The sequence below is a fragment of the Rhea pennata genome, chromosome 3, assembly GCF_028389875.1.
Source record: "Rhea pennata isolate bPtePen1 chromosome 3, bPtePen1.pri, whole genome shotgun sequence".
Classification (NCBI taxonomy): Eukaryota; Metazoa; Chordata; class Aves; order Rheiformes; family Rheidae; genus Rhea; species Rhea pennata.
The window spans coordinates 216,518-351,886 of record NC_084665.1 but is presented as its reverse complement, the minus strand read 5'-3'; the positions used below and the strand labels follow the sequence as shown (position 1 = coordinate 351,886).

The following is a 135,369-nucleotide window of genomic DNA, read 5'->3' as shown; positions in this document are numbered from 1 at the left end:
AGGGTCATAAAGGGCTTGGGGAAAGGACCTATTGCTGCAGGTGGCAGAACAAGCTGCAGGACAGACAGCAACACAAAGCCAATCTGCTTTGGTTGTTCGAGATGGTGTCATCCCTTTCTGCCGGACCCAAACTCAGCTGTAAGGAGATGGCCTTCCTACTGTGTAGACAGCCCTACCTAGGGAGGATCCCCTCTCTCCTTTTCCAGCTGCTGCAGAGAACGAGGCTTTAATGTGTAAGGTGGACCTTTCACTCAAGTGCATAAATGTCATGGATGCAGTATCTTTGCCTTGACAGAGAAGATGACAGCAATGAAATTAGGACCTTCCTACTCCTCTCTACAGAAGTGAGACACTTTAGGGATAGATAAACTATCAGTCCACGTAAAAGGATAGGATGATCTTTCAGAGACACAGCCAGAGCACAACTGGAGCTCATCCTGTAGGCTGAACATCCATTTCACTGGATCAGCCACTCCCCTCAGGACCAGCAAGGTCCATGTGGCAATAATGCTACAACCCCTCTCTTTCTATAAGCAACAGCTGCAACAAGGACAAGGCAAAAAAGGTGCAAGGATGCAATGAGGAAGGCTAAGGCCGATTTGGAATTAAATCTGGCAAGAGACGTCAAGGACAACAAGAAGGGCTTCTGCAAATATATCAGTAGCACAGGGAAGACTAGGGAAAATGTGGGCCCACTGCTGAATGGGGTGGGGGCCCTGGTGAGGAAGGATACAGAGAAGACAGAGTTACTGAATGTCTTCTTGGCTTCAGTCTTTACTGCCAAGGCCATCCCTCAGGAATCCCAGAGCCTGGAGACAAGAGAGAAAGTCTGGAGAAAGGAGGACTTTCCCTTGGTCAAGGAGAGATCTTTTGGGCAAACCTGACACCTACAAATCCATGGACCCTGATGGGATGCACCCATGAGTGCTGAGGGAGCTGGCAGATGTTATTGCTAGGTCACTCTCCATCATCCTGGAAAGATCATGGAGAACAAGAGAGGTGCCTGAAGGCTGGAAGAAAGCCACTGTCACTGCAGTCTTTAAGAAGGGCAAGAAGGAGGAGCCAGGAATCATAGAATCATAGAACTGGTAAGGTTGGAAGGGACCTCTGGAGATCATCTAGTCCAACCCCCCTGTTCGAGCAGGGTCACCTAGAGCATCTTAGACAGGGTTGCATCCAGTTGGGCTTTGAATATCTCCAGAGAAGGAGACTCCACAACTGCTCTGGGCAACCTCTTCCAGTGCTCTGTCACTCTCACAGTGAAGAAATTCCTCCTCATATTCAGGAGGGACTTCCTGTGGTTCAGTTTTTGCCCATTTCCTCTTGTCCTGTCGCATGAGACAACTGAAGAGAGTTTAGCCCCATTCCCTTGACACCCTCCCTTCAGGTTCTTATATACATTGATAAGATCCGCCCCCCCAGTCTTCTCTTCCCCAGGCTGAAGAGGCCCAGCTCTCGCAGCCATTCCTCATAGGGCAGATGCTCCAGTCCTCTGATCATCTTTGTAGCCCTAGGCTGGACTCTCTCAAGTAGCTCCATGTCTCTCTTGTCCTGGGGAGCCCAGAACTGGACACAGTATTCGAGAGGAGGCCTCCCCAGGGCTGAGTAGAGGGGCAGGGGAAACTACAGGCCAGTCAGCTTCACCTCCATCCCTGGAAAGGTGATGGAACAGCTCATCCTGAATGTCATCTCTAAGCATGTGGAAGAAAAGAAGGGGATCAGGAGTAATCAGTATAGATTCATCAAGGGAAAATCATGCTTAACAAATCTGATAGCCTTCTCTGATGGTTGGGTAGATGAGGAGAAAGCAGGGGATGTTACCTACCTTGACTTCAGCAAGGCTTTTGACACTGTCTCCCATGATATCCTCATAGGTAAGCTCAGGAAGTGTGGGTTAGCTGAGTGGACAGTGAGGTCGATTGAGAAGTGGCAGAAAGGCAGAGCTCAGAGGGTTGTCATCAGTGGCACAGAGTCTAATTGAAGGCCTGTAACTAGCAGTATCCCTTAGGGGTTAGTACTGGGGACAGTTTTGTTCAACCTCTTCATCACTGACCTGGATGAAAGGGCAGAGTGTCTCCTCAGCAAGTTTGCTGATGATACAAAACCAGGAGGAGTGACTGATCCACCAGATGGCTGTGCTGCCAAAGAGGCCTGGACAGGCTGAAGAATTGTACAGAGAGGACCCTCCTGAAGTTCAAGAAAGGCAAGTGCAGGGTCCTGCACCTAGGGAAAAATAACTCCATGCACCAAGACAGGCTGGGGCGGGGGGAGGCTGACAGGCTGGAAAGCAGCTCTACAGGAAGGACCTAGGAATCTTGGTGGACAGTAAGCGGACTGTGAGCCAGCAATGTGCCCTTGTAGCCAAGAAGGCTAATGGTATCCTGGGGTGCATTAGGAAGACTGTTGCCAGCAGGTGGAGGGAGGTGATCCTGCCCCTCTACTCAGCGCTGGGGAGGCCTCATCTCGAGTACTGTGTCCAGTTCTGGGCTCCCCAGTACAAGAGAGACATGGAGAGAGTCCAGCGTAGAGCCATGAAGATGATTAGAGGCCTGGAGCATCTCAGGAGGAAAGGCAGAGAGAGCTGGGCCTCTTTAGCCTAGAGAAGAGAAGACAGAAAGGGGATCTTATCAGTGTTTTCAAATACCTTAAGAGAGGTTGTCAAGACGATAGGGCTGGACTCTTCAGTGGTGCCAAGCAATAGGACAAGAAGCAACGGGTACAAAGTGAAACACAAGAAATTCCACCTGAATATGAGGAAAAACTTTACTGTGAGGGTGACAGCATATTGGAGTATGTTGCCCAGAGAAGTTGTGAAGTCTCCTTTCTTGGAGATGTTCAAAAGTCATCTGGACACAATCCTCTGCAAAATGCTGTAAGTGACCCTGTTTGAGCAAGGGGGCTGGACAAGATGATCTCCAGAGGTCCCTTCCTACCTCAGTCATTCTATGATTCTATGAATCTGTGATTCTGTGATCTACAACAGCACAAGTGATTACTGCTGCAAGCTACCCTGGCAATCAAAATTAATAAGAGCAGCTATGAGGAGCCCTACTGAAATAAAACAAGGGCAAGTGAAATCTAAAATAGGCATTGTGCAATCAAAATGACTTCTGATTTCATAATATTTGAGCAGTAACCACTTCCTCAGAAAGTTGGGCAAAAGTAGAGGAGAAAGGGCAGATGATTTTCACTACCAAGAACACTATGTCCAAATTTTGGGAGCTCTTCTCAGCAGTATAACCAGAGGCAGGGCTGTTCAGGAAGCTTTCTTCCTTGGTCTTTCCTCAACAACTTCCTGCTCAGGACTAAATTGTCTCTCATGCATATCCTTGTCTCACTTCCCCCTTCAGCACCCCACTGCAATCAGCATTACTCGTGCAGGCCACATTTTCCAGCCCGACAACAAACTGCAGTAAGATGAACGGAAACAAACGCACTCGCTGCCCTGCGATAAGTATCAGGTGCCACATCTTCATTTTAATCAGTTCATCATTGTCAATGAACAATGAAGTCATTATATTGGGGCATGCGTAGAAAGTCTCTCTCAGTTACGTGGGAGATAAGTAACGGGCTTTATTAAAAGATACTAGAGAGCTGATAGTTGCATAATCCCTGCCTACATACCTTACAGACTAAGGTACAATGGGACCTTCTTTGGTCCTGCCAATGTTGGTGAAGTTTGCCCCAGCACCTAAGGCTGAAGGCTGTGATCAGCAGGTCACCCAACTCTGCCCACCCAGACATGGTATGCTGGCCTCGGGCCCAGGGCTGGCCTCTCACCTTTTCCCTTAGGACTGCACCATGTGCAACCAAAAGACCCAGCAAGGCTTCCAGCTTCCCCAAAGATTCAGATGGGAAGTTCACGGTGACTGGGCTGGCAGGTGATGGGGTCGTCCTTCAGGAGGGGTCTAGGTGGGAGTTACCGGAAAGAAATTAAATCCAAAATCACATGATGTGGAAAAGCTGCCCATGGTGATAGCTAGGATTTCTCCCTCCATACACTGAGCTCTTCCTAAATGTTCTTCCTGAGTACAGATCAGAAGGGTTGAAATGGCAGCCATACAGTGGGAAGTTGCAAGCTATGCCTGCACGTCTGTAACCTGAAACATCACTTGGATAAAATCCCCCCTTTTTAATGCCTCTCGTGACAACAAACAGTTAGTCTTTGCCTTTCTGAAATATGCAGCACGGATCTTTACCCCAGAACAAAAAACACAGCACTCACACCACTGAGAAATGTTCTCCCTTAATTTCAAAATTCTGCCCCCCCCCCCCAAAAAAAACCCATCAAAATATTTATGGCAAAAATTTTGAACATATCTATCACTGTGAGGCAGGTCTCTCTTTATTTTACACTTTTGTTGCTCATTTTTAAATTTGGACCAAATTATTCACATTAAAAATAACTTTAAATACATATTAGAAGTAGAACTATTTCATTTTAATAGGGAAAAATGAAAATGATTTTTCTTTAACTGATTCACCCAGATGTCTACACCTATGGAATCTAACACATATTAGCTGCGCATTGAGTCTTAAGCCACTGCATGATTCAGTGTACTTAATAGGCAGCAGCAGCAGAGTCACCTGCAGGCTGGGATAATCTTTTAACGTCTCAAAGAAAAGGAACTTGAAGCCATGATAAATATCTCTGAATTGTGACAGATTTCTAATGTACACTTTTGCAAAGCAGACCACATTTATAAGACATGAATAAATGCTCATATCAAACAACTCCCATAAATTAGTTGTTGAGACAGAGCATGATTACGTGTGAAAAGTCCCTGCGTCCCTGCAAATCTCCCTCGGATTTTTGTCGGTAAATTGGCCCAAGTGTCAGCCTGAATTTCCGGCTTGGAAGTGATTTATAGGATGCTCAAAGAATCTGAAGTGAGGAGAGTGCTAATTAAATGTCTTTAACTCTCTGAACATCAGGTACAACTCAAAACAACTGCACTGCAGACTTTTCCCCTGCAATGGCTCACTAACACCTCCTGAAGGCTCCAGATTCAGCCAGGCTGAAAAAACACATTTCTGCCTTTTGTGTTGCTCTTGCTTGGCTGAGGTGGTGTGAGCTGTGTAAAACCGGCATGCGTAAAACTGACTAATGCTCATCTATATGCACGAAGGGCGGCAATTGTTCCTGGGCCATCAAAGCTATATTTCCCCTGCCAGAAACAAGATGTCGCTGGGTCTGAACTCCTATTATCGATGCAGAGAAGGCTCATCATACACCACAGCAGCTCATTCAATCATGCTGAAGATAGCAATGAAAAGGAGCGTAGGAGCTTTCTGAGCTCAGTGTGAACACTGCACTCCAAATCACTAGAGGGAAATAGGGTGGGGGGTGGTGTACATGCAGACCCTGCAGAAAAAGTATAACAAACTAAATTCTACAAGAAAAATGCTAGGAATGGCTTGGCTAGGATGTTCGGGCTGGAGCCTGAGCGAGGCTAAGGCAAATATTCCCTGGAGAAACTGTAGTAGATCTTAAAGACTAAAAAAAGGAAGCAGCAGAGAGCAGACCTGCCAGAAAGAGGCAGTTTCATCCATATTTGAATTACTGAACCAGTTTCTTCTGAAAAAGCTCTGAGGAAAAATGCACAAAAGCACAAATCAGGAAAGCCAGATATGCGAGATGCATGCCCCTCTGCAGCACAACCAAAATGACTGCATTAATGCAAAGGATGAAAAATTCTGATAGATGCAAGCAACAGCAAGGATGAGGTTTTTTTAAAGCCCTTCTCACTCACTTCCAATCATCAAGCAGCTCACCTGCCCCTCTGATTCTGAATATGGTTCCAAATCCTTTACTGGTCAAAAACAGCATCTGATGTGTAGCACTGTTAAAGTTTGAGGTAAGTTCAAAAAACTTTGGATTTGATCATCAGAGCAAAATAGAGTCAAAGTATTTTTTTAAAATGACATAAACCACTCTCTGTAAAAAGGACTGCCATCTCATGACCTAATCCATATTCTCTGCATTTTCTGAAGTCCTAGCTGTTGAAGTCCACCAACTCGAGGATAATCAGTTTCTGTTCTTTTAGATAAGTACCTGACAGTCATCGAGAACAATTTGAAAGTACAATCTGAAAGCCTCAAAAGAAAAAAAAAAAAAAGGAAATGTAAACTTCCAAATTTGAGGATGTTTTAAGCTTATTTCATTTCTTGAAGGCACATGTTTGATAATTTTCAAGCATGTTGAGTTGGGAATACTGTTTTTTCCTCAAGAAGATCAAGACCTTCTTTCTGGAAATCTTGAGCCTGGCAGCTGCTTTTAGCCAGCACTTGTCCAACTTATTGCCCAACAGGTTCATTCTGCCTGGGTCTCCCATGACTGCCCTTCTCCTGGTACCAGTCCTTGTGTGATCAAGGTGAGGAACAATACACCTTTCTCCTCGCACCATCACACAGATACAACTGTAAGCATACAGGTGGAGTGGGAATATATTGGATTGAATGAGTCATGAGCCAAATTATAGCACTTTCATATTTTCATGGCCTTGACAGTAGAAAAAGACATGAAATTCACTGAATGTAACGCAACTTGTTCCGTCATTCAAATCTAGCTACAGTTTTGAGTGAATGGATAGCTTTTGTAAAACTAGATACACTTGATCTAGCTCCAAGAGTTACAAAGACTTCGGTAACCTGGAGGTCTCATGCTAGGCATTTCCGAGAGCACCAGCTTTCCTCAGTTCAGAGTGATTCAGCTTTACCAGCCTGTCTAAAAATTATAGAAACCCTTGCAGGTTGCCTTTGAGTAACAAATGAGCAGGAGCAGATGAATAGTTTGCAGCTCATTCTTCTCAGAAGAAGGAAGAAGAGAAAAGAAAGGCTGGAGCCTGAGCTGGTACACATGCATAAATCAGAGTGGCCCCAGATTTAAGTAAGCCAGGTTCAAGGAACTGGAGCCCAACCTGGATTTCAAAGGTCTCCTGTGTTTCAGTGTTTGAGACAGCATTAGATCAGGCCAATCTGCCTGAGGCCCTTTGGCGATTTCATCAATCTGCCTGGAGGCAGGGCTCCACTATCTAATTTATCTGTTTCTTTTAAATTGTTTCTTTATTGATTTGCTAATGTACATTAAAAAAAAAATAATATCAAGAGCCATTCACTTAAATGAATCCAACAATTACAACAGTCAGTCTCAGAATAAAATTATGCAAACATTAAAAATCAACACAACTTCAAATGGCTCATATTCATTGAACTGTAGAACCAATTAGGTTGGAGGGGACCTCCAGAGATCAACTAGTCCAACTCCTTGCTCAAAGCAGGTCTGATTAGATCAAGTGGTGCTTGTCAACTCTCAGTGTATATATATTAGAATTTCTGTTTGCTGCAGCCTTTTCCATCCTCCAATCTCTATCTTTATTGCTAAGGAGAAGAAAGACACTGTTTCTATTATTAAAAAGAGGAAACTGAGGAAATTTAAAAGGAACATAATTTGAGTGTGGTCACCCAGTAAAGCAGAACTGGAAACCCAGCACAACTCTCCCACAGTTTTATGTATCATCTCAGTATCAGAAGTGCATGTTCCAGATCAGTCTTCCAAGATAACTGGTGAAGCTGGATGGAGCTCAATGTGTCTGGGGAGATGGAGGAGGAAGGCGGTCATCTGTAAAAGCAGAGGGCTGGATACAGTGACACTGAAATACTTTCCAGTCCTACACTTTTCATGTGCCTAGATCGGACCACAACATACCACCCAATATGGAATTGAGCATCCCTCATGACCAGATAAGACAAGGAAAATCCACATGTGAGTTTTGGATTTGATGACAGCATCTCTCCTGAGTGTTGCTAGCCACTCTGTGAGGTCCCAGTGCATAAAGGAATCAGATAATATCGACAAGTGTTGTGATCAGGTGCAGCAATTAAACGTCCATCTGTTACAGAAGAACCCAAGGTCATTAGCTAGTGTTGTCAAGGTTGATAATGAGCTATTTACTTTGGTTGGGAATATGCCAGCCAACCTTAAAAGCAAAGGGCAAAGTGAATAGATTAGGACAGGAAAAACAATGACCCAGTTCTTTCACTGTTCCAGTAGACAGTATCTTGCAAACCATGACAAGAACAGAAAGGTGATAAAGGAGAATAGAGAGCTCACCAAAAAATATTTCTGTCTTCACAGAATTACATTCTGAAAAAGACTTTGACTACTCGTCAGTGAACTTTTGACTACAGAAAAGTTCAAATAAAAACCAATTCCTACTACAAAAACTGCAGGCAAAATGTTTTTTGTACAGTCCTAGGGAATACCAGGTAGGAGCAAAGCAACACTTTTAGACTGTAACCACTCCTGAATCTGTTTCCAGATGGAGGGAAAAGAAGAAAGAATAGTTCACAAAAGAGCAACAAAAAAGTGCTTAGTTCTGGAAAAGATGCTTTATGAAGAAAAATATACACCAAGCTTCTAACAAAGGCAAGAGCTAAGAAATTATTTAAATATATATGGGATATATAATTTACTGAGAAGTAGTAAGATCTTCAATCTCCAAAAAAAAATCAAAATACTATTTAACACTGAAAGCTAAAGCTAGACAAATTCAGACTAGAAATAAAATGCACATATTTAACTGTCAGGTATGTTAATCACTGGTCAGCCTTCCTTGGGACATAGTAGATTGTCTGTCACCTGAAGCCTACAGCCAGCTTGCTAAAGGATGCATCTTCACTTAAACAGAAGCTATAGGCTCAATGCAGAAATTGCTAGGTGACGTTTCAAGGCTTGCATTATTGCAAGAGGGCAAGGTACAGATTCATAATAACACCTTCTAGCCTTAAAATCTTTAAATAACACAGTTACTTCTGGTTTCATTTTGACAGGAGTCGTTCTCTTGGATGCAACTCTCTTGTGTTCGTTGGCTGTAAGTTAAGTTATACCAGACAGGGTGGAAATTTACAGAAATGAAATGAATTAACTGCTTCCCCAGCTCAGCAGTATTCGTCTGACTCTCCTGCTCTGAGCATGCTGAGAACACTTGCACTTTTACTGCTGTAATTATGAAGTCCTGCCCATTGCTTTGCTGCCTAGCTCCAGGTTTATAGAGCAATGCAAAATTTTAGGTTGTTAATCCTGCCTGTTACTTATTCCATTCATTTCATCTGATTACCATCACAACTGATGTGTATATTTACTATGTGCTTTATGAGGGTTTCATAATATTTTGAGGGCAGTGTCAATCTGGCAGAATTATCAGCAAATCACTGCTCTTCTTGCTTGGAAGGATCTCCAAAAGCATCATCTCAAAGCCAGATTTGGAGCTTGAAGTTGGAGAAATCAACTCAGATTCCCCATTCCTCCAGCCAGCCTTGCCAGAGAAGCAAAGGTAGTTCACATTTCCCCCCTTGCAGTTTCTGACACTTCCTTTGGGTCCAGTACAGAGATCTTTTCCTTCCACTTAGTAGTGTCATGAGGTGACTTTCAAGGCATCCAGAACTACTTCATCATCGCTTTATAAATGGACACTTATCATGTGGTGACTGTATTGCAAACATACATTAGTGTTGCATTATCAGTTGCCTCTAATTTATTACCACGTTTATTGCAGATCCATAATGGGGTCGCATTCATGTTCTCGTGAATTTTTATGGCTTAAAGAGATCCATGTAAGCTTGATTTGGGTCCTTTTCCGCTCTGCAACTGAAAGGCACCATCTACTCATGTCTTTGCCAACTTCCAAAGAGAGTCTTCTTCCAACAAGCAAAATTTACCTTGTCACACAAGCTGCAGCAGCAGAAACCCAGCAACAAACACTGTTTCAAACAACATTTTGGCTTTGCTGACTAGAGCATCTGCCATAGAAAATAGTGCTTTTCTATACTTAGCAAATACTTTTGCCAAGAGTTAAAAAAAGGAAAACTCTCCATCACCACCCCCCTTTAGGCTAATACTCCTACAACCAGATTTGGGAGCCTTCATGTCAGGCAGCCAGGAATGTGAACTGCACCAGGAGCCTGTGCTTGGTCTGATATACCCACAATCTCAGCTGAAATCTTATCCAGGAAGGTCCTGATGGATAGGTAAGACTTCAGGTGGGGAAAAGGTTCTTCATATTACCTTTTGAATGTCCTCAGGCATATGGTCACTTCCTTTTTGTCTGAATATCTCTCTGTCCCCCTTCTGTACTGCTACCAACTTTCTCCTCCTCTGCTGACTATGACACTGGACTTTGCAGAACGATCAGCAGCCCAGCGAGCAAAGTGTCAGAAAAATGTTGCTTTTTGTGGGGACAAAGGGGGGATGATCTATCCTTGAGCCCTGCATTCATTAGGGAACAGCTAAGAATACAACAAAGCAACAGAGACATGAGTCCTTTCCTTGTTGAAGCATAGCACTGCCAGGAAAGGAATAACTTTCTGCTGCAGCTCTCTAACAACACTATGTAATATCAGTTCAGGGAAAGACTGTAAAGTTATCCATCTCACACTGCTACAGCACAACTGACTGGCCTTGGTAAGCATAGGCTACAGTTAATAGAATCCTCTTTATTACAGTATTGGATATTTGTCTTCATTCCACTTTCAAAATAGAGAATGGCTTGATCTCAATTTCTCCTCTGGCTTTAAATACATCAGTATCTATTTTCAAGCACAATTTGCTTCCTTTCTCCCTAGGGATTCCTCACTTGGGAGACACTAAATGTCTCCCCACTCTGCTCCCTTCATCAGCTAGATCTTTCTTATGTTAGCATCCATCATTTCTCCCATTTTCTAGGTGGTTCAAAGTCAAAAGGCTCACTGCCTTCTGGAGAATGGGAAATATTTGTTTTTCAGGAAGTGCTAGAACAGCAGCAGTGGAGCCCTGTGATAATGACACCCAGAGCTAATAGGTAGTTTGGAAGATACACTGACACTGGATAAGCAGAAGAATCCTTCGGATTCAGCTGGCAGTGGCCCAGGCCATGCACAATACCATGTCCACAGATCTTTTGCCTGTTCCCCATTACTGAACAGCTGGCCTACTTTCTGGAGTATGGGGTATTTATAAGTCTGAGTAGGGAAGACTTCAGTGTCCTATCATTTTGTACATCTGGGGCTTTGTACAATTCCAGGCAGAAAGCTGATTGCCTCCAATCACCCTGGACATCTATTATTGGTCTATAAAAACACACAGTGCACCGCCCCGGAGTTGCTAATCACAGCTTAATTATGAAAGCATTTGCATGGAAAGCAGAGAATCAATCTCATTCTCATGTGTGTCTCCACTCCAGAATTAAAGCATTTACTTGTGGAGCCCAGAATACATTTCCTAAGCCAGTCTATTCATTGGCACCTCATAGAAAGATGGAGAAGTGATCTCTGTTGGATCTTTCTTTTGAAAAAAAGCATTCCCTTGCCCTTGCGTAAAGCAAGCTGGGATTTGGAGAGCTGTCAGTTGGAGTACGATAGGTTTTAAGTACATCAGATGACGTATGGCACTTTGTGTATTTGCTCAGTTGTAGACACCCAGCTGTAATTCATGGAGCAGAGGAAACACGTAAGCAAGCTGATAGCTCTGCAGCTGAGTGGAAGGCCAGCCTAACACCCAGCTCAGCTTCTGCTCTTCCTCACCACTGCTGGGGTCAGAAATTGCAAGCAGGAGGGGAAAGGAGGCAAGTGCAGAGCATGGGAAAGAAAATCTCAACAGAAATATCAGCATGGGAAAGAATAGCAGTTGCAAGGAAAAAAAAAAACAACAGTGGAGAGCAGGATGGCACAGCACTATTACCCACTTTTTAAGTGGGCACCTCTAAAGTGCCTAAGCAACAAGATTCAGCTCAGAAATTATATTCCAACTCTCCCATCCACCAAAAAAATTGAAAGTTTTTCACAAATCAAAAACATTATTATGGAAAGAGGCAGTTTTGACTAAACTAGAAGTTTCTAAACAGAACTTGGATTACTTAAAAGCAATTGCTCAGAATAAATATTAAATTTTGTCACCTTTATTCAGCTGGACTGAGCATTTCCTTGCCTCATTTCTAGGTGACGGAGAATCCCCAAACAGTCCAGAGGAAATACAGGGAGTTAGGGAAGCACTTTGCTCTCACCACTAAGAGAGAGGGACTGAACAGCACTTCACCTCGTGAAGTGTTTTTTTGGTTTTGTTTTGTTTTCTTTCAGTGTGTTTCGCACATTGCTCAGTCAAGCCCAGACAAGCATCATGACAGGCTAATGCAAAGCTAGAAAAAAATTGCCAGTTGCCCAGAAACTCTCTCACAAGCATGTTTTTTACAGTGGCTCTAATACCTGATGCACACATTACATCCTGGCGGAGCATAAGGCTTCCTTTGCTTCATGAGAAATTTGGAAGTACTGAGTTTATTCACAGGTTAATAGGAAGCTGCATTTTGATGAGGGTACATCCCTACCTGAAACAAAACCAGGAGTTCATACAGTACAACCATCTTTATACAAACCAGATAAAACCCAAGTGAGAAGTCAAGAAAGAGAGGATGACCTTGTGGACTAGAACAACACCTCGTACAGCTGAATGATTCTGCTATGCAGAATGTATAGCAAATTGATGAAACACGGCTGTTTCCCAGAGTTTCCATCAAGCAAGGCTCTTCCTCAGAACAGGTCTAACTATAGGAGCAAGCTCACATGAGCAAGGGAGGCTCAGTTACCACCATATCGCACAGCACTGCATAGCGCCTTCATCTTTGTAATGCTCAGGGCCTCCCATTTGCAAAGTTGAAGCCTTTGCTTCCAGTTCTGCAGCCTCTCAACAAAACTACCATAAGAGTGTTTTCCAGAACCGCTAGGGCAGGATTTTCCACCTGTTTTTCCCATGCTGTTGTTCCTATGATGTTATTCTTACAGCCTTGCACTTGCACACCCAGACAGTGCTGTTTCGGCAGGTTCTCCTTGGAAGTGTTTGCCACTGGCATGAGATTCACACCTTCTTGCCTTTTTCCTTACCCCTTGTTTCCAGTGTGTCCCTTGGCACTCATTGCCAAAACTGCCAACATTTGTTTCAGCATTTGGCTAGCAGGAAGGTGTCAGTGTCAACTGCCTTCCACAAGCTGATTTCCTGCCACCTGCTAACAAACAGAAGTAAAACTCAACAGGGAATCTGAGCGTTGGCTTTCGTTTTTTTTACTAATGACTCAGGAATATGGAGACTGAAAAACTAGAGATGGTACCACACAGAGTCTGACCTGACATCCAGGCTTTGCTGTGCCAAACCCAGACAAGATAGACTAAATGAGCTCGTAGAAGCTGAAGCCCAGTTTAGGGGTTTAATGAACAGAGGCAGAACATCAATCCCCAGTTCACCTGCTGTGACCTGCTGTGCTGAAAGCATGGCTTTCTGGACTGCCTCTACAATGAAGTGAGCATTGGGAAGGGCTGATCCAGAGCTTCTTCACAGTTCAGTCAGGTTAGTGAGGAAGGGCCCAGTTCAGCAGGTTTCCTCAGGTTGATGCAAGGGCCTTGGACTCCCAGATCGCCACTCTGACTCCAGAAGAGCTGGATCCTTGCCTCACCAGTGGCAGATCCCAAGGGAAGGGGTGAGGAGGGAGCCAAGCTCGCCCTTGCCTATCTCAAGGGGTGCCACCACTAGCACCCTGGTTGGGCTGCACCTGGTAAGGCATCACCCTCATCTCAAAATGGAGAATAACACTAATAGGGAAGATGCACATTCAGATCCTCGTTGGCCAGCTACAGACTCAAAGATAATTCCTGAGTTCTGCAGGACTATCCGTGAATTCCAGGAGTTGGGAGTGGGCAGGAGAGTCCGCTAGGCAAAACAGAAACATCTCTGGGTTTATGCAGAGGGCTGAAACTGTATGTGACCCCTACCTGCTGGGTCTCATTGCTTGAAGAAGATGAAGGGAATCCATATTCTCCTTCCCTTTCCTCCTTGTGAAATCTTGCCATGGGCAACAGCTGATTAAATACTGCATACTGCATGACTTAGGATTCTGTTGTTGTGCTAAATTCTTTCAGATGTACTACCTAACAAAAACAAGCACACCATGATACTTAGATCTCCTGGAGGAGGAATTTCCAGTGGTCAAGAAGAGCCTCTGAAAAATAAAAAATCAGTGACAAAGTCCGTTTTTAAAAGTAACTCCATGGAGAACTATACCTTTCTTCCTATGATCCTGGCTACTAGCCTAAAGTATATTCACATACAGGTTTTTTTCCTGCTGATAAGAACAACAATAAAGTACCTTTTCCTATGACCTTCAGGATTTTGTGCAGCTACCTAGGAATATGAGGGAGGGAGAAAAAAAGGACATATACCACTCTGTTTACTATGGCAGCTTCACAGTGCCAGTACTTTGGAAAAAAACTAACACAATAATCTTTTATGTGTTATATGCCTCAGAGTGAATCAGTTGAAGAAGCTGCAAGGATCTTATGATCCAAAATCCTTCATGGAAGGAGGAAGGGGATGCAGGGTTTCTATGATAGGTTCTTCCCTGCTGTTTGGATAAGTATAATTGTTTTAGTGTGACCCACAGACAAAAGGCAAATGAAAGCTTAGAAAGGAAAGGCTCTTTTCAGAGTAGGATGAAGGTGGGAAACATATATGGAGAAGAGCAGAGTAGGAGGAAAGATGCTCTCATTGTGGTTGTGGGTATCTTCAGAAAATCAAAGATTCACTACCAACCAGAAACACAAAGTGTAGCTCCAGCAAATTTCAGCTGTGCTTTCCTAAAATTTCTCATTGCGTTGGCTAGCAGTTCTGTTGAGGAGTCTCATGTCTCATAGGCATGAGACCAACTCCTCACAGAAATGTCAGCTCTGAAATAGTGGAAAGTTCCAGCTATCAGCCAGCTAGTCCTCCACTGCATGACACAAGTTAGGAAAACGCTTTAGACTAGTTCTTTAAATCATGGTAATGACTATCCCAACCTGTGAGTATGCACAGCATTTAACACCCAGCCAGTCTAATTTTGGTCCAATAGAGATGATTTTAGGGAAAAAAAATGAGGAAGAGAGCCACACTAAATTAGTTAGGTCAGCCCTGTTCCACCACCTCTGGGAAGGGGCTGTTGTTCTCTCTGCCTGGATAATTCTGCCTGATCCCTTCCCCTTCTCTCTTCTCCCTTTACGAGTTTTATTTTGTGGAGCTACAAGACTTATCTTCTCCTGCCAAATGCTGGCTTAACAAATTCAGGAGGCATATATTAACAGTATTCTTTAGGGACCACCTACAGTGGTGGGACGAACAATAGGCCTTGAACCATTACTATTTTATAGCCCAGAAATATGGTGTATGAATATTTTTTAAATGTAAAACCATTAGTCATACTTAATAGTTTATTTGAACTAAAACCTTATTATTATCCCCTCATTATTTTACCTGGTATATTTTAGACCACTTATCTCAAGGGTTGCCATAGCTACCTGCTGAGTGCCTTTAACTGGAGTGTTTGCAGTAATCAAAGTTAAAGACTTCTTATAAAAAGAAGTTTGTGCTGACTAAAGAGGAATCTGGGAAAAAATTGCCTGTAACTGTATTCTTTTACTCATTATTACAGCTGTGGGGTGAGCAATAGCTTGGTCCCTTCATTGGTCTCTGAGGAAACATCCTCAAGATACAGTCCTTGGGCTCCATCATAAAATCACAGAGAAATAAAGGTTTGGAAGGACCTCTGGAGGTTACTGGTCCAATCTCCTGTTCAGAGTGGGTCCAGTTAGACTCATGGTCTTCCAGCTGGGCATTGGAGATCTACAAGGATGAGCTTTCTTGGAACTCAACAAGTCTATTTGAAGCCCTCATCTGCTTCCTGAGCTGGCACAAATGTACCATCTCCTCTTCCACTTCCATTGCTTCAACTACTCCTGCCCTGAGCATTTCCTGTGCCACATCAGCAGAGCCTCTTTTCATAGATAATGCTCCATAAGCAGCAAAATATTGATGCCAAGAAGTGTTGGGGCTTAGTATCACAACTGAGAGACCTAGAAATAGCAACAATTGACCCAAGGCAGTAAGAAATGAAGTATCTCACCTGTTAAACTCATTCTATCCCATAGGGATGTTGTAGGACACTTTAGCATGCAGCTAAATATTTTATTTATGCAGAGATAGGAGGAAACTTAATACTTTTGGAAAGAAACCAGTTTTAATCAGAGCTAGCAGGCACCACTGGAGTAATCGAAATGGACTGCAAGCAATTAGACAATTAAATTGAAGGTCACCAGAAGTACACACTAAGCAGCCATCCCGACAGAGAATTTAAGTGCAGGAGAGCTAGACACTGCAATTAAAACAATTCACACAAACAGGGCTCTGTTGGATTAGGGGCTGACTTTTCAAAACCCAACAGGAACTAATCAATAAGGCAACAGGATTCACACTGGTCATACTCAGAATACAAATTCCTTCCCCATTCCAGGCCTAGACTTTAGTGGATTTGAATGCCATCAGATTCCTTACCCCTTCCAAAGTCCTGCACAGCTGGAATGTCAGTCCCTTATATAGAGTCAGCTGAGAAATCTGCCAGAGCAAAAACAAATTGTCTCTAGCACTGTTGACTGCTCCTATTCTATCACACTGTGCAGCATGGTGGCCTTTTAAAGCAGGCTGGAAGGCCGTGGGAGAAGTGTTAAAGAGCTGTTTTATTCCAGGTTTCACAGCAATCAGCATTCTCCTGTTTGAACAGGCACTTTTCCCCTTGTGGCATAAAGAGTGGGTGAGTACCTGGGATGGCACATAGAAAGATCTGAAATAAGGTCTATAAAACGACAGTGTCTGTGCTGGGACGGCTCTGATGCGGGATTGCTGATCTCCCAACCTGGGCATCTATGTCACAACTGAGATTACCATCCTCTGCTTTCTCAGTTGACAAATTCTCTTTATTCTGCCCTACAAAGACCTTACTAAATATGCTCCTTCATCCAATCACTATGACAAAAGGCAGCTGAAGGACATGGCAGTTCCTAGCTTCACTCAGCCACAGTAGCTGTGATGCTCTCTACTCAGACACCATAGCTCCCAAGGACCAGGTGGGTTTGAGAAAGAGGAAATAATGTCAACATTTTTATCATTTTCTTTTGCAGAATTGTCACTTAATGCTAAAAAGTTCCAGTTTTCACCATTATGGTTCATCAGGGGAAGCATTAGTCATGAAGCAGGATGCTCTTGTGCTAGACATCAAATGAATGCAACCCAAAACAAGGCTCTCATGACTTGCTGTAATCCCCCTTGGACAAATGCAGTTGGCATTCTCAGGAAGACTTCCATCGAAAATACATAGATACATTCATCCAACAAGATGTGGAGCCGGATTATGCCAGCTTGCACTTATCAGAATAGATGCATTCCTACAGGACACCTCACTAGCTTACAGATTTCCATTGCAAAGAAGCTTCTTCTCTGGATGTCCCTTTCCCATTCCCAGTATAAGGATTTGAAGCAGTCTATAATACTGGGTTGGAGCTGGGTGTACAGGAGAGACTATGCCTGCTAGCCATGCCTACAGGCCTGCTCACTGGTGGCAGCTGGTGTTCTGACACGAGGAGGGGAAGGGAATATGACTTTTTCCCATGAATCACAAGAGTCTTTTGGAGCTGACATTGAGCAAGAATCCTCAAGGACTCAGGTGTCTTCACTGGAAGGAGCTTGTCTGTCATCAGGAACCAAAGTCCAATCCCAGTTAATTTTGAACATTTAGAAGCTCTGTTTGTTGCAGAGCCTGAAGAGTCAAGGTAAAACTCCTGCTAATCAATGAGACCTGTTCAAGGAGCCTCTTCTGTTGCCTGAAGTCCTGTCTATTCATGCATAGATGAGGTGACCTATTAATTTTAGCACATCTGAATGCAATAAAGACCACACACTTCTGGAAAAGTGCAAGAATCCTTCTGTATGTCTCTCAGATACCACACAGTATAGTGAAACGAAGCCTATAAGGAGGATTAATGCTGATAAATGTCGCTGTATGGAGTTCATCTTGGGAAGTCCTGGTTGCTGCAGTAAAGAGGGCAGTATCCAAGAACAGTCATATCTTCATCCAGAGCAGGAGACATAAAAGTTTCCTTTATTTTACCAGATAAGAAGCTTCACACCATGACAAAGCAACCAGGGGAGTAAGAAACAGTGACTCCCTCAGGAAAGAGCACTCCTGACCTGAAGTACTCAACAGATCCCTTGGCAGAGAGCTGGTCTCGGAGTTATGCAGAACTATTTCTTTCCTTCTGGTTCTTTCTGGGAGATGTATAGAAAGAGCCATTAGTTCCTTACCTCAAACCAGTCTTTTGGAAATAGATTTAAAAAAAAAAAAAAAACAGAAAAAAGAAAGAAAGAAAGAAAGAAAACTACAGATTTCATGTTTATGGGACCGGACACATTAACAAGGCATAAAAACCTTTTCTGCTCTAAAAATCTGGAGCTCACATTTGTCTCCCACCCACATAACTTCACCAATGTACTAGAAGCAAACCAGTTCCTGAGAATCACCCTCTCTGGGCAGAGTTTAGCAGCCCCAGCTGCCTCTGCAGTACTGAAATCCTCTAGCTTTCTGGTCCCTTGACTGCCTGAAATTCTACTTTCTTCAGACTTCTTAGATTACTTGCTTTAAAATTAATCTGAAGAGCACTACAGTACTCCTTGAAATGAGTTTTTTTGGAAAGTTAAATGTCAGCCTTTCCCAATGGCCACTTCAGCACAGACTTTAGAAGAGTTATTGCTTCTCCATACTAATGTAAAAAGTTAATAATCCTCCCATACTCATTATATTAACCCCTGCAATGTTGCCAGAGAGCCCTTCTGAGTGATCGTCCCAGTGAGAAAACCCGGCAAGTTCCCCAAGTCTCGTAGAGATCTATGTGGAAGACATAGTTCTGTCTAATCAGCTGGACACAAGCCACCATGCTGACTCCCATAAAGGTGTAAGTCAGGCATGCAGCCCAGATGGCAGCCCCAGCACAGTTCCATGTCCACTTGCTCTGGATGACCAAGGCATAATTATCCAAAGGCCTATGAAAAGGCCTCTCTTTCCTGGTTCTTTATTTTGCAACCCGTTTGAAGAAATCCTTGTTTAGCTCTTGAAAAGAGGATTAAGAGGAGGAATTTGGGGGCCTTTCTGCTCCAGGGGGTTTGCCCAGGGGGCCCAGGGACATACTCCCTTGAACTTGGCCTCTGCAGAAGTAGGGCTAGACATGCAAACCAGCTGTGCTGCTGCAGTGACCCATCAAGTTCAATGGTGCCCAGCCCACTGGAAAGCATGATTCGTTTGGTTCACAATGGCTAGAAGAGAGCAAGCCCTTCGAGACAAACTAACTTGCACTTCTAACTTCTGATATCACGACAGATCCAATTGAACAAGTGCCGTAACAGAAATGTCTACCAAGACATTCCAACATGTACCATTGTACCTGTATCTCACTCTGTACCATAATGCCACCCCTATGTCAAGCAAAGAAAAGTGGGGTACAGCCTGCTAAAGAGCATTTGGGCAATGGAAGCAAGACATGGGAATAAATCACAGCCAGCTGCCTGGGATCCCCAAATGTCCCAGAGACATTTCTGCATGGTTACGCTAAACTACTCTCTACACAACTTGAACAGCAAGCAAGACACAGTGCTGCCTGCTGTTTTCAGGCAGTATTCCAGTGTGCACATCCAGGCCAGGAAGCAGTGATGCTTGGAATGTCTCTTCATTTGACTTTCTCCTAAAAGCAAGGCACTCTCAAGCACAAAACCAACCCAGAAAGGTCTCTCTTCTTGTCTTGCTCCAAAGCGTGTTGCTGTATTCACTCATTGGGAAGAGCACTCCCCACTCACCTCACTTAATGGGATTATATGGAAAGACAGTCCTTTTATAGGAGATGGACTTCCAGCACGTGCTCAGACTTAGAAAAGAGCCTAACCTGTTTGCCTTGTCACAGTCAGAACCTGTACTACCTCATCTCTCAGCCCCATGGTTGAAATGTTACTGCATACCATGCAAAATACAATTATCCATGGCAGAAAATTAAGTGAAACAGACACTGAAAGGGCTTTATCTTTGAAAGGGGTATGAGTAAAAAAGACTCTTGTTAAAGATAAGCAGACCTGAGGACAACACATCTGCCAGCAGAAAGATGCTTAATTAGTGGGAAATACTGAAGTAACAAAGGGAGCTGCGACTGCATTTTCTAGCCACATTTACAATAACTGAATGATAATTCTGACAGCTGCTGGCCAAAGCCCACTCTGTGCTAGAGCTAGTGGGTCAACACATTCTGCTCTCCATTCTAAATGGCATTTGACATTGCTTGAAAGGTAGAAAACATCCCATTGCTATCCCATGCATTTTCCTCCCCAGACTACTGAGGAAAAGAGAAAGCAACAACTGCAAGACCCAGCTGCCATTGTGAGGTAGGAATAAAAATATATTTTTACAGCTTCTCCCAACTTCTGGCCCTGTTGTGTCCATTCTGGATTTATTCTAGGCCATGCCCAAATTACTTGACATTTGTCTCCTTCACTGTAGGGAAAGGCTGCTCCTCCATACCTCCAATACAATTGGTGCCTGCCAGCTCCTGAACTACTGCAGGGAAGTTCTGCATGGAAAGGGCACAAGCTTGGGGCTGTGTGCAGGAGGTCCAGCCTCACACCAGCAGAAATGGGCCTCTTTAAATCACTCTCCTGTTCTGGTATTGCGAGCCTCCTGGATCCAAAAAGAAAAGCAAGGAAACTGGAAGAAAGGATATCAGGAAGATCAAGGAAGTTTTCCTTCCAACGTGATCCCAATATCAAAACCAAAGAGGCAGTGAGAAAAGTCCCCAGGAGCCCTGACCTGATTTTTCCAGCCTCCACATCCTGGAGAAACTCTTCATGACCACAAGGCAGGTTCAAAGGAAAACTACATACCACTGAAGTGGCTATAGAACTAATTGCCATCACCTGGAGTGCATGGCCATGCTAAAAGTAAGGCCAACAACTTCAAGAAAGCCAAAACAGCTGCTGTAGTCTAAGCATTGATATTCTTTCCTTCTCTCAAGCTCCCCTTCACTCCAAGCAATCAGGGCTTACAGACTGAATTTTATTAAGGCAAAATGTCTGTGAGGTCAATCTATTCTTAATTTATTCATTCAGAGGGTTTCTGGAGGGAAATATAAAAATCACTTAACCCACCCCACATCCCAGTCCACTTTCATCAATATGGTGGAAACTAGCAGCATAGATATCTGCAATATGAAATCCACTGGGGAATGTCCTTGCGCCTTCTGCTGAGAAGATGGACTCGGATGCTCATGGTCTTGCTAGCAGAGGACTCTCCAACAGCAACAAATGCATCTAGCCCCTCCTCAGCTTACCCCAGGAGTGCTATGGAGGGAATTCCATAACGAATGTCCAGTCCCTACAGCATATAAACAAAATGTAAAAACAAAAACAAAAATGACAACAAAAATCCCCTCAGTGTCTGACTTTCCACAAGAATTTTAAGGGAAGGGAGATACCCAGGCCCCACAATACAGATAGTCAGAGCAAGCAGTCCTGAGCAAGAAGAGAGAGCAATGCAGGACAATTGCTGGAGGAACAAGCAGCAGGATCAGAATGGCATTGAATACACAGCTCTGTAAGCAAGAGGCATGAAAGCCACAGGAGTCTGGCAACTCTACAAGCCACATTAGGCAACAACAGGCTTGTGGAAAGTCATTTTAAGAGTTTTTGTTCATGGCTTTTCTGGAACTAGTCTACCTGACGTTCTCAAATCTTTGGTGAAAGGGCTGCAGTTCTGCCCTTATATACACCCCACATCTAGTCTGCTATAGGCAGACTCTAGCAGATGGGCTTTTGCCCAGTTTGGCTTGCTGAGATCTCACAGCCTCTGTTCTTTCAAGCCTCTCTTCCTACACCAAATCTTCTCCTTCTGCTCCAAGGCCAGCAATGTTGTTTAAATTGACAAAGCCAGCACCGGATAGACAATTCTCAAGTACCCCATATTGCCCTGCACCACTCTGGAAAAAGCCTCTTTTACAGTAAGTCTGAAGTATTAATCCATCATCATTAACAAAAACAAGAACAAAAAAGGCGCTCTTCAAACATATTGCAACCAGAATCTTATTATCCAAGCTTTCTTGGTGAAATGCTGTTAAAACATGCTAGTCTGGGACAGACTAAGTCACAGTTCTTGCATTCTTCACAGGGAAAAGATATGACGATGGTGTTTACTTAAATGGAGGCAATTCACTTGAAACAGACTATCAACTTGGAAGCCTCTGAAGCAGCACTTCTAGTGGCTAGACCAGATGTTTGGGTTTTTTCTAAATTACCTGCTAAAGTTTAAATAAAAACTAGTTCAGCACTGTTTCTCAGCCTGTTACACTGAAGTCCAGCTAACAGATTTCACCTGTTCCTTCTCCTTCTTTCCTTTATCAAAAATCCTGTTTGAGCATGCTCTAAAATCATCAAAAAGAAAAAAAACAAAACTCTTTCCTTCCTCAAATTCCCTTAACACCCTGGAAGGACAGACTCCACTTGTGTAGCTCACAAACACATAGCTCACGCTACTGTGCCTGGATCTGACAATAGAACTGAGTTAGCTTTCAAGCCTTTTCACCAAAGCAGTTATCCCTGCGTAGTTTTATCACGAGTGCTGATATAAAAGCTGGTCTGAGAAAGAACTGTCTTCAAAACTCATGTGTCATAAAAGTACCTGTAATTTTTCTCCCTCCCCACTGTATTGCACTTTAGGCATCTTCCAAATTTGCTGTGTGTTGATAGTCTTCTTTGCAGACCTGTGGTAACTAGAAGAAAGTGCAGTGTAAGAGGCTTCTTGAATAATTTCTGAATAATAAGCTTTCATAACACACACTATTTAACCATCTACTGAAGTTCAGAAGAAAATAGGAAAATAACAATAAGTTCAGAAGGATCTCTCTCACAGTCTCCCAGGGACTTTATCATTAGCATTCAGTAATGGACCTAGATAAAACTCAGTAGCTGAGTAATCCATGTGCATAACAAGAGTACCTTACAAAAATTAATGAAATGAGTTGGTAGGAAAACTATAAATATATATATGCACCCTGGATTCCCAATGAAGTTCTCAAATCTTCTAGGCTAGTCTGAGGCACAGAGAGCATAAATCAAGTTTTCTCCACTTCTAGGGCTTTCACTCTTGAAATAGTTGGATCTAATAGCTAATCCCTGGAGTGCCCTTACGAATTTCTCCTAGGACACATCATCATGAGCATTGAAAAAATGACATTGGAGTGAAACAGAGACCAACCAAAATAAGCAAAAACTGCGTTTAGTAAACTGCCAAGTGGCCTTGCCATTACACTGATCTGGAGGCCGTTAACTTCCAGCAGCACCGCCACTCTAACCTCATCTACATTTGTTTATTTTGTTCCACCTCTTGACTTTCAAGGACAGTCTCATATCACTATCACAGTAGTTCACAAAAATGGCAATGAAGGAAGAAATATTGAGTGACAAATAGACAGTAGGCAAGCATGTATTTCTGGGATGCTTTTCCGGGAGGTAAGGTTGTTCAAGTCAGCGGGCTTGGGATCTGACCCCAGCAAGCCTGTCATCTGCAGTCCGTGTACTAGACAGCTGAGTTTCAGCCTTGCTCATTCGCTCCCACACTTTTAAAACTTCTCCTTGCACTGCACTGGCTACCAGTCTCTCCTTAGACCTTTTAACCCCACCCCCCACACAGCTGCTTGTTACTCAGGGTTGAAATTAGACCCTTTGTACCCCAGTGCACCAATGCAGCCATTCCTTCAGGCTCTTTGGGGGGCCACAGCTTCAAACACATGCTTATCATGAGCCCCCAGTTTTGAGACCTCTGTAAGATCCTTTTACACACGACTCCTAATGAACACAGGGTGTGAATAGCACTGCAGGATTCACAAAGGAGCAGATGCAGATAAGGAAAGAGGAGTCCAGGACTGGCATCTGCTTATCTCTTTGCTCTCATTTCCCAGTGCGACAAGGTAGAAAATGCATCTGAGGAAATTATGGAGCTGGTCTCCAACCCTGGAGAAGATCACAGTAGAGGAAGACTGTGATCCTACACTCACTGAAGTATCAGTGTGAAGAAGGAGGTCTCTGGTCCCATATCCCTCTCAAAGCAGGACTACTACCAGAACTAGATTGTGTCACTTTCAACTAGATAACTTGAAAACCTCCAAGGATGGATATCTACTCTAAACCCATGGTGATCTGCCCTAGGCTGTGCTTTCCTCATAGGGAAGCAGTTTTGCTCCTGATATCCAGTTTGAACCTCAGCTTATGGCTATTGCATCTTGTTATGTTGACCGGCACAGCTCTATCTTCCTTGTAACTACTTGAAGGTAGTTAGTGGTGGGAAGTAGTTGGTGGTGGGAATAAGCCAGCAACCAGAAACTGAAATGTATTAATAAACCCTATTGTCATGAATATTACATTCATTTCCTATCACAAGTAAAGATAGGACACAGGTACAGGAAAAAATAGTCTTTAGCAAGCAACCATTTAAAGAATAAAAACATTGTGACAGACAGTCTGAATATACACAAAGCATTTTGTATGTATTCATGCTTCAGTTATTGGAAATCAGTGAACTTTTATTTTCTATACAGAAGGAAGAAAAGATAAACTTGTTCAGTCTGTGTTAAGCATCTCCATTATAGCATGAAAACAGCACCACTAGAGAGACTGTTTATTTTAAACATCTTAGCTATTAACTGTAACATAACACTCAAATCTTATTAGTTGATAATGGAAATGGTGCTGGGGATGAATATCCATTTTAAACATGCTTATGTCACACTTTACAGAAAGATCAGAATTAACGTTATATCAAAAGCATTTTTCAAAGTACAATTATCTTGACTTTTGGAGCAAAAAAGATTCCTATTAGGTTTGGAGTCTAGGATTTAAATCTCATAATTTCTTTTCTTTGCTTCTTTTTTTCTCCTTTCTTTTTAATCTGGGTATCTCACAGATGTTACTGGGCGTTACATTAAAGAATCATTATAGCTAGTAGCTATAGTACCTATAGTAGTATAGTAGCTATAATGCCCACTAGCTGCTTCTCTTTTTCCCCACTAATCTATCAACCCTAATTAGTGATAGCTCCAAAACCCATGTGAAAGTTATCTTCTTTCTGATTCATATTATTACCATATTTCTCCCAGTTTAACTCAAGCATTTATACATCTATCTTCTTGTAGGTATTTCCCCAAAAGCAGTGGGAAGGGAATACCTAAGAAAAGAAAAGAAAAGAAAAGAAAAGAAAAGAGAAAAGAAAAGAAAAGAAAAGAAAAGAAAAATCACATAGAAAAGTCGTTATTTTCCTACAGCCTGGAGCTTGCTATTTCCCTCCTTATTTTCACAAACTTCTCAAGCCTATTTGTTAACATCTTTCCAGTGATCCAATGGTCTCTGTGAGCAGATGGCATCAAACTCTGAAATCTTACATATGTCGTGTTACATTAAGCCCAGGCTGACTTAATGCTATTCCTGGCATGATATTACTGACTTTCTTAGAGTAAGTAGTTAACTCATCTTCACCATTTTCAGGCTGTTGCTATTAGCAAGAGCAAGCAAATGCATATGCCAGATTTTCTTGGGTGTTGATGTATTTTCAAAGAGTATTTCTCCAAGTCTTATCTCTTAGAAGTGTGTGGTTCAGAGACAAAGCATTTTCCTTGTTACTAATTCCAAGACTGCTTTTCCATCCAGTCCCCGGCTCCAAGAGTACTCTTGGCTTTCTCCCCTGGTTATTGCCAGAAGGACTCTTCCATTCTTCTCCTCCAACGCCATCTCCAGCTAAGCTCTTGCTGCCGTAGCTGGTTATTTTTCTGCCTCTCTCTCTCCTCACTCCAATAGGTACACATACCATTGCAGCCTTCTCATGACATGCACACACACACTTCTTTTACATGGCTGTGGATGAGACTGCTTTTTTCTCCATCAAATTTCAGCTCAGATTTAGCAATCACCTCAATTTTTTTCATGAGTCATCAAATATAATGCTCTTAGGAGACAAGCATGCTGGAAGCAGGTAACTAGTCCAGTCCCCTGGCCCTGTGAGGTCACTGCCTCTCCAGTGACTCTGCTAGAACCATGCAAACCTGGACCAGCTGAGCCCTGGCCAATGCCTTGCATGCTGGATAAGCATTTAGTCATAGGCCTTTATCAGATGCATTGAAATTGCAGTGATGAAAAGACGGTGAACATCAAAGTAGAGATCTAAGCAGCTTGGAGGAAACTGAAGTAGATCTAACCTGCACTTTCCAGGTGTGCCCTTGGAGTCTTCCTCCTGCTGTATGATTTTTTCACTCCTGAAATTGGGAATAAGAAAGGCTTTTTATCTCCACTATTCATAGTTTGCACCATGTCACATACCACCAAAATAGGCCTGTGCTCTGCAGAAGGGCATACAGAAGGGAGCTAGAAATTCTGTTGAGGACAGTGTAACACGTGCTCAGCAACAGTGGTGATGCACCACAGCGTACAGTCTCCAGCACAAACTGCAACAACTACCCCTGGCAAACTAGAGGTCTCAGCTCAGGCCAGGCTCACAAGAGAAGATGCAGCCCTGCAGGTCTTGGGCTCTCCAAGAGAGACTGGAGCCTTCCAGGTAAGACCTGGTGGGATACCCAGGGAATGTTCTCCTTGATCTTACTGGGGAGGGGGAAGAGGGAGGAGGAAATGGTTGAAGAAGAGTGGATGGACCCTGCACATCAACAACTGATTGTGCAGTTGGTGTTGACAACAGGGATTTGGCTTTTATGATCACAGGATCCTCTTTGAGAGTTGAGATGGGATCCACTTGATTAAGTGGGGCAAATGTATCTGTGCCAACAGGCTGGTCAACCTGGTGAGGAGACCTTTAACTAGGAACGACTTGTGGAGGCAGATTACAACCCCTAGCACTCCTCACTGGTGCCAGCCCCATGTGGAATTTCTACCTGGCGGTAGAGGGCTACCACTGTCTGCATCAACTACTTCACAAGAAGCAGCTGTACAGGAACACTTCTGTAGCAAAGGTGCCTTAATCTGTAATGCAAACTGTCTCCATAAAGCTCTTTCACAAAGTCTTTCTGAGCAGCTGATACACATATTAAAACATGTGGCACACAGCTGGTACCCTGTTGATGGAACTAAATCCAGGCTCAGATGGATCACAGGAGACTGGTAAGTTCAAATTTCCAGTGGTTAAGGCTTTAAGAGACAGGCCATGGGAGGCAGGCCATGGATGCTGTTTGGAAGGCAAAGAGAAAGACTGCTCACCATTAGAGCTAGAGACACACCAAAGACCAATATTATTTGCTTGCAACTTTTGGAACCATCCAGTCCCTTTTGAGGTAAGTTTCCTAATCACTTTAGGGATGACAGTTCAGGAAACTGGTTGCTGAGCATCCCCAGTATCAGAAAATACTACTGAGTAGGACACTGCTGGAAAACATAAGTTTGAACCACTTCAGCTAACAGAGGAGGGAACTGAAGCCAAGTTTCCTACTGCTAGGACACATGTTCAAGCCATTGCCATTATCCTAAAAGGTCAAGGCCATAAGCTCCTCCTCCGAGCAAGTTTTAAAGAAGATTGATGGTCACTAACGTTTTCTGAAGAACAGGGTCCTCTCATCTCTGAAAATACTTACAGGCTTGACTCCTGCAGCTCTTGCTGGAGTTACCCCACCCAAAGACTGAGCCATTTTCAGTGGCTTTTGACACATGGCTTTCAACAGTGGGCAGTCTGAAAAGCAAAACTGCAATGTCAGTGAGATATCAGTCAGCTAACATATGTCTTATGAACTGGAAGATGGGTGGAATTTAAGTATCTTTATTGGATATAGGTCTCCAACAATAGTAGTTATCCCTGTATCCATGTTCATCTTGCTGGCAGATACTGGGCTTGCACTCCCCTTGCAGGATGAACTTGGAATTAACCCATTTTGCTCTGTCCTTCCTCCTCCCCTTGTAAAGCGCTACCAACTTTCAGGATTCATTAATATGCATAAGCAGGTTTTCCTAGGATAACAACTGCTCGGCTGATGAGCTGATCCATGAAAAGAGCCTGTGTGTTTTTCTCCTAACCCACATCATCTGTAGAATAGATACATTTATCCCTCCAAAAAGACATCATCAAATTCATCCCTTCTGCTGTTTCTAAGCAAATCATAGACCTGCACCAGGAACAGAAAGCCTCGGACAAGACCAAGACTTCATTGTACTTCTCATGGAGTAGCAAGAGAGGGCTCCATGATGGATAGGGATCAAGGACCCCAGGGTGACAGTAAAGCAGGGCAGCATCCTCATCAACAAGGACATGGTCCCACTGTACCTGAACAAGGATGTCCATTTATGGTCATCAAAGTCAGCCACAATCTAGTGATCACTAGACAAGCCTGTAGTGGTGAGACAGAATAAAGGTCAAGCTAGGAAGTCAAGTGAGCAAGGTAAGGCCAGGATCAGCCAGGTATCAGATCAGGCATAGGCATGATCTGATGATGATGAAGGGCCTGAACTTAAATGCAACTCTTAGACCAAGGAGTGGCTCTTTCTCACCCAGCTGTTTTCTTAGCAGTATGGTCCCAGGTTACAGCTGCACCGCATCAGGGCTGGCCTTGAGCACAAGCAATTCAGCCCTTTGGACAGAGAATAGAGTTTACAGAGCCTGTTGGTATGCTCAGGGCCTGACAGTACTATGAGCAAGAGAAAGCGATTATATAGCCTACATTATGCAGTCAGCTGCAAGAGTCATTTTCCAGAGGTAGCAGAGGTGAGAGTGAACCCAGGTCTCCTGAATCCTGCTTTCTGTGCTTGCCTAGGGCCTTTGCTGCAGGACCATCTCAGCCAAATTGCATAGGTCAAGTAGGAAAAAAAATGATGGTTCTTAAGAGGAGGAAGTCCAAGAAAAATTTCACATCACTTGGCTAGTCCCATCTCTACTCAGAGGGTGAAGTTACACTGCTTTGAATAGGGAGAATGACACTTTCAGAGTGCTTTGAAGTTCCTTCTATTTTTAATGCATTAAAAAAGAAGTGGGAGAACTTCAAAGAGAGAAGTCTTCAGAGCTGAAGGGACGAATTGGAGACAGATGGTCACACATGGTTCTTAAAAGCATAAAGATCAGTTAAGAACATCAGTCATTTATCTGAAAATACCATGAAACACTGAAAGAGGGAAATTACAACTTTCAGGGTCAGTTCCTTGAATCTAGCTGCCACCACCAGAGGTGAAACACGATGCAGCCCAGTAAATATGAATTTTGTCACTACTAGTAAACAACCAGCAGCTTTGTGTTGAATTGTCACTATAGAGTCTCAGACAGAAATTTCTGAAAGATTCAGTTGCTATTGTTACTCCCTATGTCATTGAATTGTTGCAATATTTGCCTGGATTCTTACACACGCACCCAAGATTTCTTTCATCTTTCTTTCACTATTAGATTTTGTCCTGGCCTGCTTAGAATGACTTTAAAAGGATCAAAAGCTGTCACCTCTTGAGTGTTCTGAGCCAAGTCACAGGGTGAGGGGAGCAGGGGAGGGAGGCAGTCACCTGAAAAAGCAGCCAACCATGAAGCAAATCCCAGATGCCGTTCTCAGTACAAGGCAGCAAGGCTGTCTCCAGTGTGCCTCACAAAAGCCTTTGCTCTGAATTTGGGTCTCCTCCAGTTTGAAGTTAACATAAGGGCATTGCTTCAGGCTTCACATTTTTCATTTGCTGTCACATAAGCTCTGTCCCTCACAGAGCTCCCAGAAATCTACCCATTTAAATAAAGGCAGGCACAGCCTAAGGACATCGTGTGGCTTTCTGAATCTCAGAAAGCAAATAGACAACTCTCCACACAGGCTTTTCACCTAGTTCAAAATTCTCCAAGCAATTCTTCGTATTTGTTCTTCTTCATGTAACCTTTCCTATTCTGGGACCCCGTTAGTAGACCTCAGGAGCATTTGGCCTGGGACCAGAAGGTGCATGTGACATGTTCAGATGAAGTCTTCAGCCATGAGGGTTGCTATGCTGAGCCTTTCAGTCTTCAGTGTTCTGTGCTTTTCCAAAGAGCTCAACCCCATAGCAGGTCAGTTTTCTGTTTACTGTCCACTGCTTGTATCTCCTCTCCAGCAAAGCTGCATCTTGCTATCCCCTTACCCTTACAGCATGATTAGAAAGGTCTGTCTGGGCTTTACACACCTGCTCAATGGAGGACAAGAGGATACCTGGTCAGTGTTGAGTCACCATCCACCAGCCAAGGGAAGCCACCTCCCAGATGCTTTAAGACTAAGCCTTGTGGGCAATGCAGCATATGTGGAGGCTGTGCTAACCCCTGCCAGTGATCCCATAACCCCTCCATCCCAGCTACCTTCCTGTCCCTCACCACAAGCACTATGTAACGGCTGCATGAAGGCAACTGTATGGTCTAGGATAGACAATGTGGGTTCACTGCTCCAGAGGAGGTTTTGGATCTTCCCTCTCCACTCCCAACTTTGCTGTTGATCCAAACAGAATAAGACCACATTGGACTGGTACTCCACTGCTTCCTACAAGCAAGCCTGAAATGGATGAACCTCCTATGCACCCAATCACTGAGCCAGTGGAGGAGAAGGCTGTGAGGAAGAAGGTTAAGCGAACTGGGAGACAGTCAAAACTCAAGGAGAAAGTTCCCTCCCTTCTCCTGCTTCTCTACTCTGCCTTCCTGATCTTGAAACTCCACTTACCCCTCTGAACTATCCTATCTCCCTTTTCCCTTGCAAAAAGAGCAGGCAAATATGCAAGGCAGGGAACTAAGGCCTCTGCTCGAGATGTGACAGCAAGGACACAAATCTGGACCATGGACCCACCCTTCACAGGCTATGACCTTGCAACTCAAACTCAGCATCCTCAGGAAGAGAAGCAGCAGGGTCACAGCTCAGACCATCACCCTACACGGGCTGTGAGAATGTCCCGGCAGGGGGTCCAGAGGGGTATGAAGTTGTCTATGTTCCCAGTATGACCTCCTTTCTCAGGGAGAGCAGGCTTTCCACCAGCACTGCCATGCAGGCAGCTGTCTGACACCTGTGTCAGCAGTAACCTCTGAGAGCGCAGACCTCTGCTAGTGCTAATGAGCCTGATCTCTCATGCTGCTAATGGACCAATCAATCTTGAACTAAAACACTTTTTAAACCAGCAGACACCACACTGACAAAACAGCTCAGCTTGCATCCTGAAATATTGGCAACAGGCTTCTCAGCTTCCACATTCTAATGCAGACAAGCCTTATTCCCAGTACCCTTGCCCATTCCCAAACCTCTTTTCCTCCACCTCATTCCTCCATGCACACATTATACTTCCTCCCCTCTTCTCCTGTATTTATTTGTGCTATGGCTAAGGAGTTCGTGTTCCACACCAGAAATTCAGAAGCAGCGCTTTTAACATCTATTAAGTTCACATGGCTAGGCATTCGACTCCGTCGTGGTGAAAATCTTGCTTTTTGTGGTGCATAAGACATGCATGAAAATCTCATGCTTTATTACATTATCCACTACCACACTGTACTGGGGGAAGCAATGCTGAATCTCTGGAGTCAGGTGATTAAAAGCCCAAATATGTGCAACATCATTTTCAGGGAAATATTAATACAGCAAGGGCTGGGACTAAAGTCACAGTAAAGGATATTTAGACATGCAGACAGATCTGCTCTGGCTTGGTAGGCAGATCTGTGCCTGCCTGTTTGATGCTAATATCTCTGCCATCCTACATTTCCCTCTGCTCCTCCTTCTTAATTGTCTCCCTTTTGTCTTCAGACTCCCTGCCATGAATTTCTTCCCAAACACTTTTTTCACGCTTCTTTTTGAAGCTCCTGTTAAGAATGTGACATGCTTCTCTCTCTCTCTCTCTCTCTCTCTCTCTCCTTTTTTTTTTTTTTTTAATTTCGGGTGGGGAGGGTTAATCATTAGATTCCATATCTTTGTTATTAAAATCCGTTAGATAACAAGCGAATCCAGGTAATGAGACAAGAGTGTTTCTTTGCAGGAAATCAATGTCATGGTGTTTTTGAAGCAAAATTGCTTTACAATCACATTACAAGAAAAAGCGTAACTGGGCCACTTTTTTCAGTGTTGATAACACAACACCATCATCAAACATCGAACACAAGGTATAGAGCATGTGCTGAAGGTGAGCATGAGCACACAGTTTAGATTTGGAAGATACAATGCTGGGCAGCACTTCCCAAGCTTTTTAGATTAAGTCTTCCTATTTTTTTGTGGAATACCTGTCATGCTCAAGTTTTTAAGAAGAAATGGTCCATGTTTAATCTGGTTCCACAGGTCAGCTGGACTTATTACCCTGCTCCACAACTTCAGCAAGTTGCTGACTCCCTGCTTGGAAACTTCCTTTTTGCAGAGATCTTTCTTAGCAGTTCAGCCCTACAATTAATAGTCCATAAAAGCCATTACAGTAGCAGATTGAAATACATTCCCCTAAGGAAGAACAGCATTTTCTAAAGGTTATTCTAAAAAGTATCAGTTTAAGAAAAGCTGAATCCAGTGGGCTTGAAGATCCAAGAGATTCCTCCTTCCCAGTCTGTCTGCTCCTTTTCCCATTTGTGTGTTTCACCAGTACACAATGCACAACCCCTGTCCTTGCCATTCTCCCATGCTTGTTCCTCCTTGCTCCACTTTGCTCACTCCCTTTCCCCAAAACCTTTGGCCCCTCCCCTAAAAACATCTCATAATGTTTTGTGCATTCTCACAATCCTTTTCAGCATCCCATAAAATGTTTTACACAATGCCACAAGCCTCCTGAAATGTCCTGTCCAAAGTCTGCTCTCTCCATGAGACCCACAGTAATTTTTTTCATCCCTTATTATCAGTCACCAAGCTTTGGCCTTTCAAAGGCTATGCTGGAGTGGTCCCTTCAGTGGCCACTGACCAGAGACCCGAGAGCTCTGGTCTTCATTATTGTCTTTGCTATCTCCTGTTTGTTAGGTCTGCGTATCTCAGTGCTTATTACTTTTCTTCTTTCTTGTTTTTGCTTTATATGCTGAACAGCTGTTTACCAGACGTCCTCACAAACTGGATGCCCTTACATTCCAGGCAGCCATATATCCTTACACATTACATCTCCAGGTAATACAGACTACATCTATACCAGATTAAGCAGGCTAGACTCGTTCTCTGATACTCAACAGCTACCGGAACACTATTAAACTCCCTCCCTCCAGACTTACCCGGATTGCCTTTTGGGAATAATCTTTGACCTATGCTAACTGAAAAGCCATGACTAAACACCAGGTTGGCCTTGGTCAGAAATCATTTGGGGAATGTTAAAAATTCAATAGTATGGGCGGTCATGGGTTAGCACCTGGAGTCATGGGAAAGTGCCTGGGAACAGTCCTTTGCACAGTTTCATTTATTACCCTTATTAAATGTGGTCTTTGTGCCTAAAGCAGCCTGTGAGCGTTACCACTAAGTCAAGATAAGAGATATCCAGTGAAGGTGGCTTACCAGAATACTTCCCAGCACCACTGAGGGCAATAGGCAAGCTCCTTTGACGGGGTAAATAAGCGTAGCTCCATTGAAATCGCTGGATGAGTTCTGGAGCAAACAAGTATATCTACAATAATTTCAGTGGCAGCAGGGAACAGAGCTCTCATCCACACTGTGGCCTGGTTTGCCGTGCTGCCAAAACTCCAAGGCAGAGGCCCCCTGAAGCCATAACGGACACCCACCTCACTGCAGCGGAGCAGCAAGCTGGGCGTACGACCTTGTCCACCCTGAAGGTCAAACTGTATTTTCCTGTGTCATCAGTCACAAGGAACCAAGTTCAAAATCTCAGTCAGTCATAGGGTTACAGCTAGTTATTCCCGGGACACATAGCTTTATCCCTGTAGTAGAAGCTATGTGTCTAGCAGCAAGATTTTGGCTAAAATCCCCTATCTCAGGGTCTGATGCAAGATGTTGTACAATGTGGGATCCAAGAGGTGGTTGCAGACAGGATGGGCAAAGGCAGAAACAGTAACTCTTGGCCTGCTGGGCACCAGCTGCCTCTATTACCCAAACAGACCATTTGCTGAGCAGAAAAAGTATTTCTGTCCTTCCCAAAAGTCACAATCATCTCAGAGCATCTAACAGTAAGCTTCAAGACCCCAGGGTCTCCATGGGTCAGCATGCATACTCCTTCATCAGACCTGCCTTAACTTTAATCCTTGCACAGGCAAAGGGACGAGCCCACAGGAGTTGTAGAGTGCCTAGCACGGTAGTTTGTACCTAAACACTCCTCAACACTCCCGAAGTATAAATAATTGAGTCTGCTTCTACCTAGCTTTTTATGCTCCTTGAAAAGCACCCACCTTAAGGCTCAGAGATTATTTCTAGTCATCTAACACCAGTATTTAACTAGTTACACTATATGCATGGACTTTGTTTGCTGGGTCCATAGCAGCACTGGAAAAAAATGCAGAAAATGGTCATAGCCCTGCTTTGGACACCACTCTCAGCCCTCAGCTCACTGGGCAGTGCTGCTACATCAGTACAGTGAGCTCTGGGAGCAGGAGTCTCCTGCCATGACCCCATGGCCAGAGCAAGCCAGGCTGGACTGGCACCCTGAGCAAAGCTGTTGCCACCTCTCCTCATCTCTGAGCAACTGCAGTCAGAAGGCTATGAAGAACATGTAACTCCAAGCAGGCCTATCCTACTCAGTCAGGTATTCGGGTTGTTCTAGTCTCCTCCCAGCAATGGCCTAGTGTAGCAGCACATGGCCTAGTTCAGTGTCATATGAGTTCCTCACTGTTTGCTTAGCCATCCATTTGCCAAGGCTACTTCAGTAGCACAGAGGCCATTTCTGCTTTGTTATAGGAGCAATCACGAAAGAATTTGGAAATCCAGAACTGAGGATCAGAGTCTTTTCTTAGTTAGTTAGTTAGTTTTCTTCCTTCCAAACCAAATATTCACTAAGACTTGTTATCTGTGTCCCTTGCAATGGTAAATGATCTCTGCAGGTCACTGTCAAGGTTCAAAGTCAGCTGTCTATTCCCAAAAGGCCTGCAAACCCACATGCATACTCAACAGCTGGCCTGTAAAACAGGCTCCACAAACAGCAAAGGGTTTGTTATCTATTAGCCATGCTCTTATGGGAGTCAAACAGCCTGGGTCAGGAACCAGTTGCCACTTCAGAGGATAATCACAATATTATCACAACAGGCAGTAATTGCAGCAGTGCCAAATGTACGTATACATGCATTACTGTCAGTGGAGAGAGAAGCACCCCAAGGAGCTGCAATTGTAGGTGCTGACACAGACAAAATCCTAGCAAATAGTAGGGTACAGGGAACAAACTCCTCTTTCCTCCAGCCTTATGTAGCATATACTGCTGGGCTGCAGCCTGTAGGAAAGGATTGCCCCTTCACAGAAGGGAAATTGAGGAAAAAGGAGACTGCTTGGTCAATCTGTCCCCGTGGAGGCATCTATACCATTTTTTGCAGATGTAGGACTTCTGGGTTTCAGCTATGCTTCACTCAGCACAAAGTGGGGTGACTCTCCCCTCACAAGAAGAGCAGTGTCATGGGAGATCAGCATCCTGGGATGGTTGATGGGACTAGATGGTGTTCTTGGCCATGCTTCATCCTGTGTGGGGGACAGCAGGGGAGAGGAATTGTAGTCTGACCCTACAACACAGCTGAGGGGGGAACAAGGCAGAAAGTAGGATCTTTAGCTGCAGGGAGGTCCACTTGATTCATTACTATTATTTCTTGAATTCATAGCAACCATCAGCATCAGAAGGGATTTGAGCATCCCTCCCTTCCCTACCTTCTACTTCTGTAGTTTTATAAAAGCAGCATAGCACAAAACCTCGTCATGAGTTCACTGCCAGGAGGGACCACACAAAGTGTGTTTCACAGATGCAAGCTAGTCTGTGGCACACAGCAGCTGGGAACACAGGCTGTTGTGAAACATGACCCATTGAAAAGCTACTTAGAAAGAATTTCTTCCTGTCAGTCCCAGTTACTGCAGTCTCCTATTAAATAGGCTTTGCTTTTAGTAGCTTTTGAAAAGGAGTCTCTTGATTTGTTGTCTGGGTACTAAAACCATCAGTTCAAAGACCATACAACAGCCAAAAGGGCTATAGGCTAGTTCTTCCTCATGACACACAGTCTAATTGATTTAGTATAAGCATTTTGAAATAGAGCTGCTCTTCTGCAGCTGCATCTTGGACCCATGAACTGACTTAATCTCTTCGGAGAGTGCACAGAATCCTTGAAAATCCAGAGGCGACTCCCAGAGCCAGTGCAGAGTCTGGTATCTTTGATGTAGGACAGTCTCAAGGAAACTCTTTTCCTGATGAAATCTTCCAAGCCTCTTCTGTCCAAACTCTATAATTAAGTAAAGGCCTGTCATCAAGGTAGGTACCCACATCAGAGAACCTACCAGGAGAGAGAACCTATCAGGAGAGGGTCCCTATATTAAAAGCTTCCTCATATAGGCAAATTTCTGTCCCTGCCTAGAGCCTGTAGCCAGATCTTAACCTCCTCACCCAGCAGGAGGTTCAACGTAACAGTTCAGGGAGAAGGCCCAGACTAGTTGCCACTGTTTGGGGGCCTGGAGACTGTAGGTCCTACCTGCTCCAGCAAGTGACTCTCAACACTATGACCAACACATTCCATGTACATTCTCAGCTCTGAGAAAGCAGTGAAAGATGCTCTGTATTTTCCTAGCGAACACTCATGGCCCTCACATTTCCTCTACCCAGGGCTTTGTACCGCAGCTGGATTTAATCAGCTGCATTCCATGATCAATGAGTCAGACTAACCACCATTCTCCTGCCGGACCTCCCTGCTATCAGCTTCCTTGCTGCAAAAGTGTCTCTTTGGGACAGATTTTCATGTTTTTATTCATGGCCATTTCATCTTCCCCCTGGGCTGCCACCAGGCACAGTGTAATAACTGCTTCTGCTTCCCAAACTCCAGTAGCAGCTGAATTGCCCAGAGCCCTTATGATATCCACAGAAAGCTGGGTCAGGCCTTCTACAGTACAGTACAACTCGAGCAGGAATTTGTGCTGTGTAAAGACAATAGGATTTGTCCTTATCCAGGAAGCAACATCTATCCCCTGTGCTGAACCTACCTATATTTAGCTTCCCCAAACTGTGTCAGTACGCTCTCTTTTGACAGAAACGGTATATTTGTCATCTGCAAACACAGAGCCATTTAGGTGCTAACGAAAGCAATTTTTACTTCTCTGATACTTTTACGTTCTGCTAGACATGTGCAGCCCCAAGGCTCTGACAAAGCAATTCCCCCAACAGAGTAGCACCACATGCAAAGAAACCCAAGAGTTTTCCAGCAGGTTAATGAGTGCTGTGCAATGACCCAGAACTGCTTCCTGAGCTGAAGGTCTGTAGGGTCAGAGAGCCATCCTTGTCTCCCTTTTCTAGCTCTGCCGATCTGCACAGTCTAGTTTGCAGCCTGAACATGCCACGTCCATCTGCTTTTACACCTCTTCAGGGTGCTGTCCGTATGCATCCCAGCACTTTTTTTCTCCTGGAAATAGCTGAATGAATATCCCTGCTTCATGCTCACATGTCATCAGCTCGATTCAGGACCTGCATTTTAATTGCACCAGTCTCACAGTAACTTTACTCAGCATGATGCCACACAGTCTTTGGCCCATGGAGGCACTAAATCTACTTTTTTTACAGCATCCCCACAAAAGGGCATCTGGGAAATGCAAAGCTCTCAAAGTACGGAGCAGTAAGTCATAATGAGGAAAAAAAAATGCTTATGTTCAGAAGAGTCTTTCAGAGATGACCGACTGTAAGGCCAAGAGGGAACACAAGCATACCAGCTCTTCCTGCACTGACTCATGTCTGCTGAGGAAGACAGCACTAGATGGGGACATCCAGGCTTCATGGGGCAAAGCCTCATAAATAAGGCACTGAAGCACTGTCCTTGGCCCAGCTTTGGCACAAGGTAGGTGGCGCACTTCCAGAATACCCAGCACATGGAGCTGGCAGGACTCTGGGTTTCCCTGTGCAGAAACCACTACCAGGACCCCGAGGGACGGGGTGGGGAACTGCGAGTAGCAAATAAACATCCCTCTGATTTTCAGCAACCCCAATACGTACCTAACCATTGACATTTTAAGAGGCACTATATAACTAGTGAGTAAAAATAACTTCTCTCAGGTCTATTACCAGAAAAAAATGTGAAGGCACTTTATTGACTGGTAATTAAAACCTTATTCCTTTTGGTAGCATATGGCAACTAAGGAACAGGCATTTTGTTAAAGGGACAGAAGCCAATGTCAGTAGCAATAACTGTATTTTATCTCCCTGGGAATGTACAATAAAAGATTTGAGTCCTATAGCTGAACCTTGTAAAAGGTACCAGCAATCAAAAGTCTACATGGAATCTTATCAAACATTCATTTAAAGCTGCTAATATTTAAAGACTTGCTTTTTTGGCCTGTCATTTTTATTCTGAGATGTTTTACTCGTCTCACTTTAATGATCTGATTTTGAAACAGAGATGAAAACTACCAAGAATTTCTCTTGAAGTTTGCTCAATGCGACTATCAGAAAAATACTGTGCAGTGTGTGCACGTGGGTGGGAGGGAGTTTGGGGGGCTTATTAGCTTCCATGTGGATAGATAAAAGATGAAAAAGAAAACTGCCAAAGGGATGAAAAATGACAATAATAATCAGTGTTCCCAGTGCCACAATCAGCTCGAACCAGGAAACTGTGAATCAGTAACAGCCTATTGCAAATGCTGTCAGCAGGCATGTGAACGCTCCCCCCGTGGTGGAGCAGGAGGGGAAGGTCACAAATTGGCTGGAGTCACTGCTTGGTGATAAGGCTGAAGCAGCCACTGCATTAGACTTTTGGGGATCTGAGTCTCACTCCAGCTGTGCTATTCATGGAGGAATTCGGTTGATCAGATGCCCTAAAGCCTCACAGAGAGAATGGATGCAGAAATGTGTCAGTCACCTCCTGCTCCTCTTTATACTCATCCTCAGGCAGCTCCCTGCTCTCCATCCCCTAAATTCCCTCATGGGCTTACTGAGGAACAGTTTTAGCCATGTTCAGTCAAAACTGAAGCAGAAAGATTCTCTGTAGCTGTCTCATTTAATTCCCAAATGCATTTTTACTTTTATTAAGCAAACCTTCCCTAGGTCACTGGCAGAATAGTTCAGATCTTGCATTTGCAAAGTTAAGGCATTGCAACAAATAAAAAATAAAATAGATGGCAATTACTAAAGAATTACCATTTAGAGCAAAAATGACTGATTTATTACAGTTTGTATGTGTGTGGCATAAAATGCAGTAATACAGAAGTCTAGGGAGCAGAGGTGGGCAAAGAAACTTCTCCTTCTTTTTAACGAGGGAGCCAGGAATATGCCAAGCTCAAATAATAACTGAAATCTGAAACCATAACTAAAAAAATCTCAAAGTACAGAGCTCATGTACAGATAACAGAGCAGCGTAGCAGGCAATAGAGCAAAAATATATCAGAGACAACTGTGCATTAAATGAGGATGCCATGCCAGGCAAGGTCCTTTTGGAGAACTGCCTTCTTTTAAGCTTTATGGTCTACAGTTTGAAACATGGCTTTATCTAAAATCCACTGATGTGCTTTCCACTGATATATCCACAGACTTTGGCTAGGAGGCCTTGTGCACATGCCAAAGCTCTTTGCTTTGCCTGTTGAGTGTAATTCATGTGGGACTGCCCCTGGAGCATGAACAAAGTTATTAAGCCCAAAAGCACTTGCATTTCAGAAGCCAAAATTAGCCGTCCTGGTGTAAAGCACTCTCACACCTTTATCACTTCATTTCTACCCATGGACTCTCTACCAGTATAGTGAACCCAGCAGTGATATACTCCCATACAGCACAGCACAGACTCACCTAAACCATTTCCAGATTAATAACTCCATCCTCTACCTCAGCAAGGATTTTTCAAATAAGGCATTGCTAAAATACTGCAGATATGAAAAAAAAAGTGTGTGTGTCAAAGTGCTGGGAAATTTTGAATGACAGTTCCCACAGGCTATCTCTGAATTTATACTCTCTGTAAGCCTCATTTGACTAGTAGGGAGATGTGGGAGAAATACTGCTCTAAAATGAGAATGGTTTCCTGGTCAGCAGTGGCCATGCAATAGCATACAAAAGATGCTCTGAAGGAGCTTCAGGTATGAAGACGCCCTTGAAAATCAAGAACTGTCCAAGAACAAAGGCTGCCCCTCTGACTGTCCAGTTTGGCTTCATCATCATGTCCATGCACTCTGTTCAATGGGTACATTAAGGCATTCACTGAAGAGTTAAAGACTTTCAATGATTCTAGCAAATTGTGGCTCAGGCCCCCATCTGAGAGAGCTGAGCAGGAGACAGTTTTACTGAATCCACCAAGCAGGGAGCATAAAACTTTTCATACAGTCCAGAACAAAAATGATGTTCCTGAATTTGGAGTTCAGGTAAGGAATTGGACAATCCATTATTCGCACTGCCCTACGAGCTCTACTGACAACCTCTTCTCCTTTTTCTCTCGCTCAGCTCGTCCACAGAAGGGGAGGAGCATAGACTGCAGGTCTCTGGTTGCTTTGTTAAAGTGCTCGTGGCTTAGCTTCTTCACTTTCGTGGTCCTGTTGGTCCTTCCTCTCCTGGCCTGCCTTCATAAAAAGCTGAATATTGAGCTATTCTCTAACCTGCAGATGGGCTCCTTCTGGTGTGTTTTGCTGGTTGTCTTTTCTCCTATCAGATATTTTCCTGGTCTCTGTGTCCTGTATGCCTGCTCTCATGGGCAACTACAGACATTTTTCCTTTAGCCTGTTTTGTCCCACACCACATGCTTACACCCCTAGTTAGATGGTCTCTCACCTGCCTCCTCAGCCCACATACTCATCCAAACACTGGCATCCTCCTTTCTCTACACAGTTCAGTTGCTCTGGCCCTCACCACAAGCTCACAAACAAAAGCACACAGTGAGTAGGCTGTATCTTGTGATGCCAGGTTGGATACCTAGGATTGCTGGTATCCAACAAGCCTGAACGTTGCTACAGCACTGTCCACCACACCCCTAGGATCAACACAAAAAGGATGTATACATCCAAGTCAAGACAGACTCTGCCTTAGGAGCACCACAGAAGTGATGCAGTGCTCTCCACACATACCCACAGACTGGCTGTTCTGTCCTTTGTATGTAATGCCCATGTATCAAGCCCCATACTCCTCCTGTCAGGGTGTCTGCAGGTTTGTTAAAGACATTTCCCCTTGATTTAATGACTTCTAGTGATGGGCAGACTGGGCCATGTAAGGTGAAAATGAAGTACAAAAACATGCTTTACAATAAGCCTGTTATTTTCCTAAAAGTACCTATTCTAGTATGTCTGTGGTTAGTTGCATAGGAACCACCCATAAGGGGACACCCTCCATTATCGCAATGGAAACAACCTTAACAGGGTTCCTTTCCTCTGGGGCACCTGGAGAACCCAGGATTTAGGCTCCAGTGTCCTAAAGAATTCTCTTATCCTGGATTTTAGGCCAAGTAAATGTCCTATGCACCCTTCATCTGAACCAGCCACACAACCCCCCACCACAGACACACACTACAGTCCTAAAGACTCAGCAGTTCAGCTAATCAGGGAACAAAACCTCCTATTATGTGACCCATAGGCAGAGGACAGGACTCAAAGTCCTAACCTTACTTTCACTGCTCTGCTCAACACGATCCAACTCACATGGGAAGGAAGAGGTGCACAGTCACAACAGCAAGCAGAGCAGAGCAGGCCAGCTCCTCCCTTGCCTGCAGTTCAGGCTCCATCAAGGGTTAGTGTAGGTTGTGCTGAATGCTGCCATTGACCAGTTATTCCTGGTAGCAACACCAGCTGCTAACAGCTGCCACGGACCCCACCTGACAGGCTGACATCTCCAAGGCAACCACAGCAACTTTGCTTCACACAATAACAAGTGAAGAGGAAGAACAAGCCAACATGGAGCATGCTGAAGTCCAAGCATGACCAGAACAGCTGTGGATGCAGCTGAAGGTGATGCGGTGATGCTTGGGTCCTCCAGTACCTTCCCTCAGTTCTCTAGAAGTGCCTCAAGCCACCACCCTCCCTCAATATCTAGATCTGTCTTACTCCTTCAGGACTGGAGCCTTCTCTCACTGGATCAGGGCAGCTTGAGACCCTGTCCCCTGTATTCCCCACCATGCACAGCTGAAGTGGGGCCTGAGGCCAGGGACTGTTGTAGTGTGATCAATAACTATGTTACTGCCAGGCAAACAGCTGTTCTTACAGGCAAGGACCAATACATGCACCAAGTGAAAATGCTTGCTGAGAACATAATTTCTGAATGATTCAACCAGCAGCGGTACCACAGGGTCTGGATTTTCTTCCCTGTGGGCTGATCTGAACCAATTCTATCCATATTTGACTTCTCTGTCTTTCCAAAGATGATTAGAAAGTGTGTATGTTTGGTGCTATCAATCCTATCAATCACCTCCTGTGGGGAGAGGAGGAGGGAAAACATTATCACTGGAAAGTCATCTTCTACTTGCATGGGCTTTCATGGTATCCCCATATCCTGAGTCAGGGAGCAGGAAGAGTGAAGCTGTTCCATGGCAGGGGGGAGAGCTGGGACACCAGAGTTACAACAAGACAGGGCAGTGTCCTCACCAACCAGGGCACAATACAAAAATACCTGATCGGGGAGAGCAGAGCAGGGCTGATGACAGAAAGCAGCATCTGCCACAGTCCAGTGATGACCAGACAAGTGTGTGCTGACAAGGCAGATCCAAGGTCAAGCTGAGAAGACAAGTTACCAAGGCAAGATCAGGGTCAGCAGGGTACAGAACAAGGCACAGGCACACCCACAGTAGAGCTCAGGCAATGAGCAGGGCAAGGGGCTGACCTTCACACAGGTCACCAGCCACAGAGTGGAGACCCCCAACAAGGCTTCTCACTGCTCTTTCTCACAACTGAATTGTTTTCCTGGTCCCAATCTCCGGTCACAGCTGCACTAGATCAGATCTAGGCTTGAGTACAGCAGACAAACTCCTAGGAGAAATAGAGGAAGAGGCTGCAGAGCCTACTGATACTCTCAGGCCTTATACCCAGAACCACAGTGAAGCCAAATGGCCAAATCCTGATGAGACAAGTGCCAGCCAGCTTCACACATTCCCCTTCTACAGATGTGTTTGTGCACCAAACCTTTTCCCAAGCCCTTATTGCACAAGCACCAAACATACACACTTAACAGGGACAGTATTTCTGGAGCCCTTCCCTCACTGCTCTCCAGCTACCTGGGAAGGCATTTTTATGGGAGCTGGCCTCCTCCCAAGAATACTAAGTTCAGAAAACCCCTGAACATGCTCATATTCTTCCTCCAACCCTGATTTCCTCTCTGCTGTGAATCTAACCTGATTTCTGCTCTAAATCAGCATTCAGCACACTCTTCCTTTCCTACTCATGGCTTCACCTAAATCTTCACAAGGTTGGTTGATTTTATTTTGTAGCCAGGCTCTGTGCAATCTGCTCCTGCATATCCAAAACTTCACAGCTACAGCCTCTGCTTCCTTTGCTCTGCTGAAGTCAAACAGCTCTGTTCCCTGCCTTAAGGTGAGAGAAATGGAGTAAGGAAAACATTCATCCTATTTTGTTGGAGCTCTGTTGAAAGCATTGCTTTCTGACATAGTTGGTCCTGGTTTGATTTCCCAGCTGAGTGTGGAGAGCTACCCTTCCTCTTGCTCTCCCCAGCAGCACAGCTGTGCAGGCAACACCTTCTGCTTGTCAGGGCATTTCTTGCTTGACTCCAGAGTCAGGATGGCCCCAGTGCCCATCTGCTTCTCCCTTTCCAGGAAAAACTCTTGCCCTGCCATGGTTGTCAATCCTTTCTAGCTAAAGCCCATGTTTGCCCAGTCTCTCTAGTTCCCTGTAGCTCCTTTTTTCTTAGTTGGCCCCTGTTGGTCACAGTAACCTGCAGCTCTGTTCCCTGACTCTGGACAGCAGGCTTATTTTCACAGTCATGCTAGCTCAAAAGATGGGTATGGTGAGTGCAGCTGAGTCAGGGATAAAATTTACCACCATCCCCCATCATACATTCACCTTGGCCCAAGAGATATCCCTGAAACGCTATCACTTAGGCGTATGTATATATTATCACCTGCATATTGCCTGGGAGAAGCTTTTCAAGCCTAATCCAGTATCAGTGCAAGATAACACTTGTCAATGTATTCGCACTGTCTGCAACTGGATTATCAGTTGCAGAGTGCAGCCCTCTGGATAGAGGCTTAAAATATCCCCTGCAGTTTGTTCAGTTCCCAAAAGTTCCTCATTAATAACTGAGCTTTCTGCAAAATAGAAAAAAAAAGTCCAAAACAAAGCAAAAAGGTTTCCTGTTCTCACACAAGCAATACCCCTTCATGAAATGGCTTTCAGCACTCAGTTGCTTCTCCCAACTAAATTGACAAAGCTACAGAAGACAGACAATTAAACAGAATTAAATAGGTGTTGACTTACAGGTCACAGGCTCAAGAAAGCTTTCTCAATTACTGATTCTGGCTTTCTTACAGGTCTGCTGAGCTTATCGTGTGGTCCCAGAGTGAGGTCAGTCAGACACACCAAGCTATTGAGATGATTCACCATTTGATGCTGACTAGATCTAAAGGCAACTCTAGGATAGAAAGCTCATTTATGTCAACAGAAAGTTCATGTTCAGCTCAGCATTAAGGGGTTTCATGAACAATAAGGTCCCTTTCCACCCCTGCAAGGCCAGAGCAAACTGCAGCAAGAGGAAGATAAACTCCTTCACCTCTGGCTGAATCCAGAAAGGGACTTGCATTCTGCTGACAAGTTCAACTCTGCTCCAAAATCAACACCTGTGATATTTCACTACCCCAAGAGAGACAACCCTGTCCACAGTGTGATGGGATGCACAGCATGGGGTGCTGGACCTTCAGCACCATCCTGAGCACAAGTCTGGCTTATGGACCTGCAACAACTTCCAGCATGAGCAAAGCCTTCAGTTTTAGCTCTGCTATGCATGCAACCCAATTTGTCACCAAATCAGGGAGCCCATGAAGTAGGCAATGCTCCATAGACCCTGTTACAACTGTGAACAAGGGAGTTCAAGTCAGTGGCTGAACAGAAGAAAATCAGAAGGGACACTTCAAGTCAGACCAAACCAAAATCAGGCTTTCCAATTAATGTTTTGACAAAATGAAAAACCCAAACGTTTCCATTCAATAAAAAGAGAAGGTATTTCACTTCAGTGCTAAGGTTATTTGACTTTTTCTCAAAAATTCTTTCTTGATCTCAGCTAGTTTGAGTTGAAAAACTTTTATTTTAAGACAAAATTCTCTTGCATTTTTTAAGCATGTCAAAGCAAAATCAGATCTGATGTTGCCCTGAAAGTGTTTCTACACCAGCAAAGCTTTCCTTCTGGCCTTTTTGTGTGTTAGGTGGTGGGGGTGAGGTGGTCTTTGATTAAAAGAAATTGTTAAATTTGACCAAAATTATTTCATAGATAATTTCCTGCCAAAAATCCTGTTGGGCACTCCCTTTTCCTCTTTGGCCTGCCACTTCACTAAATTCAAGGTCTGTCTCATCCACCAGTCCCTCTCTGACAGCAGACAGCACCTGGTCCCTCCAAGAAACACGTGTAAATCCCATAGGACCCAGAAATGGGGTAACCCAGCACCTGCTGCTGTTCCTGACCACTATTGCTCAGTTGGCAGTGTGCCCTGAAGCATGTAGGTTGGCAAAATTTCTAGATTCTTTTGTAAAATGTAACCACAGCTATTCAGCCCTTTTCTGTGAATTTTCCTTTGCTTGTTAAATACCTAATTTGCTTCACAGACATTAAAAAAGCAGGTGTCATTCATATCATTCCTAACTGTCATCCCAGATTGAGCTGTTTGAGAATTGCCTTTTGTCTCCAGACAAGGCCCTTGAAGCTTAGTACAAGTGATCAAAAAGAAAAAAGGAAAAATCCTCAATTCTCTGTCTCCCGCTTCTAAAGACAAGGAATTGCAGAAGCTGTTTCAGCAGTCCCACAACACACTTCTTTTCTAGGGAATGATGTTAATGCAAGTCTGCACACACATGCCAGACTTCCCAAGCATCATGAGTGCAGAAACAGCAGTTTTGCTTTACAAGTGAGCTACTTTCTTCTCTTTTTTTCTCTCTCTCTCTCTCTTTTTTTTTTTTTTTACTCTCTAGGCCTCTAGGCAGATTTCTCCCCATTAAGGCTCAATGGTGCTCTGACGATGACCTATTCCCTATCACGCTGATTAGCTGTAGCTAAAGGAAAAGGACTTAGTGCAGTAAAATGCACACACTGCCTTTATCAGGGAGTAGAAGGGCAGCAATGTGAATTGCTCCAAAACAGTTTCTGCAAAAGATAATTAAGCCTGGATTGATTCTTCATTTTTGTTGCTATAGTACCAGTTTAACCTTGTCTTTTGGCGATGAATTTTAGCAGATAACACTTCCTTTATGTGTTTTGAGCTGCAGCATGGCTTTTCAGCCACTGTCTGAACTGTCAGAAGATGCCAGAGCAGCTGGAAAGGGATGAGATCTTCATTTTCTGCTCTGGGTCTAGACACCACATGCACTTCTTACAGGAGGGAAGCAAGAGGAGAAAACCTCTGCCTAGGGTACTGAGATAACAGATGCTACTGTGCTTTGCTGAAATTAGATCCAGGCCACACCAATTTTCTGTTCTCCCTGGCAGGGGATCTCTGACACAATCCTTCTTGCCCTGAGAGTGTTTTGCACATGTCAGTGTTGCCAGCTGCATACAAAAATCATAGCTCAGGCCTCCATCAGATCAGTGAGTGGTTGCTCCTCACTGATCTGAAGCAACAGGTAAGATCTAGCAGTGATGGTAAAAGGGAAAATAGCACAGGAAAGACAAGCTATGACTGTCAGATCCAAGTCTCAATAGTGCTGAGGGCACGTGACAGACAGAGAAGCTCCATGGAGTTATGGATGGGATTTTTAGCTTTATCTTCCTTCATCTTGGGAGATCTGCAGCATGCACTGCATTGCAGACACAGGCTTATATTGCAGTGCCAGTATGCTTCAATTAGTCTTTCACTTACTTTTTTGCAGCTTGTGCCAAAACTGGTCCTGAATATAGAAAACACGACAGTCTGAAAACCAATCTTGAAGGCTTTCAGCCTGAAACAGACTTTCACTACGGCCCTATTCTTCAGCCACCTATATGGCATTTTTACTAGCTATCCCCCTCTCCAGCTTCCAATGTCCTTTCCCACAAGACACCATTGCAAATACTTTCATTGCACCCAGAGCCTTCAGATCAATTTCTCCCACAGAAGAAATCTAAAAAGAATCAGTTAGTGCAGCATATCCTGTCTTTGGTAGACCCCTTTGCCCTCCTTGCAGTCATTCCTGCCAAGCATGTTTTTAAGCCTAACGCATAGCACAGGCACCCTGAGTTTTCACAGCACTTGCCACCACCCCATTCTTAAGCCTGAGTGCAATATTTGCTATTCACTTGTCAACAGCACCTGCCTTATCTGGAGAGACTCATTAAATATGACAATGAGCACTAAGGATAGCAGCAGATGGCAAATGAGTGTGAGCAAAGCAGAGTCCCCAGGACAGCCTGTCCTGAGTCCTGCAGGTCCAGTGCAGGCCAGATGAAGACCTGTTGGATGCATTTGCAAGATCTCAGGGAAGAGGAACACCAAAGCAAACAAAGTCACCTTTGTATTGTGCTCACAGAAGGCACAAAGGGGCTGTCAGAGCATCTCTCAGCTGTCTGTCTAACACAGGTTCAGATCACAGAGCAGCCTGCTCTCACCTAGTGATTAAAGGCTTTGGATTCATTGTCTCCGGTGACCAGTTACCCGCTTTTGGTAAGTGTCCCTAAGCCATCTATGTGTGCTTTCCCTGTCTGGGAGAAGGAAATACTGCTTGTATATTGTGTGTCTTTTGGGGTCAGGACGCTATCACTCTGCCTTTGTGCTTGTGTGTGTTCCCACGCAGAAACGCCTAGGTGCAAAATCCAAGCACACCATGTCTCCTCCTTTTTTCAGCATGACTTACGCCTGCAGAGCTCACCTATTATCACAGCACCTCCCTCCTCATCCTCCATTGCAACAACTGCTTCCATCTTCTCCAAGAAATAGCAGCCCACTACCTCCAGGGTGGTGGCAAAGGGAGAAAAAGCAGCTGTAGCAAGCAGCTGTGACTGTTCACACCACCCAAATAAAGACTTGCTAACTACTTTTAATTGCCAGCTGCAGTAGATGGTGTCTGATTAACAGGAAGAGTTTGCAAGGCCATTCAATGTTTTCCATGAACCTTTTACACCACAAACTCTAGCCCATGGCAGGGACCAGTGCTACTGAAACACAAGCAATTAGCAGCACTGAGCATCTGACTGAGCCTATAGCACTACCCAGGCACTTTCTAATGTGATAACAAAAAGATCTTTGTATCTAGATAGGGCCCTTCAGACAGACCCCATCCCAGGCTGTCTGGTCACTAACTTGATCTGTAGCCCACCAACTCCCAGTGAAACTCAGCTCCCCAAACGAGATAGAGAACAAGGGTGGCTTAGGGGAACAGTAATTGTCCCCTCTGGGCTGCCCTCAGACAGAAGGTTTAGCGCTACAGGGATCTTTGCTCTGGACATCTGTATATCACATTCCTATGTTAGAAAAGGAGCACTTGTTCTTGTTGAAGTAATCAGATGCTAGCTGATTTTAAATTTGAGTAGTAAATCTAGGATGTTGCAGTGGGAACAGCGCTAGAGCATCTAGAACTGGTGAAACACACTTTTCCTTTCTAATTGTACTGGTTGCATGGAGGGGCAGGCTTGCATTCGAGGTACAGTACTTTAAATCTTGAGATAGTGAGGGAGGAAGTGGGAGGTACATTCATTTCAAAATGAGTAAAACCACAGCCCCAAGGTAACACGCACTTTACACGCACTGATTCCTTACGAACACCCCACAGTGCAATTTCTAGGGAGTTTCTGTACGCTGGCTAACATTGCCATTGGCACATAGACTGGACAATTGCAGAGCTGCGCTCCCCCTCCCTTGAGCCTGGGCATTCATTTCAGTCTCCCCCTTCAGCAGATCAGTGCTTCTCCAGAAATACATAGCAATCAAATTATCCTCAAGACTTCCAGCCCACTTTTGTGTTTGGTTGAAAGTCAGTTCAAAAGTTACCACTTGGAGAAAACCAGATGCAGTCACGATTCCTAATCTCCTTTGCAAAAATCACAGCTACTTCTGCAACGGAGACACAGGCAGGGTGTTGGTAAAGTGCAGAGCATCTGCTGGAGGAACAAAGGAGCTGCTCTGAAGGGTGTATCCACCCTTTGGCTTGCTCCTGTGGCTCTGTACTAAAGCTCCTGCTATGTGAACTGTACGATTTTCCACTTAGGAAAGATGGGTTGGCAGGACGTTCCTGCTATAGGAAGAAAGAGGAGCAGTGGGGTCCTGACCTGAACTCTTTATTCTGGTCCTTCTTCTTTGAGCAGTCCTTTCTCTGTAGGGTGACATATTTCAACATCTGCACCAAAGTATAGGTCTCTGGTATGGAAGAAGACATCATGCCCACCTCATTCTCCTCTAAGATCTGAAGTCTGTTGTGGGCACTCTGCCAAAATATGTTTTCTCATGAACTCATCTCCCCAAAACTGAAATGTGGTGATTTCTATGTTCCCACTGAGAGAATCCTCCTGCTCAGATCCTTCATTAAAGCAAACTCAAATAAACTGGCTGCCTTGGGGATCAGATGAAGGCCTAGAAAATGCAAGAAAGATTAAAGGAAAAAGAAAACAACTATTGACACTAGTAAATGTGTCTTAATTAAAACTTTTGAAAGTGTAATTCTAGCACATTTCATCTCCAGTCATTCTCCAAATCCCTGAAAAAGTTAATGAGATGATTTTTTCTTACAGCCCCCCACTGATTCATGAAGTGCAAAGAGAGAGAGTCAGAATTGCAAATGGAAAAAATGTGGGTGCAGAGCCAGATGCTGATTGCATTTACAGAAGTAACTCAGGAGTGACTCCATGTAGCTCCTGCTGGTGTTGTTCCAAGAAGCTGTGCAGGCTACCATCAGGCTGCGTTGTGAGGCCAAAGGTCTGGCTTGAATGGAGGAAACAAGACGTAATGCTGAAAAACCTGCCTTGCGCACCAAATGTCATGAAGTTTAATTTTCATGTACTGTGGTTTTGCTTCTTCAACAAAAAAAAAAGGAAAAGATAATTGCATCTTTGATTCAGTTTGCACAGATAATAAAAGTGGAGGGTGTTATTTAATTTAAAAAATCCCATGATTGCACAGTTTCCAAGCCTCTAATAACCTAGACCAACAGCAAGAGAATAAACAGGCTTTGCAAACTTGCAGAAAAGAGAGCAGACTTGGTCTCCCACAACTTGCATTAAACAACTCCTCTTCACACAAAACCAAACAAGACTATTCTTTAAGAATGCAAATCTTTTAAGTTCTGTTTAACCTATCTTAATGCAAAAGGGTCATGGGTTTGATTTATACCAGGTCAGGGCTAGCTGCTGGTTTAGAGCAGATGCACTGTTTACCATGGGATAATGAGCTAGCCTTCCTCTACTCTCAACCTCTCCCTGTTCTGAATTTCTGCTCACACAGGAACCACCACATTATGGGAAATTTAGAGAGCAGAAACCACCACACAGACTGCACCCATATGGCCTGTGCTGACCTGGAGGAAAGGTTTGGATCCGTGTTCCAGGGGTGGATGTTAGAGCAGACACCACATTGCTGCACTCCTCCTGGAAAAAACTCTGGGGCACAGAGCAGTGGCCTTCTGTGTCCCAAGAAATGGCACCTGCCTGGGAGGAGACAATGCAAAGTTGGAGACAGCAAGACATCGTTCCCATGTACTTACTTTGCCTAAGAGTGCCCCACTCAAAAAGCCAGCTGAGACACCTAATTCCCAACTGAATTTAGACTCTTCAAGAGCTGGGTCCTCCAAGGGTAACCCAGGGTAGTTTATGGGCCATTCTCCAGTCACATTCTCCTCCTCTCTCCATTGCACAAAAATTGCCCTAACAAAAAGAAATAACTAGTATTTATATATTGTGAGCTTAGAGAAGGAGTTTGCTCTCGCATTTGTCGATTACTTGAGGGATTGTGGGGGTGGGAGGTGTGTGTCCAGGTTTTTCCTAGGGCTTTTTTGTATAGTACTTACCACATTTAGTAGTGAGAAGTCTGTTACTTCCTAGAAGGACTGAAGAAACTTGATCAGCTGAGTAAAAGGGGTCCTTAGGGAAAGGAAAGATTGATTTGGAAGCACTGTAAATAACTATCTTTTATGGAAAGAAAGGTAGAGCGCAGAAGGCAGGAAAAATCTGTTCTGTGCAGACACATGTTGCTTTCTTTAAGAGTCTGAACAGCTTTATAAACCCTGCTAACACTGAAAGAGTGCTCTTAAGGAAAGAGCAGGCCCCAAGCTTTCCAGGACAAAGTTAGTTACTGCAGCAGAGATGCCACCACAACGGAACGGCAGAAGGGAGCACAGATAGGGTTTGCATCAGACCATCACTAGTGGTTCCCGGCAATCAGAGGATGCTCCCTTCTGCCACAGGGCACTAACCATTAGACATCCAAGAGCTGGTCCATCAAAGCCATGGGCAATTTTCCAGATTTCAGAAGAAGAGTGGCGTGGTCTCCTCAGCACTGATGTCAGAGGTAATGCAGCAACAGCTGCCCAGGAAACTGCTTGTGCCCACACCAGTTTAGGCCTTGGCGCAGTGAATTACATTCTGGTGCCCTCTAGTGCCAACAGCTAAGCAAGGTGGCCTTGCAGCTCTGGCACGCACAGCCATTCCACCTGGCTCTGTATCTCTCCACCCTCTCTGCCTTCCTTAGTCATCACCCCCACTCACACCAAACCTGGGCAACAGGCTCCCGATGGCATCCCAAGGCACTTGTTTTAAGCAAAGAAAGAATTTATGCTCTAGAAAAGCCACCCCATCCCTGAGCAGGATCATTCCTGGGCCCCTCACATTAACTCAAATCAAAAGACCACAAGCTCAACACGAAGCAAAGAGGGAAAGAAACAGACAGTGGTCTTTGCAGGTATCCTGAACAAATCCTAGTATGTCACACAGCAGGGTGGCAAAGGGGATCTCACATCAGTGCAGCCACACAGGAGATACCCTGCAATCCCATGACCAGGGCCCCGAGGCCCTCTCTTTAGCACATCACAGAAGGACTCCACCACAGGCTTATAAAGACACAACTCCAGGGTTTCTCTGAGAGATAGAAACTGTGGAGCACAGTTTTGAAGACAAAAGGAGGTCTTGAAGATACCTAATTCAGCCATGTAGAGAAAAGAGTCCTTACCTGTGCCACAGTTGAGGGGCAGGTCAGTAGGCAAGCTCAGCCTTTGTTAGACACCAGTTAACCTACTGGAGAAGGAATTCTCAAACATCACAGGTGTCAAAAAGGTTCCAGACTCAGCTTCTACTTTCTGAGACAACAACATCAGCAAACAGAGATCTGGAGCCAGAGGAATGAAGGCTGGATGGTATTTGGGGCTCAGGGAAACCACTTCTCTTGTGATGGCATGTCCACTCACTTAGTACTTGAAGAATACTTTCATTAGGAGAATTAATGTAACATACCTGATATCTTACTGCAGTGTGCAGTCTGGGGATGTTTCCTGGACATCTCGCCCTGCCAAAATCAGGTTAAAAAAAGTCTGAGGAGTCATTGGCACAGTGGTGACACTGAAGGAATAGCCTTTACTCACATGCTTCCCTCCTGCTTATTCTCTACAGAGTAATTTTGCTGCCAGAACTGACTTGAACTCAATCAGAAAGCAAAATGCAAATTCTCACAGTGTTCATCCAGCATTTTGCAGGAACTACAGGACCCAGGAGAAACACCATGTTTTGGAAAGGCAAACACTATCTACCTTTCCCAAACTGAATGCTTGCCTGCACTTGAAGCGGAATGTGCACTAGTGCCATCCAATGAGACTGCAAGCAGGCTCAGTCACAGTTTCTGTATGCTTTCCAGTCCAGACTGGAGTCAATCTTGCCATAAAAACTTCAGCTTTCAGCCTAAATGCATTTTTACTCTGATTCTTTGCCTGTCCCCCAGACTCATCTTTCAGGGCTTCTAGTGTACATAGACTGAGCTATTCCAGGAGCCAGAGAAGCTTTAGAGGTAGAAGTACAAGCTCCCTGTGACATGGCAACTCTATTGCACATGGAGCTCCAGCCGAGAATCAGCATGCTGGATCATAATGTACAACCATAGGTCATGGGACAAAAAGATTCAAAATAAAGGAAAATTTCTCATCATTTTCCATGGGCTTTGGAGTCTGGTCCATGGGCTTCACACTGTACAAGTAAGTGTGACTCACCATGTTTGTTCTGTTCATTTTTAGCAGGGTATTTCAACAGGGGTTGACCTAATCTCTTCCTACACAGAAATACTAAGATGATTCCTCCTAGCTGCTTCTGTGCCACCCACGCTGGCCTGGATTAGGACTTTCCTTTGGGCAATAAGATGGCTTTTCTCAGGTGGGCGCACAACTTATTTGCTGGGACAAGTGAAAGGCCACTTTTGAGCTCACCTGAAACAAATACACAAATATATACAGACTAAGGTTCACCATGCCAGCCTTTCAGTGAGGTCTCATCTCCCAGTCTCCTGAATCTGACAGCTAGTGATTTCAGCTGTGTGATGAAAACCACAAGGCCTGGCAACCAAGCCCTTTCCCCAGATTTGCAAGCTCCTCAGCAAGGGGCAAAGCTGTCTGGAGACCATCTCTTTGGAAATTAAACACTGACCTAGACCCTAGAGCTGAAGAGCTCTACATACCACAGAGTCAAATGAACCCCCCTTCCTTTGCTCTCTCTCTCCTACATCTGAAGGAAATGTTACCTCCTTTGAGCATAGCACAGCCTATTCCTGCTCTCAAAATACCTTTTATAAATATGGAGCAGCCTTTTCCCCAGCCACTGAACCCAAAATGCTTTTTCTCCTTACTCAGTGGAGCCCCTTGCATGGGTACACCTGGCACTTTCTTGTCTCCCTCCACCCACAATCGATGTTCCCTCTCACTCCAGCCCTACAACCCCATCTTGGCTGTTTGGCTTCCACAAACACCCTGCAGTAACATCCATCCACAAGTCAGGAGCTACATCTCCCCTGGGCTCACAGCCCATTTCTTCACAAAATTTCCTCATGAACCTTGAAGCACATGACTGTAACTTTCATCACCCCCACCACACTTCCCAGAACAAGGGAAGGGTGTCACATCACATGTACCCACCCATATTTCTGCACACGTGACCTGAGGGTCATGAAGCAAAAGTCCCTTCCAGCAGCTGAACGGGAACCATTACCACAACTTCTGAGCAACAGCTATGTGGCAGGGTTTAGAGGTGCGTAGTCATCAGCAGGAGACAAAGTCAGTGTTTGAACTGTGATCGTGGCAGGTGGAGGCTGGTTCCCCCTCCCTCCTTCTCTCCCCAGCCAATAAGAACATTTCAAAGGAGGACAACTTCATCTGCAGGAAGCAGGGCAGGCACTTCTCTGTCTCAAAGACTTCTCTTCTGCAGTGGTGGTGATGGCAGTGAACCTTGCCTGCAGTTTCGCTGCACTTTGCTGTTTTGCACTCTGGGGCTTCACCAGGACTTCAGATGGTAAGAAGGGAAAATAACTTTTCTTTTTCCTTGCACTTCAGGTCCAGAAAGTACAGGTCTTTCACACATCAGTAAATAGTAACTCTCTTTTGACCATGCCCATGTTGGCTCAGCACTGCAGGGTTCAAATTGCTGCTGAAACTTCAACTGCTTAAAATATTTTTCTCCCATTGTAGCAAATCCTGTTATCTAGGGACATCTCAGGATTTTAAGGTAAACTTACAGTTTTAATTTATTTGTCAGTGTTTAAACTCTGCATAACCTTGATTATTAAATCTAAAGACAGTGTGTAACAATTTGACTGCTAAGTACAGATGGGCACTTGAGTGCCAATTAGCTGACTTTAATGAAACATTACTCCATATCATCTCTTACTTTGCTGAGCAAGGAAACTCTCCTAATTGCAGCTGGTCTTAAATCATTAGAATGGAGGTTTCAGACAGGTTCTTTCTGAAGGTTTTAGTTTTACTTTGGCTTCCATGAACAGAAAGTTCTAATGCACTCCAGGATGTTGTTTGATTAGCCAATAGCTTTTCGTTTTCACCATGGTTTCCTTTGAGGGTTGCAGAGACATGCCGGAACTGTGCGGCTTCTTAAGTGTAAAGATAAAACCTAGCTTTGCTCTTAGTAGTAACAGAGCATGTTTCAAAAGCATCTCATAAAAGAAGAAAGCAGCCTGTTGCACAAATATCCTATTTGTTTCCCTGCAGGCTGGGACAGCAGGGAGCCAGTGTCTAGTGAGAGCATCCACAGGATGGCTTCCTCATACTGCAGGGACAGGGAGGACAATCATAATTACAGGTGCTTTGCATCAGAGCATTTTGGGGCTTTGGAAGTACAGCAGGGCAAAGTAACCCAGGGAACATGACATTATTTCAGACCAGTGTGTGCACCATGTGGTGATCACCTTGAACCAGAATCAAAGCACATCAAGGAGGGGGGAAAAACAAAACCAAAAAAGCGCAATAGCCTTGAGCAACCTAGGTCACCAACAGAAAACAGGGAGGTAAAGCTCTATTGACCCCGTGGGGGGTGGGGGGGAGAGATTCTATGACTACTTTGCTCAAGTATAAGCAATACTTAAAACCAAAATGTAATGGGTGAAGCAGGTGTAATGCCTGGTACCCCTTAGTGAAAGCTGGAATACTAAACTAAAGTGCACACCAGCCTATCACCCATCTTCAACGTGTGGTCTGAATATATGATTCTGCTACTTCTTCAGCTTGCTAAATCATGTACCTACTATCTCCAGACATTGCTTTGAAAACACGTTAAATGATGGTCTTCTGTCTTCCAGAGGCCCTCTCTGCCTTGCCACATGTGTGACACTGCTGGATCTTCCAGGCACTAGAATCACAGTAACAAGGTCACTTTGGATGCCAGCTCCTGCTTTAAACACTCATTCATGTAATTTTAAACATTCATTCAGTACATTTCACTGGCTTCTTGCCATACATCTAGTGCAACTTCAGCTAGCCTCACCTTGCCATCCTATGCCTCATAGGGATATCACCATGACTCAAGAGGTGTTATCGGCTATTAAACCACAAAGGAGTCTTGTGCTAAGACTGGGGTTATCTCCACCTACTACAGTATCTGCTTTCAACAGCCCCAATGCTATCACATTTGACTTCCTAGCAGGCACAGGAGCAAAGATTCTAGTAGGGTTCTGACCAAAAGCCAGAAGAGTCCAAGCCAGTGAGCTACTCTCAGCCTGGTAGACTCTTGCAGTTGCTGGGCTGAGCAGAGAGGGTTCAGAAAAGAGTAGGTTCCCATGAGCTATTGGGTTGATTTTGCTGGTGTAAGGAAGAGCGCGGTGTTCCTGTCAGATCCCACTGAACTAACTAGTTTTTTTTTTTCCAAGGAATATTCCTACAAGACAGCATATGTTAAAAAAAAAAAAAAAAGTAAAAAGTAAAAGCTTCATTTAATTACGACTGTAATATGATCAATTATACAAGTACACTTAAAAAGCTACCACTTGAGGATATTCTTTGATACATGTTAACAATCTCTGTGTACTCACCGTCACAATGCTAGACATCCCCAACCACTGGGAAAAAATACACAGTTTAAGGCTCACTCAAATCTGTTGCACACCTTTGAATGTTCTGAGGCAATTTTTGATCTTCAAGTATAGCTAAACGTTGGGCTAAGCCACACATGTACCTCCCCTACTAGGTTCATCAATTAGCCAGAGGTCACAGAGCTAATACTTTTCCACTTGCAGAACAAATTGTTTTGACAAAACACTTCCAAAGCTGCCAACATGCACAAAGGACTAGTTTATTCTGCAGACATGTGGCAGGGTAGATGGCCTCCAGCTCTTTGCTGCTACTGAAATAAATCAACTTGGTGACCTTGCACATAACTACTCTTTCAAAAGTTCAATCTTAGAGTTGTACTCTTGAATCTTCTGCAATTCAAATATCGTATCAAAAAGTTGAATTAGAAAAAAATGTTTAAGAGTAAAAGACCACAACTCTCTTCTTCACATGTGCTCAAAGTGTAAGTGGCCATTGAGTGGTCACAGTTCCTAAGGAAGATGAGAGCCGGTCTTGTGAACAAGGCCCAGACTAAGCCCCTGCTCTGTCCCAAACTTCCTCTATGAGCTCAGGCAAGCTCCATACAGTCTGCTCTGTAAGTTCCTGTGGGTCCCACAACTTTAACTTCTAGGTAGAGTCCTTATTTAGCACAAAAGGACAAATACACTTTGGATAGTCTTATCCCATAACCTGGGTGCTGAGTAAGATGCACTGCCTGAGGAAGGCCCTCAGCACTAGCCTCTTCGAGTCTCTGCAACTCTTTAATCCCACTTTTGCTGCAGTGGGGGAGGAATATCCTCTAGAGAATAGTCTCAGGACCTACCAGGGGATTCTGGGTTGGTAGGTGAGCCAACACTGCCAGGTCTCATCCCAGAACAGAGATGTGAGACATGAGAGTTTGTCACTCCACACCATTTGCAGAAACCTACTCTGAGACATACGGCCTATGTCTCACAGATACCAACTGCATGAAAACATGAGCCTCATTAAGTTGAGGAGTTTGGCAACTCATGGTAGCTGGGGTATTGGCCAGGAAGAAGAGATGTGCCTGTAGACATCCTTCAGTTGAAGAGGAAAGGGGAACTCAGTCTCTCTTTTGCATGTTAAGCACTATAATCACCAAGCAGTGTTACAATCGGAAGTAGCCAATACAATCTGCAGGGGAGGACACGATGATGTAAACTAGGATGTACATAACCAACCTGAAAGCTGAAATTTTAACCTATGTTCATGGTGGTACACATGCTCTCTCTCTCTCTCTCTCTCTTTTTTTTTTTTTATTTAAATAGAGTCTAGGTCACACGCAAGACTTCTACTATGGAATAAGATAAGCTAGTTATTTTTCTCAGTAGAAACTAGCTTGAAGACACAGGTTATGCTCTGCTGTTGGCTGTTAGTGAGAGATTCGTGTGTGAAAAAAGAGCTGGAGGTGATAAAGAGCTTGACTTTCACAGTAAATTAGTATAAGATCTGCATGCAAGTGTATGTATGTGCAGCTGCACACACATTTACAACAAACTCCAAGGGCCATCCCCTGAGCTGGTAGGTCCTGGCATAAGCAGTGGTTATGCTACAACTTGCATAGGTTGAGGATTTCTTCCTCTTGTTTCTATTACAGAAGTGTGTGGGGAAGGTTATGAGGGAGTATAAAGGGAAGAAATATCTGCATCAACTGTTAGCTTCAGGCATCTTTCGAATTATTGAAAAGATGAGTGGGGCAGGCAGGGAGGTAAGACAATTAGCTGCACAGCTGACACTAAGTGCTGCATGGAGAGAAGCACTCATGAACTTGAAAGATCATGATTTTTTTTTCTTCCATCTCCATTTCCTTTGCATCTTGTCCCTCTGCTTCATGGCTGTGATAAGGTGGTCCTTAGCACTTGGTTCAGTGCAACAGTTGCCCAAAGCTGTCCACCGCCAGGACAGTGAAGAGCTAGAACCAGCTCTGCCCCAGGGTCTGCCCTGCCCCTCTCTATCATTGGCATGTTGAAGGAAGGTGTCTTTCTCCCTTCCCCTCCCATTACTACACAATCCCTCTGAGATAAGAGCCTCAAGATGCTGCCAAAGCATTGCAGGGAGGGAAGAAGCACAAGTGTGACAAATCAACCTTGGCATGCGAGATGAGAGCAGCAAGGCTCTGGCAGACAGTATTTGACAAGTTATCAAAACTATACCATACCCTGAGCAACAGGATCTACCTTTAGAACTAGCTTCAAAAATGGTCCTGCTTTGAACAGGGAATTGGACCAGAAATGTCCTAAATATTTATTTCATTCTGGTTTCTCTAAACTAATCTGAGCTCTATCACTTCTAGCAGAGTCAATGATCTTTTTCCTGTCACTTCATCCCACAGGTTTATTTCCCCATTTCAAACACACACACGCAAAAAAGATACTTTGCAGTAGAGGTAACCAGAGCTTTCCTGAAGCACAGGTGCACAGGACAGGTATGAAGACTTAGCTTTGGTTCAGAGGCCTGAACACATATAAGAAACATTCTGTGCTCATGTTTTGTGTTGTTCTAGCTGTGTACGTACCACCACCTCATTCAACCACGAAACCTGGCTTCCCTGTCCCCATGAACACTAACAATCCTGGCGTTCGCAAGGCGGCTCGCTTTGGCGTTTACCGATACAACAACAGTTCCAATGACCTCTTTCTGTTTAAAGAATTGCAAATAAACAAAGCCATGGTGCAGGTAAGAACAGCCCAGAATCCCATTGCTCTTCCAAACTATTTAGCAATTGACCCTGCCACAGAACACCCAGGATGTGGGAGCCCTCATCCTGCTCAGGACTGCTAGGAATGCTTGCCAAAAATAACAGCACGTGTCCCTTTATCTCATTCAATTGCTGTGCAGGAGAGTTATTTCCCACAGCAACTCAATGCAAGACACCTCTACCCGCAACATCACACACAACTCATAGATGTAGCACTTGATCCCTAGCCAAAATTCTATTTTAGCATCCCTTTCTCTGCCTCTTCCCATTGCCATTAAAGTAATACACTACTTTCTCTAGATTGTCAGAGGACTGAAGTACATGCTACAGGTGGAAATTGGACGTACGGTGTGTGAGAAGAGGCAGCACTCCAACCTGGACAGCTGCAAATTCCAGAAGAAGAAAAAGTTGCAGCAAGTACGTGTCCACTTTCTTCGGGGTACTCAGTAACTGCACACAACTCTTGGTGATTCTAGCTGCACAGTCACTTTACAGACTAGCTCTGCCAGGTCCCCATAGATACACAAGACTTTTCTGGGCAGAGCCAGGTGGAGTGAGCAAAATTTACCAATATAAGCAGCATAGCATCTCACCTACATCCAGGACCAGCTCCTGGCTGGAAGGAGTTGAGCCAGGCACAGCCATTTGACCCACGCCGCCTGTTCCTGGATAGCAGGGTGAAGTTGCATAGAAGCGGAATAGGCGGGAAATCTTGAGATTTCCTGAGCAGCAGGGTGGAATGAATCCTTACTGGGCCCTCCCCAGTAAGATACTATTACTTGGCAAATAGTACCTGTCCTGGGAGAAAAGGGGTGGAAGAAGAGATGCAGTTTTCTCCTGCCTCAACGTGGCCACCAAGGCCGAGAACTGGCACAGTTGGTTCAACCTAGTCACCAATTCCTCTTTTATTTGCAGGTGCTGTGGTGCTATTTTGAGGTCTGGATGATGCCTTGGTTACATAAAACACAGGTTTCTATTGCTCTTTGTCACTGATTCACCTTTCACCTGCAAGAATGTGACTCACAGGGAGAATTTTTACAGAGAGCTTTTCCTTGCTTGGGTTGCTGAGGTCAAAACTGAGCTAGAGAACAGCTGTACAGAATTGCCACCAAGCTTTTGTTTCAAAGCACATGATTTTTTCCTGAGGAAGATGCTCAAGATCTGGGTGGCTAAAAAGACCTGTTTGACTGAATTCACTGCTATCCAGCTGCATATTTTTGTTTGTCTAAAACTAAACTGCACGAGAACTTGTTATCACTCATTCACTAGAGAACCATCTGCCATCTTTGCCTGAAATGTGTCCAAGTATCATGGACAGACCCAGAAAGATTTGTTAGACTTGTTTGTTCTGACAGCTCTTCATGCAGCCACAAAGTAAACAAATCTAAACTACACCACACATGACTTCAACAGTGAGGAGAGCTTTATAACAGCGCAATAATTTGCCCAGGGATATACTCGCACAGAAAACTAAAATAAAACCCTAAGAGTCTCCAGTGCTACAGAAAAGATTAGATACACCTGCCAGAAACAAGTAAGATAGAGTTGATCTTGCCTCAAGACAAGAGGATGGATGAGGCTGTTTTGAGAACCACACACACACACACGAACAGCTAAGAAATAATTAGCTAGTACTTCTACTTTAAGCAAAAGCTAATCTGTTCTATGGAAGGGCATCATGACAAACACAGAGGAATAAACGCAATCATGCTCCCAAATCAAATTTTTGCTGATGTTAAGTAATGAAGTTTCATTCAGGTTCATAGCAGATATTCAATTTCTGATTGCCCACAACTTTTATTCAAGTTTAGGAGAATGATGGCCTGGTTTCAGTCAGTATCTACTATTACTTCAGCCTTCTCTCTTCATGCATGGACAGATTATTGCTTATACATCACTAAGACCCATAACTGGAAGACCAGCACTCACAAGTGGATAGGGCTGTGACTTAAACTATAAGTTTAAGACATTTCCACAATCCCCCTATTTCTCCTGACAATTGTTGCCTTGCTGCAGCTCTCTTGCAGCTCTTGTTAGCAGCAGTACCTCCACTTTCAACCTTTCGAACTACTCTTCAGTCCAAAAATACCACTGAGGGCTCCAGGCCAAGGGCCAGGTCTCTTACAACAGGTAGATCTATTGACAGCACAGTTGAGGTCTCTAGTTTAAGCAATCCCATAGCATGCCTTTGCAGGCTGGGCAAGTCTCAAGCTCTGCTTAATAAATCTCACTTGTGAGGCATGAGTGGCACAGGTGATGCACAGCAGTGGCTCAAATTTAGCCAGTTCTGGAGAGGCAGCTGTGCTGCATCACATCTTTGTGGTAGGGAGAGTCTCAGCTGGACAAAAGGAGTGCTCAGAAGAAACCTTCAAAAGGGCCATGGATGGACATAGTGTGGCACTATACTCATCTATCACATAAGCCACTTTAACTGCCTGAAGCTGGAGACAAGGAACAACAGATCCAACTTTGGAAAGGTGGACACAGAGCAGGAAAGTTAAGCCACAGCTGAGTTTAAGAGGGCAAGAAGCCAACTCATCCCAGGAACCACTCTGTGCACCTCAAAGGGGTTGCAATGGCCTCATCTCTCTTCTATTTCAACTGGGTGTTTCACATAGCAGCAATGCCAAAGGCTTCCTACTAAACTGACAGCTCCAGCCAGCGCTGGCCCAGGACGGACCAGACAGATTTCTGTTTCTTCCTTTAGCCAACATGACAGCCTATAACAAAGTAACAGATTAAATCAGCCTTTCTACATGCCACAGTGAGGGAAGAGGAATGTACACAGTCAGCTTAGGTCAGTGCAGAGATTCAAGCAGGTAGATAAGCACAACCCAGAACAGTCTACCATGTGTGAACTTTCAAGCACCTTGCATAAGAGGCTTAATCTCTTAGCCTCCTCATTGAATCAGTGCCTGATGTATTAAAGAAGCAAAACCTTAAAGCTAGACACACCTGGCATCATGCAAACCGACAAACTCAATGTGCTCTTGCTGTTCTTCTGAGGAAAACACAGTACTCTCTGAATCTCTATCCAAACAGGCTTCTTTGGAAGCAAAGAACAGCTACATGTTTTACATAAAACTATTCCCAGCAGACACTGCAAAACAGATGAGCTCACTGTAATCAACTCAGTGCAGCAGCAGCCAAGCATCTTCTGAGGGAGAAAGACAGGTCAGCCCCACATTTACAATCACAGCAAAGTATTTACTGTAACACTATAATAAACAAGCAACACTGAAGTAGCAGCATCCATCATATCCAGGTAGATAACAAAGTTACCATAAGCACAAAAGAAAGGAGCAGAGCTAAAGGTGACTAAGCTCTCAGTACCACTCCAGAGCACTGCTAGAGAAGGATCTGGGCAATTAAATAGTCCCACATCAGAAGGATAATGCTAGCACTGACCTAAAGAACTGCAGCTAAAAAGCATTTAATCACAATGAAAGCATTCAAGCCCATGTCTCTGCCCAAGAGACATCTTCGTTAAAATTTATACCAAGGTTAACTGTTCATCAGTTGACTCCAGGGAGTTCATACCCTGCAGAGCTTGCTGAGGCTCTGACATCTATTCCGGGGTACCAAGGCACATACTTTTCTCCAGGATAAATCAGCTAAATAAATACATCTAGTGAAGATTTACAGCCTCAGGACAGAAGAGTAAGCTGCTTCTGCCAGTTCCAGAAGCTGCATAAAAGAAGAACAGCCCCAGCAGTGGCATTAAGAGCTTCCAAAGACAACCAAAGACGATGCTTCACCGGGATCAGTGGGTGCAGGACTATTAAGAACAAACTGAGGGCGTAGCTTGCTTTGGCTTCAGTTCTCTCTCTAGCGTACCAGAAGCACCATGTGCTCAATGCCCACAGTACTTCTTAGTTCATCTACTCAAGAGGATTCTTAGCCTTATATAGACAAGTATTCCTCAACATTTCTGCTGCAGGAAGAGACTGACTGTGCACTGAGGAGTCCTATGCACACACAAAAAAAAGCAAGCTAGCCTGCATTTCACCAGAGCTTCAGCATTCCTGGTGATCTGCAGACTCCTAGACTGGGATCTCTATTTGCTTACAAGCTCTGCTGAGCAGTAGTTTCCCAGGGACAGGCTGGACATTAGAGTTGCTCCTCACGCCCCTACTTTTCACTTACCTACGAAACAACCTGCCTGCCACCAAAATAAAGCATCTCTGACTGACAGACTCACCACTTGGCAGTCTTTTCACATCAGCAACCCCACATTAGGGACTTGAAAAGCCTGTGTACACCAGTTGCACCTGACTTCATAATCTCACTGTCTTCCAGGACCCTTAGACAGCTGGGGAGTCATGTATGCAGCTGCACAGAAGCAAGGCTAGGTTTGACTTTGTGGCAACAGCTAGATGAGGAGACATGACTTCTGCTGACCAGGGGGAAACGAGTGTTGCATTCAGGTCACTATAAATTTTTCAGTCTCTACTCTAGAAGTATTAGCAAATGAATTGCACTCAGCATAGTTATTCCTTTACAGCACTTGCTTTATTTAAACAAATTTGATAAGGAGGTCAGAGAGTGAAGGTTCACAAGATCTCTACTGTGATCACTGAGCAAACAGATCCAGAAGTTTGCATAGAATCACAGAGTATTTGAGGTTGGAAGGCACCTCTGAAGATCATCTGCTTAAGCATGGTCACCTAGAGTTCGTTACCCAGGGCCCTCTCCAGACAGCTTTTGAGTATCTCCAGGGATGGAGACTCCACAACTTCTCTGGACAGTTGGTTCCAGTGCTCAATCACCCTCAAAGGCTGGAGGCCAACACCCCATTTGGAAGGGTAATTGACCCAAAGCAGACTCAAATTTAAAGCGAGTTGATTGCAAAGCCTTAGCACAAATCCACTTTCATCAGCCATTTACACTGAGATACCAACTTTTGCACAGGAGTGTTGTGTGTGCTTGAGTCATCTTCCACAGGTTCTGCTATACATAGGGGCAGGGCAGTGAGCTGGGGAATAGCATTTTAAATAGCTGCAGTAAAATCTTCTAGGTACTTCTACTCTTCAGCAACATCTATTCTGCAACAAAACATCACTATTTCCCTTCTCTCCCAGCACAATTACAGAACACACCTTTAAAATGCACAGCCATTGTGTATCCCAGCTCAGTCCCTTTTCTATAGGCTGTTTTAGTGCAGGGGTGTGTGCTGAAGCACATACTTCCTCAAACCCTTCAGGAGAGTAGGCACTGCTCTCCAGTCCCACACCCCATTTGTTCTTCAAAGTAGTCCCAGGAGAAGCTTGGGAAAAGCACAGAAGCACCCTCAGATGCTCTGAGTTGTGCAGAGAGGTCTTCCTCCCTTCTTAGAGAGCTACATCTTCCTTCTCCTGCAACCCAAAACAATCTTACCCTGGCAAGCTCTTTAGACATTACTGTAACTGCTCCTGCTTCTTCCAGAAAGGTCAATGAGTCCACACTAAAGAACTAGCTGCCAAGCTGGACAGGTGTTACATTTCTGCACTGCTATTATCAAGCAAGAGAAGACAGAGCGGGTTTTCTCCCAGCCTTCTCTGTTGCTCAAGGTAGGTGTGTCAACAGCCATCTGCAACTGTAACATATCATTGCCTCATGCTTCTGTGAAAGTGGAATGAACCCAAAAAAGCAGTCCTAACACTAGCACCAAGAGGAATTTATGCCAGTGTTCTACAGGCATTTTAATGCTGCTGGTATTACTCTGCAAGGATTGCATTTGAGAAGGAACTCTCAGTAATTAAAAGTAATGAGCTTCCATGAAAATACTGCTCTCATGACCCCTCATGCTAAGCAATGAACAAGCTGCATGTCCATCAGTCCTCCTCTTGTCTGGGTTCTGCAGCTACAGAGAGCAGACCATTCTACTTCTGCATACCAAAGATGGGCTGGCAGGATCCAACCCTGTACCAGAAACAAGAACCAGAACCTCCTAAACACAGGAGAGGTACTACTTTTAGCCTCTGCATACTCTGGGGCTCCTTCAGCTGGAGGTATGGAGATCCTGTGCTCAGACACACATCCAGAGATCCTTAAAACTGCACACTGACACCTCTACTTGATACTGCAATTCCATCCGGGTCCACAACCAATGCTGCACCCATCATGACAGTAAATAGCCTCCTTTTAATTTTAGGGGCCAGGGGTGTTTTTGGGCTGGACACATCTATTACCAGGAAGCATCAACCACACTAACTTTCATACTCAGTCTCTGTCCACCAACTGTTAAGATAAAGCGGAGCTGCATCCAAGGTCAGAACCTGCAGCAACCCTTCTGCCAGACTTCATCCTTCTCTCAGACAGCTTCCTTCTAAGTCCAGAAGCTGCCAGATAAAGCAGGTAGACTTGAGAGCAAGTGATCATCCTGTAGCCTGTTACAGGGCAAGTCAGCCTGATAAAGCGAGCATCACCTATACACCACAGGGCTACTGCAGTGCTGGTGGTAATGCAGACTTTATAGCACAAGGTGACAGAAGCGCCAGCAGAAGAGAATCGCTTACACTTGCATATCCCTCCCATTAACAAAGACAAGCACAGAAAGCCAGAAAAAGCAGTGGTGCTGTTCATTATGTATCAAGTAAATCTTGATTATTTCCTTTTTTACAGGACATGAGTTGAGGAATAGAGCAAATCTATCTTTGACTATCACCCAGTGGCAGAAAAGGAGAGAGCAGCCAAGACTTTAATCCTAGAGCAGGAATCAATTCACTAAGTCACTCAGCTTTTTAGCAACTGCATATCATAACCCCTTCCATCTTCGTTACCTTTAGCTCTTATATAAGATGAAAATGTATTTATTCAAGATGTGAACAAAAAAAAGTTTCTCTTCACAGTTACGAAAGAAAAAAGCATGCTCTGGATTTATTTCTCTTACAGAACACACCTGTAACCTTCTATTAATCTACATATAAAGTAAATGATTTCCTCTGGACATGTCAGGAAGCATCCAGCAGCTATTACTACATACTAAGATTTTAAACGAGGCCCTCCTCATCCACTATCAGACTAGAATCTGCAGGAGCACTTTCACTTCACATCCATCCTAAGACACCATCCTTCCCAAAAGCTCTACCATTTCTCCAAAAAGAGCATACGGAAGAGGGTTCCTGGGGCTGACCCTCTTCCATCCTATGACTCTCTGGGCAGGTCACTTACACAACCAACAGGAAACTTACAGGACCTGGCAACCACGGAAGAAACAGTTATGCAGGTGAACCGTTTTAAACCCACTGGTCTTTGATACCATATAAAAGCACAACTTTCACTCATTTTCCACTATAATGCTATGAAGAAACAAAAGACTCCACAGACAATGATCAAATTAGATTCTGCACATTGATTAACAGTCAAGTGTAGTTTCAGATATTGATTACACAGGCTGGAATTGAAGAGACTTGAGTGATACAACTAGATTTCTATCTATGTTCTGGATGTTGCTGCCTCTACCACAGCACCATAGTATGACATTAGAACATGCACTGTAATCACTCCTACAGAATAGTTTCTAAAACAAAGAAACAAATATGAAACATCTCTTCAATCCAAATTATACATCATTAATCCAATGATCTTTCCAGTGTAAGAAGATATACAGTTGCATTAAAGGTGACTTATAGTCTGTTTAAGATAGCTCCAAACAGGGCTAGGGGAGGAAAAGCAATGGCTTTCATTTAAGAAGCCTTTAACCATATGAAGATCCCCAAAACACTTCTCAGTCAGGCATTAATATTATGCACACCAATTTCAAAGCAGGAGCAGCCAAACCAAACCAAGGAAGATTATAGGTAACAGCAAGCTGTTCATGTTTTTCCAGGGCAATAGAACAGTTCTGCATATACTATCTTCACTTTTTCCTCCTGGGTCACACATTGCCTCAAGCACATGCTTCCTTCACACCTCTGGAGGATCAAAGCCAGTGGCACTTCATCATAGGTGTACAATTAAACATGCTGAAGATTAAGTCTACAAATAAATGGAGATCGGAAGGAGCCCAGATAGAGATATCCATTGTGTTCATGTGCCTCACTAACATAAGGTACCGTCATTCCGCTGGGATCATGAAAGCTTCTTCTGTAGGATCCTGTCTCACTAAGTTCAACAACAAGGCTATACTTGGGCACAACCTTTGTCACAGTCTCCTGACTCAGCAGCTAAAAAGGAAAACAAAGAAAAAAGGTAAGAAGATTAACAGATTGTTCTATATGATTAGATCGCAGACACTTAGACAGTCAAAGATCATTCCACATTTCCTGGAGGAAGTAGCTAAGATAACTACTTTGAGTAAAATATTATTGCATAGGCTTAACAAGTTAATACCTGAAAAGTCAACTTTAAAAGAATCATCAGTAGAAATGAACTCCAGGACTGTGCCGAAAGGATGTCCATACTGATGCAAGAGACATCAGCCTTTTCTGGAGCAACTGGTGCAAAAGAGCAGACTTCATGCTCAGCTCTCCATAGCATCACTGTTAAGGCTCCCTTGCTGCACCAGAAGAGACACCAAGTTTTAAAGAAACATCACAGAACAGCCGAGAGTTCATTTAGCTGAACTGGGATTTCGATCCTAAATTCCGCTTTTTTTTTTTTTTAATTTTTGAGAACATAAACTTTTCAGATTGAAGTATTTACAAGTCTTTGCAGTGTTCAAAGGCACCATCCAGTTTCTTGGAGATCAGATAACCCTTACAAAATATATTATTTCTGCTCCTCCTCATCTTAAAGAGGCTGTGATATAAGAACAGGTACACTGGTTCAGAACAAAAGTTTTACCTAGCACTATACATACATACATACACTGTTTCCAACACCGGCTAATAAAGTATGCCTAGGGTGGCCACACAAACAGGTCAGACTTCCCAAACACTCAAACACCTGACAGTAGGTAGCTTAGGCATTTCACAGACAAAGGTGGAGCCTTCAGATGTTCAAATGCAGACCCTCTCTTGCTGCATGACCAGGGCAAAGATAACCCCTCTTTCTTTTCTAATATCACAATGGAAAGCAGCTTAAGAGATGGCTACCAGTTAATCAGAGAAACTAGAGTTATTTGAACCATCTTCGAACATATGGAGAATGTTCTAAACTAGAGACAGTAACAGTTTTAATCATAACATATTGAAAAAAAAAAAAATCCTTCCTGTGAAGAGGAGGAAACAGGACAAATTTTTACGATTTCCATTCCTACACTAAGCGTGAAGGTTTTTTGGTTTTGTTTTGTTTCCTTTGGTTGGGAGGGGAGGGGGGGGAGGAGTGCAGGGAGAAAGGGGTTACCTTAAATATCATCCTTTTAATCCAAGGTTTTTCGGACAAGAAATCCAACAGAGAAAATCCAGGATTGGGTCGGACAACTGACATAGCTACCCAATATCCTCCAGAGCTGCTTAATCTGATATTATCTGGAAAACCAGGCATATTCTCAACAAACATATCTGCTCCACCTTTCATCAGCCCAGACACATAATACCTGAAAGTTCCAAACAGCAGTATTAAGACATCTTCACTCAAGTAGTAAGTGACAAACAAGTCCCCAAAGGAATTCATTGGGGAAAAATAAAGAATGGAAAAAAAATTAAACAGAAAAAACAGGGCAGGGTGCAGGAGTAGTAGTAGTAGTTTCAAAGGCACACTCACCTCCTGATTCTAGCCATAGTTGTTTCCTGCACTAGGACAAAATCTTCTGCTGGAGAGAGCTGGACTCCATTAGGAAACTGCAACCCCACCATTAAGACTTTCACTTCTTTTGTTACAGTGTCATATTCAAGCAGGCTAACAAGAGAACATTATACATAGTGAGTGTATGGCCTTGTGACTGAAGATAAATATTTACTCATCTTGGTTTCCTTCTCCGAGTATTTTCCCTCCTCTCACACCAGCTTGACCCAAGTTAAGAAGGCAGAATAGCCATGAAACTTGTATTTATGAACATAGGAGAAATACATTAAGCCAGTTAAGACAGGCAGCATTCATAAGGGATTCAGGCCAGCTATAAGGCTAACACCTTTTCTTTTAAAAGGCTATTCCATGGAAATCATCTTAGAGGGGAAAAAAAAAGAGGGATCTCATTTATTTCATGGGCAGTACAATGTTTGCACAAGTGGTTCTAAAAAAAGAACCTGGAGACCAAGCAAGTGGCCAAGTCCACTTCTACTGCTGAGCTTACAACAAGTTAAACATCTTTAGGAAGAGATACTTGCCGCCCATCATCTGTGCCTTCCATAATCAAGAGCAAGTAGTCTCGTTTTTGCCATTTGCTGCTGGAGTCAGTAAAGTAGATCTTCCTCCCATCCTGGGTCACTGTAAGGTCATTCACAAAAGATAACTTCTGACCTTCAATTAGTGTTTTGGTTGAGACAAGCATTTTTGTTTCACCTAGTTACAAAGGGAGGGAAAAAAAAAGAAAAAATTCACCAGACAAGATTTTGTGTGCCCTCCTTTGAAAGTTAAATACTTTGAAGTTAAATATTAACAAGAAATTAGCAGGCACTTCACAATTTTTCCATTTTTGCATCTGTTAAGTAATAAGGATTTGGGTTGTGGGGGAAACACTCAACAATAGTAGAAAACAACCAGGAGAAAATACTCTTCAGAAGAATTGAAATAGAAGTTTCCTATTGAGAAGTGCCAGATGTTTCTAAAGCTCATTTTAAACCAAGTAAGTACACACTCAGGCCCCAACCTTGCAGAAGAAATCAGGCAAGCCAATCACTACTCCATCTTTCTGCATCACTTTGCGGCAACAAAGAGGAATACTTTCTAAACGTTAACCATCAGCAAGAATTGAGCATTGGCAGGTTCCCTGAACTGCACTGTCACACTCTGCGTATCACCAGATACAAGCTGGTATCTGGCTCAGAGACCATGAAGGACAGGAAGCAACAGGGCCTTTCTCATCAGGAGCAAACCATCTGGTCACCTCAGCCCCACCAAACTACACCCTTAATTTCCCTGTAACCCCAGTCCATAGAAGGTGAATAAAAGCTCTTCACTACCGCACAGCAAGATCAAGGCAGAAACAGAAGTACAGCTAACACTGCAAAAAAGTTTATTATAGTAATATTATTTTTCCTCTTTAAGAGAACTAAGACAGCTACAGAGCTTTATTTATGGATCCTGCGATACCAACTTTGAAAACTTAAAACATATGCCACCAGAAGATAAGCAACTAGTAATTCTGATCAAGACAAATGGATACAGAGAGGAAGTGACTGCTACGAGAAAATAAATATAAATTTCCTGCAAGGCATATTTCATCCTGACAGCTCCAAACTACTTTCTGGAGAAGGCAAGCTTTCTTATGCCTACAGCATCTGGTAGAACTCCAAATGAGCCCAAATTGGTCAGTGGAAGAGAACTGCTGAACAGTAAAGTCGTACCTGTGTCAGGATTAATTTCATAGAGTCCATAATAAGCATCTGCCACAAAAAGGGTGTTATTTGGCCCCACTCTGATGCCAAGTGGTCTTCCACAAGTTGGCTCATCTTCCCAGGTTCCTTAGAAAACAATTTAAAAATGGTTTTCCAAATATGAACAAATACAAGGCATCCAGGCTATCCACAAAGGTTAAACCTCAGCTTAACAAGAGTACGGCCAGTAGCACACACGCACGCGTGCACCGCACACACACACTAAAGAAACCATTCTTATTTTTCCAAGGCATAAGTGAAACAGATGCCTCTAGACTGATTAAAAGATGAGGATTATCGTATAATTTGCCAAGCTTGTAATCAACCAACAACTGCCCTAAACATTGCTGAATGAAAGAAAGTTTGTTTTTTGATGCTTCTTCACAGAATCAGTTTTGCTTTAAAAGTCTGGATTTCCCCACTTCCATCCCCCAAGTTTTCACTTCCTAGAAATATCTAATGCTCTGATGAAGCAAGTCAAGACTGGCACTGATGATTTCTTCATAAGATTACAAGAAGGAAGTAGATTACTGCAAACCTGGAATATTTAGGTCCACTTGAGTCTTGAAGAGTCAAGACCTCCTTGATTAAGACTCTTCTTGATGTAGACTGCAGCACTAGCAAGCAACAGAGCCTTCTGGGGAAGTTGGTCAGCCTTTCTGCTTTCTCCTCCATATGACAGGAGGGAAGAGAAGTTGAGGCTTCTCCTATTTCTGAGGCCCCAGAGAAGCACTACAGCATGATCTTCCATCTCCCAAGAACAAGATGCCTTGTTCTTGGCTTAAGTCCAGTGGCAATGAGCAGTGGAAAGGTGATACACTGTATTCACCCCACCTGCATGTGTGCCTAAGCAGCCCCTGCAAGTCCACCTTTGTATCAGGTGGCAGCACACTTCATTCGCAGTCAGGGCCAAGGCTCTCCCATCTGTTAGGCAGCCAAGAGAATGCTTCCAAATCAATTTAAGCCTAATCATGTGAACAGCTATACAAAGTTATACACCTAAAATGCCAAGCATGTTAATGCAAGTTAAATAAAGACAGCAACAGCCCCAGCTTAGAGTCTAACATGCCATCAGTACCATACAACAGTTCTTCTGTCACAAAGACACAGGCTTTATGTCACCAAAAATTCCAAAAACAGCAACAAAAACCATAAACACACAGTCACAACAAGCGCCAGCCAGACATCTCAGACCGATGTTGCCAACCTTAAGCTCCTCCATACAAATTGTGCCGCTAATAAACATGCCACTACCAGTTGTTCTCACTCACTTCCAGAAAGTTCATTAAATGAAGCAAGTAAGTTTTTCATTAAAAGGTGTGGACTTCAGTGAGAAATAATTGTAATTTAGCAATGAAAATACAGAAATACCATAACCAGTGGAAGATCTCTGCTAAAGCAAGTGCAACCACCACAAACCCTCATAGTACTTACAGGCAGAGGTAAAGTGAAATTAGAATAACAAAGTTCAAATGCAAATTTTTTTTATAAAGGAATTTTAATAGAAAGGGAGGGTGGTATTTATTTTCAAAATCTCTAAATAAGTTGATTTTACCCAGTCACAAATTATTTCATTCACTCACACTCTCAGAAATACCAAATACATCCAAATGGCCTGGCCAGAATTACTTGTGTGCATGAGCAGACAAGGGTTCACCAGCTGTCACATCCTCATTGCATTCCCAGCATTCTTCTTAAGTAGTCATGACAAACTACTTTTGGACAGATCTTTTATATCTCACAGAAGTCCCCAGTTGTTAAGGGGTGCCCCTTCTCTTCAGAATCTTGCAGACTTCAGCTTCCATAAATATTAGCCAGGATGCTGCCCATTTTTCCTCATTTAGGATATGAAGTTTTTTTCCTTGCATCTGTAGATGCAGGGCTAACTGGAAAAGGAATGTCATTTATGATACACTGCAATCTTACCTTCCTCCTGATGTTAAGACTGCATTCTGTTTCCTTTGAGGATGAAGAGTTTGTAGTTGTGACAAACATTCCTCAATTTATTGCTAGGAATAACATCCTTTGTTATCAATGCCAGCCATTCTTTTAACCCTTTGTTCTCCTATTCCTGCTGATGCTTATATACATATTTCTATTCAAACTTGAGTCATAGAGATCTTTACATTTCTGTTACAAATCTCTATAGAGTAATATATGCACTTGCATAAACAATCCAGACAGAACAATACTATCAACACAAGTCCTGATCCAGACATTTTCAGGTACACCATGTTCAGGAGCTGTTACTTACCACAAGGACCATGGCCAATTCTGGCTATTGTCTGTATTTCTCCATCTTCAATTTTTAGAATCTTTCCATCAGCTGTCCCAGTAAATAGCACATCTGCAGAGACAATTGGTGGGATCAGCTGGATCACACTTGCAATGGAAAACATCCTTTTACATGATACAATTATCATGAAGCAGAATTCATGTTTAAGATACAGTAAAGTAACAAAGTCTTCCTCTTCAGTTGCACCAAAAGAGTAAAAAGCCAAAAGGAAGAGAATCAAGACAAATAAAGCATTCAGTTAGATTTTCACCAACTCAAGAAGAGGAAGGATTCAAGCCTTCAAAGTCAGCAGAGGGATACAAAGTTTTTGACCCATGTATAAGTGGCCCCAAACTTCAGTTAAGGATTATGATAACCATTTAATGGCTAGTAATTGGATTGCTCCTTGCAGGCAGATTTCTACATCACAAAGTGGGATCGGGTTGTGTGTCCATCTTACCACTTGCAGAGAGAGCACTCGCAGGCCTGGCGAGGAGTCAGGTGACTAGCAGGGTACGCAATAGCAGGCCCAGAGCGCACCCTCTACACTCTGCCCAAAACCAGGCAGGGCCAAACACACTCGTTCCGTTTTGTCAGCAATGTCTACCTGCTTCTCAGCCAGTAACTACTCAAGCTCAGCATAGTCAAGACAAGGAAATAGCTAGAGGAGATAAGAGAGGCCTGTAGGATGCACAAAGCTAGTCTGGCCTAGGCATCCAATCTATCCATCCGGTAGCCTCCCACCAGCAACCCCTCCACACAGTTCCCAGGACTCCCTACACAGTTTGGAGCACAAATCCTTCATTAAATCTAATTTGTTTAACCCCTCACATGCCTTGAGTGTCTCTCTATGCTGGTTTCTGACCCTCCCTTTCCCACCTAGTGGTCACACCATTCTTCAAGAAGCAATTCACTAAATAAAACTTCATTTTTGTGCAGGTTCCCAAAGGTTTTTGAACACTACTGAGGAGGTTTAAACTGCTGTTGTCCGTACTGTATCTGTCCTGCAGATGAGCTACACCAACTAAAGCAATCCAACAGTCACCCAAACCAAAAGCATTGCTCAATTAATGCATTTATGTCAACTCATATGATAGAATGGGACAGATTCACTGGACACAAACAGCACCTGGAAACTTCTACATATCCAAACTGAATAGCAAACAAAGGACAATTGGATTAGCAGAGCTTGTTGCTCGGACTTTTCCATCTCCAACGTAACTGTTTGAAAATTTAAGCCTGTTAATTACACTTTAAAAGGGAATAAGATGACTTCAACATTCAGAAAAGGTTTCTACCTCCTGCTAAGCTATTTCCAATCACATTGATTATTTCAGCCACAGCAGAACTGGGCCTCATGGGAAGGTTTCCTTAAAGAATTTCTGACAAGACTGATAACACTAGAGAATAGAAAACTAGTAGTTCCAAGTAATCACTTTACCATAACATTAGCAGAGAGAGGCAGAAAAAAATTATCTGAGGAAGGAAGAAATTTACAGAGCATTTTCTTGCTAAGGCAAAATAAAATCAAGGTTTTAAATATTTTACTGGTTCATTAAGAGATATAGTAGAATGAAAATAAAGGGTATGGCTACTGTGCAGCTCTTGTATTGAAAGAGCATGGGCAAGTAAGGCTGTCATTGCAACATCCTTCCTTTCCTCATCAGGGCAACACAGGATTTGCATTAAGGGTAGTTCCCAACCACATCCCTCCAAGAGCACAAGGAACCACACCTGCACAAAGCTGGCTTCCTACTAAGAGGGTGTCATGCTGTTACAGGTCTAGCCACCTCATTACGAAATGGCTCCAAGGAGGCTGGGGGGTGTGATTTGGTGCAGAAACACACGTGCTCTAAGAGAGGTGTACACCATAAAATCTGTAATGCATGCAAACAGCACTAAAACTTAAACTTGATATCAACTCAAAATTTTTTGCTATCACATAAATAGAAGTCAGCACCAGAGAACTTAGCTGCTTCAGTGGCCGGAGGCATCAGAAGGGCAGGTAAATATTAATTCCCAGTTAAGAGCTAGCCAAATGAAAAATGGGAGAAGTTCCTCCACATGCAAAAACCTGACTCCACTACTAGTGCTTTTTTCTTTTTTTTTTTTTTTTTTCTTTCCTTGCAAGATATGGATTTTTGAAGAAAAATTTACAGTGGGGAAAGGAGAGAAAAAAACAGTATGTAGCAGCCAGTGTATGCAACCCAGTTATTTTTATATCTAAATATTAAAAAAAAAAAGCTTCCAGAGCTTGTTATCTAAGGACATTGCTGATCAAACCCTTACCAACGTAGCAATATTTAAAGACTCTTTCTAAAAGCTTATTTTGTCAGTGCTTACCATCAATATTGACAATGGATTCTGGTCCAACAAGCTGACCTTCCCATAATCGCTCAGCTTTTCGTAACTTGGTATTGGGCTCTAGCACACCCGTCAGAATGGGAGGTTCTTTCAAACTGTGGAGCAGAACACAGATCTCATGACTTTTCACACCAATTTGCAAATGCTCTTGAGAACAAGTCAGACAATTGCTTTTTCCTAGTTTGCCAACTCCTGCAAGCCTGACCGATGCTCCCCACACAGCATACTCCAAAAGAGAAACCACAGGTCACAAACTGACTATTGGACTTTGTTCATCAAGTATCACAAATTTCCAGTTCTGCTGCTCAGAAAAGAAGTTCCAACCACATATTCCTGGGACACATCTGGAAGTCTATAGAGCTTTAAGTCCAACAACACTTTTACCATTCATTACCATTATACAAAGGTAAAGGATTTCAGTATTATCACTGCACAAAAAAACCTACTTTTAACTCAGTTGAATGAGCTGCTTGTATTAGAATGTTCTTCTTAGATATATATTTGCAAGTTTCAAAACAAACAGATTTTCAATTTAAAAGTCTATAATTTTAAAATACAGCAAAATCTGACACCATATAATACTTTGATCAAGGAAAGAAAATAATCATTTTTAAGCAAGCAATAATGTACATTTAGTGAAAAGTGTTAACTATAGTGTTTGAGCACTGGAACACATGCTTTCATATCATGTCAAAAATACATATTCTTGTGACTTGAATGCATTTCCATGGAGAAAGACCAACTCAAAGGAATAAGTCCATGACTATAAAAAGTTTTGAAATCTAAAAACTATAAAATAAGGCTCAATTTTTCAAGTCCTTATTCACATAAATAGCCAGGTTCAAGTCAATTGGATTTTTAAGCAACTACAGACCTAAAACATGGGAAAGATGATGCCTACACAGCTTCCACATCTGGAAGTGCTGTAAGTATTGGAGTCCTTTGTCCAGTTCTGGGCTTCCCAATACAAGAGAGACATGGACAGACTGGAGTGAGTCCAGCAGAGGCATACTAAGATGATTAAGGGACTGCAGCATGTCTCATATAAGGAAGGGCTGTGAAAGCTGACTCTTCAGCCCAGAGAAGACAAGACTGAGGGAGGATCTTATCAATGCGCATGAGTATCTGAAGGGAGGCTGTGAAGAGGATGGGGCTAGACTACTTTTAGTAGTACCCAGCAACAGGACAAGAGGCAACAGGCTCAAATAGAAACACAGGAAGCTCTATCTGAAAGGAAGGAAAAACTTCTTTACTGTAAGGGTGACTGAGCTCTGTCACAGGTTGTCCAGAGCAGCTATGGAGTCTCTTTCCCTGGAGATCTTCAAAAGCCATCTGGACAGGGTCCTGCACAATGAACTCTAGATGACTCTGTTTGAGCGGGGGGTGTTGGACCAGATGATCTCCAGAGATTCCTTCCAACCTCAACCATTTTGTGAAGATAGGTTTCTACAGAAGAAACTAAAAAGCAGAGCTTGGGGCATTTTATGTGGAGTTTCACAGTCTTATTCTTCATTTTCTTTATTTTAGTAGCACATCATTTCCAGTGGCATAGAGGATTAACATCACTCTCTTGGCGAACAAAATTTCCGTAAGTTCTTTCAATAGAGGGATTCATTTAAACAGCATCTCTCTCTTTGATTTGTTTCAAAACACTTTCATGCAGATTCTACATGATGCATTTTCATCTCATCTATCACACAGATTAGAAGCATTTCTGGCAGTGAGGCTAACAAACTAGTTATGAACATACAGCAAGATAAACTAGCAATTAGGACAGGAAGAAGTTCTCCCGACCTTGTAAAAGGGATTTAAACTCAGAAACGTAGGCATGCGGGATACAGTTACTCTTGACCATATACTAGGAAAAGTTTTTTTTAGAAATATCCTGTTTGCTTTCAGGACTTCTATTTAGCTGCACTATGTTTCAGGCAATGTTTGTTTAAAGAAAATCATAGTAGAAAGCATTTCATTAAGATTTGCAACCAGGCAGCTTATGTCTAATAGCCTACTGGCAAGACTTAATGTGGTAGAGCAACACTCTGTCCCACATTAACAGTTTCTTTCAACTCTAGAGATATTTACGGTGTTCTTCCTTTTCATTAAACAATTATTGAGCTGATTATAAAATATTAGCAGATTGGAGAAAGTGAAAATGCTCAAAATGCCTGAAGTCCTAGGCAGCCTGACTGCACCCTAAGTCAGCAGGGGACGTTTCTCACACAGCTTCTCCGAACATAGCTCACATCTTGTCAGGTTGCTAATTCACTGTTATATTCCACAGATGATACAGATTCAGCTGTTCAAGAATTAAGACAAAGCAGAAGTTACTAATTGCATTTGCTTGAAATGATCTGCATTTATATAACACCTCCCTAAGGTTCAGGTAGTTCAAAATGCCAAATTGACCTAGTCAGGTTATTCATTTCAATTTCAAGCTTCAAATGAAGTCTCCCTCAGACAGAAATGTAACAGCAAGGGTACAGCTGGGTCCCTAGTGCAAAGGCAGTTCTCGTCTCACAGAAGGTCAAGAGCACATGCAAGTTAACCACAAACTCTGACAGCCTGGACAGTAGAAAATCATTTTCTAAATTAGATCAAAGAAAGTAATTCAGCTCCTTCACTGATCAACACTGAAACAACTGCACAAGATGACTCAGAAACTGTGCATGTAAAGCAAGCCATGGTGATGGACGATATTACAATCACTCCCTGATTTCCTCAACCAAATTACAATCACTTTATACAGTTGACTTAAGTCTTCTTTGCTGGATAAAGCAGGGTACATTCAAGAAGTTACACTTCAATAACACCAACTTCAAAAACAAAAGTAACACTTCACCTTATAGGTTGGGGGTCTATAGGACAATCCAGTAGAACAATTGCTCCAAGCAGGGGAATAATTAGAGACACAGCCAAAGTCAAGAAGGTCACACGGAACACCTTGCCACTGTAAGTACTGCCAAACAAACAAGAAACAGGATTATATCTTAAAAACAGCTTAACACGTTTTTTTTAAAATCCTCTTATATTCCCCCCTTTTTTTAAACAAAAGAAACCAGAAATACTTTTGCATAATAGTATCATATGAAGCAGCACACTGAGCATGTGCTTGTTTCATGCAGATTACAAGTTAGAGTCGACTGAAAAACAAGAATTTTGGAGGTTTTGACAGTGGTTTCCATTTTAGCACAAAATTAAACCAAGATCTCTCAGAATTTTTCAAAAAGCAGAAATAACTAGGCACAGATTCTGGATCAAGAATGAAAACGTTCAAGCAACTAGAACACTACATTAAATTTTACCAATACTTAATTAATGAACAATGGCTTGAAACTCAAGGCCCAGCATGAAGAAGAAATTAAGAATGTTTTTTTACCCATCAAAACATACAACAACAACAAAAAGTAAAAACATTTCTTTCACAGGAGATGAACATTTTTTTTCTCAGCAAGTTTTGAGGTATCAGTCAGGCTTCTACAGAGAAGAGCAGAGCACCAAGCTCAACAATTCCCAGTCTTGAACTGGGAAAGCAGCTGCCACAATTTTAGCTACTCCGAAACATCCATTGGCACAGCCAGACAGTCTCCTTGCAGCATCAATTAAATCAAGACAAACAGTGCCTGATGGTTCTGCATTAATCACTTCCCATCATGTTGTCCTTGATCAGCAACTCATCCAAATAATGGAAATACATACTACTGCCCAGAGCACAAACATCACAACAATTGGGGAGCTAATGATAAGTACATGCTGATTACCAACCTCAAGGTAACCTTTGGGATTAGCAACTGGAACAGGAAGGATGGACCTGGACTTGGATTTCATCTCTATTTCCATGCAAAACATGAAGGAGTTGGAAAACTTGTAATCCATCACAAGTCTTTTCTGATTGCATGACTGCTCTCTGCCCCTACGTTCTGGCAACAGACAGGGGCCTCTTAGCGGTAGGGGGCACTAGGGAGGCCTACTCCAGTTTCCCTACATTGGGTCTGCATGGGATCCTGTGGGCCATCACAAGCTGCAACACAGAACTCCAGGTTGTGGCAAGGTGACTGCTAGGATGCTGACTGTAAACTGCAAGACCTACTTAGGACATTGCTGAAATCAAGGTAAGGGTGCGGAGTGCCACTCAAACACCTTACAAAAAGCAAACAAACAAGACATACTCAAAGCAGAAGAATACAGAATTATAGGTTACTGACTCTCATCAATAGAAGGAATCACTGGAGTATAGTTTATCAACACTGATAAGCAAAACAGAAAGCCTTAGCTAACTGTGTCTCTGATTATTAGTCCCAAATGGACCCCAGCCACAAATCTCAGGGTACAATTTACCAGCTATTAGAACAGTAACTTAGTTGTCACTGCAAACTAAGAGTAAAGGTTGTTGCACCAGCTCTTGCAGACAGGGAGTATGCTGGGAAGAACATGCTATGGATCACCATAGTGAGTGGTCAAGACCCCTTTCGCCCCCCCCCTCCATCAGTGAATATTTGGGAATTAGTATCTAGGGCAAGTGGGAGAGATGGGCTGGTTCCTCTCTCAGCACCTAGCCAGAAAAGGGGCTAGTGCCCTCCTTCAAAAGCAGAGCTATGTGTGCCAGCGGATTACCCTTACAGAGCACCATACGCAGTCAAAAGCAACTGCCTCATTCTGATGTCTGTATTTAAACAGACCAACCACAAAACTCCCCAGCACAGGTTAAAGCACTGCTTAGTTATAAGCTCTTCCTGCAGAAAGGCCAAACCAGGTGTGCAGGCCACACAGCAGGTTTAAAGCAAAATGGCACAGGTCTGTTAGCCACCTTGCCCCAAGGTAAAATCACTGTGGAGAAAAAGACCCAGGGAGGAGCCAGATGGTCACAAAAGCACGATGAAGGGCATCGCTCCCCCCCAGGCCTGGCAAAAGGCAGCTCAGCCCTGGGACAGTCAGCTAGTCGCTTCCACTCTCACTAACGCGGAGGATCCCCCTCATAGCACTCGGGTGCCAGACCAAAGCCTCCCTCATGCCTGGACGGGTCAGGCCAGGCCAGGTCAGGTCAGGCGAGCCACTGCAACCCCAGCGCACCCCTTCACAGCCAGACAGCCCTCAGGCCCGGTCAAGTCGCCTCCTCGCAGCCTCAGGCCAGACCCTCCTACCAACCCATCCCCCACAAAGCACTACTACTTGGCTCCCCCGTCAGGTGGGCCCCTTTCCCCGGTCAGGGCAAACACCCTCCTCACAGCCCAGGCCAGCCACATCCCCCAGCACACTACCCCAGCTCTCACATCGGTCGGTCGGTCAGCCCGCCGGCCCAGCCGCCCTTCTCTCTCTCCTTCCCCGCCCGAGCGGCCTGGCCGGGGCCCACCTGCCCTCTTTGGCCTCCTGCGCCGGGCTGTCCTCAGTGATCACCTGCGGGCGGAGCGGCCGGCGCTGCCGCAGGCCCTCGGCCTCATTCATGCTGCCCCAACCTGCAGCCACCGCCGCCGCGCGCGCGCGCGCCCGACCCCGCCTCTCGCGCTGGGCCCCGCCCCAACGGCCGCGGCCCCGCCCCGCCCAAACGGCCGCGGCCCCGCCCCGCCCCAACGGCCGTGTCCCGCCCTTCGTGCCTGGCCCCGCCCCACCGGCCGCGCGCCCGCAGCACCGCCCCCCGGCGCGCCCGCCATGTCGCCGTGCGGGCGGCAGCGCCCGGCTCCGCCGCTGTCACTCACACACCCCCCCCCCGCAACAGGGCCCGGGCAGTGGCCTCCCCACGCTCCCCTGCCCCGCTGCGCGCTGAGGTGAGGGTCAGGCCGCGGCCCTCGGGTGAGGTGCACCGGCCCACCGGGCTGATCACCTCCGGCAGGGCGGCCGGAGCTGCAGGCCCCCAGCGCTCGCAGGTGCTGCGTGTGGTCCTTCTGCCACAGCATCTGCCAGAGTGGGCTGAGTCCTGGTGGCTCTGCGTGTGCTAGAAACACGCTCATGCTCAGAGACCGGAGTGCTTAGAGGACACATGCTGGTGCTCAGCACCACGGCAGGGGTTGCAAAGCCTCTGATGACACTGGACATCTCCTGCCCTTCATATCCAAGGAATGTCCTAGATAACAGGTAGATCAAACCACCACCACCTCGGCTGCCAATCTTACTTAGCACGTGCTGCTCATATCATACGGGGCCATAACTCAGATTCATCTGGTATTCCGACCACTTGACACGTTCCACCTTGCTAAAACCCTGTGGGAAATCAGTCCTCAGTGCTCTAGAGCCATAGGACACATCTAGTTTGTTCACCAGCAGGGAGCAACGTTATCAGCACGTGCAGGCTCCTGCAGTGTCCCATCAGGTGAGCAATATTATTAATAGTTATTATCTGGACACAGAGACCTCAGCCAACTTTACTGCTGCATCCTTGAGGTCTTCAGTACCTGGTCCTGATCCTAGGTCAGCTCTGCTGCACTTGGTAACCATGGTGGCAATGTTTGGGCTCACATGAACAGCTCCACTGCAGCACTCATATCTTTTTGATGTATTGATCTGCTGTTTTGCATAAGTAGGTTTAACATAATGATCCTATTCTTGGAACCCAGCAATCAGCGTATCTGCCAGTTTTTCAGTAACAATCCCCCGAGCTCTTGAAGGAGCTGTATTATCCACAAGATGGCACTAGAAAACTGCACAAACAGGATTAAATGATTTTTTTCTCAGATACGCCTGCATAATTGGCTGTGGTGGAAAAGGAAGGCAGAGTGAAGTATAAAGAGTTCTGGGATCTTAATAGCAAAACCCTGCAGGCTCCAAGGAGGCCAGAGTTAAAACCACGTAAGCTGGCAAAGCTGAATGTTTCTCTCACATTTTAATTGTAACGTCACTTCCAGCTCCAAAAGCACGACCAGGTCTGAAAGCTTTTTTAAGGGCTGCAGGAAGAGAGCACTGGCTGCCAAAAGCAGAGGGCACAGGCTGGCTCCTTGTTTGGAAAACAAAGTTATGCCAGGCCCCTTTTTGTTTCTGCTTATCCCCCTCGGCAACCACCAAATTTACTAGATTATTTAATCCAGATGTGAGAGGGGAGCCGGCTCTCCAAAGACACCCAAGCTCCCATCACTAAGGGGCCAGTCTTTGGTCGCCTAGGAGCTCCCGGAACAGCACCTTTGTCCCTCTCTGTCTTTTAAAAAATGCTGGCCGGAAGGACTCTGTGTGCCAGAGCCCGTATAAGGGCCACAGTTTTAACACCACAAAAACAGTGTTTAACTAGTGCAGATCAACAAGCAAGTGCTAGAGAAGGGGACTGTCCTTAGCTGCATGTTCCCAAGGAATGGAGCAGGCTATTGGCAACATGCTTAGTACTAAAACGTGCAGGTTTTGCACATAAAAGAGATGTGGCCAGAAAAAAGTTGGGGTTGGGGCAGGAAGCTCTTGGGTTGAATTCAGGGTACAGGCCCAGTAGTTGCAATAGAGCTCAGTGGTCCTGTTCCCCAGAGGCATCTGCCTGCTTGAACAAATGTCGCACCTCAGGATCCTGCTAACAGTATTCTACAACCTGTGAAACTTCTCTCTTCCCAACAGCTCTGTGAGGCTATTGCCATTCCCCAAGGTGGTGGGGACTGAGGCACAGAAGAGTCAAGTAGCAGCCACAATGTCACTCAGGCAGAAAAAGAAATTGATTTCAGTCTTCCACATCCCAGGTGGGCTCTAGAAGCACTGAGCTCTCCACTCTCTCTTAGTCTCAACAGAGAGCAAGAAGTCAAAGTAAGCTTGTCACTGCAGAAAAAAGAGAGTCCAGGCAGAAACACATCTTGTGCAGAGGAATTAGGCTGGTAATTTTGTATATCTGTGATCAGTTCTGCCCCAGAAAAGTAACCACCCCAGTAAGCTACAAATGCTTACATCCCCAAATCCATCCGTCCATCCAGGACAGGACAGGGCTAGCTTCACTGCCATGAGAAACATGCTGCACCTCTAGACTCAGCCAAAAGGCAATTCCCTGTACAGAATTACCAGTTTTGAAGCTGAAAAAATAATGATCTGTTCAGGCTTAGTTTAAAACTAGAAACTTGTTACTGAAATTAGTTATTATGGCTGTTAAGTAGTTAGAGAGATAGGCCCTGAATGGACTTGTGTCAGGCTGAAAAACAGAGTCTCCATTTTACCAAGAAAATCTGTTAGTAAATAAATCATTAGGGCAGCTGCAGCAGCAAAATACAGAGTGAGATGAGGAACTGCCTTTCTAGCCTTTTCATGGCTTGTAGTTCCAGGTGACCCTTGCCAGAAGGTTGCAGGAGCTAAGTGGCATTGGAAGCTTCGCAGGAGCAGCTGCTGGATATAACTGGGGTAGCATCTAATGAGAATGTTCAGTACCTGTCCCTGCATTTCAGCGATAGTGTTATCCATGTGGGATATGCAGGGGGTGAAACACAATCTGCCTCATTCTTTAATGGACAAGGTCCCTGCTGAGGATGTTAGTGGCATTTACAAATAATCCTTGGCACCTGGAAACAAATTCCTTCTCACTCTAATCTGTTGAGCTCTGGGGCAGCTAAACGCTCACTTGCTGCATAACACCATGCCTCATCTTCCCCCCAGATATCCTGTTTTCTCTCCTCTTCCGTTAGTGCAGGGTATGCACCCAAGCAGGACAAAACAAGGAGCTTAGTAGCTGAACTGTCCAAATTAATTAATGATAATTAATTGTTCCCATTAATTGGGAATCTCTGTTCTTATCACACAAGTCAATGAGAATAGAGCCCTGGGACCTAAGGATTCAAATTAGACATGTAGCATGCTGAAACAGAACCACTAATTCTTCCACTTTTTAAGATGTTTTGCAGTGGAAGTTTTCTGGCAGCAGTCCTTCCCTTTGAGCTACTGTTTAGAGAAAAGTAGCAAGTAACACTGAGCAATTTTAGCACCAGCAGTTGGACCACAAGCTGGCTCACCTTATTCTCATAAACTCTTTTGCTTTTGTTTGGTCTGTATTGACAAATCAAGATAATCAGGGAAGACAGTTTAAGCAAGTCTGAGGAACTGAAAAAACATCAAGCCTTTAAGGGATGGAGGGTGAGATGCCTATAATGCAAAACCAACCTATCACACAGACAAAGAGATTTCTTTTAATAAAAATCTGAATACACAAATCATTGAAGAAACTGATTTTGGTAAAGTACAATAAATGTGTTTAAAACATAATTACAAGAAAGCACAATAAAATTAAATGCTTAGCATTAATGTGTATAACACAACCCTCATCTCTGCAAAGGGACCTTGCTTCCTAAAATTAAGAAAATCACGGTCTGTGTCTCCAGTGGAAGAATAGGCACCATGATGTGTTCTATCTAGCACAACCAAGTGGGAGAACAAAACAAGCACAGGTTGCAGAGACATGGTAAGGTTTTATAGCAGCTGGACTCTGCTACAATAGACATTGTCCCTGGCAGAAATTGCTTCCCTTACTAAGTATTTCTGTTTGCCCTTTATAAAAAAATGCAACATGTAAAATCAATTTTAGATCTCTTTTGAAGTTACAAATGCAATCTGACAAATTATCCACACATTAATCTTGGACACAAAAAGAGGCCAAGAGATCCACTTTTCAGACTGAAGCAACTATCCCCAAATCCGTTCCACAATGCCACTGTAAACTCTTCCATGTACCTCTGTCTTCCTCATTGATTAGTGAAGATTAGCTCAAAAGGCAGCAGGCTCAGGGTCTTTTATAAACTACCTCCTGAACATTTTAAGAACTAAGAACATCATTCCCAATCCTGCAGGCTGAACTATTCTCTGAGTGACTCTTTCACAATCCTCTAAGCCTGGAACATGAGGCAGCTGCATGCAAAGCAGAAAGCACTGCCACATGCAGCAGTGCAAATGGTTATGATGACCCAGAGAAAGTTCACCTCAGGCTCACACTGAAGATGCAACCACTGCAGTTAGCAGAGGTCACAAGGAAAAAGAAGAAAGGGGGAGTTCTCAGGCAAATTGCCTCTGGAAAATTAGATATTTGGCAAAGTCTTCTACGGAATCCTATGCAATAAAGCACATTTCTTGAGAAATGCCAGTTCCAAGCCCCTGTCTAGCTCTGTTTTCACCACCAGCAGCAGGGTGCTATTAGAGGAACTGAGCAGTGCAGGCAGGCTCACAAAAGTGCCGTTATACGAGGCAAACTGGGGGCTGAGCCTGCCCAGCAGGAGCTGAGCACTGCAGAACACCATGCAAGCAGCACAGCAGTGCTCCGGCAGAGACAACGTGCTCTGCCTGAACACCCTGGCAGGGCTCTGCGCAGGCAGGCACCCCCAGGACCACTCCTCAGCTCAGAAGACTCACAAGGAAAAAACAGAGCGTGGCCATCATGTAGTCTGGATGCTACGTGGCACTTTTGCACGTGCCGGTGACAGACAGTTTTAGCAGAGAGGCTTCACAAGTTCACAGTTTGAGGTTTGTTTGTAACTGCAGTCTGTCCGCACCATAGCCGGCATGGCTGTGAAATTGCCTGGGATGCTGCAGTAAAACGGCTAGTCTGTAACCTCCTCTGCAGCTGTGGTCCTTAAGTCCATGCAAGCTGAGACAACACAGACGCAGGCATGGAGCACACCAATCTCCCCTTTTCCCTGAGCAGATTATGATGAATGTCTCAGTACAGCAAACACCAAAGCTACACATTATTCCTCCCATGGAAGTTTCAAAGTAGTTCAAGGGAATTCAACTATAGGTCCATGACAGCATTCATAGGGTCACAACTTAGCATGGGAAACTTGAGGTTAGGATATTTCTATATGTTTTGAGGTTAGGGAAATTCTATAACCGTAATATAGCAAATGCTCTCTTGACTAAAAGGAGACTGTGTAGGCTTGTTCAAAGGTCATCTTTCCTTCTCCACACTGTACTTCAGACTGTATAGAGACAACTTGTTTAAACAAAGGAGTCTACTTTTTCTGTCAAAAGCATAAGCTCTTGGCTGCTTCCCTCTTGAAAAATCTCTTAAGGGGGAAGGCTTTTTTCTTTTGTAATGGCAATAGAGGATATAGATTGTGGCTGTCTCCTGAAATATTAGCTTCCTGTCAACTCTACCCAGTCTTGATCTGGGACTTCCCACAAAGGTCTCTATTTACTCTAAGTAGAACGGACTACAATCAGAAGGATGGGAATTTCAAGGAAACATGATCTTCCCTACCGTATTACCCAGTTCTAGAGAAAATTTAAATAAATAATTAAAAACCCCCAACAAATGCAGCTAGCGTACACACAGGAACTCTGCAATCTGCAACAACCCACCTGTCTTTGAGAGCACATTGTACTGCAAGTAGCTTGCTTCCCCATTCTGCACCAGAATATCAGCTGGCCACAACACTCACCACTTCCCTCCCAGTCCTGCAGCATCAGTTAGCCAATTCTTTCCCCGATCTCCAGTTAAGGATACAGACTGTCCCTCCCATACACAGTCCCACTGGAAAAGCAGTGCTGTTCCACTTGAATTCAGCAGGAAGCAACCCATGTAAAAGCACAACAGAAGTTGGCTATTCTGCCAGTTACTTGGAGGTTTCATGGGCCAAATCACACAGCTCCATGGAACTAAGCTGACAGTCAGCTGAGATAATAAGACAGAGGCAAAATTGCAAAGATGGACTCAGTGACTCCAGTCAGTGCTGAAGCAGTGGTTAGCAGTCACCTGTCTTAGGCAGCTTAAGATGAAGTTCTATCTTAGCCCTTGCAGCACACACTCTTAGGATCAGTACCACACCTGCACTGGTGTACACCTTGAGCTTTGACATCTCAGAAGAGGAAAGGACGCCTCTACTTGTTATAATGGCTATGTGATAAAAAGCTCATCTGTGCACACATAAAGGAGCACGGAGAAAAAATGGCAGGTGGGGGAATTTGAGCAATACCCTGAGCCCCGTGGGTTGGGCTGGCACCCATCACTGTGAGTCACCAGAAGCATCTCTCCCTGTCACCTTGCAGACTGAGAGTGGTCACTGCTTGGGGATATGGGACACATTATGGGGTGGAGGGAAAGAGCATTTCAGGATTGCACAGAACTTATTATGGGACGTTCAAGAGAGGAACCAAAGGGAGGGGAAAGGGAGGGATCAATGTGGTTTGAGGAGGAATGAGCACAGGAAAATTGAGGGATAAACGGATAAAAGAGACTCACCAGCTGTAAAACGGGTTGCTGGTCAATATGTTGGTCTGACCCATACTCTGCTCTTGATCAGTGAAGTTTGTCTCTTCTCTTTAAATTCCGCTTCTAACTATTTTCCTGGGTGAGGATCTCCCTCCTCTGTGTACATGTGTGTGTGGATGTCTAAGTGCCAGCAACTGGAGTGGGACCACAGTCACAAAGCACTTGTGTCTGTCATGCCAGTAACTGGAGTCCAGGAGGGTACATAAGTCAGTGTGTGATTGCTACCCAGCCACACCACTAGGTTCAGTGGCCTGGAAGCCAGGTCTGTGTGTGCATCTCAAAGGGGCACAGGAGGAGTGGTTACTGGAGGGACCAGGGGAGTCAAGCGAGATCCATTTGTGTGTGTGTGTGTGTGTGTCTAAGGGTGAGGCATCTGGGAAGAATGAGGATCAAGGACCAGCTACTGGGTAGATTGAGTGTCAAAGCCCAGCAACTGGGGGATCCCAACATGTGTTTGTATCTCTGTATGCACCTGTGAGTGAGGGGGGCTGTAGCAGCAGCTGAAGTGGGGCTATGAGCCTCAAAGGCTCATATGTCCAGGTGCCAGCAACTAGGCAGACAGGGGATCCAAGGGCCAGCTGCTATACAGTCTGAATGCCTAAGCCCAGCTACTCAAAGGATCCACATTGTATACATATTTATATTCCTCACTAACAGACCTTCATCCTTATCAGCCAGGGAAGGGGACAGGATGACACCACTGGTGCTGTGTGTGCCTTTCTCTGTTGATCTGTGTGACCAGCTATGTTTATATGTATATATGTGTTGTATACATGTATTTGTGTGTGTATGCCTGCTAGGAATACATACTCAGCCTCACTACTGGCTGGATCTAGGGCCATGGAGCTGCTGCAGCCTTGCCCATATCAGACTGCTGGATTCAGCCTCCTCTTAACACTAGTCCTAACACTTTCTGGCATGCTCTTTGTGGCTTCTCCAATCACTCTGAACCCTTCAACCAACTTTAACCAATTTGACAGAGATGCAGAATTCTCGAAGGCACTTAGTAACTGCAGGTCTTTTCATGACCGTCAGTGATCTAATAGAGGAGACCTACTATTGAATTCTTTTAACAGTCCAAAAATAAGTAGCACTTTAATCAAAACTTGTCCATGATAAAACACAAAAAGTCAAGAAATGAAACACTGAATATATTTGTTGCAGTTTTGAAAGCATTTGAAAGATGAGGACTATTTTGTTACAACAGTTCCCTGTTATCCTGAGAGTGCTGGTCAGGAATATTACCATCACTTTCTAGAAGCCACCTAAAAGGTGGCTTGTGGGATTTTAAGGTATCCCCTTGGTAGTTAGCTCTTCAGAACATCAGCATGGTGGCACACGAAAGGAGCAGACATGGTAGGGCACAACCTAAAACAACAGTATTAAGACAGAACTTCTGATAGAAGAACCAACCTGTCTCCACACTACACTGCTTGTCTCTGTTGGGGCAAAAAAGACTACAAGCCATTTGGAAGTGGGCTAAAATAACCATTGCTTTAACCATTGCTTGGTCACAAATCACACAGTTCAGGCAGTCACCATGAACCTCCAGCACTACAGCGAGAGAGAGACAGAATCTCCCTGCTTCAAAATTCTCTGCACTTCAAACTCTTCTTCAGCACTTCAGGATTCTGTTTCTCAAAGCTCCTCTGAGAGACAGCAAAGCAAATATCATCCCCTTTTCACAGGAGTTCCAAGAAACAAAGGCATCTACATAAACCATCAACCAACAACAGAGATCTACTACTTGTAGGTCGCCTTGCCTAATCTGCAAAAGTGAACAGCAATGGGACAGCACTGACTCAGCTGGCATCAGCAGCGGGGAAAAGGATGGTCACTTTAAAGACTCAGCTGGTGATCTCAGTTTCTCAAGTCAGAATAAAAACACTTGTGACTAGACCACTCCTACACAACTGGCAATGAGCTGAGGACATGGAGGGACTCTAGGGAAAGGCTCAGTCTTGTAGCTCCAACTGCTGGTACTGGGTTGCCATGGTAGGACAGGAAGGGATACAGACTCACCATCTTAGGCAAACAAGACCTTGCAGGGAAAGCCCAAGGAGGTATCAGAATAACTGGGTAACAAAAAGAAAGAATTACCAAATCAGATTAGCCAATGCCCTTCTCATTTCCCTATTACTGCACGTGAAATATCTATGAGAATATCCACCATTGCTGAAAAGGCACCAGAGTCGCAGTTAAGTACAACTACTTGAACTTGGATATCCAAGATGAAGGAAACATTGAAGTGTATTCCAGGGCTGCTTTTAAAACAGCAAAGGTATTGTATAAAACTTTTTCCTATACAGGAACATTAAAATGAGAAACATTAATATCTTTACTTTGCTTTAGCTACTCTTAACTTCACCACAGCCAGTAGAAACCCCAACAGTTGTTCTACTAAAAGCAACGAAAGGGAGCTCAGTTACAGCAAATTGATTATGCAAGACTGCAGATTGCTCCTAGCTCAGGACATTGCTAGCAATGTTGTACACAAGAAAGTCTTGTTCTTCTAAAAAGGAAGAGCTTTGCAAAAAGCAGCAAGGAAAAAGAAAAACATGCTGTTTGCCTGGTTATTTGAGACCCTCCATATTTCCAGAGGACAGAGATTCCAGAGCTGCCCGCTAGGAAGAACTCTTCTCCTTTTTGTATTTCTGGTAAGCATCCAATATCTCCGTGATGACGCTTGGGTCATCGAGTGTGGTCGTATCTCCCATGTCACTTGACTGCTCAGCAACCACTTTCCTGAGCAGCCTTCTCATGATCTTCCCTGATCGAGTTTTGGGAAGGCGTTTCACTACCTACAGAAAGAAGGAAACAAATATATTAGGATCCTGCCGGATGTTAGGGCCCAGGGCACACCCGTCTTTTAGGCTTTACCACTGGCCCTCTGCTTGTGTTATATGGCAGCTGTGCAGTAGCTAGGTCTGCACCCAGCCTTCTGTCTCCACAAGTCTGACCTGGACCTGCCAGCTCAGCTTCCTGGCCTTACATTGGACCTATCCCATCACTAAAGACTTACCAAGTGATCACTGGTCTGTATCTGACCCTGATCCTGACCCAAATTGCCATTCTGCATCCTGACTCCTTGCTGGTAAGGCCACTGCTCACATCTGCCTCATCACAGAATCACAGAATGTTTGAGGTTGGAAGAGACCTCAGGAAATCATCTAGTCCAACCCCCTGCTCAAGCAGGGTCACCTACAGCATGCCAGACACAGTCGCATCCAGGCGGGTTTTGAGTATCTCCAGAGAAGGAGACTCCACAACCTCCCCGGGCAGCCTGTTCCAGTGCTCCATCAATCTCATAGGAAAGAAATTCCTCCTCATATTCAGGTGGAATTTCCTGCAGTTGAGTTTGTGCCCTTTGCCTCTTGTCCTGTCACATGGGAAAACTGAAAAGAGTCTGGCCCCATCCTCTTGACACTCTCCCTTCAGGTATTTGTAGACAACGATAAGATCCCCTCTCAGACTTCTCTTCTCCAGGCTGAACAGGCCCAGCTCTCGCAGTCTTTCCTCATAGCAGAGATGCTCCAATCCTCTGATCATCTTCATAGCCCTACGCTGGACTCCCTCCAGTAGCTCCATGTCTCTTTTGTACTGGGGAGCCCAGAACTGGACACAGTACTCCAGATGAGGCCTCACCAGGGCTGAGCAGAGTAGCAGGATCATCTCCTTTGACCTGCTGACAACTCTTTTCCTAATGCACCCCATGGACACCACTGACCTTCTTAGCTTCATCCAGGCCCGTGAAACCTGCACTTCCACTGAAAGACCTCAACAGAGATCACAGGGTCTCTTGCAGCCCCTGATCAGCCATGGCAGTTCTTGTCCATCAATTTCATAGTAGAACTGCCCCCTTGCAGGGGAACACAGCCATGCTGGTGTTTGTGGACATGTTCACTAAAATAGCTTTGTCCTCCTTAGGAAGTTGCCTACAATCCCCCAGACTGCCCAGTTCTTTCTACAGCACGTTTTCCGATGCCATGTTCTCCCAGACAACATCATTATCAGCTGGGGTCCCAGTTCACAGTCAGAGTTCAGAAGGAGCTCATGGGTCTACTCCGTGTACAAACCTGCCTCTCCTCCTCTCACCCACTCCAGACAAATAGAAAGACTGAGAAAGTGACTCACTTTCTCAGATACTGGAACTGCATTTCCAGGGTTACAGCAACTTCTTCCAAGAGGACTGAGTTGCCCTTCTCCCATTGGCAGAGTTTGCTTAAAGCAGTAACACTCATGTATTCATACTGCAGATGCCATTCTTCACTAACTTTGGTGTCCCCTCCTGTAATCATCCAGCCATGCTGGCTGCCTCACATATACCTGCAGCTGGTGATCTCCTTGCACAGTTCCAGCAAGTCACACTCACCTTACAATACAGTTGGACAAGGCCAAAAGTGCCTATAAGAGGCAAACAGACAAATGGCATCACTCAATTGCAGTCTTTTCTATAGGTTTCCAGGTTTGGCTATCAAGTGAGCAAATCTAGACCATCTGTCAATCTGTACCAATATTATCTGGGGCCTTTCACCACTATTGAGCAAGTCAATGCAATTACCTATCATCTGGAGCTTCCAGGATCTATGAAGATCCAGTTCATCCATTCTTTCACATATCCCTCTTAAAGCCTCCTTATCAGGACTCTTTCCATTGCCAGCCAATCCCTGCCCACAGTCATGGTGAGAGGGCAGACAGAGTATCACGTAAAGCAGATTCTGGACTTTGAAGTCATTTAGGGAAAACTTCACTATCTCACTGATTGGTAGGGACATAAACCTGAGGAGCTCTCCAGGAAACTGGCAGACAATGTGCCTGTACCATTTCACAAGTTCTCCTCCAAACCCAGACTTTTGTAAGATGGGGGGACACACTTTTTTGAGAGGTGGGGCTGCTGTCAGGGCCTGAAGCACTTCCTCCTTCTAAGAGTTTAGTTGGCTAAATTAAAGCATCTAGTCGGCTGAGTCCAAAGTCAGCTTCTTTGCTGATAAGAGCTGTTATAAAGAAAGCTAGAAGCAAGGGCCTGCCCCTACCTTTGCCTTAGGAACTGTTTTTAAGCTGAGGCTGTACTGCTGGCCCTCTGCCTGTGCTACATGGCAGCTGTGCAGCAGCTAGAGCTATGCCCAGCCTGCTGCCTCTCCAAGTCTAACCCAGACCTGCCAGCTTGGCTTCCTGACCTGACCTTGGACCTAATTTGTCACTACAAACTTGCCAGGTGATCACTGGTCTGTGTCCGATCCTGACCACTGTCTCTGGCCTTGATCATGACCCAACTTACCACTCTGCATCCTGGCTCCTTGCTGGTGAGGCCACTGCTCGCACCTGCCTTATTATCATGCTCTGCTCACACCTAACCTTGCCTTGTAAAGTAGCTGGAAATCACAGGGAAATTTAGCTGAACTATCCTAAGCCTGGTGCTATCTCATGGCAACAGCTCCTTTAAAGCTTCTAGGAACTACTAGACCACTGAACACATTAGTTTATGTTCAAGGGAAGGAGTATTGCTGGCATTCCTTGTGTTATAAAGTTTATTCCTATTTAAGTAGGGTTTTTTCCCCCTCCTTTACTCATTGCTGTGTATCTCCAGGTTGGGTGCTGCAGGATGCAAAGCTCTTTGGAGAATCAGACCATAAATAATCTGTTAACTACTGAACTGAAAAACTAGTTATAGCCACTTGTGCTTGAAAATTCAGGCACTGATCATGACACAGATCTCAGTATACTTTATCCAAACGAACATTCATATCCCTATTTATAGGGCAGGAATATAAACCACAGAATACTACAGGCCAGCTACAGGGAACTCAAGGGATAGTTCAACTTTGCTCTCTCTTTGGCGGATCACATCTGTCACCCTGCACGGCTTCCCTCATAGCAAGGTGAGCACTAAATGCCTTTAACATGCTCTCTGCAAAGGGCTTACCAGCAGATTCAAAGGTGTTAGCACACACTTGAGCCTCGCACTCCAAGCAGGGTGCTGAGACACTACCAGATCTCACATCTTGCAGTACATCCCGGCCAACAAGCTAGAAAACTCCAAAGTATTAACTGCTATTATGCAGGGAAAGAGTTGTATGACTTCTCTGTAGTTATCTCCCCAAATGCAGTGAAGCAGGATTACTACTGCAGCAAACAGTTGCAAGTAACTGCCCCACTCCACCCAGGATCTCCTAGGCTGTTCCAAGTCAAATAAGCCACTCTCAGCCACTACTGTTGTATTTCATAACCTACATCTCAGGGTCCACCTTTCCAGCATGTGTGTAAAGCAGAGCCCCTCTAGTAAGTGGTCATGTGGCTGCTTCCAGGCAGAAAGTGGAGAGGGGGACGAATGCAGAAGGGCCGCAGCAGGGTGGCTGAAGGGCAGCTTTCTGCATTCACTACAAACTGCTTGCAAAGGGAGGTGCTGAGGAGTGATCAGACTTAATCAGAACCCTGATTTCATCAGTGTTCTCAGGATCAGGCTGAACAGCTCTCTGAGCTACACAATACAAACACTTCTCAAAGTTATGCAACAGAAAAAGCCAGTGCTCACGGACTTTGTATTGATTCAAAACTGGTGAGGGCTGGAAAGCATCATTCTGTCCTTCAATGACATTGGAGGTTGTGGTCTTTCTCCACTATTTGCAGGGATCTGATCCCTTGTACAAGGCCATAGATACCAGTGCTGTGTTGCTTCAGCATGGTTAGCTGATGGCAAGATCTGTATGGAGCAGTAATGCTACAACATGGTCAACAGGAACAACAAGCACACCTTATGGCATGGGGTGGGCCTGGGACTCCCCTTTGCCCTTCCCAAGAAAAGCACTCTCAAGCCTTCTCTGTGCAACCTGTTTAAATGGTTGTTCAATATTTGGCTGAGACAAATATTGAATAAACATCCTTTCTGCAGAAAGGAGGATGAAACTTGTTATGTGGCTGTTGCTGTTCCTGGTCCTGGTTACAGTCTCCTACTTACCAGAATGTGGTCAGGCACAGCATACTTTGCTATTTTGGAAGCCACTATGGTTTTGAGCTCTTCTTTAACACGATCTTTATGAGCTGTCTCTTCCTTTATCACTATGAAAGCAAAGGCACCTGGAAGAAAAAAGAGCAAAAAGCCATATACCTCATACTAGAACCTGGCTGACAAAAGTGCCAAGAGGAGGGACGTTCACTTGAATGAGGAGACAGGTGTCAAGCCATTCCAAAGCTCCCAAGAAAATCAGAAATCCTGTCTACAAAGGAAGGGAGTAAGACTCCAGATGATGACCTGACCTTGTCCTAGCATCTTGGACCAGACTGTAATCTCAGGGACAACAACAATTCAACAGAAAATACCAAAGTGTAATTGGGATCAAAACCTGGCCCACAGAGTTCTGCAACCAGAAAAAAGCCTAAGAGAGCCATGAAAGTAACTCTCTGTCTCTAAGCTGGGTGCAGGTATTGCTCCCTAAACTCTTGGCACATAGTATTTACATACATGGCAAAGCCATATCAGTTAACCTAAGGAGATAGATAGTGGCCTCCTGTTCCCCAGGCCACACCCAACAGCCAGCCCAGGTTAGAAATTAAGTAATGCATACGTATGTGCCACATCAGACGCTGCTTTTTACGTACCTTCTCCTTTGATCTCATGTGGATATCCAATCACAGCTGTCTCAGGGACTTCCGGGTGATCAGCCTTCATAAAAAGGAAAACAAAAATACATGGAGCGTAACAACTGGTTCAAGCCCTGCAGAGTTTGTGTCAGCCACTGCAGGAACAAAACACCTTGGCACATCGCTAAGGAGCCTGTCAGTCTCCCTTGGCCAGATCCTGCTCTAAACATAACAGGAATGCTAGATCCCTACTTTGCTCTGCATGGTCAGCTGATGTGACCACAGCCACATTCGGAGCACTTACTCACTGTTGTAGCCCTGTTTTTAAACTCAGAAATACACACTATTACACACAGTGCTAAGCCCAGTGCACACTAAGCTGCACTACCTTAAAAACTTTGTTTTTCTTTGTCTGTGCTCTTGTGTGTGCTTGCCTACAGTCTCATCAAGTGGTGGCTGGCCATGGTCAAATCCCAAATATAATCAGTCCTGCACTTCCCTATGCCACAGGGAACTGTCTCTAGCAGAGCAAATGTGAAGCTGCCAGTACTGCAGTCCACAGTTCGCTGGTTTATCAGTGCCCAAAGCACAGAAGAAGACAGGAAGAATCAGGCTCTTCATCCTCCTGCAAGGGGAAGAAGGGTTGTTCTGCTGAACGCTCCACCAGTTATTTACTCTGTTGCTCTTCAGAATTTAATCTGACACTCTTCTGCAGTAATAAGATGGTGTGGCTGTACAAACTGGGAGAAACAGCACATCTAAATCCTATACCAAGACTGAATTATGCTGCTTTAAATTACATTAAAATATGAAAGAAAATATCAGAGTAACATAAATATACAAATACATATTTGTACATACACACACATACATACAGTGGGAGAGGAACTGGATCCTATAGCCAGATTGGAACTCCATACAATACAGCCAAGAAATGTACTCACAGAGGAGACTCTAGAATCCTATCTGCCATGAAACACAGCTCATATTTATCAACTGTTACATCTAACTGTCATTTGCAAGCAAGACACATAATATAGAAATAAATATTCAGGTCAAGCTTTGAAGATAAATCCTTCGAGGACTTTTTGTTTTCAGTTCTCTGAGCTAGTATCATTTGCTCTCTAAGTGATAGGCTAGTTTCACAGCTGACATGAATCAAGGCTGCTTCAAATTTAACATTGCTGAATTCTCAGGTATATTGAGCTACTACAGACAAGCAGGAACTACAGATTTGAGAGGGAAAGGTTAGCTGTTAGATCAGGGGATGGAACAAACAGGACAGCCTGTTCTCTCCATACAGAAACTCCACCAGCATCCACAATTACAACTGCAGCAGTACGAAACCACTGAGAGGAAACACAGCTCTGACAGTTCAATTGCAGGGACTGTGCCCGTGGCATGCTTCTCTCTCCCTTGCCTATTTGCAATCTGCTTACTAAGAGGACCGTTTCCTTCTGCATATTCACTATTCATTATGCATCAAGCTGTACGTGTGGAAGGGGAGGGGTTCAAAGGCTGGGCCATTACTCCAAACTAATCAGACCATGCACTGCTATAAAATCACACAGTTTCTTCCAAGGGCCTACCTTGTCCTGCTGCTCTGCCCTGTAATGGGGCCTCTCTGCCTGCAACTTACCATAGCATCTTCTATCTCTGCTGTCCCGAGCCTGTGTCCGCTGATGTTAATGACATCATCCATGCGCCCCGTTATTTGGTAATAGCCTTTCTCAGTCCTGTAAGCACCATCGCCTGTGAAGTAGTAACCTACAGTAAAGACATGGGGGTGATGAGCAGGGAGCAGTGTGCCAGCATACTGCTTCAGGCTTGGGTGCAAGAGATACCATGCTCCAGGACAGCTAGGAGAGTATGTGAATCAGGCAGTGCGTTGGGTCTCCCAGGCTTAGGGCTGCATATCCTGTCACATGTCATTACCCAAGTCTCTCTGCCACCCTACCTTTCATATGCTCTGTCTCAGCGGTGCTGGCTCCTAATAAATGCCTGGGTAGCACCAAAATAGTGGAGCTCAGATCCCTGCAAGATGTGCAAAATCACTGTATGCAACGAGCAAGAATCACTAGCTGATGTCACTGCGGTAGATCTCAGCCCAACAACACAACTGTCATTACACAGTGACGCTCTGTTGAATTTAAACGACCAAAGAGAACTCTCTCATCTCCCTATGCTGTGCATGCTCACACGCTGGGCACAGCAACTATGTGCCCAGGCTTAGCACATACAGCTTGAAACTAAAACCATTTCAAATGCCATCTGCCATCATTCCGTAGGCAAGTATTCAAATTCAGGTCAGCCTCTAACTACACCTCAGTGTTCATGGCACACTGTAGTTATTCAGCTGAAAGGAATCAATTTTATTAGATTTTATACATGGCAATATTGCCATTTTTTAAAATCATTTCTACTGGGACTGATGAAAAGTCATTTTCCCTTCTGGCTATGAAGATACAGATGCCAGACAAAGGTCCCTTTCGAGCATATCAGCATGGCAGAAACACTGCTATCAGATTAGCTGAATAAAGATAGGGATAGGAATAAAGTTTGAAGAGTTTAAAACTTCTGATGAAAAATCTCAATTGGATGAGAGACTGTTGAATTCTGGATCACAAGTATTTGCTTCTAACACCTTGTAATCATCCATAGATCCATGCATGGGGAGAGTAGCGGAGAGACACTGACAGATCTGGGAATAGAAATTGCCTGACCTCCCTCCTCATGCTTTCTCTTCTGGGACACAGTAGCTTCTTACTACTGCTTATTAAGAGCACATTTACACTGGTATACTAAGCTCTGCAGTTTCTGTGGAAGCCTGACCACACAGCAGTATGCACAAAGCTAGCTGTACTGTCAAACGCCCAGCTACCGCAAGCGCTAGGAGACAGCTAGAAGAATCTCTTCCAAAAGACACTCTGCCTCACAAAGAAAAAATCACTCTGGACCCAGAAATCAAGACACTTGCAACCCATCCACAAGAGTGGTTCCAGCACCCTGCAGTGTCACTGAGGGGCATTCCTGGGCTCTTCACCAGAGCCCCATCCATATCTAAACTGTTCCTGTGACATCCCTCAGATGCAGATAGTAACAGTACAAGCAACCAGCAGCTAGTGCTGTGAGGACAGATCTTCCCAGGATCTATTACTGGTTAGTTTATGGACCTTCAGTTATGCCTCCCACCCTTTCAAACTGAGGAACTATCAGCCTATTTTAAATATCACCAGCATTTCAGATGCAAGCACCCCGTCCGCTGGTGAGTGATATTATCACTTATTATCAGTGAGTAATAAGGAGATCGGGGCTCATTCGATGTTTTCCGTATCAGTTTCCTGTTCTTACTTTCTGCCCTATTTTGTACAACCTGGAGGATTGTCTTTCTGATTCTTCTCTATCTTCAATGCTTCCCAAGCCCTTTCAGCTGCTCCCCTGAGTGAAGGCAGCGGTCTTATCCAATCTCCTACAAATATTTTCCCCTGCCACTTCTAAACACCTGCCATATACAATTTGACCATGTTTAAAAAGGAAGGTTGCAATAGAAGCTGTCACAGCAAGCATGAGATTCATTAACACAGGAGGTACTTTCCCATCCTAAGTTCTGATCTCTCAGTGAGACACTAAATGGCCCTAAGAAAAGAGTATTTGGGCTTTTATTCTAGGCATTACAATTTTCCAAATAATGCATTCCCTTTTGCCAGCTAAAAGGGTCAATGCCATCTAGGACCGTATGTTCGCAACATGTGCCACACCAAATTTCAGCAACCTCCAAGAGCTGGCTCCGGTATAGGAAGGTCACAAAGCACTGCTGAAAATACTTACTGCACTTACATTGCAGGGCACACTGCCTTCCCTTGATATACTCCTTACCTGGGTAGGCTTTGAAATAGGCATCAACAAATCGCTGGTGATCTCCATAGATCGTTCTGGCCATGCCAGGCCACGGCTGGGCAATACAGAGTGCACCAGATACATCATTGCCCTCTATAACGTTTCCCTGCAGGTTCAAGCACAGGAAAGATGATCAGGTGTGCAAAACAGAAAAAACAAGTGCTTCTGAGGCACTGATCTGGCAAGAATCCCCCATTACTCAGTCAGACCGCAAATGGAGGGCCGCATGTGGAGAAAATGAATCCACTAGCAAAACTACTACCAATCATCTGTATCGTGCCTTCCTTACTCTCTGGCTCAGGCCAGCAGCACAGCAGATAGGGCTGTTATCAGGCTAAAGGAAAAGTGAGTCCCAATTCTCCAGAGGGGAAGGTCAGAAGAGATAACAGCAAATATGTACCCAGTAGCCCGAGGATGCCTAGGATGAGGCTAGCAGGGAAGTGGTTAGACCATTGCCTTCTCCTTTAGCTTTTGTGAACTGCTGCATCCCTTTATTAAACTGTTTACTAAGGGGATTCCACATTTTACTCTTCAACAGGGCACTGGAGTGTAGATGGGGATTGCTTAGCAGAGCTTCACAGAACAGCATCAATTCTCTCATAGACATCCACAGCTGCAGGGATCAAGCCTAGCATTTCCCTTGGAAAACTCCATCAGCTGTGTTGGTTGCTCTAGCCTTGCCATGTCACTGGGCATCCACGTATAGCTCCCTGGTTTCCAAGGAGCTGTGTGATTCTGACTGCTCTCACAAATGGAAGCAGCAGCTCTTAATTAGAAGTGCTGAAAGAAGATAAAAGTGGGGCCTAAAATCCAAACTTCATCTCCAGAGAGTTTCAGATAGCTTGCAACACCCAGCTGGCAATCTCTCCAGGCACTTGAGATATGCTGAGATACATAAATTTCTCATCTGTTGTAAAATTCCATTTTAATGGAATGATAAACATCCTCCTAGATCCTTTTCCTCTGCCAACAGAATGGTGATTAAGATGGAAGCACGCAGCAGCTTCTCTTTTGGGTACCAGGCAGAGCCCCAACTCACATTCTCATCCATCAGCACAGGTATAATCCCAAAGAATGGTCTCATAGCCATAGCTGGAACGATCTCAGCTTTCTCCTCTGAAGGCCGTGGGGCAATGCAGATGCCACCAGTTTCTGGAAGAATAATGAAAAATAAAATGTCTGGTGCCCATCAGATGCTGGATGAAAGCAAGTGCCAGCTCTTTTTGGTTAAAGAAGAGGACAAGGAAGCCCCTTGCAAGTAAGAGCCACTGGAAGAAAACTGTGCCACACCATTTAACTATCTGAAAGCAGCACAAACTTGAGAAACTAAGAGGTCTTTATGAACACCAGCAAGGCTCATATATAGAAAAGAGTTTGGCACCACCCAGGCCTACCCTGTCTACAAGACACAGTTCAGCAGGTAGAGAGTAGAGAGAGAGATCCCCTTTTTGGTGAGTTTGACTGAAAACTCTTCCTACTCCCTGTTTGTCTTGTGCCTCATTCAATGCTGGCTGCACAGAGCAGCTGCCTCTGGGTACAGTGGTGACAAACCACGGAGCAGGGCTAAGCAGCTGCCTTGAGGGAAGAGCAGCTCCCCATGCCTCAAAGCATCAAGATCACTGACTTCCACCTTAGTTCTTCAAGCACTCAGAAACTGCACAGGCATCAGGGGATTTATCTCCCTGTGCTGTTTTTACAGGACTGTACAGGATAGCACAAAAAGCACTTTAGGAGCCTGAATTACTATTATTAAAGGGAATGAGAATAACCCACCCTTTACAGGTAGGCTGAGATTATCTTCTATTCAAAATTGAACCTTTAAATCATTCTTCGTCACTCTTGCTGGGACACACATTAAATCTGTTTCCAACCTTAATCAGATCTTTTCTATTCTAAAACCAATTCAGAGACACAGGAGAGAAACAAAAACACAGGAACATTAGGTTTTAAAAAACAGACAAACAGACCTCTCTAAATAAAGAAATGCTCTGCCACTGTTAAAGTGCATTGCTTCACTGGCTATGCTGAGGTGGTCGAAACTGAAACCAAGGGCTGAATTTGCCTCTCAGCTGCCTTGACGTGGCTCTGAGAAAGGGTGTAAGAAAACCTGTGCTTCAGATTTGCAGAAAACAGTTTCAGATGTGTCTTTCAGATCCCATGTAAAATACACATTTCTTGATGGACAAGCATTCGTATCACCTGTTTCTATTCATTGTGAAAGGGTCATCTTGAATTTTTTCAAATTCAGAAAAATCACCCCACGCCGGATACTCATTGTACTCTGTTTGCACAGAGAAAATGCGTGTCAGAGCAGGGTAACTGATTAAAGTGATGGTTGCTCTTCCTAAGCAAGTACTCATTCTGAACACAGCACTGTAAGCTATGCTTCAACACGGGTTTTGTCACATCCTATGCAACCCACGGCTGACTGCACATCAGCAAGGTCACAGTCCAGAGGCAGCTGCATGGTGGTAGGGGTGCTTTAAAGATAATTTGAATAGTTAAGACCTATGCAGATATGTGTGGATGTTCCTAAACTGGTTTAAAAGTACCGATTTTAGCCATTGACAGATGACAGACAGCAAGTCTTACAGTAGTAGGTGCCATCCTGCCCTGCCAAAGGCTGTCTCCTCAGAGGCAGAGCTGGCAGAAGGAAAGCTGTACTTACACTTTATTTGCTCCCACATTGTCACCTTGGTGCAAATCCACATGAAGTTTAAGCAAGTATTGCAGAGCCCAGGCAGGGCAGGTGATGCATAGAAACAGGTTCCCTTCTGCTGTAGGTAAATCACTTCTGGGAGCGGGGTAGACCATGAGCCACCACTGCTAGATTGGCTTGTCTGCCTTTGCCTACTTCAGGAGGGAATCCAGCAAAGCCACACTGGCCCCGTTTAAAACACTGTAAGATAGTGTCCATGTAGAAACTCAACAACAAAACTTCCAGGGTCTTTTCAGAGCTCTCTCTCAAGAAAAGCTCTTGCTGTTGATACATACTGTTATTTGATACATACTACATACATACTGCTCTGCATATAACAGCTGTATTTTTGTTATAAAACAACAGAAGTAAAAATACCTAGAGTCTCTTCTGCATTGTGTTGAACTAGACCTGAAACTCAAACACAGCTTTGATCCTATTACTGTCAATCACAGCACAGATATTGCTATCTAGTATTTTAGCATTAAGAGTCATAGAAATTTGCTCTCTTTCTCATTGGCACACACCACACCACTTAAATTGATTTTTATAATTTCTGTCTCACTCATCTGCTCATCCAAAAACTTTCAAATAGATTCTTAAATCCATCATTTGCTGATCTTTATGCCTGCTGAGCTTTATTATCGGGTAACATGCTGCTGCTTTGGAAAGCAACATACTGTAGAGGACACTGCATACAACAGTACAATTAACAAGCTGTACTGAAATTGCTGGAGAGAGGTGACACTGCAGCACCATAAGCAGCATCCATCCATCAAACTGTTTCTATGATCTCCTTCCATGCTCTCTTTATGCCTAAATGGCATATATAATCTTTCCATGATTAATTTGGCTTCCATTTTATTGGAAGCATCAACCGTGGAAGAAGATTGATTTTACTTTCTAGCAAAAACAATCTCATAAACATTTATCATTATATTATGCTTCCAGGAGCTGGTAACTGTTTGCCTGAAAATCTATGCTCAGTTCAAGGTAAGCATCAAGCACTCTGCATTTACAGGCCGTCCAGCAAATGTTCTTCAATCTCTCACCCGACATTTGTTGCTCCAAAAAAAAAACCAGGAGAAATACAGTTTAACTGAAGATCTGAAAGGGAAAGATCTTAGAGGGAAAAAATGTTTAGGAGATCTACCCCATTGCACCTATCAGTAACTGAAACTAAAGCCAAAAATTTTGGAGGCAAAAAAGATTGTGTCTCACCTCCATCACTGTACAATAAACAACTGTTTTTCCACTGTGTTTTATCTCAGATCAGTGAAAGGAGGGAAGATCATAGCTGGTCAGGTTTTATTCTCAGCGTGTGAGAACCCAGATGGTTTAAGAGATTACCAATTGAAGTAGGTAGTATGTGGAACTGCTGCTCTGAATTCTGAGGCTGTTTTATTTTAAATCTGAAAATAAAAAGTCTGCACATCTGATTTGGATTAAATGGGACTTGGTTGTGTGCCAGAAACTAGCTCATCACATTAAGAGCTGGAACTGGCCACAGGGATCCTGAGCAGAGAGTTTGATAGCAGTGGCAGACTGTGTGGCTCAGCACTTGACAAAGACATATTTCCATCAAGATTTTGGGAGAGAGCTTTCAAGATGCCTTTAGCAACTCTCAGTATCAGTGCCCAGGACAGAGGACTTGCTGCTGACATGGCTGGGAAGGGGCTGCAGGGCTCCTTCAAGGGTATGGCCCCACCAGGCAGCAGAGCTGTCTCTTCCTCTCAGATGAGAGCAAGCAGCTCTGTCTGACGCCAAAGAGAGCAAGGAGCCAGAAGTCTGCACTGAGAATCCTGTGAACAATATGTTACTGGCTGGGAGATGAGGAGGCAGGAACCAGCTGTGAATGATTTTTGTGCTGCAACTTGATAGCAATCTGAAACCATGGCCAGTTACCCCAGTCACTCTGTTCAGTAGGCTATAAATGGAAACCATGCCTTAACTGACACTGCCTTCACTGAATATGCAGAACTAGGCCAAGCACGTTGCCAAAACAGAGGTGCATTCTTCCTTTCTGAGCCACCAAAGGCCCAGGGCCAAAGCATCTACAGTATGCTAACCCCCTTTGCTCCTGAGAGAGGGTGCACCTCATCATCCCTGCTGGATGACAGTCCTTGTCTCCATGTCTACCTGATGCACAGCCAACAAGCTTCAACTGATTCCTTCTCAATCAGCCAATGCAGTTAAGCTAGTACATTGGTGTAAATGGTTTTCCCTGCTATTCTGATCTTCCTTGGCAAAAGCAAATAAAGCCCATTTAAGTACAGTTTATGGTACTATGGTACTATAAAAGCTTCATGATAAGACCATATCAAGGTCAGGCCAGTTGTAGAAATAATCTCCATGAGGTTTCCAATTCAAGCTACCTTCTCCCAGCTCTGCCCAGGAATTCATTTTCTGTCTTCAGTTTCTAGAACTGCTTGAGATTTTCCATCATTCAAAATATCAAAGAAGATTTCCAGGGGGAAAAATGACCCACAAACATTGCTATTGCTATTATATATTATTATAGTGCTGTTATGTGCTGAAACTCCCTGCTAATTTTCAAAATTTGATCAAAATACCAGGAGGGTTTTTTTTTTGGCAGGCTCTTCAGGTCAAGTTGAAATGCTCTAATCCTTCTCTACTTGCCAACAACAAGACCTCCCTGTCAACGGTCAGGTCTGCGCACTCCCCAAGGATGACTTTTACCTGTCTGCCACCACGTGTCAACGAGAGTGCAGCGCCCATCTCCCACCACATGGTAGAACCACTGCCAAGCTTCATTGTTGATGGGCTCTCCCACTAGATTCAAAATAAGAAAAGAAAGAGACTGAGATGCAAAGGCTTGCAGGCAGTTCGTTCTCCCTTGCTGTGCACAACGCACTGATTGCACGACCTCTAATCAAAATGCTTACAGCGTTTTTGCTGAGATGTGCAAAGACTGCAATGCACTATGCAACGGATTTGTTTTTTTTCCATACAGGTCAAAAGGCAAGCAAGAAATCTCACTGAAAGTAATTAATCAATGCAGGTCATGTATGAGAACCTCCAAAATCCAAAATAATACAGGAAAATACTTCTGGGGCCATCAAAACTAGTAAAGTTCAAAATAATGCCATTTATTAGTAGGTAAATTTTTTAGCCAAGAATACAATCCTGCAAAAAAGCAGGAAATGGACAATCATACCAAAGTGCAATGGCACCAACTTCACTTTGTTTCTCTTTCTGCTGAGACAATACCTGGAAAGCCAGATGGGGAACCTGCTTTATCATCTATTTTCAACCATATCCCATCTGGTCAACTGAGCTCCTCTATTATATTTATTCTTATCTGCTAGAACTCTCTGTCTTTTTCAGTGGAAGATTTTGTGCCTCTCACCTGATCCCAGGGTCTTTAGGGAAGATCTGTCATATTTCTTCACCCACTCATCTCCATACTTCAGTAGCAAACGTATAGCCGTAGGAGCTCCATAAAATTGATTAATTTTCAACCTTTGTACCATTTCCCAGTAACGACCTGCAAGATCCCAAACAGCCCATTTTTTTTTCTAGCAGTGGAACACATACTGCTACAAATGCTCAATGCAAAGGTTAACAGCTAAAGCTAAAGCTGTGACTATTGTGAGTACAGCGCAAAACCAACAGCACCTTTTATTTCCTGCCCAGATGCACAGATGTTCCTGAATATTACAGTCACATGTTCCAAAAAAATACAGAGCTTACATCCACTGGATAGGGAGGTGACACTGGACAGGTTTCTAAATCTCCTTTTCCCATGTTATGCTGCCATGTCTAGCAAAACTTTTGCTCACCACTCCCTCACCTGGGTCAGGGTACAATGGCGTGCTTTCAAACAGGACAGAAGTGGCTCCGTTGCAGAGTGGTCCATACACAACATAGCTGTGTCCCGTGATCCAGCCAATGTCAGCCACACAGCCGAAAACATCACCTTGCTGGTAGTCAAACACATACTGCAAAGATAAATATAAGGCCAAATGACTTCCTATCAGCAGGTGCAATGAGTTCAAAGGTGAAGTACTGGTTTGGGTATGTCCATTTGGGAGCAAGAGAGCTTGCGGGGTGAGTGGAACCAGACACATAGGACACAGCAGCACAGACAAAGACCAGCCCAAGGTGAGGAAGCAAATCAGAGGGACCAGGGCTTCCAGTTTTCTGACTGCTTTTGCAAACAAGACTGGAGCCTACAACCAGAGCCCAAAACCCTGGATACCTAAGGTGGCAACATGGGTGAGCTGATCCTGAACTGTAGGAAAGCTGCAGGCTTTGGAGGCTCAGACCTGTCATGAATCCAAGCAAGTCTCCACCTGAAAGCTGGAGAAACTGATATGTTCCTGAGACATTTTCTGAGAAACATTCTCAGTTGCTGCTCAGCTTCTCTATCATTCCTTTTCCATATTCCTTTCCAGATGCTTTCTTGTCCCAGCTCATCAAATTCAAAGTAAAAATCTTCAGGGACTCATTATCTTGTCTCAGTTACGGAAAATGCTCCTCATTCCCTTCTACCAGATGGTGAAGAGGTCCTGGCTCACAAGGCAGAATCAGTTTTACGTTTGAAATCAAAGAAAGCAGATCAGAACTCATAAAAAAGCATGAGTGTGACACACCCTCTCCCCTAAAATCAAGGTAGAATATCAAAGACTACAGAGGCCACACAGGTCAGCTGATTCCTCTATCTAAAAAGGTAATTTTCAGCTTACCTTTGTAAGTATCTTTCTTTCCCTGCAAGGCAAGAGTATCTCTAAAGGGAATGCAGCTACGTACAATGCCTCCCTCAATGTTTGCACTAGCATACAAGACTTTCCTTCCGGACTGAGAAACAAATAGATGCTTTGGCAATTACACTGTCATTTGGAAAAGCTGACATGTAACAATACTCAATGCAGAGAAGTTTGAAACTTGCAGGGATCATATTCAAATTTTCTAAAAATTCAACTGTGCTAGCCTAAAGAAATAAAATGTCTGAAGGAACTGTGTGTGATTACAAATAGGGCACTACCAACACAGTCAGACGGAGATCTTTCACAGCAATCCTGTCTGCATTTCAGTGCTAGCTTTTAACATGCAGAGCACAGATCAGAATTTCAGGAAGCAGAGCCGTGATCCTTTTTTTTCAAGAGAAAGAGGGATAAAGCATTTAGCCAAGATCACATAGAAAATCACTATAAAAGTACAAATATAGTTTTTGGTGTTCAGAAAACAAGTGTTATGCAACATGGTTGTTTTATTTAAGAGTCCAGATCCTCTCTGCAATAAAAGTAAAAAAGCCAGCACTCCACCGCAAAACTAATACAGTAATATCCACATTACCAGTGCCAGTGGGGTACCTACCTGGATGTCCTCAGCTGCATCACCTTAATGCCTTTGCAAATCTTAGCCTACAAGACTAATACACTTTAAATGCCAAAGTAGTGGTACAGCACAGTTTCTATGCATACCCCTAGGTTCTGTTTTCATAGTATTATATTCTCCAGCAACAAATCCGGAAGATTAATTATATACTCTCAGGTATTTTTTTGCCTGATTACACCCAATAAGCCAATTAAGCAGTGAACACAGAATACAGCAGGCTCCACCAGTCAGTGCTTCTCCCATTAACACTGACAAAAGGTAAGTGAACCTTTTCCAGAGGCTGTATCTCAATTACCTTGTGTGTGACAGCAGCATACAGCAGGTATCCAGCCTGGGTGTGAACAATTCCTTTGGGTTTCCCAGTGCTGCCTGAAGTGTACAGCATGAAGAGCATGTCTTCACTGTCCATGCTCTCTGCAGTGCACACAGAAGCTGCCTTGGCCATCTCCTAAGGGGAAAAAAAAAAAAAAAAAACCAAAAGGCGGTAATGAGAGGAAGCCTTTGGCTGCATGGAGCCAATCAGGACTCCATCTGTAAGCATTTCAACAGTGTCCAGGGAGAACTACTACTGCTGCTCCCTTCTCACAAACATGCAAGGATATATCATAGGTTTCACATAGGTTACATACCTTGTGGAGAAGTTCCTGCGGACACATAATATCTAGTCCCTCCACCAATATATCTGCCATGCTCAGGAGTCAAGGGGAAGGAGCTGTATAAAGTAACACTTTAGGAATAAAAGGATAGGCACTAGCTTACATTTCAAGCACTCCCAAGCTGCTGTTAGAAAATGAAAGTTAACTCCAAATATGAGCCACACTTGACAGCAGCAGCAAGGCTGACTGGATCCTCTTGTGGATCTTTCTTTTAAAACTGCACTGCTACAGTTAAATTGTGTGGCCACCTCCCTTCCCTGGCTCCAGCAACAGCTGACTGTCCTGTCCATTCGATCCTGCAATTCTAACTGCTTCTTCCCAAGAGAAAGACCATGCTTTACTCTCCTGCCTTTGTTGCTTTCTTTATACTCCATCTTGTGACCAGGCAGCTGAGAAGCCAAATTTGAATTCCTTTCCTCAACCCTTGGGTCAGAGTCACTGGAGGAGTGAAGGTAATTTCCTGCTAGTTCAGAGCAAATTTTTGGCCTAGCTTCAGTCCAGCAGCAGAAGGGGAAAGAACTTGCTTCAAAAAAGATGTCTGGAGTCACTGCACCTTACAGCAGTGGTGCTTGCAGAGGGCCAGCATCCAAAAAACACTTTGCAGTGAGTGCCACAGCCCAAAAGAGCTGAGAAAGGATGTTGCCTCTCATCAGCACTTAGACCTTGCATGAATGTGCATGAGAACCAGCTCTCAGTCCTGCCCCATTATGCTTGATCCAGACAGAAGCTGGAGCTAAGATGTGGCTGAGCTGCACTGTGAAAAACAACAGACCTAGCAATTCCAAGGAAAATCTTCAGACCAAACAGACAGTGAAACATTGGACATCAATACCAGAATGTCTACCACGTGCTTGCTCACTGCCACTTCTGAGCCTCTACTTATCCTCTATATCTGAAGAACCTGGGGGTCGCAAACTGATAATGGCACTTACACTTTCCATTTATGATGCAAAGTGCTAGAATTAAGATAGGCTGTGACCTGGAAATATAAGTTCGTCACTAAAAAGTTTTCCTATTTGACACTCAGACCAGGAGAAAGGCTTTCTTCAAGAAAGATAACACACACAAAGGAAGAAAGATAAAAGAAAGATAAACAGCACAAAGGCACTCTGCTTCCAATGGAAGAGCACTCTTTCTATAGCTTGTCCACTCAGGCTGTGAATTTTCCAGGGAGATGATGAACGTTTCTCTTAGCTGTATACAGACTTGCAGTAATCACTGTATGTTCCAGATGTTCAACATTTGGCTGCAGAACGGCACAGCTAGCTTGCTTCTTTCAACCCCCCCACACTCCTAGATGAATAATGAACCCTGCAAGGATTACTTGGTGGCTCTTTGAAGAGATTTTGAGCTACTGCCTTTTTAAAAAATCCTACACTGTAAACACGCTGTTTTTACAACTAAGCATTACTAACAACAAGTCCAATTGTTTAATAGTGTCTGATAAATGAAGCTTAACAGAGTTAGAAGAGCTGGCAAGGTCAGACCTAATTCTTGTCCATTGAGTTAGAGTGCTCTTCCTCATCTCAGGTATTTACTGTGACTCTTTAATGCAGCCAGTTCAGGCTTACTTGCCAGTTTTTGATACTAAGATCAAGCTCTCGTGCTCCAGGAAAACATAAGCTTAAAATTTAGTGTACGTTTTTGCACAGTAGCTGCAGTTCAATTAAGAAAGGGGATAAGTGAGTGAATTATAAGAAGAGTCAGCTAGTCAATACGCCATTGCTGTTGTTCTCCACACTGCCCCACATACTCATTGCTTCTCAGAAATCTGCACGAAGGAAACAAAATTGCACACAGAGGGACAAACTAGACATTGGTGAGTAGGAAAGTGAAGAAATGAGACAGGCAACAGGACAGAAAACACCTATGACCTGGGAGACAGGCACAACAGCTGGATGCTTCTGCTGTGAAGATCAGTGATGACAGAGTCAATAGCACTAACATTGAATTCTCGCTATGCTTCACATTTAACTCTACAACTGACAACGATGTGAGCTCAGTTCTGTCAGAACAAGAGCCTCAGGCTGTCTGCACACTCCGGGTAGGGGAGACATTTAACATGTTCTTGGTGGAGTAAGGAGGACTAGGACAATTTCTGACTAAAACCTACTTTGTCCTGTTTAACTTACCTACTAGTTGCCTACTCTTTCTCCTATCTCATGTGACCAGCACAGGGACTCCTGAGTAATTATCTTGTCTGCAGAGGGGTGATTTCTAGGCATTACTGTGATGAGTACTTTCTGCTTATTGCTGCTGGCAAACTGATAAAACCACTTTTGCATTAGGCTGCAGGGTCCCAAGCATAACAACACATTAAAATGACCACTGCTTTCTTCTCTAGGCAGCATAGGCTGCAAATATTCCCAAGCCATCACTGTCCCCTTGCATCACAGGGGAACCATTTTACTGTCCTTTGACCACATTAAATCTCTCCTGGAACTTGACTATTTGGCAGTGACAGCACATGTGGCAGCTCACAACTGTAACAGTATGTCTGAACACAGTATAACAGTAACAGCAATGATATCAGTGATCTTGGGAAGCACTTATTCCTTAAATCTTAGCTCTGTTTGCAAGAGTACTGTGGCAGCACAGGAAGAGCAGCCTGGTATTCAGCACACATTGAAAACCTGCTCCAGAAGCAGGGCAAAGACAAGTCACTGCCAAAAGCAAAGCTGGCAAGTCTTGGATGGCTACACTAGCAAGCCAAGTTTGCAGTGCAGTAACTGCTTTACCAGCTTTTAACCCAGCACACGTGTAAAAGGAAAGTATAGGGACCACCTGATCTTCCTTGACTGCAGATTCTCAGTGTAGCTCACAGCAGACCAAAGACCAATGCCCAATGTCAAAGGCATGCATGCTCTACACATTCAGCTAAACTCTCTTGCGTTTGCTCTAAACAGCCCCTCCTCAGTTCTTCTGAAGCTGTGTTGGCTGATCCCTACATTTATTACAGTACCATGGTTCCCTCCCCAGACACTGTAAACACCACAGTTCTTGAGAAATATCAGGGAAAATGGTGAGATTTACCAACATCCACATACTTCTTCAAGGGGAACATCGCAGTCACCCATCTGGACTTCGTTCTCTGTCCTCTGAGCCACAAAGACATGTTTGATGCTAGGACAGTTCTTTACAGCTTTATCCACAGTTGTCTTCAGCTCTATGATTCGGCCGCCCCTGACTCCCTGGTTGTAGGTGATGACTGCTTTGCATCCAGCTAAAAAAAGAGGGAATTAGTAGACGTACCAGGCTATTTTCTGATACATGTACTTTGCTTTCATTACACTGGGGAATGATGTAGAGCACATCACACGTGATAAATACTCAGAACTTGCATCAATCAAAAGATGGCAAAACTATTTTAAATCCTGAGAATTACAGAGATTAGAGGTAGCAGGGACCTCCAGAGGTTGTCTAGTCCATTCCTTCCACCCCAAGACAGGGCCAGTTCCGGCTAAATCATTACTGACAGCTGTCAGTCTAATCTTCCTAAAATGCTATTCCACCACTTCCCCACCAGTCTGCTCCAATGTCTGATTACTATGAATATCAGCAAATCTTTCACAATGTCTAACTTAAGTACTCCTCATTGCAATTTAATTCAGTTTCTGCCCTGTTAAAGTCAACATGCAGAACAGTTTACTTCTATTTACATATGTAATTGCATATATTGCTTCTCTAGGCTAGCAGCTCATTCACTGAAACCAGTGAAAGTCTTCCTACAACTTCAGCAGGCTTTGTTGAACAAGCACATTCTTCACTCCCTTCTCATCCTCTCTTTGTGAGTGCATGTAACTGTCCTTTCCAAACTTAACAGCGCTAAACTCAGCACCCTCTTAGAGGCACATGGTTGTTTCATGTTTAGAGATGCCTGCAGCCTTTCTAAACCTCCAAGGACTATGTGGGGAAACTTCCTGGAAGCCACTGCACATAATAGCACCTTAGAGGTACAGCTGCAGAAAAGTGACTCTTTAGCCCATCACTTCCACACCAGCAGCCAGAAGTGAGAGACAAACCAAAACATGCACTTGTTCTCTGTAGATTAACTCTGCTTAAAAAAAAAAAAAAAAAAAAAAAAAAAAAAAGAAGAAGAAGAAAGGATAAAAACTGCTGCAAGATTTATTCTCTTGCATTAGCCATACAAAAATAGATGTAACTGCTAAGATGTAGGCCACTTGCTATTTTGTTCCTCTGCTGTATTCTAAGCATTACTTTTTATTTAATCACATTACAAGTGCTTTGGGTTAAAAAACAATTCTGTGTGTTGGCACAGTGGCTAGCACAGTGGGGCCAGGTTGCCAACACTTCATTGCTGTATATACAATACTGCAACGTAGGCTGCAGAACCAGCATCGTGCATGAATATCAGGGAACCAATCCAATTTTACTGTAAAAGAATAAATCAGGCCCCATTCCTCATCTCCTGTTTTCCCTCTAGCTTTACAGTTGTCTGGCAAGAACTCGGAGCAGACTGAATTTTAAGCAACTTATAAAGTACTTTAAAGCCAGAGGATACTGTGTCTGCCACTAAGGCTCTTCATAGTACTTTTCACAGACTGCTGAACTATCCAGCCAGTTGAGTAGAAACGTTTTCTATCAAGAAAACATGGAATTTGGATAAAAGCATATCTTGGAGGGTGCTGAACACTGTATGAAGGGGTTTGTTACCCAGCTGCATTTACTTACAGTCCATGATTCTCCCAGCTAAGGACTCCGCACTGAATCCAGCGAAGACCACAGTGTGAATGGCACCAATCCTGGCGCAAGCCAGCATGGCTGCCACAGACAAGGGAGACACGGACATATAAATTGCAACCCTGTCCCCTTTCTGTATCCCATATTTCTTCAGGGTGTTGGCGAGACGGCAAGTCATATCCAGAAGTTCCCTGCAGCACAGAAGCAATGTCTTCATGAGATTGCACAACTTGTTTTACGTGGGGGAGCAAAAAAGGACGAGTTTGGACCCCGTGAGGCATCATGACCACTTCTGGACATCGCTGCCTCAGCAGTATAAGGCACACTGACTTTTGTGTCTTAAAGGAGAGTGGGCCTATTCAGAGCCAGCCTGCTCCCGCCCTTGGGAAAGGAAGGACAGGGAGACAGAGAACCACGCTAGCTGCAGAAGGACGAACAGCCACTGCCCAGAGGAGGAACTTCCCTTGCCCTCACTGATGGGCTCTAGCCTGGGTAGAGCAGCCAGCAAGCTTGTGGCTGCCTCCAGAAGTTGGTGTCCACTCATTTGACCTACAAGCTCATAAGGCTCAGTCAGAAGTTGCCAGAACAGTTGTGAGATAAATATAAATGGAAGCCCAGTACTGTTTCTTTTATGTCAGGGAAGTTCTGGAAGCACTTTACAGCTAGTAGTTTCTAAACTAAAAGGGTAAGCAAATTATTTGCATACATAGGGAAGAAAAGTGAAATTAAGCCCTGAAGTATTTGTGTGAATCATATTTTACAAGATTCTCATCAACAACCGGATCATGTACAGTTTGAGTTTGTCAGTTTGTCTTTCCCCTATCATGTAACAAAATAGTACAGTCCAGCCACACTTAAGATACTGCTGCCACAAGAATAAAACCACAACTACTTCCTCACAAAAAGAAACCTGAGAACACTGAGATCAGGAACACTCAGTTCACAGTGTTTACCACTGTGACGTGCTAACTTAACAGAAGAAACATTCCTCTAAGGAACAAAAATGCACTTTGTGGACAAGGATTTGCATGTGTATGTGTTCTGATGCCTGCACCAAGAATAACAAGATTGCTGCCATGCCTGAGATCGAGATATTGCCCTATCTCATGAACTGAACAACTCCATGTTCACAGTGGAAAGGCTCCAAGAAGACAGGTAAGTCCAGGATGCAGCGTCAGGCGAGGAGCGAGCTCATACCAAGGAAAAAGATGACCCTCACAGAAGGCAGCAGAGCCTTCCACTGACTGATGCCAAGAAGAGTCTCAGAGTCCTCTAGGAACAAAAATTGTCATCCGGGTGCAGAAGCTCACTGAGTATCAGGACCTACAGGAGAGAAGTATCTTCTATTCCTTAGCACAGTCATCTTCAATCTGTGACTTGCAGATGATTGGCGGTCTGCAAGCTACTCCAGTGCAAAAATTAAGAAAAACAAATGCATTTTGGGGGAGGGGTCTGTATATCAAAATAAGCTGTAGAGCACAAATCTACCAGTGTATCCTTATCCCCAGGGACTGGGCACAGCTTTAAAAAACCCAAAATAACAAGCAACTTTTCAGTTAGTGGCTATGCCAAAAATAAAATGTTTCTGATCAGCCAAAAATTGTTTTCTTTCTTTTTCTAAACCGATGCACACTGGAAAAAGGCAAAGTCGAAGTGTTCCACAACAAAACCATGGGCTGAGAATAATTTGGCATCTAACTGGTTTAGGATAAAATCCTATATGCACTGTGAGGGCAAGGAAGCAACAGACATAAAGATACAGGGATGACTGCAGGGATACTCTCTCCCTGCCATTTTTTGAAGATAATCAGCCTTAAATCCCAGCCACAGCACTTTCTGTTACCTATTGTAAGAGTACTTCTGTAACATTAATAAATAGATCATATTAGTAGATCTACTAATAAATCTCCCCCCCCTCCCATAGTGACTTGGAGGGGCAGCCAGACGTGCGCAGTGCCAAGGTTCATACATCCCAGCCTCTGGCAGTAGCCAGCAACAGCTGCCACAGCAGAGAGATTGCAGCCTTGTAGGAGGTAGATATCGAGTGTCTTTCCCCTGCACTTAATTTCCTCGTTATCTCTTATAACTAGAGGTTTGCTTAAGCCCTAAAGCTCAACATATAATACCTTTTCCCAAGTGTTTTATAAACACAGTACTGCATATTCTCACTATCTACATAAATATGCAGTCTGCTAGCTGTATTTTTTGCTTACTTCTACAAATTCATGAACTGAACAACTCCCTACAATAATGAATTTTCATATTTGTTTTTGCTTCTTGTCTTAAAAGGTCATAAAAGGTCTCAACCTGGATAAATATAAAAGAGAGAGAACAAAATCAAACTTTGCTGCTGCCCAACTGTAGAGAGCAGAAAGTGAAGTCCCAGGTAGGAAGCTGTGAGAAAGCAAAAGAAAAGCCACTTATCTGCAATGGGAAAACATGTGAGTGCTTTTAGACTTGCAACCACTTCTATTCAACAGAAATGCCAAGAGACCTCCGGCTGGTGTGTCCTTCCTGAACAACTCAGTGGTTCACTTGCTTAGTTAGGACTCAGTAATAGTGATAGCAGAAGCCTCCATCAGTTTTTATGAATAACCTCGATTTAACACTTGCTTAATGAGAATGTGTAAGCACGCTGATAAACAATAAGGAGTCATTACATGTGCCTTCATGATCTTCTATTCATCCCCAGATCTATTTGCTTTGCCTTTGTCAAAAGGCCCAGATGGGAAAGTCATGCTCCACTCTGTTCCCTCGGAGGTGGAGCACGTGAGGGAACAGACACAAAGGTGAAGGGGTCATAGGGAAAGTGAAGCCAAGATCTTCATCACAGAAATCCACAAATCCCTGAGCACCAGGCATGTCTTCTGGCTCCCATAGCAGCAACACACATTTCCTCTCCGGTTCAGAAAGGGAGTTAGAAGAAATGCTGTTTCAGGAGTCCTGTCCTTGACTCACTTACTCCTTTCCATGCTGTTTGTTGTCTAACAGCTGTGTGACAAGTACACACTAGCAGTTCAGCATTTACAGGACTTAATCTAGATGCCTGTCTCAGGATGACATAAGCATCCTGCAGGGATGCTGCCTCAGCCCGCAAGTTTGACCAAACACCTCACTATTACACAGAACTGGGTGAGATAGATCCATCACGCTCCTTGCGTGCTCTATAGAACTGCATCCTCCCCACCCGCAACAGAAGCTAAACTCGGCATTGCCATCACGCAAGGTTGAAAGAGCAGTGAGCAATTTGGATGGCCTGAAACCCTGTGCTGCCTGACCCTTTGCAGAAAAGCTCTGGCAGTACCATCTAACACAGCTAGCCTTTGCACAAGAGGAGAGCTCTTCCCCACTCACACCCCAAAGCATGCTGTGTCAAAAGCAAGCCTCATCAACCACAAACATACACCAGACGCTGAAGTGAGTTGGACACTGTCACCTTGGAGCCTGTAAGACACTGATAACCAAAGCATCTTCATTTGGGTTGTGCCTGCACTGAAGCATGTGGTGCAAAGGAAGGCGAGCAGAAGCAGTTGTAGAGCAAAAACCTCTACTCTAAAAGGCCTCAGCCTTTCCAGTAAAGGATAGAGCTTGGCTGGCCAGAGGCTTGGAGCAGACATATACTGCTTCTTCAAATCACAAAAAGAGAGAGAAAGGTGAAATCTAAAGTAATGCTTGAAGTCTTGCCCCCTGCCTGCACTTGCAAACAATTTCAATTCACTCAGCAAAGCAGACTGTGCCGACCAGGACATTACACTCTGCAGAAATGGAGAAGAGAACCACCTGGGACTGACAGAGGCACCAGGCATACCAAGCACCCCAGGGACAGCTGGCTCCCTGAACGCAACCCTGACAGGAAACAGGAGGATCTCAGTGGAGCAGCTACCGGAGAAGGAAACGTGCTGCAAATAAAGGAAGTGCCCAGCCTTTCTGACCACAGGAAGCTGAGAAACTGCAAAGTCAATTAATGCACAACAGATCACAGCCCCTCTGCCAGACAGATTTTAAAGAGCAAATGCAAATCGAATGAGCTGGGTAACAGGACTCCATATAGGGATCACTTTAGTGGATAAAGTATCAGGGTAGAACTGAGAAATGGGGAACCTGCAACCAGCTGGACTCAAGAAGCAGTTAGTGCTTGCATTACCACAAGCAAAGAGATCCTTTAAAACAAAGCATAGACATAGGACATAGTAGAAAAAACAGGGACATGGCTGATGTATTAATAAACATAGGCAGGGAATGTAAAAATAATGAGAAGTGGAGGAGATTCTGGACTTGCTTTCAGAAAAAAAAATATCTTTCAACTAAAAATACGGACAAGAAGTCTGACCCATTCTTTGCACTGTAGGTGTGAAGGGAAATAGCTACTGAACATGGATTCCACATGAAGGCAACCAGGCAGAGAGCAAATAGCCAAAATGAACTAGGAAATGGCAGTTATGTCAAACAGATCCATTTCAACTCTGGTCTCACTCCACCTTTGCAGAGATGGATCTAATCTAGCTGCTCAAACCAAGCACCTCCAAACTCAGAGGGAAGCACTGTCTTAACCCACTGACACACCTGCTAAAGGTGTACAAGATGCAATGATAGGTCTTAAACGCCATGCACAAGAATACTAGAGCCAGAGTCAGCCCTCCACAAGCGCCATCAGAAATGTGAGCAGGAAGAAGTTGGGTTGCACATAAACACCCCCTCCAGGTTAGTAGTGACTATCCTGTTGTAGAGCTAGTCTTGGGTTTCCTCCCTTGGGCCACTTCTGATCTACTGCCCATTCATTTCCATAAGGTTTGGAACAAGCCCTTCTCATAGCCATTTCATGTTACAAGCTGCTGAGTAACAGCATGAAAAGTAGAGTCTGCTCCTGTTGTTACCCTATAGTCCTGTAACACAACAGGTCACAGGCTTTGTACTGAGTCTGAAAGGCCTGGAGAATGAAGCTTGTTAGGCTTGCTCTGCCTAACTTTCCTTGACATATACATATATTGGTTTAGCTGTAACAGCAATTCTCCTAATTGATCAGGTGGCTATGACTAATCTGGTTTACTTTTGTTTATCTTTCTATGGTACAATCATGGTTTTATGACTCTAATATAATGATGTAGTACAGAAAAATACAAGTCTGGTAAAACAGAGACCCTGAGAATTGGAGATATAAGCATGAGATGACAAGAGATGGGGCACTGGAGACCTCATGCTACGATCAACTCATCTGAGGTCTGTTAAAGAAATGCAAAGCTGGAGTTGGAAAAAAATGGTGTTGGGGTAACAAAGAGAATAAAGAAATAGTATCTAACAGATGTAAAAGCCACTGCAGATAGTAAATTTGGATGTAACATGTATCTGCAGACCAATGAAGAAAGATCAAAGCGTAAAAGCACAACAGCAAACATATAAAAATTACCCCAAGTGGGTCCTAGAGTGATGGAGAAAGAAACCATCAGCAAGAACATCAGGTTCCTATTGGCAAAGGACTCCACATGCTGATGACGCAGCACAAAGCTCCACCAACATTAGAAGAACACAATCAGCCCTAGGACCCAAAGCAGCAGTGGAAGGGTGAGCATAACATCAGGAAAAAGTGTAGTAACTAAAAAGTGCGTGTATAACAATTTTAACTATTATTACTCTTTCTAGCTAGATCTAGACTAATAATTATTAATCTGGACTAATAATGATTAGACTGTTAAGATTTTAATTGTACTAAGAATAAATTCTTGCCTTTATACAGGTAAATTGTGCTTTTTTTCACCCGTAAACAAGATTCTAAGTGCTAACACTGTTCCATTCTACGGACTGATCACATTTTACACAAGCTTTTCCTCAGCTATCACAGCATCACTTAAAAGCTCAAGGGCTGCAATGCTGGCCGTTCAGCAAAACCGGTAAATCACTGTTCAGGTCAATATTTCTGTTTAAGCTATAATCTAATGGATACAGTGCTTCTCTCCCTATCTTTATGACATCTCCACTCAGAAACTACCAGATCATATTTCTCCCTGCTCTCTTCCCAGATATAGCGGTGCCTGTGTTTCCAAGGCCCATCATTCAATGTCTGGAACAAAAACTCCTCTAAAACCAACAAACAGCCATTCTGCGAGGCATTTTAGAGATGCCTAACAGAAACATTCTTTCTAAGAACTCTGATATTATCTTTCACTACAGCAAGACAGCCTGAAGCTTTCTAAACAACAGAAGCCAATTCTTTTTACATGAAAAAAATGCATCAAAACCTTCTTCAGGGAACAGCGTTTTGCACAGCATTTCTAGATATTTTGCTAATTCATCTAATGCTTTCTATAGGCTTTAACAGTATGTTTTTAATTAAAGAGCTTTAGCATAAACCATGCTTTCTGCTCTTTCAGCACTAAGACTGGGTTGAGTGTTTCTTGCAGTGAATAGTTCATTTCCTGGAAATGAAGTCTGGATCAGGCTGAAACTATTTGAAAATTCAGATCAATTGCACCATCTAGTTTATTAAAAAAAGAAAAAAAAAGATCTAGGGCATCTCTGAGCCCAGCACCCTCATCCCATTTCCTAACTGTTGCTCTACACGAGTTACTACGAAACGGCCAAGATCAAAGGCTGTCTCCATACCTCAGGACAACAGAGACAAGGGCACTGATGCTCAGGACACTGGTTCACGGCCTCTGAAAAACAAGTAGGTATTCCGATCCCATCTCTCCTTTCTGCATCAATGCTTGGGCCACAAGGATAATGCACAAATCCAGTCACTCTCATTGCAGCTTCCACGAACAGTCCCTCAGTTTAGCCCTCCATTTTCCTCACTTCTTGCTAAATAAAGAAAACACACATTCCTTTTTCACCTCAATATTTTTCAATTTGAGTGAGAATAATTGAAAAATACAGGGTTCAGGATGATTTTTCTTTAATTTCAATTGCTAAGCCAAGAAATCTACTCCCACAATCCTCCAGCCTTTCTTCAGACGTTCAGAAACCAAGGTGAGGACAAGCCCTTGCAAACGTTTTCAGGTGAGGAAGTGAAAAGTCCCCAGAGCTGCCTTGGATGGGGTAAGCCTATAAGCCTTGCCTAGATTTATTTGTGAGTTCACCTTAAGAAGCCAACACTGGAAAGACGGTAACAGTTTGCTGTCACTGAGAAACCCTTTCCACATTACGCAACTACAAATACCCACGTGGCTTTTGAACTGCCATCTCTGCTGCAATCTCAGATACAACCTTAACTGTTTCAGCCCTGGCTAAGAAACCCCCTCACTGGGGTTTCTCTGGAGGATGCCGTGTCTCGGCTAACAAAGGTGCTCAACCATTACACCTCTGCACATCTCATCCTCACATGTTGAAAAGCTGCTCTGGATCCTACTTCCTGGCCTCTTAGCTTCTGCTTTCTTCTCCTTAACTTGTACTTTACATTCTGAACTCTCCCTCTCCCACAAGCTTTTCTGCACCAGAGTGAGCTCCTTTGTAAATTAAAACTCTTCTGCTGATACCCAGCCTGAAAATCTTCCCCAAAACAGCTTAGCTCCTGCCTACTGCTGCCCAAGTCTTCTTTGCATGGCTCTCATTGGCAAGATCCCTTTCCACAAAGCCGCATCTTGTTCAGACAGCTTGCTCAGTCTGTATCCCCAGCCCAACTCTCCCTCTGAGAAGGACTCTCACCCTCCTTCCATGCTAGTGCAATTCCTTTGCGACCTGATATGCCGCCTGCTCTTGAACAATCTGCCAAAGCTGTGACCCGTCCCGATGGCTGACAGAGGGATTCAGCCAATTAGCAGGGTATTTTTCTACGCATGCATCATTAATTTGCTCCCCTGGGCTTGTGTACGCAGGATTTGCAGTGCTCGGTAACACTTGTTCACAGGTGGCTAAGCCATGCAAGCTGTGGTAAACACAGGAATGCTGAAGAGAAGAAATAACTACACTGCAGTCAGGGGGAGGTCTGCTGTATTTTCACCTGCTGTCTTTAACCCTCCCTGTTGTTGGGTTTATAGAGGCTGTAATCCAACAGCTGCAGCCATGAACTGTCTGCTTATATACCCAACTGATAATAGAGCACGCAAAAATCTAGGCTCAGCAATCCCTCAGGAAATTCCCCTGCAAGGTTTCAAGGCTTTCAGGCCCTGGCAAACCCACAGAACAGGACAAAATACTCCCAGCTGGGTTGGACGCTTCCACCAACAAATTCAACTGGCCACTGACGGCAGTGTGATCCTTCACGTTACCTGCAGCAGGTGCCCTGCTGTTTTACCTACCAGTGCCCTACCAATTTACCGTGTTTCGGCCTCCAGAGAGCCAAAGGTTGACATGATCGCTCCCTCCTTTGCAGACTGCGGCCACAAAAGCTCAGGACGTTGGCATGACCTGTTGCTGCAGAGCAGTAAAAAAAACCCAGTTCTCCTGTCTTCTCATTCAAAACTGGAGATAATTTGAAATTTAGGCGAATTTCTACTTGATAGAAAATTAAATTTTGGGGGGGCGGGGAGGAAGCACAAGAGGGGCCAGATACCTTTTTTTCCCAAAAGGCTAAGTTGCATTGGCTGGAGAGAGAAGATAAACCTCAATAGTGAAAAAGATCATTTGAGATAAGGTGCAAACCAGTGACCTGAGCAGCCTGATGCTATCATGCCATTTAACCTCAGCTCCAATGTCTGGACTACCTCAAACGCAGGTAGTGAAAGGTGCTAACCCATCCTCCCTACTGCAGGAGAGAGGTGCTGAGGCTGCTCTAGGAGCCACGTGCCCTCCTGAGGGTTAGTGTCTCTCTCTTGGGCAACCCTGGGCTACCAGGAAAATGAGAAGCAGTAAGGAGGACTTTCCAAAGAGGCAATTCAGTTTTATAGCAGAAGCTTTTATAAGAAGTTATGTACTCATTACAGGTGAGCTGGTAAGAGCTGCAATAACCATTCAGCAGCGCTGAAAGATTTTGCTCGCTGCTTTTTGTATCTTTGCCGATAAGGTGATATCAGAATTCCCTTCCTGGGAAGGAGCACTTAAACTATGTTGTATAAACACAACCTGCCTGGTTGACAGCTGTGGACAACCGCAGCAGGACTCAGAGCACAGCCCCACCAGCTCTTTGCCCACTGCAGGCCGAGCAGTTAGTGGGCTAGCAGAAGCAAACAGTGGCTCTTACTTCTCCCAGGGCTAAGTTGGGGCAGCACTGCCAAACACCACTGTATTTCCAGCCAGTGCATGGAGGAGGCCCTTCTGCCCAAATGATCAAGCATATATCCCTGAGGAAGAAGCCATTCCAGCCCTCTTCCTGCACAGCAGCTTGCTTCCTTTGCAGGCTGTGATGGGAACAGGGCCAAAACTCTGCTGTTTGCTTGCCACTGACAGCTCCCCAGAGGAGTAGGGAGAGCATCCACACCAGCAGCTTTATCTTTCCTCATGCCTCACAAGAAGAAAATACTCCCACCAGCCAGCTTTGCAAAGCAGATAATGAAGAGAATGGGTGCATCGTACTCCCTAGCACTCAAGTTCTAGACACATCCAAGCTGAGCTTCCAGGACCTTCCTCAAGGCTCATCAGTGATGACATGACACATAAAGTGTTTATGTTCCTAGTGCACAAACTTAAAGCTCTTGTCCCATTAACAATGCATCCAAATCCTAAAGATAGGAGCATGTTTTCTCTGCCACAGAAGCAAAGATCAGATACCAAAGTTTAGGTCCTCCTGATACCCAGCATCCCTTTCATGACTCCAGCCTCCACTCAAGGCCTGTCCTATACTGAAGCCAACATGCAGAGATTACCCTACTGCAGAAAGCTCACTGAGGATTGTTGAACTGGCATCACAACTTCTGTGCCACCTATTTTGCTAAAAAACTTCCCACAACAAAACTTCTAGACAAAACAAGATGTTACTGTAAAAGGTTTTCAACTAAGCTCAGCTTCAGAGGGAGGTCAGTACCAAAATGCCTTGGAAAACCATACTGCTTAGTTTAAAACCTTTAAAAATGCAGCCCAAAGTCCATAGAAGAGGCTGTTATTTCAAGATAAAACATGATGCTTTTCTTGCATACAACCATATTATACCACTGCTTTCAGTGCAGCTATTCCTGACTTAACAGTGAGATGTGGAGAATAAGGCAATCTGTCTTCCAACTCTGTGGAAATTCTCTTGTTAAAATGTGTCACCAGAATGCAGCTACATTTCACCACAGGTACCACCAATATCAGGCAGAAACAGGAACACGGCTCTCCGAATTTGAAAATCGAGGTTGTCCTTCACCTAGATATTCTCCTTTTTGGTTGCTAGGTATCAAATCTTTGCACAGCAGCAAAAAGATGGGCTCAGTTTTCAGGGTGGGCAAGTTGTCTTCAAGCCACTGCAATCTCAGGTCCACAGGCTGATATATGCTTTCCTCCAAACATACTTTTGGCATGCCAGGGGCCAAGAAAAAACAGTTACTATTCAGAAAAGTCTTGTCATTCCTCATGAGATCCCAAGGAGACAGTTTGAGGGCTTACTTCAGAGTATCTCAGCACCTTTCAAGTAGCAGAGCCTAAGGGGGAGGCTAGAGTTGCCTTGAGTGAAGCTGTGCTATCTGATGAGCTGCTCCTCCTCTCAGGTTACCCAGAGCGCAAAGTACATCAGCCAGTTCCCACCTCCGGTCTACCCCATTTTCACACCTGGGACATGAAGAGAGCAGTAAAAGTACATATATCATCCCAAGCTCTGGGAGAAACCCTAGATTCTACCTCCTTTTATACCACCGGGATGGCAAAAGCACAATTCAAAGCTTTTAGCTAAGCTACTAAGCAGGTTACAACTCATTTATATCACAATATACTTACAGAGCAGGTCAAATAACAATGCTGAGATTAAGATAAACTAGTTTCTTCCACAGTTTTATACAAGCCAGCATTTATTTCTGCTGTATGGTGTACTAACCTATCCTAGCTATTAGTACACTCATTTCTCCCTACTGACCAGCTTTGTCACTTCAAACAATGATGTTTTAGGAAGCTTGATAAATGTCAAAGGTGAACCAGCCTGGAATCTATTTACGATCAAAAAGCTCTAGGAATCCCAACTGTCCACATGCTGCAGAAGATAGCGTGTAAAACTAAGAGTCAGATGGCAGGACTCTGCGTCTCCTGTGCTCTCTGATCCAGTGGATGATCAAACATCTAACTGCCTCAAGGAAGCACTGAAGAATGTACATGTCTGGGCAACCTTTAACCCTTATTAGACAGAGACAATGCAGGGGGCATTTTTGCATGCAGGACTGTTGTCTCACTGAAGGTATGGAGACACCATGGAGGAGAGAAGTATGTTTGAAGGCTGCCATCTTCTAGCAAACCCTAGCACCTGTAGCAGCAATTACTAGTTGGCATCACTCAGAGAGCCTTAAGGTTGCTCTAAAGTACACAGGGGATAGGATGATAAATATAAATACATGGAACTTCAAATTACCTCCAGCAAGGATTCAGTACCATATGACTGACCAACAACACAAGTTGTTGTTTGCACCAACACGTTTGCTGCTGTTCTGAAACTGAAAGCTGCTCATGAGTTTTTACCATGGACACCCTTAACAAGCAAAACTAACTGGCAGGTGTGAATGTAAGCCAGGGAGAAGCACAAACTCTTTCTGTCCTGAAAGTTCCCACTAGGACAGAAAGCAACCACAAGCAGGCCTGATTAAACCTATAACCAGGAGATGCCAGATCAGAATCTGCAATTTTCAGCTACTGTTGCTTATTTATATCTGTTGTACCTCTTATGCTGCAATATACTTATTATGTAGGTGTCTAAAATCAGGAAGACCTCCTCATGAAGAACCCCAGGTAAAAGTATCATTTCTGGGTGAGAACATGACTCCATTTATCAGCAGCCATCTCATCATCATACGACAACCTGGCAGCAATGCTATGGCTGCACATCGTCAGCGCTGGGTATCTTGGAAGAAAGCAGTTAAACGGGCATCAGATTTCAGAGAAGCAGCTCTTTTCCCAGTCCCACAACATTGCCAGGCATGGTAAAGCTTTGTGAGAAGCTGGCATACCTGTATGTAACATGCACTGCAGATCCAGGCTCATCTCTCTCCCAAATCAAAGCCACTCTGTCTGGAGATGTTTGGACATGTTGATCCAAGCAATTCACTGTAAGAAAACAGAGGTTTAAACAAAGCCTGATCATACGCAAGGTGTTCTGTAAACTTAGCTTGGTCAAGTATAAAGGCAAGTAAGCATAAGATGATATACCAACTGTTAGCTAGCTAGCCATGCACTATTATGACACTGCGAAAAGCTGTCCTTTACCGATTTGTAGTAACATACTATACTAAATCAGTACAGCTGCCTTAGAGATGGCAACCCTAAAAGAGGCCCTGGCCAGTTCAAGTCAGCTCAGCTCCACTGACACCAAAATGAGTTGTGTGTAAAGCAGCAAAAAATCTCTTCCCTGCTCCCATCAGCATAAAGAAGAATTGTTCCTGATGATGTCCTCCCCAGAAGAGCATTTCACTGCATAAATCTGACAGACTGTCTTTCCTAATTTGCCTTTTTAGCACTTTATCATTTGAATTTTTTAATTAGAGCTCATGCAAAACTCCCCTCCCCACAAACAAGCATAATTGGAGGACTGAACCTCTCACCTAAATAAAAATATCTAAAATCTGGGGATCTAGCATAAGCTCACAGATTACAGTGGAGGTCTAAGAAGTCAGGAACCAGGAACTGTGCACAGATAGCAACACAGGCTGTCAGTTCAGCTTCTCTAGACATCTGAGAAAGGTCTTAAACTGTGTGCTTTACCTCCTAAAATGTGAAGGCAGAACTACCTCCTGGAGTACATCCCTCTCAAACAGCTGTAGAGGAAGCCTGGCCAACTACGTGAGATGGGATGGTCCAAGTGAACTGAGAGAGCATTTACCTTAAAGGAACTTTTAAAGAATGCACTCAGGGAACTTGCCTGCATGTTCAGCATTGCCTCATGGTTAGAGAACAACTCAGTAAGGTATTAACTCCAGGCCTTCACTAAATTTACTTATTTCACCACACGCTTCTAAAGGCAGTTGCTTTATTTCAATAGACTGTTATAAAAAACAGTCAGGCACAATGCTGCATAACTCATAGAGAATTCTAAAAAAAGATGCAGTATTTCAGGTTATGTTTCCAGGAAATATTGATACTTGTGGGGAAGGATTTTATTTTTCCATATAAATTAAATGCAATGAAAGCTAACTATTGTGTTGTCAGAATTTGTGATGTTTAAATAAGCTACAGCCTGCTACTGTCTGCTTCTGCTATTCCCTGATCAAATCTGAATTACAATACTACACATAAGGTGAGAACGAGTCCCTAAACATGGACAGAGGTAGGATTCCCTCAGAATTGAGCATATTTCACTACAGAACAACTGTCAATCTCAAAAATATGGTCCCCAAAGAGAAAAAAGAGCTTCTTTTGTTGTTTAAAGTCTTTTACTTTTTAATGAAAATTCCCATAGAAATACTATAAAGGAAATAAAACAATTCCTCATGTCATCTTAGTATGACACGAGCTGCCAAATGCTCTCCTCAGGAATGCTTTAAACATTTATTATACAGCTTCCTACAAGAACTCTTTCATCTATTCATAGGTAATTGATGCATTTTGGTGTGGGACCCTTAGCAAATCCTATCTCCAAGTTCACTGTAGCAATACCCTTATGTATTGCGCCACACTACCAGTAAATCACATTAATGTGGATTCGTTTCCCCAGCAACATTTCTTCCTCACGAGCAGCAGTATTAGCTTTCAGTGAGAATGCAGTAAGCCTCAACTGAGCCAAGTGTGAGCTTTAGCTCTTTGCTCAGTAAGAACTCATAGGTGAATCAAGCCCAAATGCTATTAATTCCTTCCTGCTCTTACAACTGTCTTTCACTCACTTTGCAGAAGAGAATATAGTGACTTTCTCCTCATGGCTACACAGCAATGGGTTTTCCATACGCTTTCTTGCCTCCATGACAGTGCTTGGAAAAGCATATGGAAACTATTTAGATGAGACTCGCTCCTGAGAACCTGGTGCATGGCAAGTGCAGTAAGCTGTTGGGGTCGTTCCCTGGTAAGATGCTATATTGCAATAAACCCACAAGGCCTAAATTTCACATTTCCTGCATATGCTACCAAAAGGTCTCTCCAAGCAAAGAGCAGTAGGTTTTTTTTTTTTTGTTTGTTTGTTTGTTTGTTTTTTTTTCAGTTGCCTACAATTCAGCTATGCCTGGAGAGGGGAATATAGGATGCTATGGAATAGGGACCAGAAGTTTCCATGTTTACATAGTCAGTGTTCAAATCAAGGGACAAAACCAGAGCCTTTTAGGAGAAAACCAGTCATTCAGCTGTAGCCAAATATCAAGCTATTCATCTTTTTGTGCTTTAAAAGAAAAAAAGCAGCAACAGGAAAACTTTTTAATTCTGTGCATCTTTCAGTAGTCTATATTTTTTTTAACTATGCAAAGAAAAGCAAGTGGCATGTAGTGCCTGCAGAAGGAGAACCAGATGCAAGAAATGCATTAACAGTCAGATCCAGCAATACCTGGATTTTAGACACTTGGCCCATGGGGGTTCCAGAACAAGGTATTGGCTCCACTACCCAGAAGAAAGAAACAGATCTAAGAGTCTGTGCTCATCCAGGATCTTGCTCTCAGCAGGAGTAACTGAAGTCTTGTTACAGAAGCCTAGCTAAAAATCTCACTTCTCTTTGGATCCTGCGTGCTGGAATCAGGGCTGAGCACACAACTTCCTTCATTTGGGTTCCTTGGGGGTAGATGCCCAGCAATGTTCTTTGGAAGACCTGAGGAGGGTTTGCTCTTTTGTTCTGAAACATGGTGGTCAGAGATGTTACAGTTTATGTATTCCTAACAACCTAGTGTTTCAAGCACTCTCTCCAGCTATGAGAGATGAAGTTAAAAAACACTTCCTCATTAAAGACTTCACCGCCAAGTTACTCCCTAGACAGGGGCTGGGGCTTCATCCCACTGGATGAAGCTAGGCCAGAGCACAGAAAAGACTTCAGGGCAGATGGGGCTAGAAAGAAGCTAGGAGGTATTTAGGACAGTCAGAGGGAAGTGCCTGGGCTTCAGCCTCCTTCACGTTTAGCCTGTTTGAAATAGCCTTTGGGTCCTGCAGAAATGGAACTGTTTCTGCCTGGCAACTTCAGTTCTTTGTGTCACCTCATCTGCCTGTCCCTTATCTTCAGGAACTGCAACATTGGCTATGGCAACAGCTTTACTGTGAAACATAGCAAAAGTCAGCAAAAGACATACCTAAACACCTAAAGAAATACCTGAACACTTAAAGAACACTGCCTTTCCTAGATCCTCCCTGATGTGGGTCGAATAGCACTTTACATGACAGACTTGGCTTACGTGTGCTAACATAAGTCAGCAAGAGCAAGACTTCTGAACGGGATGCTGGCACTTCACGCTGTGCTCACAGCAGGTCTCAGCACACTCACAGGACATTTCTCCCTTACACAGATATTCTTGCCTTTCGCAGCCTCCCAGACAAAATAATCATAGCAACGTATCTTCCATTTCTTCATGTAAGTGATGAAGTTGGAAGAAACAACCCAAATCAGCTTCTCAGTTAAGAGCAAAAAGAGACTGCAGCTTCCTCTGTAAAAGACGAACTGTCAGATTTATACCACTCTCCCTTGGTTCATTCACCTCTGCACGGGCACTGCCGAGTCCTTGCGGTTACAGGGCTGCAGCGGTGCCCAAGGTGGGCAGTGATCACGTGGCACCCTGCACCCTGCTGGGTGGCCCAAGAGGCCCTGGGGTGAGGAGCGGCCCAGGCGCAGGAGAGGACACAGTGAGGGTTATTAGGGCCTATTCAGGGTTATCTGCAGCTTTGGGTATTTTTCCCCTCAGTTTTGGAGTATTTCTTAACGCCACTGAGGTTTTCCGCGGCCGGCAGCTGATCGTCATCCTTCGGTGAAGCGCGTTCCTGAACCGAGTTCCTCGTTCTTCCCCCCCCCCCCCCCCCCGAAAGGGCCTTGAGCACACAGCAGCGCCGGGCAAACCGTTTGGAAAGCCCAAACGCGGCCGCCGGCGCCACTGCGGCCGCCTCGGGCTGCCGCGACCCCCGGGGTGAGCTGCAGCGCGCGCTGGCTGCCGCCCCAGGCGCCACTAACGGCCCCAACGGCCGCCGCCAACGGCCCCAACGCCCGCCACAGCCACGCGGGCGGCCCCAACGGCCGCGGCGCCGCGGCGGCCCGCGCCGGCGAGGCGGAGAAGAGGCCGCCGGGGCTGAGGGGATGCCCGGCGGCGCCGGCCTTACCGGAGACGTTGAGGCGGCCGCCAAGGAACCAGCGGGCGGCGCCGCCGGCCGCGCCGGCCTCGCACGCCGTGTGGAAGGGGCTGTCCCAGCGCAGCGCACCCCGCGCCACCTCGGACCAGAAGCCGCCGGGGTCGCGGGTCGCCCGCTCCTGCCAGGCGCTGTAGCCGCCGGGCGGGCTCGGAGCGGCGCTGCTGGCGCAGCAGCGGCCGCCCAAGGGCCCCGGGCGCCGCGGCAGCGGGCCGCGGAGGAGGCTGCGCAGCCCCCGCGCGCGGGCCGCCGCCAGCGCCATGGGGCACAGCCCTGCTCCGCCGTCGGGGCCGCGCCGCTGCCGGCCCCGCCAGCTGCGGCGCCGCCCCGCCAGCCGCGGCAACACCCCTCGGCCGCGCCGAGAGGGAAGCCAGCCGCGCGGGGAAGGAGCGCCCCGGCCCGGCCCGGCCCCGGCAGCGCCCCCGGCATCCCGGATACCCGGGGGACCCGCCATCCGCACGGCCCTGGGAGCCCTCCGGCGCCTCGAGCGACCCCAGTGCACCCACACGGCCCTGGGAGCCCCCCAGCGCTCAAGGGACCCCCCCCACACACACACATGGCCCTGGGAGCCCCCCAGCACCCAAGGGGACCCCCCTGCGCCCACACGGCGCTAGGAACACCTGGCACCCACATAGACACCCAGCACCCACGCGCTCCTGCCCGGCCCTGGATACAGCCACAGCACTCACACAGGTTCTCCCCAGCACCCACAGCCCTCTGCACCCAGAGACAGCCACCCAGATACCCCCCCACACCTTCTATCTGCACAGCCCAGGAACAGCACCCCTGCACCTGCACCCAGAGATACACCCCCCCACACACGCACACCCCGTCATCGTTAGGGACACGGGCGCATAGGTATGGTCAGCTGCTGCCTGCACAGGCTCACGTGCAGCACCACTCAGCACACACACCCTGTTGCATCAACAACACCCGTATGTCGCCAGCCACCGCACACCGTAACGTCCCGCCAGGGAAGCAGCTCCCCGAGCCGCCGTATCACGGCACCCCACCTTGCCGGGAGCACGGGGCAGCTGCACAGCCTACCAGCGGTGCCCTAAGCTTGGCACTAGCCTGGCGGAGCGGCCACCTTCATCCTGGCTTTGCAATGCAACCTCTCAGCAAGGAGCAGCATTTGTAACAAGTGACCCCGCTCTTCTCCCCCGGGGCAGAGCAGGTCTTCTCTGCTGGACTGCAGACATTAGTTCTTTCGGGCAGTCCGGTCCAGCCTCCCAGCAACCAGCTTGAAAGCTCATATTTGAGTAGCAAGTTTGGGGTATCTTTAGGAAATGTCAAACTACCTGAGCACTTCCAAAATGCTAATTCAACTAATTCCCTGACCTCTTGCGGTCAAAGCACATTTCACAGGCAAGAGTAACAACTTTAACCTAGCTTTTCAGCCAAGTTCAAACTTTTTCTGGCAGTGGCAGTGTTTTCTGTAAACTTTCCTATCCTACAACTATCACCAGACATTTTATCTAGACAAACATAGTAGATTTTATCAGGATTCGGATTTCTGGCACTTCTGATGTTTTCAGTTGTGTTTCCTAGGTAGCATATGGGAATAAACATACTCGAAATCCCTTTTAAAGTCAAAGATGTTGCTACACTGCTAATATAACTCTTTATCCCTTCCCTGGCTTTTGAATGTGTGTATTTCTTTTTCCAGCATGAGTTATAACCAACAACACATGTGCCACCTTGTGCTGGAGAGCAGTATGGGAAGTTGTTCATGATTCAATTGGTTTGCTTAAAAATTGCTCAAAATTTTTCTATTAGAGAGATTTTTATGAAAAAAAAACAGGTTTCCAGCTAAATGCTTTCCATGAAAGAAACAAATGGAGGTTTGGGGGGAGAGGGTTATCGAGAAACTGAGCATGAAATTAAATTCTTTGGGTTGAGAGCCTAACTATTTAATTTGCCTAGGTTGCTGCAAACCTTGAAATTTCCTGGGAATGCTGCCATTTTCCTGATTTCTTCTATTTGAGACTGATTTTCCTTTTCCGCTACTGAGTTTTGTTTCTCTCATGCTTCTACAGACCACCCACTGCCCCCGAATTTGGACGTTTTCCTCAAAAAAAGCTATGACCATCCTCAACACACTCCCGTGTGGACAACAAGAATGCCCAGGTATGTTGCACCTCTGTGGCGAAGGTCCAGGAGCAGCGCTGTGCTGATTGCAACATGTCGCACAGGGGAATGCACATCTACAGCATGGGCGTGGGAGAATGTGCACACACGCTTTGGGGCATGGGTGCAACGCACATCTGGGGACGTGGGATATTTGCAGTGAGCACCTATGATGAAAGGGAGTATGCCCAACCACAGTGCGCAGCACAGGAATGGGCACATTTGCAGCGTGAGTGCACAGGAGAGCACCCACTTAGCATGCTGACTGTAGGAGCGTCACGCTTATCTGTGGTCTGAGGTGCAGGGTTACAAGTGCAGCACGAGTATCTGCGGATCAGAGCGTGGAGGATGGCGCATCGCTGGTGCAGGGGCACGGGGGCCTGCCCTGGGGCGCAGGGAGGGCAGAAGCAGCGTCACATCTGTAACGCTGTACTCAGCTGCAGTGTAGCAGCAGCTGCAGTGCACACACGTGCAGTTCGAGGCACGGGGGGCAGTGGCCAGCTGCATGCAGATCATGGCAGTATCCAGCTGCAGCCAGGCAGACATGTGCTGGGCATGCATCTGGGAAGACTGCAATGCCATGTACAGCTGTATGCCCGGTAGAGGTACCGTGCTCAGCTGCACGTAGGAACAAAGTCTGCTGCTCCTGTGCAACGTAATGCCCATTTCTCTGTGTGCAGAGCCAGCATCAGTAACACTGGTCCTGATGTGCTACTGTGCCCAGCCCTGGGCTATGGGTCTGTTTCCAGCCCTGACAGTGCAGGATCCAGCCGAGGCCAGCGCTGCCCGAGGCGCAGTGTCCAACTCTAGGCCGGGGGTGCTGATCCTGGCACCAGTGCTGCACCTAGCCTAGACAGTGCTGGTGCTGACACTCACAGTGCAGCATCTGGCCCCATGCTGCTAGTGCTGGCGCTGGTCCCAGTCCCAGAGCAATGGAGCAAAAAGCCCCAGGCCAGTATGGCTGGAGTTCCTGGCACCGGTTCCACTGCTAGCTCAGAGCAGTGCCCAGCCCCATGCTGGCAGCAGTGCCAGGCCCGGTGTAACGCAGCGCCCCAGGCACTCGGGGCCGGTGCTGGTGTTGGTCCCGCGAGCACAGTGCTCTTCTCCAGGCCCAGGGTGCCGGCGCCAGTCCCGGACCCAGCGCAGCACGCTCAGCGCAGCCCAAATGCAGCGCCAGCCCTGTAAGGACGGGGCCAGGGCTGCCCCCAGTCAGTCCCGGTGCCGCTGCTGCCGGCCCGGACGTGTCGCAGCGCCCGGCGGGTGCCCACGGTGAGGCAGGCGCTGGCGGCGGCGGCGGCGGCGGCGGCGGCGGCGGCGGGGCGGGCCCGGGGCGGGCCCGGCCGGGCGGGGGCGGCCCGCAGGTGATGTCAGGCTGATGCTGGCGGTGCGGCGCGCGGTGCATTGTGGGCGGATCCCGCCGCCCGCCGCGGCTCCGAGGGGGAGGATGCGCCCGAGGCCGGCCCTCCCCCGCCCCGCAGCCGCAGCGCGCCGGGCCGGCGGCACCGAGCCCGGCGAGCGGCACTGAGGGCGCGGGGCATGCGCTGCCCACGCCGGCCTCAGCGGGAGGCGGCAGCGGCGGGGCAAGGTGAGCCGCGCCGGGCCCGCGCCGCGCCGGGGCCGCGCCGGCCGTTGGCGGCCGTTGGCGGGGGGAGGGGCGTTCCGCAGGCGGTCGCGGGGCTGGAGGGGTTGCAGGCCGCGCCGCGCCGCGCCGGGCCTGCGCGGGGCATTTCGGGAACTGTAGTTCGCCCCCGCCCGGAGCCAGCGGCGAATGGGGATGGAGGCCGCGCCAACGACTCGGCTTCCCAGGATGTCCCGGGGACTGGGCGGGCCCGAAGCAGAGCGACGGGCCGGCTTCGCCAATGAGAAGCCGGGCCGGGGTGGGGCGAACCATCTGCCGAGAGGGGCGGGGGATGGCGTGCCGGCAGCTGCAGTGCAGGGGCGGACGCGGCCACCTCCTCGGCGGGGGAGGCGGGGCGGCCCGAGGTGAGGGGCCGGGCCGGGGAGGTCGGGGGCAGCGGCGGCGGGGTTTCCCCGCGGCTCGGTGCCTCGTGGCCGGGCTGGCGGCGGGCGAGCAGGTGCTGGGCTGCAGGCGAGGCCCCGCGGAGGCGCCTGGGCGGGGAGGAGCCGCGGACAAGGCGGTGGGAGCGCGGGTGGGAGCCCACGCCTGCCCCCACCCCCTCGCCGCCGCCCCTCCGCCGTGGCCCCGGGCTGCCGCGGCGGGGCCTCACCCGTCACCTCCGGCGGTGTCAGGGCGGGCCCGCGGCGGGGGCGGCCCAGCGGCCCCCCTCGCCTCGACGGGGGGGGGGGGGGGATGCTGAGGAGCGCAGGAGCCCGCGGGGCGGTGGCCCGGGTGGTGGCAGCGCAAGTCGTGCGCGGCGGCCTGGGAGGGGGACAGCATCGCCCGATCCTCCAGCAGCATCAGCAGCGGCGCCAGCCTCGCCTCGCGGCTCGCCTCGAAGTTTATGGGTGAAGCAGCCCGCGCAGAGGGCGTTAGCAAGGCTTTGTGCCAGTCACAGCAGGCCACGACCCACTGGGAAGCGTTAGGCAGGTAAACGTATAGAATATACCATTTTTTTGCAGCCAGGCCAGGCCCTACGTGTGAGGTAACGAGCATTCCCTGGTGTATCCATAGGTGCCTCTTGAATGCTAGGCAAATAGGCGGTTTTGTAGGGGCTTTGGGGGAGGGAGTTTTTTCCCTGTGTTATCTTGGGATAGTCATCTGGTGCTTGGGTTTGAGGCTGGCTGCTGAGCGTTTCTCTTCATTAGCATCCTTGGGGTAGGAGTTGTTACCGCTTCAAGCGTAGCAGAGTTTTCTGAAGATTTTTAGGCTGAAGTCTCATGCCATTGTATCTTAATTGTTCATACTGCCCAAACTTGTGTTGGCAGATGTATCTCCAGTTGTTACGCTTTCGCTATGTGCAGGGAGAGAAGGTATCCGGCAATCTGGGTCCAACTCGCCGACAACTGTCAAGATGAACACCATGACCTTGAGTTGGATCTGGTATTTAACAAGGAACTAGAATACTACATGAGGCACTGGAGTAACAGAGTCACACATCAGTTTTGCTGATTCAGTGAGCTGCTGAGCTCAAGACCCCCTGCTGTTTTCGGGGGTAATTTGTGTACTTGTTTGCTGATGTGGTGTTATTGAGCAGTCTAGTACAGCTGTATAATAAATTGTTTGCTCTATATTTTTGAATTTCCTTTGGCTTCCAAGGAGAAAGATTTGATTGACAGAAGAAGAGGTTTCTTAATTTTACTGTAGCAAATGATTTTTTTAATATTTTTTGTATTGTCACTGAAAATGCTACCTTTTAACAACAGATTTCCTTAGCAAATCACAGCAGAGATTTTGTGTATGAGATAACTTTTTATCTTTTTCTTTATATGACAGAAATTTAGTCTTATGTTGTATGTGAGATGAAGTATGCTACTTTCTACCTCCACGCTAATGCTTCGGGCTACTGTGCCCATATAGATGCTGTGACTAAAAAGCTGTGTGCATCAGTACTGTTAGGGTAGTCATTACCACATTTCAGTCTCTTACCTTCTTTTGAGATTATTTCTCAGTATTATAAGGGATTTTTTTTTAGGATTCTTGTGTGCCTGTGGTCATCCACCTGTGATGCATTTGAGAGGCAAGATCAGAAACTTTTGAAATATGATGTTTATTGTTTTGTGTCATGTTTACCCATTTTACTTTTGTGTTCTACATGCTTTTGCATGCTTTATGATAGATCATATTCATTTAGGAAAGGCCAGAGTTACTCATCTCTGTCTAGTGAATTATCATCTCCTTGTAGGTCAGTTTTTAGGATCACAGGTTTGGGTTAGGTTTAGCTCAGTTGGTTAGAGCATGATGCTAATAATGCTAAGGTTGTGGGTTCGATCCCCATACAGGCCACTCGTTTGAGAGTAGATGATCTCCAGAGGTCCCTTCCAACCTTACCAATTCTGTGATTCTATGAAAAATGTTGGAGGGGACCTCTGGAGATCATCTAGCCCAACGCCACTGCTCGAGCAGGGTCACCTAGAGCACGTTGCACAGGATCACATACAGGCAGCTTTTGAATATCTCCAGGGAAGGAGACTCTACAACCTCCCTGGGCAACCTGTTCCAGTGCTCTGTGACTCTCAGTCTCAGGCATACCTGCCTGCTCTGTTTTCTTGGAATAGTTACCGCAAGGAAAGTCAGATCCTTATCAGTGTTCTTGGGCCTCCAAAATAAAGTGTGTTTGGTGTAGGAAATCTATTTCAACAGCTCCTAGGACTATGTCAGTGAAGTGTTCCCTTTCCCCCCAGACCATGTATTTATTTCCCTGCCCTGCAACCTCAGCATTTCTTTTGTTGCTAGATGAAAGTACAGTGGTATAGCCAAATGTATCTCCGTACTGCAATAGGGAATCTGAAGCTCTTCTCTAAAGCAGGCTGTTGGTACTCAATGTTTTCTAGACCAGAAGTGATCAAACACATCTAGGAAGAGCTGTATCCCTCTTTCTTATTTATCTTTAGCCTTGGAATCCCTTCATGCTGTTTCTTGCCTTCTTCTACCGAAAAAAATGCCACATCACTTTATAGCCCACTAGGTAGCCCCCTG

At 44.9% G+C, this 135,369-nt stretch overlaps 3 protein-coding genes across 4 annotated transcripts; 1 reads left to right on the top strand and 2 right to left on the bottom strand.

Moving 5' to 3' along the window:
- Nucleotides 1–57,286: 57,286 nt before the first annotated feature.
- On the top strand, nucleotides 57,287–60,421 carry CST7 (cystatin F). Its single transcript, XM_062571167.1, has 4 exons — nucleotides 57,287–57,416; nucleotides 59,105–59,277; nucleotides 59,600–59,716; nucleotides 60,215–60,421. The coding sequence occupies exons 1-4, from the start codon at nucleotides 57,287–57,289 to the stop codon at nucleotides 60,290–60,292; spliced, it is 498 nt and encodes a 165-aa protein (XP_062427151.1). The 3' UTR covers nucleotides 60,293–60,421.
- Nucleotides 60,422–66,612: 6,191 nt separating this feature from the next.
- On the bottom strand, nucleotides 66,613–80,792 carry APMAP (adipocyte plasma membrane associated protein). Its single transcript, XM_062571311.1, has 9 exons — nucleotides 80,685–80,792; nucleotides 78,177–78,293; nucleotides 75,317–75,432; nucleotides 72,953–73,045; nucleotides 70,669–70,785; nucleotides 69,490–69,664; nucleotides 68,927–69,061; nucleotides 68,567–68,759; nucleotides 66,613–67,446 (listed from the first exon to the last, which is right to left on the bottom strand). The coding sequence occupies exons 1-9, from the start codon at nucleotides 80,774–80,776 to the stop codon at nucleotides 67,237–67,239; spliced, it is 1,248 nt and encodes a 415-aa protein (XP_062427295.1). The 5' UTR covers nucleotides 80,777–80,792; the 3' UTR covers nucleotides 66,613–67,236.
- Nucleotides 78,211–128,904, bottom strand: ACSS1 (acyl-CoA synthetase short chain family member 1). 2 transcript variants are annotated; one of them, XR_009957802.1, is made up of 15 exons: nucleotides 128,616–128,904; nucleotides 124,358–124,454; nucleotides 112,356–112,555; nucleotides 110,711–110,886; nucleotides 107,303–107,455; nucleotides 105,461–105,608; nucleotides 105,017–105,154; nucleotides 104,347–104,439; nucleotides 99,988–100,100; nucleotides 98,928–99,054; nucleotides 96,691–96,818; nucleotides 95,070–95,133; nucleotides 94,429–94,547; nucleotides 90,043–90,274; nucleotides 78,211–78,293 (listed from the first exon to the last, which is right to left on the bottom strand). XR_009957802.1 is itself a non-coding variant. In XM_062571310.1 (14 exons), exons 1-14 carry the CDS (start codon nucleotides 128,902–128,904, stop codon nucleotides 90,098–90,100), a joined length of 2,022 nt encoding a protein of 673 aa, XP_062427294.1. In that variant the 3' UTR covers nucleotides 84,387–90,097. The 2 variants fall into 2 exon arrangements, 1 of the variants encoding a protein (XP_062427294.1); XM_062571310.1 differs by lacking the exon at nucleotides 78,211–78,293 and having other exon boundaries at nucleotides 84,387–90,274.
- Between the last annotated feature and the right edge of the window lie 6,465 nt (nucleotides 128,905–135,369).

What these genes read in the sequence shown, in the direction of transcription:
- CST7 (XM_062571167.1), top strand. Translation starts at nt 57,287, where the DNA reads ATGCACTGCCTGAGGAAGGCCCTCAGCACTAGCCTCTTCGAGTCTCTG. An exon ending in GACCTACCAGGGGATTCTGG is followed by an intron (nt 57,417 to 59,104) that starts GTTGGTAGGTGA and finishes GTGTTGTTCTAG; the next exon opens with CTGTGTACGTACCACCACCT. An exon ending in AGAAGAAAAAGTTGCAGCAA is followed by an intron (nt 59,717 to 60,214) that starts GTACGTGTCCAC and finishes TTTTATTTGCAG; the next exon opens with GTGCTGTGGTGCTATTTTGA.
- ACSS1 (XM_062571310.1), bottom strand. Translation starts at nt 128,904, where the DNA reads ATGGCGCTGGCGGCGGCCCGCGCGCGGGGGCTGCGCAGCCTCCTCCGC. An exon ending in AGCTGGGAGAATCATGGACT is followed by an intron (nt 110,887 to 112,355) that starts GTAAGTAAATGC and finishes CTCTTTTTTTAG; the next exon opens with CTGGATGCAAAGCAGTCATC. An exon ending in CCTAAAGACCCTGGGATCAG is followed by an intron (nt 104,440 to 105,016) that starts GTGAGAGGCACA and finishes TTTTGAATCTAG; the next exon opens with TGGGAGAGCCCATCAACAAT.
- APMAP (XM_062571311.1), bottom strand. Translation starts at nt 80,776, where the DNA reads ATGAATGAGGCCGAGGGCCTGCGGCAGCGCCGGCCGCTCCGCCCGCAG. An exon ending in GAAGGCACAGATGATGGGCG is followed by an intron (nt 69,062 to 69,489) that starts GCAAGTATCTCT and finishes TTCTCTTGTTAG; the next exon opens with CCTGCTTGAATATGACACTG. An exon ending in ACTATGGCTAGAATCAGGAG is followed by an intron (nt 68,760 to 68,926) that starts GTGAGTGTGCCT and finishes TGGAACTTTCAG; the next exon opens with GTATTATGTGTCTGGGCTGA.